General features: G+C 43.8%; 11 protein-coding genes across 12 annotated transcripts in view; 8 read left to right on the top strand and 3 right to left on the bottom strand.

Moving 5' to 3' along the window:
- Positions 1–126, top strand: part of LOC133022650 (rho GDP-dissociation inhibitor 2-like) — a 14,466-nt gene extending 14,340 nt beyond the window's left edge. Inside the window, exon 6 of the mRNA XM_061089503.1 lies at positions 1–126. This exon is cut by the window's left edge and continues 74 nt beyond it. Coding sequence (XP_060945486.1) covers positions 1–126 — 126 coding nt within the window.
- A 5,899-nt stretch (positions 127–6,025) lies between these two features.
- rpusd1 (RNA pseudouridine synthase domain containing 1) lies at positions 6,026–8,946 on the top strand. 2 transcript variants are annotated; one of them, XM_061089497.1, is made up of 6 exons: positions 6,026–6,055; positions 6,792–7,071; positions 7,161–7,284; positions 7,421–7,523; positions 7,666–7,767; positions 8,008–8,946. In XM_061089497.1, exons 2-6 carry the CDS (start codon positions 6,818–6,820, stop codon positions 8,421–8,423), a joined length of 999 nt encoding a protein of 332 aa, XP_060945480.1. In that variant the 5' UTR covers positions 6,026–6,055; positions 6,792–6,817; the 3' UTR covers positions 8,424–8,946. The 2 variants fall into 2 exon arrangements, with proteins under 2 accessions (XP_060945480.1, XP_060945481.1); XM_061089498.1 differs by having other exon boundaries at positions 6,036–6,079.
- A 575-nt stretch (positions 8,947–9,521) lies between these two features.
- Positions 9,522–14,427, top strand: slc25a17 (solute carrier family 25 member 17). Its single transcript, XM_061089499.1, has 9 exons — positions 9,522–9,658; positions 10,081–10,141; positions 10,366–10,432; positions 10,585–10,736; positions 11,039–11,155; positions 11,245–11,393; positions 11,990–12,085; positions 12,525–12,610; positions 13,039–14,427. Exons 1-9 carry the CDS (start codon positions 9,596–9,598, stop codon positions 13,190–13,192), a joined length of 945 nt encoding a protein of 314 aa, XP_060945482.1. The 5' UTR covers positions 9,522–9,595; the 3' UTR covers positions 13,193–14,427.
- An 896-nt stretch (positions 14,428–15,323) lies between these two features.
- On the top strand, positions 15,324–22,021 carry znf598 (zinc finger protein 598). The gene is made up of 12 exons (XM_061089490.1): positions 15,324–15,564; positions 16,475–16,587; positions 17,367–17,496; positions 17,637–17,848; positions 17,949–18,172; positions 18,313–18,412; positions 18,727–18,947; positions 19,045–19,120; positions 19,217–20,106; positions 20,410–20,575; positions 20,663–20,810; positions 20,976–22,021. The coding sequence occupies exons 1-12, from the start codon at positions 15,391–15,393 to the stop codon at positions 21,348–21,350; spliced, it is 2,829 nt and encodes a 942-aa protein (XP_060945473.1). The 5' UTR covers positions 15,324–15,390; the 3' UTR covers positions 21,351–22,021.
- Positions 22,022–26,840: 4,819 nt separating this feature from the next.
- On the bottom strand, positions 26,841–33,078 carry syngr3a (synaptogyrin 3a). Its single transcript, XM_061089501.1, has 4 exons — positions 32,977–33,078; positions 29,527–29,761; positions 28,996–29,141; positions 26,841–27,050 (listed from the first exon to the last, which is right to left on the bottom strand). The coding sequence occupies exons 1-4, from the start codon at positions 33,076–33,078 to the stop codon at positions 26,841–26,843; spliced, it is 693 nt and encodes a 230-aa protein (XP_060945484.1).
- A 1,343-nt stretch (positions 33,079–34,421) lies between these two features.
- On the bottom strand, positions 34,422–36,403 carry gfer (growth factor, augmenter of liver regeneration (ERV1 homolog, S. cerevisiae)). The gene is made up of 3 exons (XM_061089504.1): positions 36,190–36,403; positions 35,521–35,735; positions 34,422–35,250 (listed from the first exon to the last, which is right to left on the bottom strand). The coding sequence occupies exons 1-3, from the start codon at positions 36,379–36,381 to the stop codon at positions 35,088–35,090; spliced, it is 570 nt and encodes a 189-aa protein (XP_060945487.1). The 5' UTR covers positions 36,382–36,403; the 3' UTR covers positions 34,422–35,087.
- Positions 36,404–36,459: 56 nt separating this feature from the next.
- On the top strand, positions 36,460–40,385 carry drg2 (developmentally regulated GTP binding protein 2). Its single transcript, XM_061089496.1, has 14 exons — positions 36,460–36,526; positions 36,752–36,845; positions 37,094–37,251; positions 37,400–37,489; positions 37,600–37,660; positions 37,884–37,974; positions 38,073–38,145; positions 38,455–38,545; positions 38,755–38,852; positions 39,020–39,096; positions 39,188–39,276; positions 39,368–39,426; positions 39,543–39,596; positions 39,877–40,385. The coding sequence occupies exons 2-14, from the start codon at positions 36,782–36,784 to the stop codon at positions 39,961–39,963; spliced, it is 1,092 nt and encodes a 363-aa protein (XP_060945479.1). The 5' UTR covers positions 36,460–36,526; positions 36,752–36,781; the 3' UTR covers positions 39,964–40,385.
- Positions 40,386–54,982: 14,597 nt separating this feature from the next.
- On the top strand, positions 54,983–78,053 carry myo15aa (myosin XVAa). The gene is made up of 64 exons (XM_061089481.1): positions 54,983–55,065; positions 55,297–55,360; positions 55,466–55,575; positions 55,721–55,795; positions 57,607–57,697; positions 57,841–57,846; positions 58,240–58,343; positions 58,445–58,508; positions 58,602–58,715; positions 58,813–58,974; positions 59,072–59,185; positions 59,503–59,561; positions 59,692–59,815; positions 59,959–60,054; positions 60,318–60,449; positions 60,565–60,690; positions 60,809–60,886; positions 61,002–61,159; positions 61,284–61,329; positions 61,436–61,560; positions 61,856–61,973; positions 62,104–62,279; positions 62,454–62,538; positions 62,682–62,735; positions 62,816–62,897; positions 63,113–63,243; positions 63,367–63,462; positions 63,679–63,914; positions 64,144–64,334; positions 64,691–64,763; positions 64,853–65,044; positions 65,167–65,285; positions 65,456–65,550; positions 66,749–66,884; positions 68,513–68,577; positions 68,880–69,017; positions 69,137–69,197; positions 69,997–70,144; positions 70,244–70,337; positions 70,412–70,532; positions 70,635–70,750; positions 71,305–71,364; positions 71,607–71,682; positions 71,781–71,896; positions 71,971–72,089; positions 72,182–72,323; positions 72,569–72,680; positions 72,815–72,889; positions 73,181–73,383; positions 73,730–73,854; positions 74,025–74,088; positions 74,194–74,266; positions 74,526–74,599; positions 74,703–74,785; positions 74,899–75,029; positions 75,123–75,217; positions 75,572–75,649; positions 75,727–75,823; positions 75,926–76,086; positions 76,402–76,535; positions 76,779–76,912; positions 77,132–77,265; positions 77,641–77,781; positions 77,952–78,053. Exons 1-64 carry the CDS (start codon positions 54,983–54,985, stop codon positions 78,051–78,053), a joined length of 6,987 nt encoding a protein of 2,328 aa, XP_060945464.1.
- A 1,146-nt stretch (positions 78,054–79,199) lies between these two features.
- Positions 79,200–109,192, top strand: llgl1 (LLGL scribble cell polarity complex component 1). Its single transcript, XM_061089489.1, has 24 exons — positions 79,200–79,480; positions 82,099–82,196; positions 92,744–92,825; positions 92,915–93,075; positions 93,154–93,300; positions 96,164–96,326; positions 96,498–96,633; positions 97,086–97,140; positions 97,585–97,739; positions 98,017–98,237; positions 99,353–99,420; positions 100,009–100,183; positions 102,039–102,143; positions 102,706–102,998; positions 103,112–103,262; positions 103,340–103,478; positions 103,576–103,889; positions 104,026–104,217; positions 104,326–104,398; positions 104,609–104,723; positions 105,406–105,470; positions 106,049–106,184; positions 106,302–106,384; positions 107,066–109,192. Exons 1-23 carry the CDS (start codon positions 79,400–79,402, stop codon positions 106,378–106,380), a joined length of 3,204 nt encoding a protein of 1,067 aa, XP_060945472.1. The 5' UTR covers positions 79,200–79,399; the 3' UTR covers positions 106,381–106,384; positions 107,066–109,192.
- Positions 109,193–109,533: 341 nt separating this feature from the next.
- flii (FLII actin remodeling protein) lies at positions 109,534–121,391 on the bottom strand. Its single transcript, XM_061089485.1, has 31 exons — positions 121,254–121,391; positions 119,565–119,675; positions 118,827–118,898; positions 118,556–118,636; positions 118,142–118,389; positions 117,920–118,023; positions 117,562–117,737; positions 117,213–117,370; positions 116,871–116,955; positions 116,558–116,705; positions 116,320–116,450; positions 115,938–116,045; positions 115,746–115,850; positions 115,410–115,589; positions 115,176–115,258; positions 114,898–114,972; positions 114,531–114,614; positions 114,232–114,403; positions 113,948–114,055; positions 113,663–113,854; positions 113,372–113,476; positions 113,159–113,248; positions 112,873–113,012; positions 112,324–112,576; positions 112,089–112,243; positions 111,931–111,991; positions 111,678–111,806; positions 111,424–111,530; positions 111,214–111,319; positions 111,062–111,127; positions 109,534–110,940 (listed from the first exon to the last, which is right to left on the bottom strand). The coding sequence occupies exons 1-31, from the start codon at positions 121,314–121,316 to the stop codon at positions 110,806–110,808; spliced, it is 3,831 nt and encodes a 1,276-aa protein (XP_060945468.1). The 5' UTR covers positions 121,317–121,391; the 3' UTR covers positions 109,534–110,805.
- A 912-nt stretch (positions 121,392–122,303) lies between these two features.
- On the top strand, positions 122,304–126,571 carry desi1a (desumoylating isopeptidase 1a). Its single transcript, XM_061089507.1, has 6 exons — positions 122,304–122,462; positions 122,690–122,711; positions 123,444–123,513; positions 123,712–123,821; positions 123,915–124,037; positions 124,254–126,571. The coding sequence occupies exons 1-6, from the start codon at positions 122,372–122,374 to the stop codon at positions 124,342–124,344; spliced, it is 507 nt and encodes a 168-aa protein (XP_060945490.1). The 5' UTR covers positions 122,304–122,371; the 3' UTR covers positions 124,345–126,571.
- Positions 126,572–140,765: the final 14,194 nt, after the last annotated feature.

The raw sequence follows: 140,765 nt of genomic DNA, 5'->3' as shown, positions 1-140,765 counted from the left end.
GAAGCTCCCAAAGGCCTGATGTCACGTGGCCACTATCAGATCAAATCCCACTTCATCGACGACGACAAGAATGTCTTCTTGTCCTGGGAGTGGAACCTCGACATCCTAAAGGACTGGAACGAATAGATGGGGAGAGAGAGAGAGAGGAGGAGGATGCTGCTCTCCTCCCTCCTCTTACCCCTACTCTTCACCTCCCTCTTTTATTTACACCGCCCAAAACTGGAGGCTCTACCTCTGCCTCCTCCTCTTCCTCCCTGTTCTCCTGTTCTCCTTTTTCTCCCCTGTGTGTTTGATGCAGGTCTCATGAAACCTGTGAGCAACTGGGACGTTTAGAGGAGAGAGTCCTCCCTTTCTCTCCCCATTAACTCTGGGGTTGTAACTGCATTTTAAAGGTATCCACATGAAGGAGTCTTCCTTCAGTTTAACCTTCAGTCTCCTTCCTCCTCATACTGTTATATTTCCAGGGGCCGGAGCTGAGAGGGGGACCCCAAGAACCCCCTTAAATACTATAATGGGTATGTACAGTAGACTTCGACGACCCCATGGTCAGAACCCCCCCCCCCCACGAGGCCCCTTGCCTCTATCTTTCTGCCAAAAGCTTCGTAATTTTAGAAATGTGGATGGAGACGAAAACTGTATCATGTGTCATGTGTTTCTTAGCGAGAGGGTTCATTTTGGTTTTATGTAGGGTCCCCTCAGGTCCCTTAAAACGCCCCCTGCATGTATCCATATGTTCATACAACATCAGGCGATTAAAGGAAATCAGTTAAGGCACAAAGGGAAGAACAATATACACATGATTTAAGAAAAAAAAAAAAAAATTTAAATTCACTCATTATCTATGCACCACTATGCCAATGGAGGATTGGGAGAAGTGTTTGAGTCCACAAAACCCTTTAGCCCAGGCGACCTTGTCTTCAGACGTAATAAAACAACAGAAAATACATTACATGTCTCCGTACTGCCTGTGTGGTGTCATCAAAGGGTCCATAAGCCCCGGCATTCATACTCGATTCGAAACAAGGTCATTTCCAACATGTTTTAAGCCTGAAAGTCCACTTCCAGATATGGCTAAGCTACCAGACATAGCCAAACGATGGTGTCCGTGAACGCACCTCGTAGGAAGATATCAGACATTTAGGCTAAAGACTTGGTGTAAATGACCTTGTTTCAAGTCGAATATGAATGTCAAGGCTTGTGGACACTTGGATGACACTACACGAGCCGTATGGATGCATGTTGTGTTTTTTCTGTTATTTTAATACGTCTGAAGACGGGGTCACCTGAGCTAAACATTGTTTACCCCTGAGGCTTCTAAAGTGTTTTGTAGACTCAAACACTTCACCAAACCCCTCCATCAGCCAGGTGATGAGCAGATGATGAGTGAGTTTAAATTTTTCAGTGAACCATCCAAATAAGTCCTGAAAAGACTTGTTTCAGGTGAAGGGCCCCATATGTGACGCAAGTGTCGTTTAAGTTTCAAACCGAGGCAGTTGTTTCTAGATCCAGGATATCATAACTTGTCATATGAGTTGAAAACTAATGGTTAAGAATATAAGGAATGACGTCAGAAATGTCCTAGTGTACTTATTTAGTTTCTACATATGTTTAATTACATGCCATAGGGTGTTTATAGATCGGTCTGTTGATCGATTAAGGGATAAGGTTCAATATCTTTTATCTTTTTTTAATATTGGGTCCTCCCTCCTGATTCTCACTTTTTTTGCAGTCATGTATTTTACATCGGTAAAAATCCTCAACTTCAGTTTTGATACAACATATAAAGGAATAAAGAGTCCTTTGATTAAATGACCCACTAAACGATCAGAACAAGTCTTTCCAAACTATTCATTCACTGGTATGAAAAGAAAAATGAACTCACTTTGCTTCGATTATTTTACCAAACCTTTTTAGGAGTTTTGTTTGCTTGTAAAGCAGCAGTTTTCTTTGTGGAGCTTCTTCAAAGAGCAGACCAATGAAAGACGGAACCTGAACTGTGTATATTGTAGAAAGAGATGCATGTATGTCCTTGTATTTGATACTATTCACACAGTGAAAATAAACAAACTTTCCCCTTTCTGAACCGCTCTCCAGTTCCGAGGACTCAAGATGTGAATAAGAATAAACATTTCAAGGAAACATTTTAAGATGGTAGCTGGAGAACAGTGACATAATGTCAGAGAAGGGACAAACGGATTCCCCCTTAAAAAATAAAAGAAATTTCATTATTGTGTCAAGTCTTTGGATATGATATTATCATTGTTGCTGAACATATTGATCATTGAACTACCATTTGAAACTGTTGTGATCTAAAACTAACTGTAGATGTTGGCTTGTTGGGTGTTGCATGGTGTAACCGGATTCTCTCTCTCTCTCTTCCTTTTTTTTTAACAACCTAACTGTAAAAACTTTAATGTGGTTTAAAAAGAAAAAAAAAAGATGCTGATGCAATATCCAGAGCTCACTTGTTGCCAGATACTGCAGATTCAGTATTTACATGGGACATTTTAAAGGCAGAGATAGCAGCAGCAGTCTGTGTCTCCTCCCCAACCCAGGCTGCAACAGTCAAGTGCTGCGTTGTCAAATATTGGTGTCAAATCGAGCATCCTGTATCTTTTAATAAAGGCAATTCAAACAACCAGTCACGTGTCTCCTTTGGAGTTTTTGTCCACTGGAAATGTCTGTGTTCCAATAATCGTCATGGCAACAACAATAAACCTGTGATCGCGAGCCTGTATCTCACTCAGAACACGGGCACGGAGTGAAAAGTGACATGAAGAAGATCCAGCTTCTGCCTCATGTGCCAGATCTCCTCTCAAATGAAGAACTTTGCATGACGACTAAGAGCCAGAGTGTGGTGCTAGAGATCAGACATCAAACCAGACATCGCTCCAAGATGGACACCAAACCCCAAAAAAGGTCAGGCCAAAACAATATGGCAGCAAACTGTGACGGCCAAGCTCAAAGAGACGGTTCTGACGTGGGGAGAGGCCCAACGTGAAGCCCAGACCTGTAGATTGAAGCAGATCATCGATGCCTAATGCTGCTCAAAGGACGAAGAGGATTAAGATAAGAAGAAACTCACAGGACAGAAAAGACTTAGAGAAATCTGTATTTTTATTGTCTGTTTTCTCACGCTATTGACATGATGTTAAAATGTGAACACAGCAACATGTTAAAATCAATTATACATGTGGATTAAATCAAATGCTATAATAAAGAAATGTACAGGTAAGTTAAGTTCTAAATCTTTTGCCAAGACATGTAAAGGAAACATAGAAATACTAATGCTTAATATCTCCTCTGCCAGGGTTATTATTGACACCAAAGATATTGACCTTATTCTGACGATGATGTTTACATTGGTTGAATATTCGAATCATATTAGTGTCAACATGTTGCAGATCATAGTCTGTTTATAACTACTATAAGAAATAACTGCCGTACATGGCAATGTCACAAAATGCTGTGAAAACTTCAATAGGATGTTATTTAAGACATAAACATGTCTACATGATGCCACTAAGGTCGGGCAGCGTCTTATTCAGACTATTAATCAGGTTTATATCAATATATTTTTGACCCAAACCATCTGTTTAATGATCCTTTTTTCCCACACTTGAAACACTTGAGAGCAGGTTTATCCACATCACCTGCTCAGGGACTGTGTCACAGCCACATGTCTTCTTGTCCATCAACCGACAGCTCTTCTCCACCCTTCATCTGTCTTCACGTGTGGGTCAGTTGTCCTCGGAGGCCGTGGGTACTGCGGCGGTGGTGTTGTTGCTGCTGAGCACCTGCTCCAGCAGGGCTCGCTGGGCTGTGGCCGGCAGATAGAGGAAGGCGTAGAGCAGAGCCAGCAGCAGCAGAGCCAGCAGCAGAGGCAGGCCCCAGTCTGTTGTCATGATGGGCTCCTCACAGCGAGCCTGCAGAAACGACTTGTTCTGCATGATGTAAGGAAAAGTCCAAATATTGATGCAGGTGTGATGTGCAGGAGAACTCTAAGTCTAAGTGATTGGCCAAATACAGAAATGCATCCAAGGACCAAGCCTTAGATAATTAGGATCATCAATTTTAATCAATTAAGGTGTTATTATTCCTTAAATTAGGCATATTTCACTCTGCTGTACTGGATCCAGATGAAAGGAACACAGCAAAGCAGTCTGGTGTTCTGTTTGTCTCGTTCCAGACTCAATCCAAAAGTTTCAGTTCCTGGAAAGATCCAGAGAGTAAACAGCAGGGAGTCAGCCTGGAGTTGGTTAAATCCGAGGTAATGCAACATCCAGGTAAGTCTTCATTCCCGAAAACCGGAAAATTCTTCCTCTGCTTCCCTCACATTCAAATAATCTGACAAATGATAATATTTACAATTAAAGGTAAAAGCAAGTTTTGTATCATAAGCAACAATAAACGCCGGTTCTTGAGAGTGATCATCATAACTGCCTGTAATATCTGAAAGCTTGAGGCAGCGACTCTCTCCTCTTGATCCTTTGTCATCTGACGGAAATGTTTGTGATGAAAGAGCTTGGTGCTTAGTGCTTAGTGCCACGTGCCTTTGTGTGTGTGTGTGTGTGTGTGTGTGTGTGTGTGTGTGTGTGTGTGTGTGTGTGTGTGTGTGTGTGTGTGTGTGTGTGTGTTAGATATTGATATCCTTTGTGTTATGGTTCATGCCCAGGTAAACATGCCAATCTGCCATTCAGCTCTTTGAGATTATTTTCTCTCAAATATTACGCAACAATAACCTCACACACAACTATAGAGACACAGTGCTTCATCTGACACACACGCACGCACACACACACACGCACACACGCACACACACACACACACACACGCACACACACACACACACACGCACACATGCACACATGCACACACACATACACACACACAAACACACACACACACACACACTGAAGGAGAGGCCGATTGGGTTATGAAATGTCAATTATATAATAATTCTTAATCTACTTAGCTGAAAACACATGGATAACTGGCTGCATTCAGGGATCACTGGAGGATCCTGATCTTTATTCAACCTGTGTGTTTCAGAACAGTATGTTCCACACAATCAGCACTTTGATAATAATCCTGTGTGACATGGAGAAATGTTGAGAGGAAATTTGGATCCACAGCACAGAAGATGATTAAAATGTCTGAGGGAGTAGTTTGAGAGGATTCCTCTGAACATGCGGATGCTGACAAATCACAAGATTATAAAGAAAAGATCCTGTTTCTAAAATCCCAGTGACTATTTTAGGAAAAGGATTATATTTTTTAATTAGACTTGCCAAACACTTAAGATAATCTAGTACAACATGGTGATAAGGGTCAACCATTTGAAACTCCAAATAGTCATAATTAGTTAGCAAGTACAGTATATCTTTCATGTTTGTTATTACGGGGAGCAACTTTGCTAGGAGCTGTAGAAATAGTACAACTTGAGACACCAAAGTCTCAGCGGCTTTCAGAGGCCGCACGGCGACAGGGTGGTTCAGTTTTTACACGGTGGCACCACAGACAGATCAGAGCAGCTGAGTCTGCAGGTTCCTGCATGTTCCTGCACTCCAGACGTTACCAGTCTGGAAGGTGATACACCACAGAGGGTAAATGACCTTTAGAGCCTGGTGTGTGCTGGAAGACTAAAAATTATTAATGGTGTTACTGTCAAAATACACATTTTGTTGATTTCTTCCAATTAAAATAATAACTCATTATAAAAATGAGATTGTCCAAAAACACTGACTGGTACTTAAAGCATCACTGTCCCTCAAAATTTGACTATAACTACTTTTTGGATAATAAATGGTTCATAATAATCACCTGAACTTTTATTTATTACATCATTCATCATATGTGTTATACTCATAGACTGTATATACTTCGCATTGATCCTTGATAGTAAAATTATAAGACTTATACACAGTGAAAACTATTTATACATGTCTTTAATGATGCTACACAGACGGTATGTGTCGCTGTTCGTCTTCTACGGTGGTTTGTCCTCCGCCATTAAAAAGCAAAGAAGAAGAAGAAGGAGCTAGCCTGCTGCTGGGTTTGTTTACATTCGTGTTTTCACGTAAACTCACTTAACTTTCCCTACGTCAGAAACTTCCCACGGGTTATTTGCAGTTTGTTTAATCCGTGGTTATAATCCAGATTACTTATAACCAGCGGAATATCTAGTTTTCTGACGTTGTTAGCTTGGAGCAGCTAGCTAACCAGCTGAGCTAACAGGCTAACAGGCAGCTAGCAGTAGGTTGTTGTGTTTGTGCTTCTCCCTGATGAGCACACATCACCTCTTTATAAGTGTTAAATTAAAAAATAACCTGTTCCACACATTCAACCAGTTTAAAACTAACCTGTTCCACACATTCAACCAGTTTAAACACTGATGTTTAAACTATGTTCGTCATGGACAGTTTTCCAATGTTCTCTTCATTCATAGTTACTATGAAATACTAACTTGAGGTACTTTCTCTGTTTATTGCAGTATTTTTTTATTTGTGCTTCTATTCTACTATATGTCAAATATGAATATTGTAGTTTACTCTAACTAGAATCTAATAGAATAATACACTGCACAAAATGTTATATCTGAATGTAATGGGTCATTCACAATGATAAATACTTCTTAATCGTAAAATTTGTTTAAAATACTTATGGCACATACTTCCCGTGTGAGGTTAAATTGAATAGCAGGATCCAGATGTGCCAATTCAGTCAAGGGACTAAGTTTTTACCAGAGAAGGTTTATAGTTTGATAAAATACATTAAAATTCACTTCACAGGGAGTTGTGTCAGTCCATCGCTGCACATGATGACCACAGAGCCAACGAGCCAGGGGAGCCTGGAGATCCAAGAGATCCAGGAAAGCCTGGAGAGCCAGGAGAGCCAGGAGAGCCAGGACAGCCTCAGTGTGCTCTACCAGAGCGATGACTTCATTGTGGTCGACAAGCACTGGGACATCCGTATTGACAGCAAGATGTGGTACGAGAAACACACGGTGCAGACTCAACTCCGGCACCGCTTCCCTGAGCTAGCAGACCCGAGCACCTACTACGGATTCAGGTCCGAATCACACTGCCACATAAATCATCTTATGGACATTGTACTCATAGAGCATTATAGTCTCATCATCTTGCTTATTTCCCCTCCAGGTTCTGTCATCAGTTGGATTTCTCCACCAGTGGGGCTCTTTGTGTTGCCCTCAATAAAGCTGCGGCCGGGCGCGCCTACCGCTGCTTCAAGGACCGCACTGTCACTAAAGCATACCTCGCCCTGGTATGAACTACAAACCATCAGGATTCAAACACACACACATGCATCTGTTTGTCTGCAAAGCTGCAAAATTAATATTAAACTCACTGATAGAAAGTCTCAGTAAAGTTTAAATTACTGACACATTTTTCCTATTTAGGTCCGGGGCTGCGTGGAGGAACAGAAGCAAACTCTGGACTTCTCCATCGGCAAGAACTCCTCAGAGGGAAAAACACACATGATGTGTATTGAGGGAACAGAAGGTACCTACATTGGGCCTGGTTTGCACAGTGTGTGTGTGTATATGATCAGCACGTTTTTTTTCGTTTTCCTCTGTAGCAAATTTGATAGAGTTGGAAATGATTCCTTTTCCTGCTCATGCTCAGTATGTCCCTCTCTTGTCAGGCTGTGAAAACCCCAAGCCGTGCCAAACCGGGCTGACAGTGCTGGAGTACGGGCTGTATGATGGAGATCCTGTGACCAAGGTGCTCCTGCAGCCGCTCACTGGTAACAGCACTTGTTTGTTTCCTCTCATATACTGTACATATCAATTAATCTCAAGATTTATTCTGAAACAAATGACACTACAGCACGTTAACACAATAAGCAGGGTTGTGTTGTCTACCCTCTGTGAGTGATTGTGATTTAAGACCATAGTAATATATTAGTTCATCTTGACATATCATGTGTATTTCATGACGATGCTCTTCTCCCCTGTTGGCACCGCACCACTACTTCCCCCCTCAGGCCGGACCCACCAATTACGGGTCCACTGCAGTGCGATTGGCCACCCCATCGTCGGTGACTTCACGTACAGCTCAGGAGCGGACGACGCCCCGTACCGCATGATGCTGCACGCCCACCTCCTCCACATTCCCCTGGTGCCTCAGCCCCTGCTCGTCTGTGCCGGAGATCCCTTTCTCCCCGTGATGGATCCCAAGTGGCTCCCGGAGCGCTTGTTACTTACAGTGGCGGCCACTGTAGAGGCCCTGCTGGAGCAAAGGGTGGAGGAGGACAGGAAGACTAAAGAGGAGGAGAAGGAGAGCGTGAGAAAAGAGGAGGAGAGGAGAAGGAAACGTCGCAAGGAACAGAGGACTGAGAAGGAGAGCGAGGAGCAGAGGAGGCAGTGTCATGAGTGGCTGAGCGAATGGGCTGGAGACTGATAACGAGTCTTTTGTGTTATGTACTATAATTTATTTTAGCTTTTTACTTATGAAGGCCACGTTGAACGTGTAAGCTCCACCAGTGTTGTTTTTTAAACTTAATTCCCTCACAAACCAGCTATAAACATTAGGTTAGAACAAATTTCTTGTGAGCCTGTAAACTGCTTTTAACAATTCAAACCACTGACATATGCCCACGATTGGACCAGCTCCTCTGCACTAGTTTACAAATAAGTGCCTTGCTCAAGTTTACCTTTATAGTTTATAGTTTTTAATAAACCTATTCCTGTAGATTTATTTAGCCAAGAAGATCATTTCAATGTGCCAAAGTAATGAGCCTCTGATTCACAAAGCTGTTATATGTTAAATATTCTTTTAGAGTCCGTTTCCAACCCTCTTCCTCTATGTCCTGTTTTATTGTTTTAAAGCTTTCGAGTACACTATTAAAAATAAAAAGCATTTTGTGTCAATGTTAAAAAAACATCTCTCCAAACTAATACTAAATAAAAATATACTTAACAAAAATCTGTGATACGTTTTTTGTCTTTGACATTTTAATAAACTATCTCTGACCAGAAATACATGTATCTTTTCCATCATTTAATAACAGGACCTGTGATGTTTCAGTGTCATATCTGACTTTTCCAAGGAACACCGTGGGTTTGTTTAACTGCCAGATGGTGACACACATGTACAAGTGCTACCCACTGTATTGCTCAACGGCATAAAGTGGCAGCCCCATGCAGATCAAAACTGTCCCTTTGTAGTGTTAATCCTTTATGAAGGTTGCCTTTGTATTCTGTTGTCATCAAGGTGGCATCTATCAAATTTTCTTTTTTTTCTCTATCAGTAGTTACTGCTCCACTATTGTTGTAATTACAACTTTCTTATTCTAAAAATCCAATATTTTAAATGTACTGTTTGTGTCAGTCAGATCTCAAAATAAAAAATGTGTGACTACCACTTCAATGCATTGTTTTCATTCAGTTTGCATGAGGACACGGTTTACAGAGAGTGGTGTCAAGAGAACTACATTACCCACAATCCAACAGAAGCAGTGGCCATAGGCTCTCGCGTCTCGTTAGTCAGACACCAGGAAGTGAGGAGAGCAGGAGTGAGACAGAGTCAAGAGTCAGGGAAACAGTTTAAAGACTAAAATCAAACTAACCCAGATGAACATGGCTGCTGAGGTCTTCTCCTACGAGAGTCTGGTTCACGCTGTGTCTGGAGCTGTGGTGAGTTCACGTCAACTTTCTCCATGTTCGGTGCAAACAGCAGCTGTCAGTGCGCACACGCTTATTTTAAATCTGCAAAAACCAAAGTCCATTCAAAATACTGCGAATTCTGATGATACAGAAAACGCTGGTGCCAGATGCTGTGTTTTAAGTACTCACGTGCAGATCAGCCTTTGATTCGTTATCAGCAGCTGTTATTTATTATCTAACGATGCCGAATTGAAGAGCACCATATGCTGATAAGAGAAAACCCACTATCTCCTGTTCTAGTGCATGATTCCTGCTATAGAGACTTGAATCTATTTTAAATTAAGACATTTATCTATGACATTTGGTTTGGGTGTTTTTTGTCTTTTCTTCATATGGAACAAAATGACATGTACAAATATTAGTGTTGCACAACTAACTGTTGCCTGTTCCAGGGAAGCGTGACTGCAATGACCGTATTCTTCCCTCTTGACACGGCCAGACTGCGGCTGCAAGGTCAGCAGGTTAACAGAAATGTGCTATACACATTTTCTATCTGTGCAATCATGTTACGCTACTTATATTTACTTAACATTTTATTATTTTCTATTATCTTTATTGTTATCATGTCAAATTTCCCCAGAGTGTGACTATTTAAGGATTATTGTATTGTATCTTAAATGTAGTCTTTTGTTGTTGTTTTGTATTTTCTCAAAAAACCCTTGTTTGTTTGTGTTCAGTGGATGAAAACAGAAAGGCCAAATCAACTCCAGCCATTCTGGCAGAAATTGTCAAAGAAGAAGGACTGTGAGTGGATATAATCACAGTCTTTGTTTACACTCTATATATATTACTCAATACTACAAATGCCGACACCAAGGTTGAACATTTTAACACCAGAAACCATGTCCTATGTGGAGATAAAGAAGTTATCTGAGATGTGTTCCTGTGTTTTCCAGTCTGGCTCCTTACAGAGGCTGGTTCCCCGTCATCTGCAGCCTGTGCTGCTCCAATTTTGTCTACTTCTACTGCTTTCACAGCCTGAAGGCCAGATTACTGAAGGGAAAACCGTCAGCACCCAGTACTGACTTAATCGTAGGAATCACTGCAGGTGAGATGGTCCTCACAGGCACGAGAAGAAAACCAATCAGAAAACCACAACCCTCCGCAGAGGCTGTTACATATGCCTGATTCCTGAAGATCGTCATTTTTTTGTAATTAACAAAAATGTTGAAAAACACCCAACGTTAAAATAAAAAGTGAAAATTTAATTATCCATCTTGCAAATGTCATCGTGTCAAGAGATAAGTGTGAGCCGTCCTAATTGTGTCAGCCACATTGAAATATGAGTTTATTCAATATTACAAGATTTACAAATGTTTAATTTAACCACAGCTCTTTCTGGTGTTTCAGGTATTGTAAATGTTCTCGTCACCACGCCACTGTGGGTGGTCAACACCAGACTGAAGCTTCAGGGTTCCAAGTTTCGTAATGAAGACATCCGGACCACCAACTACGCCAGCATTCTGGGTAAATGGACATTGTCTATATGTTCTTTATTTAATTAGCGTAATAATTGATGATTATGACCTAATTGTGCGTTTGTTTTGCTCTTGCAGATGCGTTTGCGCAGATTGTCCGCCAGGAGGGCGTGGGAGCTTTGTGGAACGGGACCTTCCCATCCCTGCTGCTGGTGCTGAACCCTGCCATCCAGTTCATGATCTATGAGGGGCTGAAGAGGCATCTGAAGAAGGGAGTTCCCAGGGAGGTGAGAGAGACACGGACGAGGGAGGGGAAGGAGGACAGAGACATCTGAAGGAAAGGGAAATTCATTTAAATTAGAGAGGCAGGCTAGAAGAAGGAATGGTGGCCAAGAAAGACCAGATGCAGCAAGGAGGAGAAAATAACTACAGTTTAATGCTTTTATAACTTATCATGTATATATTTAAGTGCACAAATACTGGAAATGATCCACTGAAAACCGGTAAACCTATAATAATAATGAATAATAATAACACAGTTAATTTCTAAGAGATGTCTGTAAAACTGCACCTGTGGGAAAGCAGAGAGAGGTTACTGCAGGTCATCCCATTATCTGGATGAGTAGACGCTCGTTATGCGTTTGACATGGTGATTCTCACATGACTTTATCTTTGGCTTAAACAGAGGTGAGAGGGAATGTAGAAGCAATTATAGCGAGACAATAACATTTTGACATTTTCACTGTCTACGGGCACATTTGTGGACAAATACATCAGCTGAGGAGAATCTAATGATCATCAGCTGGTCTGAGCTCTGTTCTTCTGATGATGTTACGTAGAATTGTAACAAGAAATGTAACGAGCTTTCTTTTTCCCTCCCAAGCTGTCGTCCATTGAAGTCTTCCTCATCGGCGCCTTGGCCAAAGCTGTGGCCACCACTGCTACATACCCACTGCAGACTATACAGTCCATCCTCAGGGTAGGTGCTCTGTGTGTTATACGTCTGTGTACATGTTATAGACTGTTTATACAGATTCCCAACAGTGAAGCCAAAGGGTCCCGATCGACATCTGGTGGCTGGCTGCAGTGCAGGTCATAAGCTCCTCCATGTTAGTTAATCGGACATGGACCAAACTAAAATGTCATCAAATACATTCTCTCAAAGGTCTTTGTTATTTTAGTTGGTTTTCTAATCACACTGATGTTTGTTCGAGTGCTTATTTTTCTCGTAAGTTTGGCTTTACTGATCTGATTATATGAAAATGAAAATGAAAATGCACAAGAAGGCAGCGTACTTGTCTGGGATACTTTGGCTTCATTTTTGGATAGTAGGAGGAAGTGGAGATGCGTTGTCCATTTTCATATACAGTTTATTTTCAGCTTTTTACAGTTTTTCATACTTTTTTCATTTACCACAGTTTGGACAATACAGCAGGTCAACAGACGAGTCAAAAATCCTGTCCAGTCTACGGTCTATCAAGCTTCTACTGCTCAATAGAGTCAGGTGGGTACACACACAAACACATTACATATTTATGTTTGTAAATTTAATTTAGTCTCATATCCTCTATTTGACCTTTCTTAAGTTCATAATACAATATTGAAGCATACAGTTGACTTAGACACCTCTAGCAGTTCAAAAGCAAGACATTTAATATCAAATGTAGAAACGCACTTGTTTAAAAGTCTTCAGACAAGAAGGTCAAATCTGTTTTTCACATATTCAGACTAAGACTGTTTGGTTTTCAGATAAACTGGTTGAGAGCAAACAAATTGAACCATTCATTTTCACTTACATCAGGTTACACATTGCACTAACTTACCTATTTTTGTCAACATTATCTGAGAGAAGCACAATTAAAGAGAACACATCTCCAAACTTGCCCTCACGACCTTCTGACAACGTCCTGTGACACTGATTCTCTGCTGCAGGAAGTACGGCATGTTGGGTCTGTTTAAAGGCCTGGAGGCCAAGCTGCTGCAGACGGTGCTGACCGCTGCCCTCATGTTCCTTCTGTATGAGAAGATCACCAGCTGCACCTTCAGCGCCATGGGACTGAGCCACAACAACCACAAGAGACGCTAGCACGACGCTTCACAGCCGCTAATACTCGACTGCGTTCGAGCATTGTATAAATGTATGAATCACTACTTATAGACCCCGTGATGGTCAAGGAAATCTGTCACATGACACTGGAAAAACTACGGTGATTATCAGTCATGATCAGATAAGAAGTGCTGTCCATCGTGTAGATGGGGCTTCACACACAGTTTGTTAGATGTGTGTACAGGAAGGTGAAGGGCTTCTTCAATGTTCCAGTATTCTAATGCATTTTCCTGGGAACTGGATCTTTTCTCAAACACATCTGCTCAAGTTTGACTAAATCTGTCAAATTATCAGTTGGCGTTTGGATCCTGCTGAACTGGCCTGTGGTCATTTATAGACTAATTCAATTCCACTGTCACTGAATGTAACATGAGAACCTACGGGTTTGTCTCACTTGACATTTTACAGTATTCTTCATTCTTTAGTTCTCTGTGTTCATGTGGTGCAGTCAGATGTTTTACCACCACAAGTTTTTATTTTTGAGTTGTTTTTATTCCTGTCAGTCCAGATTGTGAGTGAAGGCCGGCGCATGCTTCTGCGTCGTCAGGGGCCCGCAGGCACGCAGCTGTAACGCAGGACTCGTTCTCATTCATGGTTCTCCAACCGTTGCGCGTGTTGCCATGCAATTCCCCGCCAGAACACTAGGCGCAGTAATGTTTTTTGTCGAAGTCGGCTCTTCTTCGTGTGTTGCACGAAGAAGAGCGATTTATTTACATCGCCACGGCGGCTCCTCAGAGCCTTTTACTGGCGGAAAAATCCGCCGGTTAGTGACGGGTTATACTAGTGGACATAGTGTCGGATCTCTTCTGCCAAGTGCTCTTCTATCTGGTCCATATTCGTTCTTCTAAATCCTCCGTGGTTTCCGGGCATGAACCGGAAATGCGACTCCGGAAATGATGTAGTCAGCAGACCAATCACAGCCCTCGCGGCCGGGTGACGCTTGCGGGGCTTTGCCGTCTAGTTAGAAAAATTGGCCGACGCACGTAAGGACGTAGGAAGGGCCGTGAGGGGCCCGGAAGGGCTCCTGCGTCTCCGTTCCCGTGAAAACGCAGAAGCATGCGCCGGCCTTAAGTGTGTGTGAACACAGACACAACCGTGTCACTTGTTTTGAACCAATGTAAAGAGTGTTGATGATTGTTGGAAGAGCTACAGTATATACATTACATCAAATGTGTTATTGTATCACTACATTAAAATACAGCATCAGTCTCCTCCCTCATGTTTATTGTGTGTGTTTGTAGAATAAATAATTAGTGGCGACAACTTCTTCAAACGTAAAAAAAACAAAACACCTCCATACTGCTTATGTGGTGTTATCCAAGTGTCCGTAAGCCAGTACAGATTCATATTTGACCTGAAACGGCGTCATTTACACCATGTTTTTAGCCTATATATCTAAGATATAATAGATATCGTCTTCTTATAGTTACTGCTGCAGTTCTAGCGAGAAAAGACGAGGAGCAGTAGGATATCAGATCAAATTTAGGCTAACAACACACAGCGAAAATACAGTTTCGAGTTGAATTTGCTTTGTCGAGCAGTATGGAGGCATTTTATTAAATTTTTTTCCTGTTTTGTCCGTTTGAAGAAGTGGTCACCATGTACTTCAATTCATTGGATTTCCACTGCGACACTGTTTACCCCCTGCCACTCCAAAAGTGTTTTGTGGACTCAAACACTTATTCACCCACCCCTCCTATCTGCATAGTGGTGAGTAAATAATCAATGAATTTTCATTTTTGGGGTGAACCATCCTATGATGGCTTTAAACTCATTAAAGCCTCATTTAATGTTATAGGTTGAGTTGAATTAAAGTAGAATCCTCGATTAAACGTTATTTATTCGTGATCTCCATCGATGTAAACACGTAGATAAATCACATTTATATATTTGTTCTCTTTACCTAAAGGCCTGTGTTAGTAGTTAACGTGTCTCTAAGTCCAGTGAAGCCGAGGAGCCCCGGTTCTCACTGTGCTACACACGTGGACACCGGATTCACAGACTTACAAGCAGCCGGACGGGTCTAAATCGCCGTGCCGCGTCCATCCACGTGGTTTACACGTCGGACAAATACGTAACCTGCGTGACAGCATTACGTAACAATCCCAACGGCCGCGTCTCTCTCCGCAATAACAAACCCTTCGAGGTCGCCTTCGTTCTCCCCAGTTCCAACCAACATGGCTCCCACACCCACCAAGGAGACGGAGAGGCACTGCGTCCTCTGCTGCCAGGAGGTGGAGGTCTTCGCCCTGGGGAAGTGCGACCACCCGGTCTGCTACCGCTGCTCCACCAAGATGCGGGCTCTGTGCGAGCAGAAGTACTGCGCCGTGTGCCGCGAGGAGCTCGACAAGGTGGGCATGGCTCCGCTACTGTGGCCCGGGGATCGACCCCGGGTCGAGCTAGCTAGGCCGCGACCTCCCTCCCTCCCCAGTGCTGGGGCTGATTATAGGGGGGGAATACAGCTGAGTCTCAACTGGTGTTATTATGATTGGAAACCACTGATGGTTAAAACATTTTTTCCACAAACAGCGACGTGTGCTCACTGATTTCTCTCGCTGTCGTTAGCTTAGCTTAGCTTAACTGGTAGTTAGTTAGCTTAACTGGTAGTTCCCGTTAATTCGGGGCTAGCTAGCGAGCTCCCCATTTGAAGTCCAAGTCACTGTTCCAACCACGTGACTGCTGTGTGTTTGTGTGGTCGCATTTATTTAACGTGTCAATGAATGAACTGTCGATGTCAGCTGTCAAACTCTCACGTTAGCCAGCGCCTGCACGCCCCATGGTTCACTGTGCTTCCTCGGCCTCTGTACATCAGATACCTGTGTGTGTCAGCTGGCCTTTACTTCCGGGGATTCGGACATGTGTCCCTCAGCCTCAGATAAGTGGACTTAAACTCGTGTCCAGTCCAGGTGGACAGTGTCGTGTAACCCGGGCCGAACTGTGCCACTCCCATCTGTGATCATCTTCCCTAAAAACAAAACTGAGAGCTGCGTACATGTTATTGTGGTTTAATGGATGGATCCTGTCTATATAATCCTGTTATATATACAGTCTATGGTCTGTGACTGTCTTCCCCTTCTGGGCTTTGCACAGTAGGTGCTTTCCCAGAATTCAACGGGGTACTCTACACATTACACAGCAGTGGTGCATGAGCAGGGTTTTTACCTTCCCATTACAAAACTTGCCTTGGAATATAAGAGATTGTTTCAGCCGTGCATTGCAGCCTCTCTCATGTTCTTCTCCCGACTGTCACTTTGCTCTCAGGTGGTGTTTGTGAAGAAGCTGCAGCCCTTCTCCTCTCTGCCCTTCCAGCAGTTCCCGTGTGAGAAGAAGCACGACATCTACTTTGGAGACGAGACGATCTACGCTCAGTACAGGTGCTGCTCTGCCCCACTGTGTTCAGACTCATTCTTCCGAGGGGATGTATGCGAGAAGGCAGATGTCAGATTCCATTGCCCCAGACTTTGTCCAGAACTCAACCCTCCCGTTGATATTTTGGGAAAGTTCACTGCGAGCGAGTGGGTGTGTTGACGGTTCACGTGATGGATGCAATATTGAAAAAAATTACCTAATGTTATTACATGGAAACTCAAATAAATATACACTAATACCAACAGTAATCAATATTGTGGTTTTGTACAGGAGGCCTTACAAAAACCATATCTCTTTGACCATGACGTGTACATTTTAAAATGGCAACACACACAGACAACTGTACTTAAAGTGACTAATGCCACACACCTATATTCTGAAAAGCAACTTTGTCATCTAAGCCATGCAGGAGTTTGATTGACATGACGCACAGAAACAGGGCGACTAAAAGTAGGAGCGTGAATTAAGCAATAGCTCCAGCATTGTCTCCTCATGATACTCTTCCATAACGTGCTCATGTTTTCAAATTCCTCTCCTCCTGTATCCAAATTACAACAACTACTTCTCTGCATTGCATTGCAAATACCAATCTTGCATTCATTTTGTGTATGTGTGGGAATATACTGTCTGGCAAGCAGGTAAGGATGCTGTTATTGTCAAGAAAGCCTGTAGCTTTTTTTTTGTGTGGCCCTGATGACTTCCACCATTCTACCAGGATTCTACCTAATCTACCTTTGGATTAGGTTTGGATTGGCTTCTTATCACATGTCGTGTGTTTTCTCAGGCATTTGATGTCGTCAGAGTGTGTCCGCTGTCCAGAGCCAAAGAATTTCGCCAGGTCTGAGGAGCTGGAGCAGCACATGAGGAAGCAGCACGAGCTCTTCTGCTGTAAGCTCTGCTCAAAGCATCTCAAGGTTAGTCTTTCCAGGTCCATCACATGTATACATACATAAAATAGGAACTAGTTATTAGAACTTATTCGAACACAACATTCATCAGATACAAACAAAATTCTGTCAGACCCTCATTCCTAAGCCTTGACCTCTCCCTCCAGATCTTCTCCCATGAACGGAAGTGGTACAACCGTAAGGAGCTGGCCCGTCATAGAGCACATGGAGACCCAGACGACACCAGTCACCGAGGTCACCCGCTCTGCAAGTTCTGCGATGACCGATACCTCGATAACGACGAGCTGCTGAAACACTTGCGCAGGGACCACTACTTCTGCCACTTCTGTGATGCAGACGGTTCTCAGGAATACTACAGGTGTGTATTGCTGTTTCACAAACCAGTTAGTTCAGGAACCTTCCACTGGTGAAAGCCAGTTGCTCATTTATAATTTACCTTTTCACCCTGTGGCCGACAGTGATTACCCATACTTGAGCGAGCACTTCAGAGAGAGTCACTACCTGTGTGAGGAAGGTCGCTGTGCCTCAGAACAGTTCACCCATGCATTCCGCTCTGAGATCGACTACAAGGCCCACAAGGCTTCAGCTCACAGCAAGAACCGGGCCGAGGCTCGACAGAACCGCCACATCGACCTGCAGTTCAACCTTGCCCCGAGACAACAGCAGCAGAGGAGAAATGAAGGTTGGTGAGGGGAGCGTTGTTTTGTGTTTGGAGTCTTCTCACTATTCACAGTACCTGACATTTGAATAGGATTATTGTTAATATAACTGTGTTATGGAGACAATGAATGTGAAATAAAAGAAGGGTGCGTACATCCTCAGGTGTGATGACAGGAGAGGACTATGAGGAGATGCGTCACAATCGAGGAGGAAGAGGAAGGCCTCATGGGGGAGGGGGACAGAAAAGCTGGAGATATTCCCGGTGAGTCTAAATCATCAGTTCTGTGTCTAATGCATGAGAATCTGGTGCCTTTGCTTAAGAAGGAGCATGGAAAATATTTAATGTTCACATGACATTGTCTGTTTTGTACACATGCACACATTCTATCTATCTGTGTGTGTTTTGTATTTACCTCTGTGCAGTATTTAAATGTAGCACTGAAGTGTATTTTGTATTACTGTTCAATCTTATCTTTAGTTGCTGTTGTAAGTGACTTCTAGCCCATTTTCCGTCCTTGTGTATATTTGTCCTGCTTGTATTTGCATTTGATTGTAAATGTGTGTTTGTCCTTGCAGAGAGGACGAGGACAGGCAGATGGAAGCTGCCATGAGGGCGTCCATGGCGATGAGTCGACAGGAGGAGAGAGGACCAGTGCAGGAGAGGAGCACTCCCAAACACTGCAGAGAGGAGAGGACGGATAGAATGGAGAGAATGGAGAGAATGGAGAGAATGGAGAGAATGGAGAGAATAGAACAGGAAGACCCCAGACACAGGAACGGACCCATCAAACCTCCAGGTGACAAAAGTTAAAAGATGTTTTTCCAAGTGCTTTTTTTCTGTTTAAGTCGTGAAAGTGAGTGATTCTGACACGTCTCCTGTCACCTCTTTGACAGTCAGAACAATGAAGAGCAGTAATCCAGGAGAAGAAGATCACTTCCCAGTTTTGGGAGCCGCAGCTGCAATACCCATGTAATATTTTTAATACACAGTACAAAACCAAAAGTCTTGCATAACTTAGGTGAGCTGAAACGTTCAATCTCTCTTGTTGTGTGTGTGTCCCTCCAGTGTAAAGCCTGCTCCTGTAGTCGTTCCAGTCGCCCCTCCAGCTTTGAAGGAAGACGATTTCCCGAGCCTGTCATCTGTTGCTGTGACATCCCTCATGACCCCGGCTTACTCTGCACCACCGAGGAGGACTTCCAATTTCCAAGAGGAGGATTTTCCTGCTCTTGTGTCCAAAGCGCGCCCCCTCAGACCAACAGCAGGCACCAAGTCTGCTTGGTCCGGCAAGACGGCCGTAGCCAAACCAGTCGCCCAACCTCCACCTTCCTCCAGACAACCGCCTCCCCTCTCATCTGCTCCCTCTGGCCCTCAGCTCCTCTCCTCCTCAGCTTCATTGGCTTCACGGAGGAAAAAGAAAGTAGGGGAGAACGGGAAGGCAGCAGCTCCTCTTTCAGATGATGAGAGCGGAGGATTGAAGCAGCAGGTGTACCGCTCAGTGCCCACCATGTTGGATATCTCCTCTCTGCTCACCGTTAAGGGAGGCAGCAGCAACAACAACAGCAGCAGCAACAGCAAACCCCCCACCGTGACCCCCAGCCCTGCAAACCCGACCCCCATCCCTGATGTCTCTGCCTCCAAAGCCAGCAAGAAGAAAAAACAGCAGAAGAACCCGGCTGCTCCCTCCTCGTCTGTGTCTTCGGCTGCGACGACACCTGTAAATACAATCTCCGTGGAAACGGCTGCACAGAAGGAGAATGTCCCTGAGAAAAACCGCAACAAACCGCTTTCCAGCTCTGTGACAGCGGCAATGATGAGCGGACTGACAAATGGCCACACTGAGAAATCACTACCCATTAGTAAGGAGACGCTAGCAGTGACCCCTCCTCTCTACACAGACCCTCCTCCAAATCAAGAGGAGGACTTTCCTGCTCTCATGACAAAGAAACCTCCGCCAGGTAATAATAATAACTTTATTGGTACAGTACAGCATGCTGTTATCTTTTGTTTTACATCCAATCTATATTCACAGATAATTAAAAATCAGCAACTTGTAAAGATGTCATGAAAACTGTTAATTTCAGGTTTAAGTGATGGGGAAGAGTGTGAATTGTTTTTTCTTTATGCTAAATCATTTAAATTTACAATGCTGTTTGCACACGTATTCTGCTGCTCCTCTCAGAGCCATCCAATCAGGTCTGTGTATGGAGCGCACCCATTGACTTAATCCCTAGGAGCTCACTCAGTGTTTCACCTGTCAGGCTTCAAGTCCTCCTTCCCGATGAAGGCCTCAGCTCCGGCCTCATCCTCCACTATGCCCCCGCCTCCACCTGGTCTGGGACTCTCCGGCCCGAAGCCTCCACCAGGCTTCACTGGGATCCCCCTCAACAGCAACGTGGTGGAGCCGGCTCCTTCTGCAGTCAACCTGTAAGTGGCTGTTTGTGTTTAACAAACCTAGATTTTGGTGATAAAACCGCTGACCCGGTGTTTTACTCATGTATTTTTCACCTCCAGCACGCCCAAGGTGTCAAGCAGTGGCTACCTAGTGCCAGAAGACTTCCACCAGAGAAATCTGGAGCTGATCCAGTCCATTAGGATGTACCTCCACGACGATGAGACAAAGTTCAACCAGTTTAAAAACCACTCTGCACAATTCAGACAAGTAAGTTGTTTAAGATGTTGAACTCATCTATTAATCACAAACTTCTCCTGGAACTGTGTATTTTTCTAATTGTACCTCAATAATTATTACAACGGAGAATCAGGGTTCAGAACAGAAACTTTCCAAGTGAAAGATTGGTTTGATAACTTGAATCTTTATTCCTAGGGTGTGGTATCAGGAGCTCAGTATCACTGCAGCTGTAAGGACCTGCTCGGAGAAGACTTCAACCGCATCTTCAACGAGCTGCTGGTGCTCCTGCCGGACACCGGCAAGCAGCAGGAGCTGCTGAGTGCCCATGCTGACTGCAAGGCCCTGGAGAAACAGTCGGGGAGCGGGGGAGGAAAGAAGAACAAGAACAAGAAGAACGCCTGGCAGGTGCCAACCAGTTCGGCCAACATAGCAGCTGAGCTGGATTGTCAGGTGTGCCCCACTTGCAGACAGGTGCTGGCCCGCAAAGACTTCAACTCCCACAAGACCCAGCACATCCGGGACACTGATGAGTTTCCTTCCTTGCAGTCGATTAGCCGCATCATCAGCTAGCCCCTCCTCATCTCCGGTTGCCATCATGGGTGTGTTTCAGTGGCCCCTGTCGCCCTGTCAGAGCCCTGCAGAAGCCAGTATGTAAAACAGGCGCCTGTTTCCTGCGTGAGTGCGTCTCATAGGAGCTCGGGGTCTATATCTCATAGTGAAGCTGAGTTAAAGAAGGTTGATGGTGTTTTTACTTTCTGATGAGGGTTATGTTGATCGGTTTGTGTGAATGGTTTCACAGTGTCACTGGGTTGCGCCGGCTCAGCTTCTCCTTCAGCTCGCATCCGTTGAGGACGTCTCTGGCTGCCACCGGCTTTGTATAACCACAACCATCGTTTTATTTAATGAGAGAGGAGCTAAGGCTTTACTTGAAGAATGTTCTGCTTCCTAAGACAAAATTGTATTGAGTTACATTTTGTACCTTCATTCGTTGTGCTTTCACACAGATAACAAAAGAATCTGATGTTATGTCAAATCAGGTAATATTTCTGTATAATTCCCCAGAGGGGCTGTTTGTTTAAAAAGCAAAATAAACAAACGTCTTCAGTTCAACAATTTTTAGCTACAAACTTATTTAACTTTAGCTGTTTAATCGCTTTTAATGTCGGCTGGTTCAAAGAGAGGAAAGTGTTTGAGTGACTAGGTTGTTCCCTGTCAGAGGCGAAGGAGGGAGGGAGGGAGGGAGGGAGGCAGGAAGAAAGATTAATTAGAACAAATGATGGTTCACGGTTTAAATTTTGTATGATTTTTGTGTACAATTTTCATTTATCCTGTTCACGTCACTCACCAGTGGATCTGGTTTCTTAGTTGACTGACGGACTGATCAATTGGAAGAAGTGGTGTTGCACAAATTTTCAAATGGAAACTAAAGAATCCTAAACAATGAACCTGTGTCCTTGCCTGTTTTCCACCGGATTTAAAAAGTGAATCTTTTCTTTTCAAGGATGAAATGATGACGTGAAGCTCAGTTTCTATTTAAGTCTCCAGGTTATAATAATGAGACATTAAGGGTCTTGTGGAGACTGTTCTATCAACATATTGATTAGGAAAGATTGCAATTAAATAAACAATTTCACTAGTTGTATGCTTAATCTATGTACCATCCTTTCCTTCCTAATCAGCTGTGTGTGGTGCAGTGATGTGTTTTTTCATTAATTCTTACTGTGCATGGAGAAAGCAAAACTAGCCCGAAAAGAACTGCAGACATACTCGGATCAATTTTTAAAAGGGAACATTTGTTTACATTAATAAAAAATTCATCAACAGATTTTTCTGCTCTTCACTTCATTCCCCTAAAACAGGGAAAAATAAATCTACAACGGATATTTCCTCAACAATCTTAGAGCGATTATCCCGAGTGGAGTTGATAGAAGGTTTCCTAAGTGGTCCGGACGTCACATGAAACTCAGGGACAGAAACAGGCAGTCCAAAACATGTTCTCTTTTTTATTTGGAGTGACGGTCAGACTGCAGTCCGGAGACATTCAGGTAATAGACAGTGACACACATCTCTGTACACAGCGTTTTTTACACTGAAGAGGTCAAACACCTTCAGAACAGGAAGAAACGACCCAGAAGAAACATGTTAAAGGGGGAGCAAACTAAATCAGTGTTCACTTGTTGGGGTTGATGGAGTTAAAATGTTTTTCATCATCAGTGTTATACGGGGGAGATATTTTAACATCAACAAACTGTATTATACTGGAATCCCCACAGGTGATGGCACTGGCTTCACTACAGATCAGAACCTTTTTGTGTCTGTCGAGCGAACGTCACACAGCTCCGATCTCGGTGCTGACGGTCAAACAAAGTATTTCCAACAAAGAGTGCATTCTAGTTAATAAATAATTACTATTATCAATGTTTATTTTTTTCATTAATACAGGACAAACCAATTCTTGGACATCATCACACACAGGTTCCATTTACTTCAATAATGTACTGTATTTTACAATCGACCAATAACCACAGTAGTGTACATGGGCCAGAGCACAAAACACATATGCTTGTATTATTTTTTATCTACCACACGGACTGAAGAGGCTAAAGCACTGAGAACAATAATACAACCTGACGGTACCCAGACAACCCGACAGTACCCCAATACTACCTCCATCAGTACCCCAGTCACACCCAGCCATTAAGTTGGTTACTAGCAGCCCAGAATTAAAGGACTACACTTGTGGTTTTTCATATATTTCAGCATGCTTGTATATAATTTTAATTATTGATAAACATAATGGACACTAAACTCTGTCTCTTTTAACGCTTATTTAGCTTTAAATTCAATTTAAATCCAAGACAGGAATCAGGACAGACTCAGCCACTACTGAGGCAAACCACTACATTTAGGGGATTTAACAGTTTAAGTGCGTTAAATGGTTTTATGATCATCACATTAAACATTATTGCAGCATGACAGTGCATTTGTGTGCAATAATAATGAGCAATAATGCCAGATGTGATGAGTGGCTGTCTGAAAGAAGAGGACTCCATCAATCCAAAAAAACAAAAAGAGCCACAAGTGTAGACCTCTGACTGCTCCACACAGATCTAACATCATCCCACCAGCACACCCGAGTACCTGAAAGTATTTGGAAATCTAGAACCCAAACCAGTGTTGCACTATTTCCCGAAACCAAAGTCTTAAAGTGAAATATCCCTCAGTTCAAGTCGATCACTCACTGAACTACCCAGGCACAGGTAGTCAGGGGAAAGAATGCAGAAACCCATGCTCTTTGTTTTTAGTACTTTTAAATGATTGAACTAGCAGAGTATAGAACAGACAGGGCTTTATCTCCATTTACCTACAGAACAACTCTATACTTGTATGACTTACCTCTAAACCTCTAATAAGAAGAAGTTGGTTTAAACACTGTTTTATCTATGAGCTTTCATAACAGAAATTAAAGCGTCCTGCAGCTCAGGCTCCTGGATTCTGGTGTCAGATTTTATATATTGGAGATTTAAAGTACACATCAGGGGACACATCTTTTCCCCCCTGGACGTTAAAAAAAGTATACACACTCGTGCATGTATTGATGTGATTAACAAGATCATGAGCTCGAGGTAACGTCACTAAAGAGGAAAGTTGTTTGGGCAGAATTCTGACAATAAACAGCGATTAATACAACACAAGAGGGAATCCTGTCAGCTGCGTCATTGGCCGGCGAGTCTCACTTTGCAAAAACACTGTGGAGTCAACTTAAGAATGACACAGTATTCAATATATAATGAGTCCTATACAACAATTCCATGCATTATAATCATGATTACTTTGAAAACTCAGGAGAGCCTCAGCGATCCCTCTGCTGCAGAGCCTACTCAGGTCAGCAGGGGGCGCCGCCTACATGGGATCAGAGAGAAGAACAGGAGAGATATTCTACAGGTCGATTCACTTTAACAGGAAGTTTTCATATTTGGCTCTTTTCATCTTCGTGGAAACACAGAACAAGTCATTTCTTTTCATTTCATAACTGGAGATATTTTGACTGTGACACTGATATAATATATTCTGCAGAAAGACGATTGTTATTCAGTGGAAATTATCGAATGCTCCCAACAGATTTATGATTTTCCTCCTCTGCACTAAAACTCTGACAAACGCACGCTCGAGAAAATAACTTTTAAGCGTCACGAAGTTCACACGAACACGCAGACCCACGTGTCTCTCTCATACACGCATCACTCACACACACACACACACACACACACACACACACACGGAGAATACATATTCACTGATGGCGAGTGTATGTGAACCACGACACAAGAGACACTGCTACACACCAACATCGTTGGCATGATTACTATCTACATCATTAGTGACCCACATCCACCCAACTCCGCCCCCTGTCACCATGGCAACAAATTACTCTAACCATCTCCTGGTAGATGGCATTTTCTTTTTTTGCTTATGCCTGAGACTGTACTGATCCAACAACCTGACCTCCCGCCCCCCCACTCCCAGGATCAAAGCTCATCTGTTGCCCCCCCCCGGCCCCTTTGCACTGTGATTACGTAAAATCCCACCGACATTAACAACAAAGTAGTAACGTGGTAATCAACGGACAGCAATAAGAACACAGGGCAGTTTGGCAGCTTCTAAAACGTAAACATAAACACACCTGACTTGAATCTCCCCACTTGCCCCAATTTAAACGTACGACACTCAACACAGGGCACTGTCTCAAATACTGTAACACACAGACATTGGCACCATGGATGGATTTGGAGATAACACAGCAAAAGGCCTCCCACCCCCTCCTGCACAGGAGCAGGACCCTTCAAGGAAAGTCGGGGTCGTCTTGCTTCTTTATAGTCACTTTTAGCCTCTTTTGGTCGTTTCACGTCTCTTTATTTTTCTCCTTGCTGTCATTTGACGTCTTTTTCAAGGTAGTTGCACTGAATTTGTGCATTTTAAACCTATTCGACTACTTCATCAGTGCCTGAGACCGATATATAACTGACTCGTGATCAAACTGTGAAAACTGACCCTTGAAGCTGTCGTGACAACGTTCTCGAGGAATAGTTTGCATTGTGATGTTGTTTTCCTGTAGAAAGTGGACTTCAAGATACCAAGGAAGACAAAAAGATGGCATAACGACATGTAAATGACGGGCTTTGAGGATGAATCTATTTGACACACTTCACCGGGGAAGCTCAACAATTCAGATCGACAATTTCTCCGTGTCCCACTTGCCTGAGATTTGCGATACAATCCAAAGACGTGTCAGTAATTTGAGACAGTGCCTGAACTTAATCTGGCGGTAACTAGCCTATCTACGCTACAGTACATACCTACCTACATAAGAATGTGAGATATTGCACTTGGTCACAAAACATTTGTCATCGTTGTTTTTTTCTTTTCTACTTTTACAGCATGTGAAAATCTACTAAATTAAGTCACTGTCTGAGACGCACAGCACAGTATGGCACTTAGTTGATGTCTAAGTTTGGAAACATGCAGATTCAACACACGTGGTCACGTTTCACTGCAGCGAGGAGCGAGGGAGGAACGGCCAGAGCGCGTGTAGCTAAAGAAACATTCCCCGTGACGGCTTGGATGGATGAAAGGAGGAAGATGGGTGAAGGTGCCACATGTGAGTGCCCTCTGTGGTGGAGTCGCTTCAATTGTTAATGCCTTCATCTGTTTTTTCTTTTTGACAAAATAGTGTTTGAATACTGCAAAGCGGCCTCCTCTTCTTTATCTCCTCTTTTTCTTTATTTTTTCATTTCTTTTCATCTGCTCTGATCCGAGGACGCTGCGTTCAACACGACTACAGGTCTGGAAAAGTGCCGACGGAGCTGGAATGTTGAGGAAGGAACAGCGAACGCGACGAGGAGACGGAGAAGCGGAGGCCATTTTTTGAACCGTGACAGAAAAATCAGATCAACACATAAACAACTGCACGTGTGACATCACAGAAAGCGATTTTTCTTTTAACTTTTCATCCCTTTCCACCCCCCCGAGCCTCATCTTCCACCATGGGGTCTGTCAGCTCTAGTAAATGGGAACCTGGTATGTGGGGGCTGCGTTGTTCTCAGTGAAAGGGGGGCTCTGGTAGGTCTCTGTGGTCTCCGCGGTTACGCCTACTGGTGAATTGGAGGGGTACGGCTGGGTGGGTGCGCCGCCATCCATGTGCTCCGTGGTGAACAGGGTCATGTCTGTGCCCAGCAGATACTTCTGGACCGCACGCACAGTCAGACCCGCCTACAGGGGGCAGCAGGGTGGAGAGAGAGAGAGGGGCATCGTTAAGAAAAGCTGATCTCGTTACTGCACCAATCAAAGTAAGACACAGAAATTATGAAAGCTGAGTTTTCATTCGCAGAAATAAGACAGGAAACCTTCTTCTAAAGTCAGAATTTGTGTTTTTATTTGTTTTTTTATTCTTTTTATAGTAGTTAGTTATATTGTAGTAGTGTATGGTGACTGTGTATACACAGACTCTGGGTCAGGAAAGTGAAGCCAAATTGGAAGTACCCAGAACATTTATTCTGTCAAATGACCAGCAGAGGGTGACTTACTTAGGCTAATTGTTTCCCCATGTTTACAAGATTAACTGCTGTTCGGCAGATGCATAACCAGTTTCACCTTAAACTGATTCATACGTGGATGACTGGTCACAGTTCGGGTCATGGATGAATCAAACAGGGGCCTGACTGATCAGGAGGAGGAGGAGGAGGAGGAGGAGGAGGAGGAGGAGGAGGAGGAGGAGGAGGAGCATGCCTTAATCCTGAGGCTTTGTTTGAAGTCATGTTCATTTTCTCTTCAAAGTCAAACAGCTCAGTGAAAAAAGGAATGTCCAACTCCTGATCCCAGAGTTTAGTTTAGTTTCTTAGTGATTTCCTTTAACGTAGATCGTGTTGTTTAACTTTAAGATTATTTTTTAGAAACTCATTTGTTTCTTTTATAGGTCCTGACTCTAACTGACTCTAGAGAACCTGCAGGACTGTGATTCGCTTTACATCCGATTAAGGCTTAGTATCTGCATCTCGTTTAACTTTTATTCTTATATCAACAAAGGTTGTCTATGTATTGTTGCATATGTGTGTGATCAGTGTTGGGGAGTAACGGAATACATGTAACGGCGTTACGTATTTAGAATACAAATTATGAGTAACTGTATTCCGTTACAGTTACAAAATAAATAGATGGTATTCAGAATACAGTTACATTGTTGAAATCAGTGGATTACATGACGGTACTTCTCGAGTTTATTCACTCTCTCGTAAATCCACCGGCGGCAAAGCCCCCAGGAAGCAGCTGGAGAGCAGGGCTGCCGTAAGAGAGCCCGGACCCCGGCGGCGTGAAGAAGCCTCACCGCGACCGGCTCGGGACCGAGGCTCTGAGAGAGTTCCGTCGCTACCAGAAATCTACGGAGCTGCTGATCCGCAAGCTGCCCGACCTGCGCTTCCAGAGCTCCGCTGTCATGGCTCTGCAGGAGACCAGCGAGGCACGCCGGGTTCACACCGGACGCTGAAGCGCCGGACGCTGAATAATATCACCCGTTGACCCAGTAGTATAAAAGCATAAAGTCACTTGTTGCTCCAACATTAACTGCAACAGCGTCCCAATTTAATGTCATCCATCTTCAAGAACTTCTCCGCTGTTTGCTCCGTTCAATGTCGGGTGTCGAGGGTAAATTACGTATTCTCCGCCCCCCCCCCCTCTCTTTTTATCTTTATGACTGCTTGTGTGTCTGTAGTGGATGGGCAGAAGGGGGCATTTAATAATGTGATCGGTAAAATTGGTAGAGCGCAAAAAAAATAGACTCGACGCCGAAACGATCGCTGCACTGCAAGGCAGCCTTGGCTCAGGGGGGGGGGTCCTTCAGCGTCCGGTGGGGCCGGCACAGAGGTGGGAGTGGATGGGAGCCGGACATCCAGCTGCCCCGCCGCATCGGCGGAGAGAGAGTTTAAACTGCTGCTGCTCCACTGACTATAACAACGCCGCAATCATGCACTTAAAAAATGCAATACAAACCGGAAGTATTCCAAGTATTCAGAATACGTTACTCAGATTAGTTAATGTAATGGAATACGTTACAGATTACATTTTTGGGCATGTATTCTGTATTCTGTAACGGAATACGTTTTGAAAGTATCCTTCCCAACACTGTGTGTGATCATGTGTTTGTGTAGTTGCACGTCCTCACCCAAGTGATGATGGAGAAGAAAGAGAAGGTGATGGCTGCCCGAGCTGCGTCCGCCCCGGCGTTGAGTGGCAGCTCATCAGCCGTGGTCCGAGACCACTGATTGGCCAGGAAACAGAAACTTACAAAGTACAGGAAGGTCCAGAAACCTGTCAGAACACAACATCATGTTATAAATGAAGATGATTTCATACAGTTCTTCACGTAGTAGCCACCTGAAGCTGCTTGTTGTTCCCTTTTTCGAAATCAAAAATACTTTCTCATCTCTGTAAAGTGATATTACAGGTTTCATATCTCTTTTTCTCGTGCATAAAAGCGTTCAGCTGAAACAAAGAAGTGAGTGTGCGGGGTGTTTTGGGGAAATCCCTTTAAATCCTGCCTTTGAAACAGATCAAGTGTTTAAAAGGAGACTATTTATGTCTTATGTGTCTCTATAGTTGGCCCACTGAGTATAACGAGCCACTCCCATCGTGAAACATTTCCACGGGACTGGAAACAGTGCTCCTGTCTGTCAACCCGGTTACACCTCCTCACCTGAGAAGCCAACCTCAAGCATGATGGCCTTCTTCCTGTCTTTGACAGAGCTGATGGAGGAGAACTTGAAGTCGAGAAGGAAGAAGAAGGAGCAGGCCAGCAGGCCCACCAGGCCCATGAACACGCCGTAGTTACAGGCGTCGGCGTTCTTGTTGAAGACGCAGTGGAGACGCTCGCTGCCCATGTTGACGTAGCCCTCGTTCACGATGGAGGCGAAGACCACCAGGGAAAATATCTGAAGACGGAAAGAAGAGAGGGATGTTAATGTACGAATGATTATCTCTCTCCTTTAATTATTTCTGTCTCTTTTACAAGCAGAAACACAGGCCCACTGGAAACAGGACTGTGGCAGCACTACAAGAGAGAGAGAGAGAGCGTGGCTAAGACCAGAAGCATTAACCTAATTTCCTCTCTCTCTCTCTCTCTCTCTCCCTGACTGACTGAAGAGGTGGATGCTTCACTTCCCCTTAAGAATCACATCGTCCCGAGGCGGCTTGTGCTCCCATTGAGGAAACGATAGACGTTGCTATGGGCTCGTGTTCTGCCACTTTTCACTCCCCCCTCATTAGGAAATTCCATTCTTATCAATAACTCCACTATAGCTATGTGTGATCTCTCTGGTTTGTCCTCTGTCGTTCCTCTCACTCCCTTTGCTCTCCACTCACACACTGACACTGATCAGCTGACTAACTCTGCATGGCAGAATAGGGCCATGTGACACACACACACACACGCACACACACACACACACACACACACACAGCAATGTGCTCACACTTGGGGGTTTGGGTCATATGATGGTGGAGGTGCAAACAAGGGGATAATGTCAGGTCCACATTTTAAACTGATCACATGTGTGGATATAATCTGCACAGACACAAACTGGTGCTTTGAATGAATCAGACTGATGAAGCCGCGTGTGTGTCAAAGTGCTGCATCTCCAAAATGGAAGGAGAAACTTTCACATGGCAGGATTGTAAAACACGAGAGCGTGTAGAGAGTGGATGAAGGAGGAGAACATGGAGGATTTACTACGAGGGAAAGTCAACTACTGACAGTTTTTCCTCTGTAATTTACTTTTTTAACTCTGCCAAGTCTGTCTGTTTGTTTGTTTGTTGGTAGGTTTGTAAACACGATTACACAATACAACTTAACGGATTACCAGGAAACTTGGATGTCAGGGTAAGACAAGGGTCAGGGAAGAGCTCGTTAATTTTTGGGGCCGATCCAGATCAGGGAGAGAATCTAGGAATGTGTTTCAGCTTTCTTCTTCATTACCAGACCTTCGATTTCTCTAAGAATAAATTATGGATCTTGATGAGAAAGAAATCAGACACATTAGAGAAACATCGATCTATAACTTTGTGGAATCTGGTGTTGTTTGATTGACATTAAGGAGGCTTTTGGGCCCATGTGCTCATTCACTCGTGCTGAGCTTTGTACATTTTGTCCCAGTTCCTTTTATTTTATTTTATTTGCATTACCTCCCTCTTCTTTATTCACTTCATAAAAATAGACTCTCTCTGTGTGTAGGCTGATGTGAAAATGAAAAGAAAAGCAGATCTGCCTACATGCAAAGAATATAAGAGGTTGAAGTGAGAATATCTCTAACATTTGCTCACCTGCTGATTGATTCCTATTGATATTAACTAATTTCCATTTCAAGGTCCAGTCTTTAAGATGTAGGTGAAAGTTATCAGTTAGCAGCAATTGAATAGTGATGTTTTCACGAGTGTGTTTCATCTAAATTGTACAAATTGTTCTATTCTTTTCACATGAATGAGCCTTTATATTTAAATATTTTATATTTACAAAAGGAGCGGGTCCTCTTTATGGAGGCTGCCATGTTTTTTACCGTAGCCCAGACTGGACAAACTAAACACCTTTTGAGTTTTTACAACAACTGAAGGTTACCTCGGGTTCTCTATCATGTTTTGGAGGGTGGGGGTTGAGGTGAGGGGTCTTCAGCTGCAACGTGCAACGTCACCACTAGATGTCACTACATTCTACACGCTCAACCTTTAATGCCTTTACTTCTGACCACTATAACCACCAGAGTAATTATAAAAAGACCCATTGTTCAGATACAACATGGTTCTTATGCACTGATGCAGCAATGTTGACGATGTGATGAGAGCTCGGTGATAAATCTTCCTCACATGAGCTTTAAAGCATCAGAAGAACAAATGAAACACAACCAGCAGAGAGCTCGTGATGATGAGGATGAGGAGGATGAGGATGAAGATGAGGATGAGGATGAGGAGGGTGAGGATGAAGATGAGGATGAGGATGAGGATGAGGATGAGGATGAAGATGAGGATGAGGATGAAGATGAGGATGAGGATGAGGAGGAAGATGAGGATGAGGATGAGGATGAGGATGGTGAGGATGAGGATGAGGATGAGGATGAGGATGAGGATGAGGATGAGGATGAGGATGAGGATGAGGATGAGGATGAGGATGAGGATGAGGATTAGGAGGGTGAGGGTGAGGATGAGGATGAGGATGAGGATGAGGATGAGGATGACTTGCTCTCTCTCTGTGTGTGTTTCATGTGAGTCCTCTGTGCTGGTGAGGAAGATTCTTCTCCGTGTCATCCAGAGGTGACGCGCTACATCAAACGTCAGGGCACGACGCGGCTCTGCGTAATGGAGTCCGCGGACCAATCACAGGTGAGGTGACGGACGACGACCGTTTCAGGGGTAAATCGGCAAGAAAATCATATGAGCTGATAATGTGATTGAGATTAAAAACCGTGTTGAGTGTGTGTGTGTGTGTTTGTGTGTGTGGTCCCTAACGCAATTGTGTATTACACGCAGAAATAGAATGATGATTATGATCAGCAGCGGGGACGAGCAGGCTGCTGAATTATGAATTTCTCTTTTTCTCTCCATCGCTCTGCTGCACATCTGCGCGTGTTCGGGATAAATGTGTTGAGATGAAAGCGTGTGTGTGGGGGGGTGAGGATGGAGGTGTGTGAAATAAAAACATCTGTATAGTGGAAACCAGTGTCATGGTGTCAGATGAACCACCGGGCCTGCTGGGTTACACCCTGCACCGATCCATAAACACCCAGCATCTATTTCCTTTCCTGGGTTTTATTCCATTTTTACGCACGGGGCTAATTAACCGCGCCAGGGTTTTGCGGAGTCTTGTGTGTTTGCGGTGAGAACACGTCACGAGTCTGGCACCGCAACGACAACACACAGCCCCCCCCCCCCCTTTCCTCTCCTCTATCTCTCTCTCTCCACACGCACACAGGCGCGCACAAACACACAAACAACAGCACCACAATAAATTAAAGCCTTCAAAAAGCCAATTAATTTGCCTGAAAGAAAAAAAAAATAACAATAATCCTTACAATTCCAATAGGGCCTCACGTCTGTCAGTGCCTGTCAGTGCTCGGGCCCTTATAATAATAATTAATAAAAAATTAAACCGCGCTCCTACCCATGACAGCACCCGGAGGATGGTCTGCGGCTGCTTGGCGAAGGCGATGGGGTCGATGCTGGACCCGGTCCGGCCCGCTCCGAACGATCCCACTCCGTCCATCTTCTCTCTCTCTCTCTCGGTGCCTCCTGGCGGCTCCACGCTCCCGGCTCAGCGGCTCCTCGGCAGGCTGCTGCTGCTGCTGCTGTAGGGACGGGTCCTGCATGCGCGCACCCGGGAGGAGGCGCGCGGGCACGGTGAGCAGAGTGGGAAAGGGGGGGTCGATCGTGCCCGCGCTGTACAGGCTGACTGTATGTGTTTATTTTTACGATTAACTCTTTATTTAGTTTTTAAGCAATAACGGTCACAAAGAGCAACTGCATGGAACTTGAGCCATAGATTACAAAATTACAACAACACAGTGTTGACATAACAATTATAATATGACTAATAGGAAAATTGTCTATCATTGTTTATAGTTTATTCATCAGTTAACTGCATCTTTTACTTTAAATTACTGCTGACCCTCTTTTTCCACGTAATACGGATGACCTTTATGACCTCTGGCATTTATGTGGCTAAATGGGACGTGGACCTAAAGCTGCCCACTTGTCAAATAGTAAATGTTGCCCAAATATCCCCAGATATTACATTACATTACATTTCATTTAGCTGATTCTTTTATCCAAAGCAAACTTACAATAAGTCCCTTCCACCATGAGGGTACAAACCCAGAACAATAATCAAGAAAGTACAATCTCTTCAAGAAAGTCAAACTACAAAGTACTGCAAGTAAGTGCCATTTAAGTGCTGCTTTATTGTTGGTTTAAACTTTTATTCAAGGTATAGTCGTAAGAGTTGTGTTTTTAGTTTGCGACGGAAGATATATAGACTTTCTGCTGTCCTGATGTCATTGGGGATAAATGGCAAACACACGGTGCTCTATAGGTAAAGTGAAATCTGGATATGAACCTGTGAATGTGGCTCAATCATTCCATAAAGAATGTGACGAATAAGGGTGAAATGAAAGAAATGTTTAGATTTTTATATCTTTATCATAGAATGTAAACTCCACTGCATTTTTTCGAGATTCCCCACAAGAATATCACACAGCAAGCATGACTTCGTATTTGTCAAAGGCTCACACGGCCCTGCAGCTTTTATGAAGGTAAAGCAAATGTTGTCCTCAAAGGCCCTGAAGGCCGTCGAGGACAAGCTATATACGGAGGGAAGAATTCCTGCCGGACTCCTTTTCTCAAACATTCCTAATTCATGAGCCATGGCATGAAGGGCAGTCATGTGATGTAGCTGTGCCAAACACTACAAGAAGTATAGTCAGAAGTTTCTTATCATGGGATATTTGCAATAATCGTGACATGTGACCAATGTGGTCTCGTCAAAAAGACTCATTCTATCTGAGCTTTGGCCAAAAGACAATTTACACTGACATGAAATGAACCATCACCTTTGTGAAGATGTGACCAACAACATATCTGTATTTATTAATGACGCAAAATAACATTTCATTTGAAAATAAAATTATTTCAGTACCAAATCATAATTTAAACACACACACACATACACAACATGGTTCAAGAAAATACACTCTGTAATCATCACTATGTAAAATATAAATCTATATATTTCTGTGACATATTTGGTAATTCAATTTTATAGGAGACATTTCCAATCAAATACATAGATTATCAAACAAGATTGCAAAACACAGCTAACAGCCTAGAAACCAACAACTGTAATTGATTAATTCAATTTGGGATCTGAAAAAAACAACAATCCAGAAGCTAAATTGGTCAAAAACACAAGCACGAGTCAGAGGAACAACGTAGTGAGTAAACAGATAAAATGTTGAGAACATGGTTCCCTCCATGTTTTCAGTTTCACATGTAGAATTTATTTGTGACTCTTCTCATTGACTTGAATTAACAGCAGGTCCAAAGTTTAAGTTATATTTATAGTTATAATAACTAACCAGCAACAAAGCATGACGAGCCTTTTGACCTCACTCTTCACATGAAGTTTTCCCACAACATGAGACCTGAGCTTGTTCCCGCACTGACAGGAGGAAGTTATTGTCTTCACCTCAGTCTTAACATCCCTCCAGCCACGATCCTTCAATCACAGGAACCATCTTTCCAGCCGTCTTTCCAGCGCTCATCCACACGGGAGCAGTCGAACTCGGGCTTCCCCAGCCGGGCGTTGACGCCGTTGTGGAGACGACAGAACCACTGAGAGAGGGCGTGGCGACTGGTGGTGTCCGGGTGGTTGGTTTTTAATCTGTGGAGAGGAAATCACGTCAATTGAGAATTGATTAAAGATATCTAATAGAAAACACAATGTTATAATTCCACTTGGGCTCCCCCTATAGGTGGGAGAAATAACTCAGGTTTTTATCACTGTAGCACAAGATTTGACATTGGGACATTTTAGATGAAACCTAACACAACTAAAGAATGAGAAGCATCAGATTATATCAGAATAATAATATACCATTGTCCTGCCAGAGTTTCATAATGACACTAAAAGATATTACAGAAAAGACCTGACCTTCCTCTGAGGTCTTCTGCACATTCATCGCAGGGGAAGAACTTGGAGAAGAGGTGGATGAACTGTCCCATCTCCTGCTGCTGCAAGGAGGACGGGCGCTCGGGGTAATACGCCGCCATGGTGTGCAGGAAGGACCAGGAGTTCCGTCCCAGCTCCTCCCGGTCCAGGGGACACTGTGGGTCCACTGGTGGCTCGGCTTCTGTGGCTCCGACCCCCTGGAGGACGACAACAGATGTTCAGATACACAATCACACGCAGGCAGGTGGTGGATGACTTGTGGTGCAGTTAGAGTGTCAAATAAGATGAATACATCAAACTGAGGACCAGTAAAGTGATGACATTAAAATGTTTGGACCAAAGATGGAGACAAACTGCAAAAACTAGTCAACGTGTTGATTAGCTGTGACAGATGATGGTCAATTAAATATCACTGTTTTGAACTGTCACAAAGTTTAAAAGATAATTAACTGAGAGAATAATGTTCAGATGAATCAATAGTGAAGGTAATTGTTCACTGATCTGAGAACCAGGTCTTCATGTCTCTTACCAGACAAACATTGTAATAAAGCATCAAATCTCTGAGACACAGACAACACAACAAACCACTTCATATAACAAACTATCAAACAATCCTTCTATTTAAAAACCACCACCTGGGCCTCATGTCACCTGAGCAGCCGCTGGCGTCTGCTTCTTCTGGTTCTTCATCCACGATGTGAAGTCCGAGCAGGCTCGACACGGCTTCTTCTTCGGCTCCTTCCCGGGACCGTCCTCCGGTACCGGGCCGGAGCCCACCGGGACCGGGAAGCCTTGAAAAGGGCCGGAAGCTGCCGGTCCTCTCGGCCCTGAGGACGCAGCCATGTTCAACGACGAGCGATGCCGGTGATGGGTCAACGTCTCGTCTGACTTCCTTGTTTCACCCCGGACCTTTTACCGGCACGGAACCTGTTCCGGTGTCTAACATCCGGTCCCCGTGCATGCCGCCGAGTGTCGCCTCTGTCAAAGTGTAAGATTTAAACCATCTTAACTCCTCTTTAAACTCTTGACATTACATTTCTTTACACATATATTAATGTAAACCTCCCACGCGTTGACTCGCTAAGGTTACCGCGGCTTTAAAGCTGTTTGGTAGCCATGTTAGCCTGCTAGCCGGGATGCTAACAAAGCTAACAACTGTGGAGTGACACGTTTGTGTGTGTGTGTGTTGTTGTGTATCTTCTCCCCCGGACAGTGTAGCTGAGGCATCACCTGGACCGTCACCATGGGGATCACGGAGAAAATCTCGGAAATCGAGAGAGAAATCTCCCGGACACAGAAAAACAAAGGTGAGAGAGAGAGGAAACCGGTGGCTAAGTGTTAGCTGCAGCGTGGATGAACTGTCATTTAGCTGGTGTGTGTGTTTGTTTATCTGTGTGTATGTGTGTGTTTCTTATTATACTCTATTATACTTATACATATATGCTGTAATATGGCAACCTGACAGTGACCACCACGTTTAATAGACGATGACTTGAACTTGCATTGAGTCATCAAATCTCGTAACCTGGTCCCTCCTCTCTCTCTTTCCTCCCAGCCACCGAGTACCATCTGGGTTTGCTCAAGGCCAAGCTAGCCAAATACAGAGCTCAGCTTCTGGAGCCCTCGAAGGCGGGGGGCAAAGGAGAGGGCTTCGATGTGATGAAATCAGGAGACGCTCGTGTGGCTCTCATCGGTTTCCCCTCTGTGGGTAAGGTATGTTGAGAAAAGGGAGGACGAAGGGGATGTGGCTCCGGGGTCGTCGTACAGGCTCAAAGAGAAACTGATTCACAATACGAATGCTTAACTAAGTCTGTGATGCTCTAAAGATTCTGATGATCTCATGAAACCCTCTGTCCTCCAGTCTACCTTCCTCAGTTTAATGACATCAACAGCCAGTGAAGCTGCTTCCTACGAGTTCACTACCCTCACCTGCATTCCTGGTGTCATCGAGGTAAACACACACATACACACACACACACACTCATATCAGTGCATATAATTTAATAACTGTGATAAAAAACACTTAATCTAATATTTACACTGTTATTTGTTCCTCTTCAGTACAAAGGGGCCAACATCCAGTTGCTGGATTTGCCAGGAATCATTGAGGGGGCTGCCCAAGGTACGAGATACTTCCATGTTGTGGCATTTAGTTTGAAACAATCACAGACATGCAAAGTTTTTGTTTTAGTGTTATAGTTTCATTTGATCAGATATAGTTATTTATGATTTATCAAAAACCAATTCCTACATGCTGTGTGGCAGTAACGGTTTGTTTAGCTCTGACAGAAGACCGAGCCTCCAACCGAGCCGTTGTGTTTAACTGAGTTTCCACCTTATGATAGGTAAGGGTCGAGGTCGGCAGGTCATTGCCGTCGCCAGGACAGCAGATGTGGTCATCATGATGCTGGATGCCACCAAAGGAGAGGTTCAGAGGTGTGTGAGTTAGCACATTTGTTATTTATTGTGGCTTGTGTGAGTCTCCTGTGTTTTCATCCTCAAATTCTCACCTTGACATTTCCTTTTGTTTCTAGATCCCTTCTGGAAAAAGAGTTGGAGTCAGTGGGCATCAGACTCAACATGGCAAAGCCAAATATTTATTTCAAGGTACAGTTTCTCTTCTCATCTTTTTTCTCTCTCTAGGTTTCATCACACACATTCAGAATCAGGTCATGATCATCCACAGTTAATTTTACAGTGATCTGTCTGTTAGTTTTAGAGAAATGATGCCGTGTAAAGTGCTGGTGAAGTTTTTAAAGTGATATAAATGAAGATGACGTTAAAAACCTGGTCTGAATCGTTTCAGCAGTTGAAAACAAAGAACCTTTGTATGATCATTTTTTCATTTCCAGGAAGAAATACTTGAATTGTCAGATTGAATTTCAACAGCTGCTTTTTTTTTGCCTTTCCCTGCAGCCTAAGAAAGGTGGTGGCCTCTCCTACAACTCCACAGTTCCTCTCACCCACTGCTCCGAGAAGCTCGTCCAGCTCATCCTTCACGAATACAGTATCCTTCAAGGACATAGACAAACATTTCCCCGTCCCTCTTGTCCCTCTTACTCGCCTTCTGTCCTCCTGTCTCTAGGTTCCCCACCAGTAATGGACCTTGTGGATTCACACGGGGAAGTTCAGGGGATAAAATCCTCAAGTCGTGGATTGAACTCGTAAAAGACTCACAGTATCGTCAGGCTGATTTCCTTAACCGCTTCTTCTCAGAAATCTTTAACGCCGAGGTCCTCTTCAGGGAGGACAGCACGCCAGACGAGTTCATCGACGTCATCGTTGGGAACAGAGTTTACATGCCTTGTCTATATGTACGTCAATTTATATCATTTAAAATGGTTTGAAAAGGATTTGATTAGTACAAAGATGATTTTCTAACTTCAGCAGCTCGTTTTGTTCACGAAAGTTAAAAAACGTCTTTCTCTGCCTGTGTTTGTTTAGAGTTTGTCCCTCCCTCATATAGTTTGTGTGATTTTAGGTGTACAATAAGGTGGATCAGATCTCCATCGAGGAGGTGGACCGCCTGGCTCGCAGGCCGAACAGTGTTGTCATCAGGTGTGTGAATACCAGCGTCTTCGGTGGAAACTTGTCATCTTACTATCTGTTTGTATGTATGTGTCTTTAACGGCTTTCCCCCTTTCTTCAGCTGTGGGATGAAGTTGAACCTGGATTACCTGTTGGAGACGCTGTGGGAATATTTGGCTCTGATTTGCATTTATACAAAGAAAAGAGGAGGTACACTTATATCTGTCCTCTTTTATCCATCATTTTATCACATTTAAATGAATACATAACTTGTATATTAAATTCTTAATTTTTCCTTTAGAGCGCCCAGACTTTAACGATGCCATCATCATGAGAAGAGCAGCGAGTGTAGAACATGTGGTACGTATGAACATTGTTCACACACGTGTATATTCATTATAACTCTGCCTTCAGTTTACATGTGAAGAGTTTATATAACTGATGATGAATATGTCTGTTCTACTTTCTGCCTGCAGTGCCATCGAATCCACAGAACCTTAGTCGGCCAGTTCAAATATGCACTTGTCTGGGTAAGTTCAGGTTTTTGTTTTTTTTAGAGGCATTGACATTGTGACATGACCCAAACAAACTTTCTCATGTCCACCTGTACATTAAAATAAACAAAGACAGAACTTGGATGTTATGTGAGATGAGAGGTGTTACATCGTACGGTGACAGCTGGAGATCTGATGGTGGCAGTAGAGCTGCAGTGGTGCACAACTCACCCAAAAAAGAAATCATGCACAAGACTAAATTAAAGAAAACTGCTTCTGTTCTGGATGTAAACCCTTCTGTGTTCTTGCCCTCCAGGGAACCAGCACCAAGTACAGCCCGCAGAGGGTCGGCCTGACGCACATCATGGAGCACGAGGACGTCATCCAGATCGTGAAGAAGTAAAACAAGCCCCTGACTGGAGCGAGGAGAGAAGGAGCAGGAGGAGTTAAAATGAAAACAAAGTACTGTACAGAAGATACACCGCTATGGAAAACACCCACCGTTCTTATTTTGTATATCATAACCAACAAAACCGGGAGAGACAAACAAGATTTGAGTTGTGGACAAAAACTGGTTTATTTGACCTTTTAAGATAAAGGAAGATGCATCAATGATTCTGAGAGAAAACAGGAAATAGAATAAAGTTCCTAAAACATTAAATAAATGGTTGTGTTTGCTTTTTATTATCATCTTTTTATAAGATCAGTTTATTTGTACTGCAGCTCACCTGGATTACATGTGATTCCTGGACTTGTTTGTGGTGTTTATTCAAAGATTAGGACATTTGACTTGGTTTAATCACCTTTTTTATGTAAATAAAGCTTAACCACCTTTTTTGTCTTTGCCTGCATTTACTCAAATCTTCAAATTCAGTCATTAACATATATAGGGTAAATTTAGAAAATATATCTTGTTATATTGGAGACGTTGAGCTAATAGATGCTTACAGCTGAAAACCCACAGCGATGAGTGGAATAACACATTTTGGAACCGGACACAACAAATCTGCTACTTCACCAGAAAGTCAGAACTACAAAAACTACGAATGGATTCCAGGAAATTCTAGTTTTAATGCTTTATATTCTGTCAGGTTAAGCTTGGGTATATCCCCTGTATGAATAAGTTGTTATCATAACCTATAAAAATACATCATAATGTAATTGTTATCTTTTGTTTCATTGATGAAACCAAGTGCAAACTAAAATAGTAACTTTAATTGACAAATAAATGTAAATAATGTAATATTTCCCTGTGAAATGTAAAGAGGTAAAAATATGAGGTATATTTGAAAACTGAAGGACTGAAGTACCAGTACACCAACCTCAGAAGTCTGCTGAAGAGAAGAGTACTTGAGTAAATGCACATCATCTATTCCCAGAACTATATAAAATGCAATGTTTAAATAATAAGTAAAACAAAAAGGCCTTAAAATAAAGTGCTCATTAAATGTGCACTGTTATTGTCTATAACAGCATCCTGCACACCTTGACGCCTCCTCAGCAGTACAGCCGGTAGTTGGGTGGGGGGGGTCAGTCACCTACGACCCCTCCCTGGTGCCTCCCCCCTGCGGCCCTGCTGTCCCCCGGTGCTCCGAGGCAGACTGGGCCTTTTCTCTCAGACGGTGCATGCTCCCAGCCAATGCTCCCCATTCACTCTTGCACAAACACACTCGCACAATAGCACCATTAAATATTCACAAGCAGCTCTTTGGTGTAGGAGAGGTGGACTGAGTGTGAGGCTTAGAGAGAGAGGGAGGGAGGGAGAGAGAGAGAGAGAGCGGATGTGAGGTGACACTAGGCCTGAAAGATGCCTTGAACATGTCTCCTCAGAGCGAGCTGTGGATGGAGAGATTCTGCTTTGGAATAACCTGAAGAGGAGGGAAATGATGGAGGGATAATACCGAGGGGGGAAAGAGAAGACACAAAGGTACGCTCCACTGGGTGTGTATTGTGTGGAAGCAGGCATGACACTTGATGCTGCTTGGCCCCATATGGCATGGCCAAGTGTGTGTGTGTGTGTGTTTGCAGTGCCTGTACACACAAGAGGGAAGTGGGTGTTTGGTGTTTAAAACTGAATTCATGGAAGTCAGTTCAGGGGAAGTGAATTCAAAGCAGCAGAAACTCCAGTTTGAGTCGCCGCCTCTCACCCACTCGTCTCCTTTTAAACAGATTCAGTAAAACGTGGGAGTTTTCCCAGGTTTGATCTAACTAACTGTAGCTGACAGAACGAGAGCCTGAGCTGGAAGTGGCTGCATCATCTCCAGGAATCTTTTTCCCTGCACAGCTTTTCTATTTGCTGACACCTTCGAGCTCCTGTCTCATCAGTGTCACAACAATTTGTGTTTTTACTCCTACACACACACTGAGGCAGCACAAAAACAAACACCACACTATCATTAGCTCTATCTAGATGTTGTTATTAACTCACCTGTATAAATGTTTCCCTCTGAGACTCAGCAACGCCTCCACCTTAGAGCTTGTTTCCCCTCAGTTCACCAGCAATGATTACATCTTAGATTTGTATGTAATGGTACAAACGTGTGTGGTGGTGCAGTGGGTGGCACTGTCGCCACACAACAACAGAATCCCTGGTTTGAATCCCGAGGTCTTTCTGTGTGGAGTTTGCTTGTTCTTCCCTCGTGTCTGCGTGGGTTTTCTCCAGCTTCCTCCCTAAATTGATCTTAGGTGTTAATGAGAGCAAGGGATAAGTCAAATGGTGAATGGTACAAAATGTACAAGTCATCATCAGGTAGAAGAGGTCAATGTCTCTATTTACTGGTACTGTCTTGACCTTATTTGGAAATAAGTTAGATATCATACTTTGCTTGTTTTAGAAGAGGGAACCAACTCTATTACCAGATTTTTACCAAAAGTAAGATAAGATGCAAAAGATATACTTCATTGTCCAAGTGGGAAATTTGGCACATGCATCACAGTGTCTGCAGTATACAGAAATATAGTCAAATGTATTCATCTACATCCTAAATTTCCCTTGGGATCAATAAATTATCTATCTATCTATCTATCTATCTATCTATCTATCTATCTATCTATCTATCTATCTATCTATCTATCTATCTATCTATCTATCTATCTATCTATCTATCTATCTATCTATCTATCTATCTATCTATCTATCTATCTATCTATCTATTTATCTATCTATCTATCTATCTATCTATCTATCTATCTATCTATCTATCTATCTATCTATCTATCTATCTGTCTATCTATCTATCTATCTATCATGTACAAAGTGTAATAAGACAGTACAGTTGGCTGTGATGTATATTTTACTATTGCACTAGTGTTGAATGCAGGAGATGAGTGTAGATTCATAACAAACATATTTGAGTTATCTAATATTAGTAATAAGTAGGAATTATTCGCTGATGACGCAGAAATAATATCCCTTATAAATGGCTGTTTATGATCATTGTACAAAAACATTCTTATTTCTGACTGATGGGATAAACATGAATGAGAAGAGCCACAGTCCATGTTCATTATCTTGTCAGGGCCCTGATTACTGAGGCTCTGCTGCCCCCTTCTGCTTCAGTTTGCTCATTACATGGAGCTGCTCCTGACACGAGAATCCAGGCCTGGTGGTAAAGAACATGTGGCGTCTAGTTGAAGGCTAAAAACACTGAAGAAAGGAAAAGCCTGATTTACTTTCATCATTCTCACCATAGAGTCAGAGAAGAGGGAATCCTGAAATGATGCTTAAAGTTTAAATGATGGAAATGTGTTTACACTCATAGATACCAGTCCTCTAAATGTGCCTGATTTTTAATAAATCATGATCTATGAATTACTCCCTGGGAGATATGTGAAAATGTTGAACAACGCTACAATGTTAAAGACAAGGATGAATTAATTCATTCGTCCAGATGCATGACAAAGTTTAATAGTTTATTTTTGTATTTTGGAATGAGATTCTTTTCAGTGGTTTTCAGAAAAATAGGACAAAGCTAATTTAAGCCTACATTTATGCAAAGACAAATCTTTGCTTAATTAGCTTTACTCCTTTTCTTTCTCTGTCACAAAAGACTCATGGACGAAGCTTAGATATAATCTGCAAACAGGGATTTCTCAGGAGCTGGACAAAGACGATGATGCACAACATTGACGTTTGTAAACTAATCTCTCTAATGGCCTTAAACAAGGGGTCCGGTGGTTTCCTGTTCTTCTTGTACACTGATCTATGTCAACAGACAAATTATCCTATTGATGGACATAAAGAAGCTTCTCCCAGAAACATAAACACTCATCATTGACGTCAGACATGAGTCAGGACGATGTGTCTGTCATGAGAAATCAAGACAAAACCCAAAGTGTTGTCCTCTAGATACTTGTCCATCATATTCTTTATTAACTGGTAGATTCATATTTTGTTTGTTTCACTATTTTGTACAAAGCTCCAGCCACATGCTTTAAAATGTGTAAATCTGTTTCAACAGGGACATGATTGTGTGGAAATATACTGCAAGCGTAGCACATTGGAGTGTGTGTGTTTGTGTGTGTGTGGGGCGGTTTTTGTACGTGTGTATGTGTCAAGGTTGTCTATAGGTTAGAGTTAGGTTGTAGTAAGTCTCCAGTAAATGAGTGGAGACACAACTGTGTGTGTGTGCGTTTGTGTTTGCGTGTGTGAGACAGATGGAGACAGAGAGATGTGAGAGAGAGACGCCTTTTGTTGCATGTGTGTATGCCAGTTCTGATAAGGCGCCTAAAAACACACACACTTGCACAAACACACAACCTATTGTGGTCGCTGAGGTTTCATAACAAATCTGTGGGCTCTGACGTTCAGGCACCAGTGTGTGGGGACGATAGCGTCCTGTGTGTGTATCTACGTGTGTGTGTGTGTCTGTAATCCTGCCTTTAACCCACAATGGATGGGCCCAGTTGTTTAATTGGGCACTTACACACTTAGCTTCACACACAACAAATGTACGTGTGCAGCATGTTTACTCAGAAACATAATCACTGCATGTTTTGATGTTTAAAGTCGACATGTACCTGAGCTGCTTCTGTTGTCTCAATGTAGATGTGCAGATAATCTCTGAAGGCCGAGACTCCATTGTGTGTCAAGATGCTCTGTGTCATTAGGGGAACTGAAGTGAATAGTGTGTGTGTGTGTGTGTGTATGTGTGTGTGTGTGTGTGCGTGTGTGTGGACTATTTAACATCAGCACAGGGTCCAGATGAGCAGCAGGAGTCAGTGCGACCACACTGAAGCCAGTGATGTAGTTTTCTTTTAGAGTTGGTTCCTCCAGCATTTTGATATTTGTGGATAACAGATGTTCTTAATATCGGTCAGTGTCACAGACAAGGTAAGATCGAAAGTCAAATGTTTGGTATGTTTATTGTAATGGATCAAATAATGGGAGGTTTATGATTATTATATTATTTTATTGTTTTGATCTGTGTATATAAATATCCAAACTTTCCTCACGTTTAAATTTGCCAAAAAATTATCACCAAACACTTTAAAATCTAAATTCATTGGTAAGACACAAGCTTCTTATTTCCAAGTCTATTTATAAAAGTCGCCTCAGCCCAGTGTTGCTCTTTGACTCTCCCTGACAGGCGAGTGTGAGCAGCCACTAGCGTCGCTCCACTGTCAAGTCACAGGGTGATGTGGCAGCGAAGGTTAACAAATGAATGGAGCTTAAAGGCTTAAAGGAAACCTGAGTCCTGCCTCCTCATCCTCATCCTGTGTCACCTCCTCTTCATCCTCCTGTGTCACCTCCTCCGTCCACAAAGATCTCTGTCACTCGTCCGCTCAGTTATTTTCCTCCTTATATTTCAAGATAAGAGTTTGAAAAGGCAAATAAATAAAATGTCTCCAAGTGACTAGTAACGTTGACTAAATATTGATTTTGATAACAGATCAAAGTCATTGTTGTCGTTCCACTACACTGGTCCAGAGGGAAATAACTCTACAACTATACAGTGAATTGTGGTGGATGAAATTTAAATAAACACACAATTGTATTACATGGGAGTTTGTGTGTGTGTATGAACTGTTAAGTGTGCAGTATGCTTACTCTAGTGTGTGTGTGATGTATTTTGTGCTGTGCCTGTGTGCATGTAAACTGCAAATGTAGTACATGGGAGTGTATGTGACACGCTTTCAACACCAGAGTTGTGAGTTTGTGTTTGTGTTTGTGTTTAGCAGCTGTAAGTCTGTAGTTAGTCTCTCCAGATGAATCAGGGATAATCCTGCTTTCAATGATCGCATGCAATCTCCATTATGAGATATACCTGCCTATGTGTGTGTGATAGTGTGTGTGTGTGTGTGTGTGTGTGTGTGTGTGTGTAAGTGTGTGTGTGTGTGTGTGCCTACTCCCAGTCATTAAATGGGCCTGTTGGCTGTGCTCTGCTTAGGTGATCTCCTTTATTAGTCCTTTGTCGCTGAGTGCGTCTGCTGAAAGCGTGTTGTCAGTGATTGGCACGGGAAGAGACTCTCCCCTTCATCTCCATCTCACTCACTCGCCCTCCATTGTGGCCTCGTATCACTCTCTCCATCCCTCCGTCTCTCTCCTTCTTCAGTTTCTTCCCATAACCGTTTGGGCTTGTCATTACACGCTTTTACACTTTCAGTTGTCTTCTTCAGTTTTCCTTCCTTCCCTCTCCCTCTTTCCATCTTCACCTTTTCTCTCTCCCACCTTCTCTGTTTGGCCTCGTTTCAGCATTTATTCACTCCCTTGTTCATTGAGGCACCGTTTCTCCTCTTTTTTGCCCCTTACCTCCGTCCAGCTCCCTCTCCTCTTTCTCCACCTCCTCCATCTGCGTTCTGTCCATCACCATTTCCCTCAGTCGACCGAACACATCAGCCAGACATCAGATACATATCACACATATCAATTAGATCGCTCTGCGTGTCTCTTTACACGTTTGGCGAATGACAACCTTCTCTGTGTTTGCATCTGATGAACAGACGGGAACTTTTGAACTTTCCTGGGCGCCGGCGCTCCGTCTTTACGCTCTTATCTCGGTCGCTGCAGTCAGACGATGCCAACAGCTGCTGTTGTGGTTTCAGCAGAGTTTTGTCGTGGTCACTGCCTCTGGAGATACGTGATACAGATTTCTGCTCAGATGCTTCCTTCGGGTCAAACTTATTAATATCCTGAAGGCTAATTAGCAGGAGATGCTTGGAGGTGAACCTGTTAACTGACCTATGTGACTTTCGAGACTTTCCTCTTAGATAAATGCATTTAAATGTCTGTATTTAAGTGTTTATTTTGCAGTTATTAATTTTTCTTTACGTTGTTGTGTCACGCTATTGTCCATCTGCTCTGTGGTGTCTGCCTGCTAACCCCTGACACCAGGCCATATGTATAATATATTGGTTGGGGAGCAGGCCAGGGTGGGGTTGACCCTTTGTGATATATTTAGAGCAGCCCTCGATGAATGTTTTATCTATGCTGCGTAGGCAGAACACAGGGCAGCCATTAAACATTCATATCTGCCACTGAGATGACCTCCTGGAATATCAGCCCGTCATCAAAGAATTAACCCCAAGCCTTCCTCCATGAGCCAACATCGGCATCATCATTTATGTAATACCATTGTATCTCACACCCCTGAATCCACGTCACACCTGGCACTTCTACAAACGGGTGTAGATGTATGTATGTGTGTGTATGTGTGAGTGTGTGTGCGCATTGGTTCTCTTTAAAGATTATGAGACAAATAATTAAAACATCTATATAAATGTAGTGTAATTCCATAGGATCTCATGTTGTTAATTGACAGTCATTAATGTGAATAGAAAAATAGTACGAGTAAGCATGAGAAATAGCCTCTATAGCATCATGTGACTGAGATATTAGAGGATCTTTGAATTATTAGGGTGAAGAAAATTACATGAAAACATTTTCTTTCCTCTTTCAGACTCTGATTCATGCTCTAATATATAATTTCTAAGGGCTTCACGGTTTTGGTTGATTCCGGTGGTCACTAAAAAAGGAAAGCTGCTCTAAACTAATGACCTCAATTAAATGGAGTGTAACACTGACTGGAACAACAGTTGCAGCGAGTAATGACTCATCTTGAAACCTAAAACTATCAACTTTTGAAAATTGTTTGTGTTACAATATTAGCCTGCATCACTCTCAGCTGTGCTCCAGCCCCTGGTGTGTATGTGTGTTTTGGCTCTGCATGGCTTCACCTCTCAGACACAGTTTAGCAACAGCTCAGGCGACCTGCATTATTCATACAGGAGCGAGTCTGCAGATAGGGTTACCCCGAGGCAGTAAAGCCGCTGCATTAAGGTGCCGTTTGCAACTATAACTGGATATACACTCCCTCTGATGCACGTACACACACACACAGACATACACCGCATACGCTCATATATTTACGTGCATGCGCCGGCGATACGTCGAGGCCCGAGTTGAGGCGAACACGGGAATGGATGAAGTTGCAGTAACCAGAGAGAGATGCAGAAGGTTGCAGGAGGTCACAAAGGCAAGCTGCCGTGGATATGGGAGGATACGACCGCAAATGCAGCACAGTCACACTCTCAGAAGAGGACACCCCTGAAGGCCAAGACTCACACTGTTGCACGCACACTGGCTCTCCTTGGTGGGGGGACGTCCTGCCAAAGTTGGTGCAGCGGCCAAGATGAGGATTTACCGCCGGACTCACAGGACGCACTAACAATGGGAGACACACAATGGACTACACAGACTCTGTCACAGGGATAGCAGATTCTTTTATTCATCGTGCGACCCCAGGAAGTTAACAACAAACCTTTCAAAACGGATCAAGACCAGGAATTTATATTTTTGCGATGATGGATGTTCCATTTTTAAGGATTTAATTAAGAAACTCAGTCAGCTTGTGAGAAACAAATGGGTAAAACTGAGAGATACTAACCTGTGAGATTAAGTATTTGAGCTGTGGCATTTAAGACTCATTTAGCAGCTGGTTTTTAAAATTTAAAGCTCTGAGACAGGTTTCCATCTCTCTTTACACACACACAGTCAACAGCTCTTTTGAAGATTGAAGACTGTACTGTAATGCGAGTGAGCACTGGGCTGAGATTCCAACTCCATTACTAGATCGTATTTTGAAGGACTGTGGTTTGTGTTGGTCTCAGTGTGCATTCGAGAACAACTGACGTGGGACAGAGTGTTTCTCATGTTCAGATGGAGGGAAGAGAAGAAAAACAAATTACAAAATGGGATTAAAGGATGTTGCTACTTTTATTCTTCTTCTCGGGAGCACATATCAACACTGACATTGATACTGACCGACAGTTCGAGAGCTTGTCCTTTCTCATCTCGTTTAGAATGAGTTTGAGTTAGGAGACATCATGGCACCTAAAAAAGGTGACTCAAAGTCAGCTGCCAAGAAAGGCAAGGCAGAGGAGCCCAAAAAGGGAGGGAAGGATGAAAAGAAAGGGGGAAAGAAAGCCGAGGAGCCACCAGCCAAGGGGAAAGGAAAGGATGATGGGAAGAAGGGAAAAGGAAAGAAACCTGTCAGTGAGTCAGAGGAGGGCTCAGAGGAAGAAGAAGAGGAGATTCAGAGTGAGGAAGAAGAGAGTGATGAGAGCGAAGAAGAACCCAAGAAGCCAGTAAAGACAGATAAAGGGAAAGGGAAGGCAGCGCTGAAAGGTGCATCCAAGGCCATTGCTGTGAAGGGTTTTAAGCTTTCCTCTAAACAGTCACCTCCATCTGATGATGAGGAGAGTGAGGAGGAGAGGAAGCCACAGATGAAGAAAGGGATGGCTGCAGTGAATCTGAAAAAGATGAGTGATGTCCATATTAAAGGAGCCTCTAAGGCCATGATGGGTTTTGCCTCAGATGGACAAAAAAAGAACGTAGGTCCAGGAAAAGCACAGAAAGGACTAGATGTCACATCTCACCTCAAAGGAACCTCCAGAGCTTTGTCAGGCCTTACTGGAAAATCTTCTCCTTTTAGCATGCCCTCTAAAAAGCCGCCACCAGAGAAAGCAAAGCCCAAAAGAAACCTGAAGAGCACCTCCCGTCTCTTCCTGCGAATCTCAAAGAAAAAGAAACCCCCTGGTGAGGGTAAACCACTTTTGGGCGCCAGCAAGCTTTTTGCTGGGTTCGGGGCTAAATCAGGTACTGCCGGCAAGAAGCCAGGTCTTTCTGGATTCAGCTTATTCAATAAAAAAGATGCTCCCGAAAAAGAGACCTCGCCCCCTAAAAAGACCATAAATCTATCAACTTTAGGTGGAAAGGGGAAAATGGCAGCAGAGGCAAAGGGACTGGGAGGGAAGTTCAAAGGGATGATGGGGAAAAAGAAAGTGGAATCAAGGCTCAAGACTAAAAGCTGGATGTTGGGAAGGATGGCTGCAGCAACTAACTGGCTGACAGGGAGGTTTCTGACCAGCAAGGGTCAAGGTCGACTTGGGGCGAGAGCAGGAGGACGGGGGAGAAAGCATCTGTCGTTCGCCCACAGGGACAATAGAGGTAGACAGAACGAATATTACAATGAGGGCTTTGAGTATGATGATGACGAGTATGGATATGAGGAAGAGTATCAAGACAGGTGGAGACCAAGAGGTGTCCACAGACAACCCATGGCCTTTGACTCATATGACCCTTATGAAGAGGAAAGGGATTACTATGATGATGAAGAGTGGGAAGATGAATATGGTTACTATGATGAGGAGGGCAACTTTTATCATGAGGATGAGTATTACTATGATGACGGCATGGATCCCTACGGTTACCCTTATGGCTATTATGATGATGAGTATGAAGATGACTATGGCGATGAAGGGTTGGAGTATTACTATGGTGAAGATGGAATGCTGTATGCAGTGGATCCATACAGTTACTACGGTGATGCCGTGGATAGTTTCTATGACCCGTACGCCCCTGAGCTCTATGGAGATTACGTCGACCATGATATATATAACTATGGGATGTCAGAGCCGTACGGCATGATGAGTGCTGGCTATGACGTTGTTCCAGGCCTTTATGATAACCAAATGCTTGGGTATATAGACCCTGCTGCTGTACAAAACCCATACCAGCAACATTTCTATATAGATGCTCGGCTGGATCCAGCTGAGTCAGGACAACTTTATGCACAGGAGCAGCTGCCTTACCCTGTAGCCGAGCCACTGGCAGAGGGGTTCAGGGTCCCCAGGCCCCAGGTAATGCTGTTTGGTAAAGACAGACTAGATGTAGAAACCCTGCCACCTCCCCCTGTTTATTCACATCCCCCCTCCCCAATATATCTCCCTCCCAACCCGGGTCTTGACCTAAACAATCTGGAAATTATGTCAGATATAGAGTATGAGCAGCCCTTCCCCACATACCTTCCACCGCAGCCCCATTACTCCACTGTCATGAACCAACAACCAACCCATATTCCTCATGGACAAGCCCCCTCGCCCACGGCTATGGTCTATCAGCAGGAGCACTTTCCTCTCCCTCAGTTTACTCACCCTCCTCTCTCTGTGTCTCCCAGTTACTTGTCCCAATATCCCCATCCACAGCAATTGGCCTCTCAAGTGTACCACTCATCCCTTCCCCAAGACCCACAAATGTTCCGGATGGGGCAAATGTCACCATCATTCACACAATTACAGCCAGTGATGCCTCCACTGATGCGTTCACCATTGCACTCACCTGTGGCCTCACCTAGACCAGTGCGAAGACTGAGCCCCCTTCCATCCCCACAGCTCTCAATGAGGCCAGGATCAATGAGGTCAATTGCGCCTCCTTCAAATCGCCTATCACACCAGCAGCACATGATCTACCAAGCAGGCATCCAGCCGGACCCCCATCTCTCTCCTCGTTTTCATAGGAAAGGGCTCCCACACCGGGCCTCAATGGCCAGTCAAAGACAAACTCCCCAACAAGAAAGGCGACGACCACCGAGCCCACCGGTTTCTTCACCACACCAGAGAACGAGGATGTCAACGAGGGCTCAGCCATCCCTGGCAAGAAGAGTGGAGGGAACTGGATTACGCAGGGCTCCGTCTACTGTCCGACCTCAGTCCCCACTTTCTAGCCCCCTAGCTTCACCCAGGGGATCAATGAGGAAGAGAGCAAGTCCACCACCTTCCCCTAGACTCTCCTTCAGACAGCAGCCCCCTCCAGATGCTGTGCATTTGCCATCTACCAGACCACATTTCTTCAAAGGGGGAAAACAAATGTCCAAGATGAGACATTCCCGCTCTCCTTCCCTACAGTCCCCACAAAGACAGAGCCCCCCTCTTCCAGAAAGGTCTCACTCCCCCCCCCATGCATTCCGCCCCACTTCTCCCCATCGCCCTCTTTCCCCTTCCTCATCGCGTATCACCGGGCGAAACCTCCCCACCCGGTCCTCTACTCGCAGGCTGAGGGGGGGTGCAAGAGGTCAAAGTCACGTGCCCATGGGGACTGTGAAACCCTCCCCAGCGAACCCCTACTTACAGAGACGCAGCAGACAGGGACCCCCTGTCACTCAGCATGTAGCCCCATTCAGGGCGTCTGTCCACAGTGGCCCAGCCTCTCCTTCAGGACCAATCGGGGGCATAGCTGGAACACCCATGTTGTCCCGGAGAGGCTCCCGGGCTGCAGGGTTAAGGGAGTCACAACGAATTGGTGCTCCCCAAGGGGGCTTCCACAGACCTGTGGGCAGGGGGCAACCGCTAGTCCGTATGGCCAGAAATCAGCCATCCCTTCAATCTAGGCAGTCATTCAGAGCACCTCCTCCAGCGCCTCCTGTATCCCCACAGCCGTTATTGAAACAGAATGGCCCTCTTTCTCCCCAGCCATCAGTGCGTAGGCTGCAAAGTAGACCACAATCTCCACAACCCATGCAGCATCGATCACCTCTGCTCAGTCGTTCAGCTTCTCCCATGCACCATCAATCTCACCCACCCTCCCCTTTGCCCCACAGGGCAATGAGCCCACATGGTCTAGGGCCAACATCTTTTCAACCTCAACTGTCTCAACCCAGTCTTCCTCCTGGCTCTCCCCTACTATCTCATAGTGTTACCCAGTACAACTACACAATGATGGAACCAGGCCCAGCACCAATGCTAACCAATGCTTTACCAAACACTCAGGTTGTAGGTGCTCCTTTTCACCCCTCTCCAATTCCTTCATCCATTCCTTACTCCACCACTGCTTATTCTTCTCCTTTACAAAGACCAACCTCCACCCTACCACAGTATGAAGTATATCATCAAACCCTCCCTCAAGTACAACCTTCATCACCTTATCTAGGACGCATGAGCCAGAACCCTTATACTCAAACACCTCTACAGAGAAGCGCTTCACCCTTACCTGGTGGGCAAGGGGAGATGTCAGGTGGAGTACAGGTGAACCAGAGGGAGAGCCCATATGCCAGTCTTGGTTTATCCAATGCTTTAATGCAGAACTCTCGTTTGCGCAATGCCTCCTACTCGTCTCCTCTACAACACAATGCCAACCTCAATACAACTGTCCCTTACGCAGAAGCCACTCTTACCTCTTCTGTACACTCCCCACACTTGTCTTCTGCTTTACTTAACTCTCAGCTAGCTAATGCATCCTATTCCTCACCCCTCCAGCGACACCTCTCCCCCATGTCTCCTGCCTCACCTGGTCCTCCTCCACCTCAACAAGAGACTATAAGAGGTGCGTCCCCACTCTTTTCTGGTGGACTCCGAAACTCTCAGATCCAGAGCTCCATGTTCAGGCTTCCAAGTGGCACTTTGACAATGCCTCGGGGCTCTGTTGGGCCTCCTATTACCACTGATATTGGGGGTACTGTTGGTGCTGGTGAGAGGCTGTCACCCATGATGCTCTCTAATGCCTTGCAGAACCCAGGCCTACGCCAGGCAACCTATCGACTCCCTGATGGCTCATTTGTCACCAGAACTGAACCTGCTGAGCTTTCCTCAGGTCCATCCCCACTCTCATCACCAATGATGTCCTCTGCCTTACTCAATCCCAGTATGCGACAGGCCACATATCGTTTGCCTGATGGCACTCTTGTAACCAGGACAGAACCCACACCTGCACCTGCCCCTTCTTCATCAATGCTTTCCTCTGCACTTTTGAACACAGGTGTACGTAAAGCCACATACCGGCTTCCAGATGGAACTTTGGTCACAAGAAATGAGCCAGCATCTCAGCCTGTCACTTCTTCCTCTCCAATGCTGTCCTCTGCTCTTCTCAACCCTAATGTTCGTACGGCCTCTTATCGATTACCAGACGGTTCAATTCTGACACATCAAGGAGAAGAGACGCAGACGGCTGAGAGTACAGTATCATCTCCGGGGCTATCAGGTGCCCTGATGAATGCTAACCTTCGTAAAGCAAAATTCCAGCTCCCAGGAGGATCATCACTGTTTCCAAAGAACCAACCGCAAGCTTCCTCTGGTCCTCACCTTTCTGGTGCCTTGCTAAACACCAACATGCGGGGTGCCTCCTACAGACTCCCAGACAAATCACTATTGAGGCAGCCTGGTGTTCCTGATACCCCTGAGCCACGCTCTCTTGACCTGTCTAATGCTCTAGGTAACAAGAACCTACGATCTGCCACGTACCGTTTACCAGATGGAACTCTGATCAGCCGTCCTAAGCCTGCTTCTTCACCCCGAACACTTGACTTGTCTAATGCTCTAAGTAACAAGAACCTACAATCTGCCACGTACCGTTTACCAGATGGAACTCTGATCAGCCATCCTAAGCCTGCTTCTTCACCCCGAACACTTGACTTGTCTAATGCTCTAAGTAACAAGAACCTACAATCTGCCACGTACCGTTTACCAGATGGAACTCTGATCAGCCGTCCTAAGCCTGCTTCTTCACCCCGAACACTTGACCTGTCTAACGCTTTATCAAAGAACCAAAACCTTCGTGAGGCAAACTACCGTCTCCCTAATGGCAATATCATGACACGGCTTGGTGCCCCTAAGACTCCAGAACCTCGCTCGCTTAACCTTTCTGGTGCTCTGCAGAACCCGAACCTCAGACAGGCCTCTTACCGCCTCCCCTCATACGCTGTAGTATCACCCCAGGTGCAGGGATCTGGACCAGAACAGCACTGGGCACAGGGATCTGGAGCTGAAGGCTTTGAACTGCAGCAAGATGTGGACGTGTGGGATGCAGAGAGGGTTCTACCTCACGGGACGGTGCAGAACCTCAATAAGTGGTCCATGCATAGAGATGGGGAGCTGCTGGAGCCCCACAGCATGATGGATTGGGGGAATGCGGGACATGAATCGGGGGAATGGAATCTCAGCAGGGAGGGGGAACCACAGGGGCAGTGGTATGACAAGGTAAACGTTTTGAATGACTCACACTACACGTTGACACACAACATGCACTTTTCTGTAAACCTTTAGTATTCTTTGTGCAATAAAAAATAAAAAACTAGGGTGGGGGGCCTGTGTTATTAGTGGTGATACTTTTTGAAAGAGCAATATCCTCATTCTGGAGTATGTATTTGTTTTAGATGTTCTCAATCAGAAGCCTGCCCACCATGGCTCATCGGGAGCAAGGAGAGCAAGACGGAGTGGAGGATATGACGCAGCTGGAGTAAGTACAGAACAACCCATATACGCATGAGTTATGTTGGTCAGACTGAAGTCAATGTTATTCATATTTCGTTAATAAATTATGGAGTATATGTGGTTTTAAAGCTTCAAAAACATGATGATTAAGAATCACCAAGGCCAATTTTAAATTCAGTGCAGCTCGAACATGCAAAGTTGTCATTTGCATTGTTCTGTCACATACTTTAATAATCTGCTTTAATGCTTTGTCCAGGGATATGCATGAGAGGACTGTTCTGCTGAATTTGAGGAAAAGGTTTGAGAGACAACTCATATATGTAAGTATCTGAAGAGAACTCAAATCAAACCACCCATATCTGAGCAGTTTGTGTGTGACTTTACGAATCCATCACTTCATTTCTTTTTTCTCTGTTGCTGTTCAGACGTACATAGGTAGTATTCTGGTGTCTGTAAACCCCTATAAGATGTACAATATTTACGGGACGGACGTGGTGATGCAGTACAAGGGTCGGGCGCTGGGAGAGAATCCTCCGTGAGTATTGTTCACTCTCAACTGTGGGGACAGTTAATTGAAACCTAAGAAATAGTTTTGAAGATAGAAAGATTATTTGACAGAGAGGGTTTGAATTCATTGTTATGATTTTGGTTGTGTTGTAATCAAAGTTTATTTTCTTCAGGCATTTGTTTGCCATAGCAAATGCTGCTCATTCCAAAATGATGGATGCCAAACACAACCAGGTCATAATTATCAGGTAAGATGCTGCATCTTTAATCCTCATTCAATTCCTCTCTCCTCTGCCTTTTTTAATAACTTTTACATATATCTCTAAATGTCACACGTCCCAGTTTACCAGCATTCAGTAGAAAGTATTTTTGTTCAAAGTTACATCCCTACTCTTAGGATTATGTCACATATTGTCCTTTTCACTGTATCATCTGAAATAATGTTTTTGAGAATACGCTCCTGAAGGCATATTACATGGATGAGTGGATCAAACTTAGTAGCTACATTGTTATAAGAATAATATGTTTTTATGTTTCTACAAAGAGAGAAAAACTCTCCTGACCTCAATTTTATATCCTAGTACTGCCACATGTACATCTAACTACTGTGTAATTTATTTCTCCTTTTCCAAAACATGTAGCTATTTTCTTCCATTGAAAGTTAGCTGGAATCACTAAGTATATTTAGTCGTACCTGATTGCAGACTGAAGTTCTATTTGTGCATCTTCGTTGTGCAGCTACAATATATTTTTTGTCGTATAACTTGAGCTAACCTCCTCTGCCTTGTGTCGGTTTAACCTTGGTGTCTTGGATTCCATCTTCAGGTGGATAAGTGTTTGTAAATTCATGAGTGTCTGTCTGTGGTTTACTGGGCAGCAAACTTAAGACAGAGCCATACCTCACTCCTCTGTCTGTCACAGGCGTCGCTCTGCATCACAACCGATCGGCTGCGCGAGCAAACACACAAACTTACACTCACAGACAACAAGTTAATTAACATCAAATCAAAATGTTAAAAAAAATAGGGTCGTAACATGTGTAGTACATCTACACGCCTGTACATGGACGTGTGCTTTTTGAAACACTTATAGATAACACACGGATACATCTACGCACACACCTGGATCACTCTAGCCGTGTTCGGAAGGAGACACCTGTAAGGAAAGCCCAGCCAGGTCTGGGCCGTGAGCAGATAATGTTTCAGACATGTATGTGTGTGTGTCCAAGTGCACGTGTGCGGAACCTGTGTTTGTGTGTGCGTCACCTTGTGTAGGGGTTACCGAGGTCTGGTGTACAGTGACCAGCAACGGCCCGGTTTTGAGCTAACTTAACCCACTTGTTGAAACCGTACTCTGGACCGTGGTCTGTCGAGGTGCCAGTCACATACACACACACACACACACACACACAGTTGATGCCAACAACTTAACACTAAGTACCACCATTATGCAACTTTGGCCAAATGAGGCCAGAGGTGTGTGTGTGTGTGTGTGTGTGCTGGTGTGTGTGTGTGCATCAGAGCGTTTCAGGTGGTTAAATGCAAAAGTGGAGCTGGGGCCTGTTGTAATTCAAGATTAGTCTGGTTTCAAATCACTAAGACAAACACTCCATCAGCAGAAGACAATGCAAACCCTAAGTGATTAAAAGCTGGTGATTAAAAGAGTGTAATGATGCTCACACTGCGGATAATGTTCACACTTTGGCCTCAACATGGTTTTACTCCAGTTTATGTTTTAGCAAATTGGTTTGTCTCACTTTTGTAGCCCATGTGAACTGAGAAAGTTCACACTAGCACTAGTTCTGTCATGAGAGAAGCCAAATAAGTATGAGTCATTTAAAAATATGTACAATTCTTTTCTTTAAAATAAGGGCATTGTTTTTGCTCCATTTTGTGTTTTTGAACAAATGCCCGATTTGATAATTTAGAGTTTTTCAGACAAACCGAAGGATAATGTGTTTCCTTCATCGCCTGAGAAATTGAAAGATAAAGCTGTATATGCACTGTGCATTCATTCTGGTTTGTGTTCTGTTAAGTGAGTGTGTGCTGTTGTGTTTCAGTGGGGAGAGCGGTTCGGGGAAAACCGAGGCCACCAAGTTAGTTCTTCGCTACCTAGCAGCAATACATCACAAATGCAACCTTGCACAACAGGTACACACACACACACACACACACACACACAAACACACACTTCTGGTGTGTACATGATGCACACCCAGACACACAACAAATAATTCTTTGTGTTTTTGAATTTTGTATTTGTCTGTTTCTCCGATGGCTCTCCCCGGTGGCAGATTGAGGTAGTGGGGTTCCCTGCATGTACTTTTACCTTTCACAACTCATGCTCACTTATCCATTAATTTATGGCCATAAGAATAGCCGGTTGCTGTGTTTTGCAGTGATGTGTGGATATATTCACTATGAACTAATGTTTTATTTCAAATAGACATTAAATGGTCTTGAGTGTGATTGTGGTATATGCAGAAACAACTTGTGGTTTTAAGCAAAAGCCAAAGATTTATGCCACAGACCAGATTTCATGGGACGTGGTTTATTGGGATGTATGTAAATGTGCAGTGTTGTAAAACAGATAATAAATTAACCAGCTAGCTTTAAACAATAGCACTTTATTAAAAAATGCTGCATCCTCCTGATGAAGGCTGTTGATTGACTGTATGTGTCAAACCTGGTAGATCCTTGAGGCAGCTCCTCTGCTGGAATCTTTTGGAAATGCCAAAACTGTGCGGAATGATAATTCCAGTCGCTTCGGGAAATACATAGAGATCTATCTGGAGAAGTGAGTATGAAATTAAGTTATGGTCTGTGTTCCAATCTCAATCCTTCTCTTGTTAAACTAACCCTCTCACCCCTAATCTCTCTCTCTCTCTCGCCCTCCAGTGGTGTGATCAGCGGTGCCATAACTTCTCAGTACCTGTTGGAGAAGTCTCGTATCGTCTTCCAGGTGACAGATTTACTTTATTTTTCTCGTCCATCACTTCTCATTGAACTGTCCGTATATCCAAGTGTTGAGGCGAACTTGCGATTTCCCTTTCAGGCCAAAGATGAGAGGAACTATCACATCTTCTACGAGATGTTGGCAGGTCTCCCTCCGCCGCAGAAGCAGGCTTTCTATCTGCAAGAGGCCGAGACCTATTATTACCTCAACCAGGTGAGGAAGGAATCTGCCTCAGGGTGTTGATACGTTCATTCAGGTCACAGATGTTTATTCTAATGGGATGATGATGCCTATGGCTCCGTCTCTACAGGGAGGGGATTGTGGAATAACGGGAAAGAATGATGCAGAAGACTTCCTGCGTCTGCTTGCTGCCATGGAGATCCTCCACTTCACCCCTGACGACCAGTCGGCCATCTTTAGGATTCTTTCTTCCATACTGCACCTGGGAAATGTCTACTTCCAGAAACATGAGGTCATATTTTATTCTAAGTGTTCAGTTTGATGGCAGCAGAATGATTCTCTTTTGGAGGAGAGATGAAGTCATTTCCTTTTTGCCTGGTGCCCTACAGGCTGATGGCCAGGAGGTGGCGACAGTGGTGAGCGCTCAGGAGATCAGAGTGGTGGCGGAGCTGCTGCTCATTTCTCCAGAGGGACTTCAGAAAGCTGTCACCTTCAAAGTCACAGTCAGTCACTTTGACTTCATGTGCATGTTGATCCATTCATCCACACACACGATAAGATATAGAGCAGCTTTAAATAAATCTGAAGTTTGGATGTGATTCCTATGCTGGATGGTTAATTACAGATATTTATATGAAAATCTCAAATATTATTTGAAGTATTTTAGGAGTTGAAGGAGTTGTTTCCAATTAGGTAACAGGTCATAAGGAGATTTTAGAATTTTTACATGATAAAATATGATGTTAAATTGGTTCATGGTTTGGCCCTTTATATAAAATAATGGCTGCTGTGCTGTTTAACCCTCTGATCTTATCCGCAGGAGACGATGAGGGACAAGATCTACACTCCACTGACAGTAGAAAGTGCTGTCGATGCCAGGTGAGAGACAGTTCCTGCTCCATGATACATGTACTGCATGTAAAGTAATGTATTCCAGATGTATTTCACATGTAATAACAACCTGAAAATCTGTGTACATGTCTCCCACACACAAATCTGCGTTCTTCAGAGATGCTGTTGCCAAGATCCTGTACTCGCTGCTCTTCCATTGGTTGACAGAGAGGATCAACGCTCAGGTGTACCCTCGCCAACACACCCTCTCCATCTCCATCCTGGACATTTACGGATTTGAGGTCGGTGACTTTAATTGCCATGGGTTCATGTTTGTATTCAGTGTAATCGCTCTTTAGACGTGTAGATGAGACATAAAGAATCACCAGCTGTGTGTGTCTGTGTGTGTCTGTGTGTGTGTGTGTGTGTGTGTGTGCTACAACAGGATCTAACCTTCAACAGCTTTGAGCAGCTTTGCATCAATTATGCAAACGAGTACTTGCAGTTCTTCTTCAACAGGATCATTTTCAGGGAGGAACAGGTGAGACCACGTTCACACCTGTGGGGATGCTCACTCACACACCGTCCTCATTTCTGATGCACGTGCATGAAACCATTAGTAAATGTAAATGTGCTAGACAAGAGGATGAAACAATTAAATAAACACTAGATTGAAACATGGAATCACACGAAAGTAAATCAAATAAAGATCAGCTGGTCTAAGATGGCGTGCAGGCAGACACACGTGGTAAATCCAACGTGACGTGGTATTGTCTGTGTTATTGTCTGTGATCTCGGGCACAGGAGGAGTACAGCAGGGAGCAGATCCCCTGGCAGAACATCCCCTTCAACGACAATCAGCCCTGCATCGACCTCATCGCCGCTAAGCCTCATGGGATACTGAGGATCCTGGATGATCAGAGCTCCTTCCCACAGGTGAGGGGGGGGGGGGAGTCACATTCACATATATACAGTCTATGATTCACACATCTGCGACAGGCGACAAATCATCGTACATGTCACCTAGATTCTAGTTCTTATTTGTTGCCAGGCGACGGACCACACTTTCCTCCAGAAGTGTCACTATCACCATGGCAACAGCCCACTGTACATGAAGCCAAAGATGCCCCACCCAGAGTTCACCATCAGGCACTTTGCCGGCCGAGTCACCTACCAGGTGAACAGCTCCTCCCTGGATCCAAGCATCACTTACACATGAACAGTTTATTCAAATCGTTAAACAAGCAGCAAGATAAATATAAATTTTCCAATAATTTCCGATGTGATCAACGCAGGTTTACAAGTTCCTTGATAAGAACTACGACCAGGTCCGACAGGGCATCCTGGATCTGTTCATCCAGAGCAGGAACAAGGTGAGAGGAGAGGAGCGTCTTCGCGTGAACAGCCTGCGTGGAAACGTTTTCTCCTGTGAATAATTCATGTGGACCCTGTCATGCGTGGATGTCGTGTGTATTCGTGTTTGTCTAGATGGTGTCAAATCTGTTCGTGGCTCACGCAGAGCTCGTGGGTCAGCAGAGAGGAGGTCACATGAGGAAAAGCAGCACGGTCACCAGAAGGTACCAAGCGCCCACCGTCAGCAACAAGTTCCAACAGTCCCTGCTGGAGCTGGTGGAGAAGATGGAGAGGTGAAGCAGAGTTCAAATAATTATATGAGCAGTATTTTCCTTTAAATTATTAAAGCTGCAAAAATGTTACACTGAAAAGAAAACTAGCTGATTTCTACTCCTTTCCTTTATTCTTGTATTTCAGGTGCAACCCTTTTTTCGTCCGCTGCATTAAGCCAAATAACATGAAGGTAGATTGATTATAATTTTATATTCACACGGATTATTAGATGTAGGTAATGACAATCATGATTTGTTTTAGTGTGTTCACATGTGTATTTATACATCTGTGTTCAGCTGCCAGGTGTGATGGAAGACGAGCTGGTGAGCGGCCAGCTGCGACACTCTGGCGTCCTGGAAACCATCCGGATCCGTAGGGAGGGATATCCGGTCAGGATGCCATTCCACGTCTTCCTGTTCAGGTGCCAACACCCGCTTTATCTCTAAATCCTTCAGCCACACCGCTGTCACTCTAATGATGGTTCAATACACACCAGTCTGCAAAATACACAAACACAGAGCTGGTTTCAACATATTAGAGTTTCAAGTTATGCACAAACAAAATCTTCAGGTTGTTCCTAAAGTGTAATTGGTGACTAAAGGCCATTGTTTTTTTTGCAGTATGGATCAGAAATGCATCTGTCACTGCTTTTGAATCTATCTGAATATTTATTTTATGAACACGTGCCCATGCATGTGAATGTGTGTCGTCCCCAGGTACAAGTCTCTGGTGGGGATTCGAGAGCTTCCAGCTGCAAACGGAGATAACTGTGTGATAATGCTCAGTAAACTGTGTCCCCTGAGACCAGGGTATTTTCACGTTGGAGTCACGAAGGTGAGATTCTCCTGCAGTTTGTGTCATGATGTTGAGTAAGAGCTGCCATTTTTTATCTCATTGATAGATACTGTGGTTTAATTTATGAATAAAAGTGACACAAACTCGTGTGTGTGTGTGTGTGTACCAGATGTTTCTGAAGGAGGACATCTACCAGCTGCTGGAGTGTAAGCGAGAGCGCTCCCGACATCTCGCCGCTCTCACCCTGCAGCGTTACACCCGCATGTTCTTCGTCAGGAAACGCTTTGTGGCCTTTCGCAAGAAGATCATCGGGCTGCAGGCACAGTGCAGAGGCTTCCTCACCAGGTAACGTTCAAACTATATGAATATCTAAGAACTGGACTCTGATAAATGGAAACAATGACACTGTGACTTCTGTAGCACATCAGCACAAAAGCTTCTCAGGACCGAGTTCATCGCATCTTGTGTTAAGTGAGATATTAAACTTCACATAACTCCAATACTGGTTGTGTCCTGTAGGAGGCGCTATGTGATTATGAGGGAGAGTCTGGTCCGATTCCGCTCCCTCGTCCACATGTATGTCAACCGCAAGCAATACATCAAGGTACATGCAGCAGGGTTTTAAAGGACATTGTGTTTTCATGTTGAGTACAAGAGGAAACCTCACCTATCGGACACATGTGTGTTGATAAGCAGATAACTGTTCACATGAATGTTCAGCTTGTGATTTCTGTGATCTGGCTGCAGATGAAGTTTGAAGCCCAGAGGAAAACTGATGAGGAGAGGAGGAGGAGAGAGAAGGTAAGATGGACACCTGCATGGGATTTATTCATCCATGTTTCTGCCTGAGAGACTTTCTGAGTTCACTCTAACTCCTCCAGGAGCTGACCAAGAGGGAGGTGGTGAACGTCACACACCTGCTGATCCCTGCAGAGCTGGGAGCTTTACTGCAGACAGCAGGAGGTGAGGAGATGTTCAGCACAGGGTCACATACAGAAATCTGATTACACTTACTTTTAACGTCAATTTTGGATCAACTTTATATTCTGTAATCTTGTCAGCTTCAACAGCAATAGTAGAGTCGTGTCAATAAACAAAATACTTGACTAAATACACATGAACACACATTAAAAGACTCAAGACTTCTGCATGATTCCTGTTTGTCCTGCTCACTCTAGTCCGGAGGGAGCTGCACTCGGACTGTTTGGCTCTGCTTCAAGCTCCTCACATTCAGGAGGAGAATCAACTCACTCTGCCGCTGGACATCAACAACTTCCCGTTCTACCGCTTCGTGCAGATCTACTTCAGGGTGAGACGGGCATCAGGGCACTGACAGTACTGCAGTCAGCCTGAGGACTGCAGATATGTATTCTCCTTATAAAGCTGTTACACAATTTACTTCCTATATAACTGTGATGTTTTAACTCTGTAGGAACCGAAGTTTGGGATGCTGACGGCCCCTCTGGACTCACCCCTGACCCGTGTAGAGGAGGATCTCACAGGGGAGGCTCTGGAGCTCTTCATCATGGTGGGCTGCCCGTTTCTTATAAAAACTCTTTTCTTAAAACTTAATTTACCCATGAATCTGGAATTAAGATGATTTACTACGATACAGATTCACACACTGCCACCTTTGTTTTTGTTATTATTACTTGATTCTGTGTCCCAGAAGGTCTCTAAGAACCCTGGTATCACATATCATATCTGTTTCGAACGGTGCCTGTCTGTGTTTTGTTTTCCTCAGGTATTACGATTCATGGGGGACCCTCATCTGAACGGAGCGCAGGAAAACATGTTTGGGAATTACATCATCCAAAGGGGACTCACGTCTCCGGGGCTACGGGACGAGATCCTGTCTCAGGTGGTCAACCAGGTGTGGAGGAACGTCAACTCAGAGAACGCTGAGCGAGGCTGGCTGCTGCTGTCGGCCTGCGTCTGCAGCTTCGCCCCCTCGCCCAAGATGGAGAAATATCTACTGAAGTAAAGAATATATATAGATGCCGTATATACGTGTGAACAGAAGATGACATACATTTCCCCAAATCTTTACATGAGGCTGAATCTATGTTAAGAAATAACTCAAATAATGTAATTTTACTACTTAGATTAACTTTCATACCCCTAAAAATCAGAAAAAAAGGTTTCCAGGTTTAAATCTTCATATAAAATTTAATGCAGTTTAACATCATTGAACCTTCCCCCCCCCCAGGTTCGTCTCGGACCATGCTCCTGCTGGCTGCCAGGCGCTGCTTCAACACAGACTCATTCAAGCCAATCAGAAAACACAATTAGGCTCCGGCTCCACTCCCGAGACTGCGAGGACCTATCCGCTCGCGCTGCTGGAGTGGACGGCCAATCGGAAAAAGGCCAACATGGTGTTGCACGTGCACTGTTTTGATGGTGAGCTCTTACAACACTTTATGAAGTTTGTGTGTGATGCCAGAAAAACTGCAGATAGGCTGCACACTACTTTTCATCTTCACATTCAGATGTAGTACATATCTCAGTCTCCTTCTCTCGTGCGGTTTAAAAAGAGAAAAGCCAGGAGAAGTGCTTGGGACTGCTGGCATCAGCATTAATGGGCCGGATCAGTTACAACCACTTACCATCGATAATTTATTGCCAGTCAGTGTCAGGTGCACTCAGGGCTTTCTTCCTTTGACTTGCACCATTTATTGCCTTCTGATAACAATCTGTGTGGTTTCAAAACCACAATGGAAGTAAAAAGCATCTGGATGTTTGCTGTCTCTCTGCAGGAGGCTCCTTCCTGTGTCCCGTCCACTCCTGGACTCGGGGAGAGGCGTTAGCAGGAGACATCCTGCGCCACAGGTGCAGATATTATACATCATCCATCTCCTGGACCATTTTATATTACTTAATTTGTGAATTAAAGTTAGTTGACCTGGATGGTCTTGCAGGGGCGTGTCCGACTGGTGGAGGGGGAGTTCAATTCTAATGAAGGAGCACGGCCAGTGGGTGGAGTTAGCAGGTCACGACTACGTGATGGACCTGGTTTCAGACCTGGAGCTTCCGCCGGACTTCCCCAAGCAGAAGAGCTACTTTGTCATCAGCACCGACGACCCGGCTAGAGTCCGGGCCAATGCCAGCCTGTCAGTGCACAACACACACACACACACTAACACACACACACACACACACACACACACACCAACCGGGCCATGGCTGAGAAATGAATGAAGCTCTGAATAATTCACCTCTCCCCTCGTCTCAGTGCTCTGGTCGGCGGCGGCTTTGACTCCGACGAGGAGCTGGTTCCGTCCTTTCCTCTGAGCAGCAGCAGCAGCAGACCGGCCTACAGCCTGCCAGACTCTGACGGCTACTACAGTCATGGTACACTCACCACAATATATATCCCAAACTGATGGCATAGATGACTAATAATATGCACAATACTATCATGGTTGGTGTGCATAGGGTGTGTTTCTAGTATGTGTGTTGTGGTTTCTTACATCAGATTGTAAAGTAGGTTTTTAAAGCCTCTCTGCTCCGTGTGTGTCCAGTGGAGTCGGATGCGTTGAGTGACGGTCAGACTCAGAGAGGAATGGATCGCTACCTGGACAGCCTGTTTGACCCTGTGCTGTCAGACGGCAGCGCAGTGAGTACACACACACACTCACACACACACACGCACACACACACACACACACACACACACACACACACACACACACACACGCACACACACACACACAAACACACACTCACCTGCACTAAGCGCTTTCCCTCCTGCTTTGGAAAATACTTCAGTGCTCGAATGACTTCATGAATTAATCAGTTGGCTCGTAAACTGCAAAACTCTGTTGCTTCCTCATAATTAGACAGAACTTAACTTTATTTATCAGCTGAAAGTTGGGTCATGACTTGAGATATTCAAGTTCAATCAACGTTTTTTTTTTTTTTTACTTACTTTAAAAATTCTCTTGGAAATAAAAGAGGTTGGAATTGAATTCAAAAACCTACATCATGGTTGGAATTATTAAGAATAAAAAACATGTATGAAAGCAGCACGTTTTCCTTTTTGTGTATTTTAACCCTCTGACTTATGCTGGGACCCTAAAAGTGTGACCTCAAGCTCCGCCTCTAAACGTGTGAGCTGTTGATCGATTCACGGAGGGAAAATGTGAACCACTGCTTCTGTTTGTGTATGAATGGAGCAGACGAGGGGGGGGGGATGATTAGGTTACTATACAACACGTAGGCAGTTTTATAACCGTCTCATCTGCAACTCCACAATTTATTTATTACAACAGGACGATAAAGAAAAGTCCCAAGGAGAAGATATGTAGAAAGTAGATTTGGTGCTGCAGAAACTCTCTCTGTTTTATATTTAAAAAACATGAATATCTATATCTGGAGCTAAGATATACACCGTGATGTGGAGTCTTTCCCTGCGTCTTTGCCTGTATTATTTCATTTATTATCATTTCATTAAAAAGTTATTTAGTTTTGCTGTGTCTAGACAGTCAGATTTTCTTTGTTGCTTCTTTCCTCAGACTCTTTGTGCCAGTTTCTTCGTGTGTGCCTGTGTATGTGTGGAGCTTTTTGTACAGGGTGTACTTCCTGGGGTGTATTCAGTTTCTGACTCACGCAGAGAGGCTACGAATCAACCTGTTCAACACACTCCCTCTCTCTTGTCTCCCGTAGTCTCTCACTCCCCCCCCCTCCTCTCTCTCTATGTATACACAGCCTTTTTGTCATACTCTCCATGTCTCTCAAACTCCACGTTTTCAACATCGACAGTCTTCCCTCTCCCCCTGCTGACTTTCTGTCACCGGCTTCTCTCTGCCCACCAGGACATGGAAAAGACGGGAAGTTTGACGGCGAGGATGAAGGGAGGAGGAGGTATTGGCATCACAGGAGGAGGAAGAGGAGAGGGGGAGAGTCCTGCGACCCCCAGTCGGCCGTATCCACCAGGAATACACCCTGGAGGTAAAGTGTGTATCTTATGTTAAAGTCTTTCTGTTCACTGTCATGTAGTTTTTTTTGTATTTTTGTATTTTGCCATCTAAAGTTTCTAGTTTTCAGCTGCATGTTGTTAACCAATGTATTTTGTCATCCATTCTTTATTTTCTTATCCTATTTTTCTTCTTTAATGTCCCATCCTGTATTTTGACTCTTTCTTTTTTATTTCATCAAATTATTTTCAAGTTATTTGATTTATTCACATCAACTCGATTTAATAGGAAATTCTTCATTAAATGGGACTTTGAATTGAACTTATGTGATCAAATTAAATGAACATTTTATATGTAATTTTAATACATAAAGTTAGCATTTTAGGAGAAACATTTTTGTGAGTGTAAACTTTCGAATGTTTTGGATAAGTATGTTTTAAATCATCAAAACAATTGATTAAAATACAGAAATCAAAAAGATAATCTTGTATTTCATATCAATAGAAATATATATATTGTAATTGCTGTCATTATTTCCATACGGTTTAACAGTCAAGTGTAAAACAGTCTCACAGGTGTAAAGGTTCAGATGTACAGTTGACCGACGTTAATCTGTCGCTTAGAGGCTGTAATGAGCAGTCTGACCTCATCGATAATGCATCAGCAGCCATTCACTGTAACCACAGACTCTTTAGTGCCCGTCTATAGACATCGCTCCCTCTCAGTCTCTCTCCACTCACTCACTCTCCTGTCCCTCAATCCACCACATGCAGTAATGTGCTTAAGTTATTCTCTTCAGTTTATGCCTCTGCGTTGTCCTGTTGGGTTTTCAGTTCTTTGCAAATATTTTTATGTGGAAAAGAGATTGACTCAATTTCATTGACTGCAGGGATTCACACAATTAAAAATGCCTTTAATATAACTCAATGTTTTAATTTTAACGATGAAGTTATTTTAGTTAAATATTTGTACCATACTTCTACTGCTACAAGGGCAATAAGTCACCATCAAACAGAGACAGTTCCTAACTCTCCCCCTGTTCCCTGCTCGCTGCTCCTCAAGCTGTGCCAGTGCTCCCAGTAGCAGGAGGAATGATGCCGCCCATCCCCACCATGCCAATCCCCTCCCACCACCATCACCACGAACAACACCAGCAGCAGCAGCCACCGCAGCCGCAGCCAGCGCAGCCGCAGCCACTGCAGCCGCAACCATACCACCAATACAACCGTCCCCAACACCACCATCCCCCCCAGCCTTATCCTGCCCCACATGTGTCACCCACTCACGCACCTGCTGCTTCTCCCCCCGCTGACAGAGATGCTGAAGCAGCATCCCGATTCACCGTGGCCCCCGGTGTCTCGGGGGTGCCCTCACTCCCTGTAGTCCCAGGCCTGTCTGGCATGAGCGGTATGCCAGGTACAACAGACAGGTGTGCGTTGGTTTTCCCTGCATGTTTGGCCTGAAGCATGCAGGCATGAGGAGGTTACAATAAATATAATGAAAAATCCATATCAGGTGCTGTGATATCTATGTTACAGGTTGTCCTGTGTGCTTTGGTTGAAGTGGATGAGTTCACGAGGTTGTTTGCAGTGGTCTGTGGAAGTTTCTCTAAAACAAAATCATTGTCATCACATAGAGTGTTTGTGTGTTTGTTTTCTCCAGGGTCGGAGCAGACAGTCATGTCTCAGCAGCAGCAGGCCATCATCAACCAGCAAGCCATCATTCTGGTTCGTCCAACATCCTCTCTCTCAACAGCTGACACAGGACGCACCGATCACACTGGCCCTCATCAGAGTGACTAGCCTGTTCAGATTTTATACACATTTCCAAACACACACATTCCCTTTTGTTAAGCAAACAAGTGTTTTTAACGCTGCGAAATTCGGTTAAAAATGAAAATTACCATTAGACAAGCTTATACACTGAAGCATTAACCTTTACTCCACATTAATACCATTCATACATCATGTTAAGAATAAACAGTAACATGACGCTGATATAAGTATGTGGGTGTGTGTTTGTGTCTCAGGCTCAGCAGATGACGATGCAAGCGATCGCGATCCAGCAGCAAATGTTGTCGTCTTTCCCCCCCGTCGCCCCGGCTCCTCAGTCACCACCTTTCCAGCATCAAACGCACTCACAGCAGCGCTCCTACACACCCAGTCCAGTGAGTAATCAAACACATGCACTGAACCAATGTGTGAACGTACATGCACACAAGCATTTGATAAAATCTGAAGTTTTGCCAGAATACACACACGTAGCTTTACTCGCTCTTTTCTGCAGAAAAAAGAAGGGGAGGAGTCAGCGTACAGGCCTGGTCCTGCATCGGTTCAACGTAAGAGGAGTAAGTTTATCACTGAAGTTTAACACTCGAGGTTTTGCTGTGGTGTAAATGATGCTCTGTACTGCTTTCTTTCTGGATTCCCTGAATCCAAACGAGTGGAAAGAACAATGCTGATGCATTGTGATGAAGGGATCTGAGGTTGGAAAGACCACATCATCCAATTTAAATTGTGAAACTTCATGTGGGAGAGGTCCAATGGTTTCTCTTTAAGGGGCAATTGTTGAAATATAAGACAAGAGCCATGAGCCACAATGTCCTCGGTTCAAGTCCGACTGGCAGACGTTTCTTTCTTTCTTCCTCCTTTTCCAAACATCTCTTTACTTTAACTCTCTAATAAAACCTAAAACAACATGAAATGAAAATAAAGGCCGATCCTACATCTGGATGAAAGGTGCTAATTCATGTTGAATGAGATTAACTCGAAGACAGGATTGGACGAGCTTCTGTACTTGGTCCTGAAAACAACGTCCAGAATCAAATATATACCACAAATTATTGCAACTGGTTAAATATATTGGTTCTTCTCCCAGATTGCCATCTATTTGAGTTTTTTGTTTTATTGTCATGAAGATTTAAGAAGGTTTTGAGAAGCACAACTGTTTAAAGTCAGACAGGCAGTTGGTAAATTATGAGAACTGAAGATTGTAAGTTTCCCTCCATAACAGAGGAAAAAGCTATTTGACAGAAAGGATTGTAATATGTTAAGAGCAGAGCCTTTCCAGAATGATAGAGCGGTCTATAGAGTAAAAGGTTGAGTCTAACAGAACAGGAATGGATTTAATAGAACTTTACACTGCAGGCTCAACACGTGGCCCCCCTCCCGAGGATGTGGTCCGATCCCGTGTGAATAACACTGAGCGTTTGGATCCTAGCCATGACATTAAAGACATCATCAAACACCACCAGCCTGCTGACACAACAACTTCTACTGGACCTGCCCCACAAAGGTAACACACACACACACACACACACACACACACACGTTTTTTGCACAGGCCCGAGAGATGTATTTTATCTGCTCTACTTACATTTATGTATGTGTGTAGAAAAAGTGATGGGAAGGGGTTTGGAAAGAAGTCAGACCCTCACGGTGAAGCAATGGAGATCCTGAAAGACCAGATGGCAAACCCACCAAAGCCGGTAACCTTCCTCCTCTCCTACAGATAAATCCACACACAAAATCAAATAATATCTGACCTTTTTTAATGTGTCAGTCTCAGAGGAAGCCTCAGTCCTCACAACGTAAAGAAGAAGGAGGCGTTAAGGTTGTCAAGTCCACCAGGTCCCGTCCAGCAGCGCCATCTAGCTCCAGCATGAGTCCTGCGCCTCCTCCAGGTGACTTTTCAACATGCACCTATATACATGTATGAGAAGTTCCATCAAAAAACATTATGACAGTGTGTGCATGTGTGTGTCTGTGTGTATTTGTGTTTCCAGTCTGCAGAGAGTTGCCAGTAGAGGAGGAGATCATTCAGACTCAACTCCACAGCAAAGCCAGTGATGAATATTACACTTACTCGAATGTCCCTTGGAAACTCTACATGAGAAAAGAGGTGAATTAACACACACACACGTGACTCTTTTTTTGGTTGTTTTTTAAACAAAACACCTATAAATACCTGCATACAACAAAGGGAACATTAAAATATGTTCAGTTGCTGAGCCTAAACTTTACAGATGAAACTTTTTGTTTAGGAATTCAAAGATAATCAGGCGAATATTATTGCACCTGTCTTTAAGTACAAGACATGTATATGTGTCCAGCAATAATCTACTGGTATTAATGTTACATTAATGTATAATATATAGGGCTGGGCAAGTTAACTCGTTTTAATCGAGTTAACTCAAGTGATGAGTTAACTCGATTAATTATTTTATCTCGCATTAACTCAGGTTTGATTATTTATTGTTTTATTGTGAAAGTCAGGCTTTTATTTTGTGAAAGTCTGTTGCTGACTGCTGCAGAACAGGAAAAAAGAAAATAATTGGCGGATAAACAATCGAGTTAACTCATCACTTGAATTAACTCGATTAAAACGAGTTAACTTGCCCAGCCCTAATAATATATTTCATTATATTTCCACTGTTGTTGTTTTTATGTCGACAGGTTTTCTATCCGAGAGAGACGCTCAACAATCCTCTTACTCTGGATCTGATCTTCAGACAGGTTGATTTTTGTATTCAATACTTATCTATGATACATTTGCTTAATACTGCATTTGTTTTATTATTATTTTATTTTTGGATTTATTGTTTCAAAATGAGGTTCAGCAAAACTAGCAACTATATGGCAAAGAATTAAATGAAAAATACACTTTTGTCCTGTGATTTAGATTTATAAGGAATAAATGTAAATGTTATATGTGTTAAATGTCATATTAACATTTCTGAATATGTATTTGTGTACAGGTTGTACATGACACCTTCTCTGAGGCCTGCATCCGTATCACTCAGGATGAGAGACAGAAGATGAAGGCTCTGTTCGGTCAGTCCACATCAGCCTCTGACGTCTTTCTGTTCAGTTTCAGTCACTTAGCTCAAAAGGTTTAATAACCTCAACTCTTCATTTGTTTCCTTTGACAGCGGAGAACGACGTGGACCAGCTTTCAGGAACAAGTGATGAGAACATAAAGAAGAAAGTCGTCGCAGTGTCCCGAGACTCCTGGGACATCTACTTCTCTCGCCTCTTTCCAGCATCTGTGAGTTCTCGTCTCATCCTCTGCGTTCAAAACAGATCCAAGTGCAAACATGTGTGTGTGTGTGTGTGTTTCAGGGCAGTGTGGGGACAGGGGTGCAGGTGCTGTCTGTGTCACATAAAGGCATCAAGCTGCTGAAGATGGTGAGGAGCAGCTCCTCTTCCTCAGACTACTTCAGAGTCCTGAGGCCTTACAGGTGAGACGGTGAAATGATCGGCAGGGGGCCCTGAAGCCGAGCCGTACGACTTCCAACTGACATCCCGTCTTTGCATGTCACTTCCTGTCCAGCTACTCGGACATCCTGTTTGTGTCGATTCCCTCGAAGAACATGCTGGAGTTCAACCTGGCCAACGAGAAGCTGATCCTGTTCTCTGCCAAAGCCCCGCAGGTCAAACACATGATCGACTACTTCCTCACAGAGCTCAAGAAGGTGTGTCCGGTTTTTGTTGCTTTGTTTGAAGATGATTTTTATTTCCCACCCATGCCACTTGATCTCTTGAGGGTAAAAGGGGTGAAGTTCTGTTTTGATTTATACTTATGCTGCATTTTCAGAGTTAGAAAGTATAAAACCTTGCAGGCACAATTTAAATCAGATGAAAGCAAGATTAGTTTTTACTCTATATGACTCTGTATGGATGTGAACACGTCGTGTGTGTGTGTGTGTGTGTGTGTCAGGACTCAGAGTATGTGGTGGCGGTAAGGAACTACATCACAGAGGACAGGAGTCTGCTCAGCTTCCACAAGGGAGACATCATCAGGCTGCTGCACATGGACGGACTGGAGGCTGGTAAGACATGCAATGGAACAGGAACCCGCTGCTTAGTATCATCTCTGTGTTTGTGCATCTGTGAGTCATGTACAGTGTGTGTGTCTGCTTCTCTGTGCTTCACGCTGCCACTGTGTGCATATGTGTGTGTTCAGGTAAATATTACGGCTGCATCGTGAGGAAGAAGGTCATGCTACTGGAGGAGCTGAAGAGAGACACTCCTGAGTTTGGTGGGTTTGGTTTGGGACTCTGTGTGTGTGTTGTTTTCTTTTCCGCTGGTTGTTTTGTGGTTTGTTTTTATAGCAGAACTTTAACTTTTATGTTCTTAATTTATTTTTTCCTTTTATTTTGATATAATTGTTGATTGGTTTGCTGCTTGTCTTTGTCATAAAAGCTGAGAAATATTGTGTCTGGCTTTCTCTGTGTTTGTTTATAAACTTGTCAGTGACTATAAATGTTGTATTTTCTGGTGTGTGTCTGCTCGTGTGTGTGTGTGTATGTGTGTCTTTGTGTGTAAACAGGCTGGCGGTTCGGGGCCGTGTACGGAAAATCTGGATTGTTTCCGAGTGAGTACGTCCGTCCTGTGGCTGCTCCAGACTTCTTGGTTCTGCCTGATGAGCGCGTGGAGCCTCGACACAGACAGGGACACGTCGCCGCCTCTGCCGCTGTCGCCGTGGCGATGGGGTCAGCGGTGGCTGCCCATGAGCTTGACCTCTCCACAGAGGTTTGTGGTTCACTCACACATTCAGCAGACTGTAGTACAACAAAGAATCGTGATCACTACAAATATTGAAACGAGTTTGAATAACACACTTAGCTCAGCATGAATAAAACCCAGACATTATGGTTACGCTGGTGTTTACACAGTATGTTGGAATGTTTTGGTTTGAAGAAATGGAAATATTTTGTAGATAATTACATCTTTGGTGTTCCTTAAAGTGGCACTGTTGCTGAGCTTTCTCTCTCTGTGTGTGACTGTGTGTGTTTGTGTGTGTGTGTGTGTGTGTGTGTGTGTGTGTGTGTGTGTGTGTGTGTGTGTGTGTGTGTGTGTGTGTGTGTGTGTGTATTAGGTAGTAAATGAGTTATATGGGGACAGTCTGAGCATTGAACTGGACGATTTGCCTCTGCACGGCGGCCAGTACCATATCGCTGAGTTTGCCAAGAAGTACTTCAGAGTGGCCCGAAGTAACAGAAGGTCAGTCACACAAACACACACACACACACACACTAAAACACACACACACACACACACACACACACACACACACACACACAAACACACACACACACACGCACACTAATGTCAAAAGTAGATAGAAGCATATTCACATACATTTCTGACAGCTGCCTGTATTCTGTTAGTAGTGATCAGAAAGCCAAAAAGGGGAAGGAGGGCAAAGACCCTGTTGACATGATCAAGTTCTCCAAGGTAAAGTTAATTTCAAAATGATACCCTCGTATTTGTATTCCCAACTTAATTTTCAACTTTAAAAAATATATATTTTTATTCCTTGCTATGTCTTTGTCTCTCCAGTCTCCGATTCAGGAGTCTCTGATCGACTTCTCTGACAGCGGGATGAACAGAGTGGCGGCTGACATCTTCTTAGGTGAGAGGAGAGGGACAGAGCGAGGGATAGATGTAGAAGAGAGAGAGGAGGGGACTGATAAATATGATTGTGAGCCTCTTGGTGGAGATCTACATTAAAATCAGGATCTAGTGAATTTAAATATGGTTTCACTCGGAGACTGTTTGGTGTAGACTGAGGTTTAAACTCTACTTAGATGAACTCTGAAACCCTGACTCCTTCTGTACTATATGATATGTGTCCATGGGAGTTTTAATGTTATATAATTGTTTTTATCCAGCCATAATGAAGTTCATGGGAGATTTCCCGTTGAAGGGGCAGAATGAACAGGACCTGGTCACCACTATACTGAAGGTACAGACACACACTCTCTCTCACTTACATATTTTAGAGGCATATAAATGAGATGATCCCATGTGAAGAGAAATAAATATGCTCACAACTTGATCCTCTGTAGTTGAGCGGTGGCCACGGCCTGATAAAGGATGAGGCCTACTGCCAGGTGATGAAGCAGGTCACCACCAACACCAGCTCCAAACCGTAAGACTCGTCTCCTTGTTTCACGCTGACTGACACTTGAGATCTGATCTGTACCTGCTCAGTCAACTGCAAAAAACCTTCATTTGTAGTTGGGTGTTTGTGTCTTTGTGTAGGGACAGTTGTCAGAGAGGATGGAGGCTGCTCTATATCCTGACATCCTTTCATCGCTGCTCGGACGTCATGAAGCCGTTTCTGCTGACGTTCCTGCAGGATGCGTGTTCCAGTCCTGGGGTTCAGTACCAAGGTCGAGAAGCCGTTCTTACATCTATCCATTCATCCATCAGGGGTTCTAATCAGGGAGCTAATGAGTTTACTGGCTGCTCTTCTTACTTGACAGGTATTGCCAAGGCCTGTGAGCAGAATCTGAGGAGGACTTTTCAATATGGCGGACGTGTGCAGTATCCCAACAGCATGGAACTCAAAGCGATGCTGGTTGGTCTTTGTGTTCTTCTCAACAGTCATGAAAACACATTTAAATTCATTAGATCCTGATTTTCATTTTGGATCTGCAGCAAATTACACACACACACACACACACACACTAAAAACTATAGATTCATCAAGACCCATGAAATATTTTGGGAGACCTACATTTTGAAAACTGCTCTATCTCACTATGTTAAAGAGTTTTGTGGTAATTTGTCCTGTAGTTTTTGCGTAATCCTGCTAAATATTTTAGACAAAGGTCATAATAACTGTGTCAGGATGGAATAACGTTTAAAATCCAATTATATATTCCTAATAAATAAAAGTACACTCTCCTTCTGATTGGTGGTGTGTGTGCAGGCTGGGCGGAGCTCCAAGAGACAGCTGTTCCTGCTGCCAGGTGGAATCGAACGGCACCTTAAGATCAAGACGTGCTCTGTGAGGGGGACACACAAACACACACACATTTAAATTATATTGTGCCATTACTTATTGTGATCTTTTTTTCCTTTCAGGTATCTCTGGATGTCATCGAGGAGCTTTGCTTTGAGATGGAGCTGCACAGAGAGGAGGCGTTGGATGAATATGCCACCTTTTTGGTCACACACAAAGGTAATCCAGCTGGAGGCGAGGATCTGAAATTCAAATGTTCTTTGCAAAATCCAGGATACCACGTGGAAAAGTAGATCATCGCCGACCTGTGTTTCTGTTTAGGTCAGAACGTGCGTCCCCTGAACAAACGGGAGTACATCCTGGATGTGGCCACAGAGGCCGAGCTAGTGGACGCCAACTACAGCCTGTGGTTCAGAAGAGTCATCTGGAGTCTGGCTCTCAAGCTGGACAATGAACTCTATGTCACCATGCACTATAACCAGGTAGAGGTCTGCTGTGTTAAATGAAGGACTGAATGTCCTGTTTCTGGTAATCCACAGCAGCGCCAGACATTATTCCACAGAGATTCTACCTCTGCCGTCCCGACTGCAAAGCTACAATCCCATTTTCTGCTCATGTGCCTTGGGAAGAGCACATCCACGTCCTTCAAGTTTCCTGTGGGAAACCTTTATTTTAAAAACATGCAATTTGAGTGTCCTTGCATGGTTGACTTGACCACACGTTGATGTTGTTTGTAGCAAATGACAAACAGCATAAAAATCACACAAGATAACATTCTCTGTGTCTCTGTGTCCAAGGTCTTGCCAGATTACGTGAAGGCCTTGCTGAGTGTGGTTCCTCAGGGTAAAGCCAGTGAGCAGCATCTCCAGCAGATCGCCAGGCTGGCTGCGCTCCAGCACCGTGCCAAGGACACCGTCTACCTGCCCACCCTGTAAATATACACAGACCTACACCTACAGCATTCCTTTAGCGATGCCGGTTTGTTGGATACGTCGCACTTTTTAATGACTTTTTGTGCTTGTGAGTCAAACAGTGGACTCACAAAGACACATTAACACATACACACAGGTGCATCCTCACGCAATATATGCTGGACTTTGCAAATTAGCTTGGATGTAGGCTGCTTTTACAGAGAACACAACATGTATGTGTGTGTGTGTGTGTGTGTTATCAGACATGACGTGCAGGAGTGCGTCCCCCCGCAGTTCTACGGCAAACAAGGATCACAGCATTGGCTGAATATGACAACACAACACATGCAGCAGGTCCAGCCCTTGAACCCACACCAGGCCCGTGCACAGTTTCTAGGTAAGCCCGCAGCTCAGTCTGTGTCTCTATGTGAAGGTAGCCTCCATAGACACCGATGTTTTAAATCAATATTTGCAAGATTTAAAGAGTCGAAAAGACTTTAGTGCTTAATCTCTATTTGTAATTGGAAACGTGAATGGGTCTAAGCTTCACCGACTTGCCATGTAACTGTCTTTCTCTCGGTCACATCTGACGTCTTGGTGTGGTTTCTTTACCCAGGTCTGGTCAGTGCCTTCCCTATGTTCGGCTCCTCCTTCTTCTACATCCAGAGTTCGGGCTCTGCCTCCATTCATGCCCCGTGCGTCCTGGCTGTAAATCTCAACGGACTCCACTTCCTTGACAAGGATACTCATGTACGTTACAGACAAACATCCACAGTCCCATGTTGCAGATGATCCACCCAAGTCTGTGTAATGTGTGATTCATGCCAACACTGCAGCTGGATGTGTGTTATAGTTGGAATCTGAAGCAGCCAGGTGCTTGTTTGACTTTGTGTTGACCTCAAAAACTAGCAACTGATTTAATGATTTCAAAAACTAAGTATTTGGCTCCTCCTGCTGGTTATACAGTTTTATTTCTACCTTTCATTGCCTTATCTTTATAAACAACATATCAAACATATACCTTGATAAACGATGTTTTGACTCTACATATCCATCTGTCACTTTGTGTATGTGTGCATTCCTGTCACATCTATTTGTGTGTGTGTGTGTGTACTCTGTGATTAGGAGGCCATGGTGCGTTTCCCTCTGAAGGAGGTCCAGTCCACTCGCACCCAGAGACCGACTTCAGGCTCCAGTTACCCGTACGTGGAGATCATGATCGGGGACCTGCTCAACCAGCGCATCACACAGCTACAGCTGGAGCAGGTATGTGTCTGTGCATGACGCAGGGATAAAGAGAGAGGAGAGGATGGGGGTGCTCGAAGATGTGTTGTGTGATGTGATGTGTTATGTTATTCATTCCTAGCATAAGAGCTGTGTTGATTATTTATCTGTGTGTGTGTGTGTGTGTGTGTGTGTTTGTGTGTTTTCTCCAGGGCCTGGAGCTGTGCCGAGTCATTGCCATGCACATGGAGAACATGTTGTCAGTCAGAGAAAAAAGACTCACCTTGCCACCAAGCGAAATCACCTTGCTATAGTGTGCACACACACACACACACACACACACACACACACACACACACAGACACACACACACACACACACACACACACACACACACACACACACACACACACTGTATGCCTCTTAAATGCACTGCATCTACCTCTGTTTTAAAAATTGAATATTTTGATATTTAATGATAATATTTCTTCAATGTTATGAATGTATGGTGATGCTGATGACCATAAGGGAATACATCAAACAATCTGCCCATTATTTTCTAATTTGACTGATTGTTTTTTAATAACCAGTTCATTTGGGAGCTTGTTTGGTCCCAAAACTAAATGTATCCAGTTTGCTAGAATTTAAAGACCCAAGAAAACCTGCACATAATCACATTTAGAAGCTGGAAGCAAGAATATTTGGGGGATTTGGGATTTAAAATCTGAGCTGAATGATAAATCAATTATTATATTAACTTCCTGTTGACTAATTATTTAATCAACTAATAATTTCAGCTCGAGGCAAACCCTCAAAGATCCTGTATTGTGCATAAACTTCAACATCAGTGAATGCCTATGATTTGACATAATTCTTTATAAATGTCTGATATGTTTTTTAAATGTTCATATTTTTACTTTGCACTAGGAAAAAAACATTTACATAAAATATATTGTACAATTTAAATGTTTTTTTTGTAAATAACTGTTGTACATAACTGATTTGAATGTGAAATAATGAACATTAAAGTTTGTAGCATAAATTGTTCTGCTGTTATATTTAAATATAATATTCGCATCATAATAATACTAATATTAATCAAAGGAACAATATAACACATTTTGTAAAATGAACTCGAACTCTTCTTTTTATATTCAAATATAAAAACACACATTTACAGATTTTACGCTCAACAGGTTTTACTTTATTAACGCTGAATGGCTCTTCACCGCCGGGGGGGCTTCATTTTAATCACCGCACCGCCCGGTTACCGCCTCCCATAGACTCCTCCACTAGGTGTCGTGCCGCTGGGCGTCCCGTGCCCCAAACCGAGCAACCTCCTCCTCCGGGGTGCAGGGCGGAGTGGGCGCGTCCTCGCGTCTCTCTCGCCTCCGATTGGCCGCCGGTGACGGGGTTCGGTGCGGTGCGAACCGGGAACAGGAACGGAGGGCGGGGGCTGCGGTCAAACCCACCGCGACCGAAGAGGCTCCAGGAGCTCGAGCGCAGGGAGGGAGGAGAGAACCGCAGCCCGCTGCAGCGACGCAGCCCCGCGCACAGCCTGCATGGGCACCTCGCTAAGCTAGCATTAGCATCGTTAGCTCCGTGTTTTTAACCCCGGCCCCCCCCCCACTCTACCAAGCCCTCCCCGCCCGGCGCCAAGATGATGAAGTTTCGGTTCCGCCGGCAGGGAACCGACCCGCAGAGGGAGAAGATCAAACAGGAGCTGTTCGCCTTCAACAAGGTAAAGTAACGGGACCAGAGGAGAGAGGGACGGAGGGAGAGAGAGAGAGTGGTTCTTCCTCTTTATCTCCTCCTCCTCTTCTTCTTCTCCTCCTCCTCACAAACTAAACACAGCATTTCCTCTGATAACAGGACTGAAGTTAAGCAGCAGCAGCAGGAGCGTTTGTTTCTGTGCAAACACAAAGTAGCTTCAGTGCTGGAGTGGGACGTGCAGGGGGCTTTGTTACTGTGTGTGTGTCTGACTGCGTGTGTGTGTGTCTGTGTGTTTCTCTCTGTGAGTTGTTAATTGGCCTGTTAATCAGCTTCCACATGAAACGAGGCCCACGTCCACAGTGGACCGTGGAGACTCTGTGGTTAATCACCAGCAGCTGCTGGTGTCAGTGGGATGCTTCACGTGTGACTTGTGGATATTGGTCAAAATGGCTTCTCCTGAAGAGGCTGCTGAGGCAGTGCACCCATCAACAATCAATAAGGATCAAGTCCCCGGTAGCCAAGTAGTCTCTGCTCATAAAGAAACAGTTTAAAACCTTCACTCCAGAGCAAAACACATTTAAACTTAAAGCGTCACCATGTTCCACTCTTGAGCTCCCCCTACAGGTGGGATAGCTAAGTACAGCTGTACTCGTGTGCATTTGTTGACAAGCAGGCGGTCAAAGTCGGTCTCTGATGATAAACCAGCGAATGGACAACTTACACAGGCCAAAGTCAAGCAAGCAGAAGAGGACAAGACACTTTCTTGTCCAATAACAACGTGGACTGGTCAACATCTGTCCTGCAGCCTTTGGCCTGTTTCAGCTTTCGCCAATGTTTACTCTTTGTTTGGTTTGTTATTTGTTCAATTTCTCTTGTCATCTTCATTTCCTCGGATAATGTCCCCTGTTGTTTCTCCAGTTGCTCTGCCATGATGTCCACACTGTAAATGGCAAGCTAGTTGTCTCTTTAAGCTAGCTGTAAGCCCCTAGCCCTGGTTGCTAGTGTGTGACGTACACCATAAAGCAGGTGGTAATGTCCTAGCCCGGTATCATCAGAGTTGTGTAGTTTCAGGTGTCCAGGGAGTGCCGTGGATTCTTCCCATTATAAGTTTGTGTAGCATCGAAATGATTCTTCAGGTGTTATTTGAAGGTATACAAACTACCTAGTGTTGCTTTAAAAGAAGAATCAATAAGGTGACATTGTGTTAATATTGACTGATGTGATTTTCATATCCAGCCCTAGGAGCTACCGCAGCACTGCTAAAGCTCACAGAGGTATTTTCCTCAGACCTCCACATTGTTTCAGTGTTTGAGGATCTGTGGTCGAAACCCCACGAGTGTCAGGTTTCATACAACTCAACTCTACCATCACATCCATATGGATATTAACCAGTTCATGTACAGTAAACCTCAGCTTCCTGAGGCTTGTGTTAACATTCACACGCACACACCCTTCCCCTTGGGCCTGTGTTGGTGTCTGGTTTAGTGGCTCTTGGCCTCCACAAAGTTCAGATCCACTGCTCAGGAAGAGTCCTGGAAGTGGGAGGCAGCAGCCATTTGTCTCAGGAACGTATCTGTAATTGTTTTGTATCAGCTGCGTGTGTAGTGTCTTTGTCGAGTTGCGCATCACCGTGGCCTTGAACTCAGGTTAGATGAGGCCGCTGTCAGTCTGCACACGGTGTCACTCACAAAGTAGACAGAGTGTTTGTTTGATGATGAAAGCCACTATTTGTTTTGCACAGAAGGCAACACAACATGATCTCTACTCATGTTCTCAGTTTAAACACAAGATGCATCTGTTGTGATTGAAGAACCTTGTTTGTCATGTTTGGACTAATGAGTCTTTATAAAACTTAAGAAGAGTTTTGTCTAGATTGTGTTTATTGTCAGATTTCATTTCCTGTCCCACGCGACAAAAGAAAGACCACAAAGTCTCACACTTCATAACTGGAACCAGCACATTTTCTGCATTTCTGCACAAAGAAAAAGAGCGAAACCGAATGTCCATGAACAATTTGCTGCAGTGTGACAACACACGTACACACACACACACTTGGCACCAGCTGCCACAACAATCAGAGGTGGTCTCTCACCAGGAGTGCTGCTTTGATGGTTGTGTGTGTGTCTGTGTGTATCTGTGTGTGTGTGTGTTTGTTTGTAAGTACCCTGGTACTGCCGAGAAACTGAGGTTAATGGTTTACATCATATCTCAGTGCCAAGCTCGTTTCCAGATTTGTTTGTGACAGAAAACGCTCCGTGGTCCTTGGCCACAGAACTCTAAAGTCCACTCGACCCCCTAAACAAAGGTTCAGGCATCTCCCTCCATGGTTTCGCTGTGTTTTTCCTCTGGAGAGCGAAATGCTTTTCCGAGCTGTCTGGTCTCCTCCCCATGTGGGTAGAGGGAAAAACTGTGAATTTATGTGAATCTCATTTAAGATGATAAAACAATGCTGCTGCTATTAGTGCTTTTTAGGAACTTTTATTAAGTGCGCCCTCCCTTTCAGACGCCTCACTGACATCACAGTCTGCACCAGCACACAGACATGGGAGATTGAATTTAAAACGAGTTGTCTTGTAACTGCTGTTAATGTCTCTTTCATCTGTTTGTCTTTCCCACTCTTTCTCTCTGCCTGTCTGTCTCCAACAGACGGTGGAGCATGGGTTTCCCCATCAGCCCAGTGCTTTGGCCTTTGACCCCAAACTGCAACTTATGGCCATTGGAACAAAGTCAGGAGCCATCAAAGTGTATCCTTTCTTTTTGACATTGTCCCTTCATCAGCTCTGCAGTGCAGCTCCTGGTTCTGTCAGTGATTCATGCATCTGTCATCCTCTTGTGATTTCTCGTAAGATTTTGTCCCCTGTGCATGTTTAAGGATGAGAAACCGCAGCTGTCATTGTGATTCAAATAACACCACGTCTACATAAAGGTTCCACACTCCTGTTCTATTTCAGTCTCGCTGAGCTGTAAGGTGGGTGCTGCATTTCCTATTTTCCTACAGCGCTGTTGGATTTTCTTGCTCAAAGCTATTTTTGTAATGTTGAGGAAAAAAGTGATAGGCTGTATCTGCGGCAGAGCTGTTACAGCTCAGTGAAGTGTGTGCTGTGTGTGTCTGTCTGCACCACTGAAGAGGACTGATCTGTCATTCACTACTAAACTGACAATATTCCAGAATCATGCCTGTTATTCTAATAGGTTATGATTGCATTATCCGTTATGTTGTTATTTATTTATTTAACTAAATGTCTGATCTATGTCTAGGAATATGGTGCCATTTCTTTAGTACAGAAACCAGTAAGAATGATCAGACTTTTTACACGTTTCATGAAGAGAAATCTGAGCTAGGCTTGGAACAACTACACAAACTGTCTTTTTAAAATACTATCATATTGTGAGTGTTACCTACAGTAGTTGCTGGAGTAGTGTTAGCAGAGTGTTTCTCTATGTAGGGGATATTTTAAGTGCCCCCAATTTCTGGTGGTTTAGATATTCTGGTCAAAATAAGGGTTTGTTTACATCTTAAGGGATCATCTGACTGCTGCTGTTGTTGCTGCCCTTCAATACTCAGCTGCAGTGTTGTTACCATAACTTCACTGCACTTCACGGGATGGGTATAATGTCATAGTTGATTGACCTCTCGGCCAGAACTATGAAAATCAAACCAAGACCCTCAAACTTTGGGGCCTCAGACATACCATATATGAATTTTCTAGTTTGTGGTCAGCTGGAATCTAACCCTCAACCCTGGTGGTGACGATGCAAAGCTCTGTCTGTTTTAGCAAAACAGGATGAGTTGGAACGTTGAGTAAAGCTGTTCTGGGTTTGAGTAGTGGTTTGGCTCATGGTGTGCACGAGGACAAAGCTGTAATTTGACTCTGCATGTCAGTCAAAAATGAAATGTTGATATAGCGGCAGTGGCCGCAAATAAAACGATGCATGGGAAACTCAATCATTTGAGTTCTTTATGAAACTGTAGCTGATCAGTCAACAGCAGCTGAGCTTTGTGTTGCCCAGGACACGTTTACACAGATAAAGGAATGAACCCGATGTGTCTTAGACCACGTCTGAGTGATCGGATCTCCAATGCGTCTCTGGTCCGTTCCCACCTGCACTTAGAGCCGTCCACTTGAGATCAGATCACCTGAGACGGGTGTTAACGACACGTCTGAACGAGGCCATGATTATAACGATGGTTCTGTAATTAGAGCAGCAGCCTAACATCAGCATGCTGACGTGTTGTGGTTTGCTCAGTGTTGGGTTACCCCCCCCCCCCCCCCCCTGTTTACTGATGGAGCAGGTGAGCATCAGCTCAGACCATTGTCATCCTTAGAAAATGTAAAAGCGTGTGTGTGCATTTTAAAGCATGCAGTGTTTTTTTCACTATGTTGGTTTTGCATTTTTGCCTCACATGTTTTAGGTTTGTCTCGCATGATTCGTCTGTGAGGTGAAGGAGAGCAGGGAAAGGGATTGATCAACACAGACATGCCAGGGTTTGGATTCTGATGTATGTTCGTACAAACTGTGGTTGTTTAACCAGTTTGCGGACATCTATCAGTGGGAGGCTGAAAATGCAACATGGTTAAGTGTAAAGTCCACATCACAGGAGCAGTGATATCCTCCAGACACAAGTGAACATGCTTGTGTGGTAGAGACGCCAGAAAACATCACATTATTATTCCTGTCAAAACGAAAAGCAAAATTTACTATTCCGACTACGATCATCGCAAGATCTGTCAAAATAATCATAATATCCTTTTTAGTTCAGTGCTTCTGGCTGTGTGTGTGTGTGTGAGTTGTGTGTGTGTGTGCGCGCGCAGATGCATCACACTGGTGAATCAACTGTCTGAGATGCAGCTTTCTGAGAGAGGGAAAAAGAGAGAGACTGGTGGTACCAGGCGCTTGCACCTCAGAGAGAGAGAGAGAGAGAGAGAGAGAGAGAGATGGATGTCGGGAGGGAGGGAGGGGAGAGATAGCAATAAACAGAGGCAGTAAAGACAGGGGAGTGTGAAAGAGACAGAGGAGGAGAGGGGGGGGGGCAACATAGCTTGACTAACATGGGTATATCAACATAATGACTGATACTGCAACATCCTACTTTCTTTTTTTTTTTTAACAAAGTCCCAGCTGCTGGTGGAATTTCTGGAAAGTCAGCATGTGCTTTATACCCACAGGGAAAAACCTGGAAAGTTTACAAAGATCAAGTCATTTTGCAGGAATGTAACTGAATGCAGGATCCTGTCTCACACGTTAGGTGCATTAGAGCAGTTGGTCTCTGCCACAGATATTATGTTAAAGTTTATTTTTAGTTTCTTTATTGAAAAATGTCCCACTATAGTATTTCTTTACCTTTGCATCACTTATATTATCATTTAGGTAAAACTAGAGCTACAACAATTTCTCAATTAATTCATTAGACTGTTGATTGATCATGAGATATTTTTTAAAGTCAAATATTTTATGGTTTCGTTGTTTAATTATTAAATGTGAAAGTTTGATTGTTTATTTTATGTCACCTGATCTCTATGGTAACGTGGTGGGCATTTTTCAGCAGCAAGTCCTTCCAGTCGAAAAGAGGGAACCACAGTTTCTTTTGCTTGATCGATTCATTTATCACCTGATAGCTTCACCTCTGATGTCAGGGGATGACTGACGGTAACAGATTTCCTCACAATTTTTGTTCTGAGGTTAATAGCGTTCATTTTAAACAAATATTTGTGTGTGTGTGTGTGTGTGTGTGTGTGTGTGACTGCACATTCCCTGATAATCTCACAGACTGACTGACTTCGGTTTGACCTAGACGAGCTTCCCAGCATACCTGTGTACAACGAAACTCACACACACACAGCCTTCCAGCCCGTACTGCCAGATGTGTGGTTCGAGTCTCACACCCTGATGCCCGAGCAGTGGTGCAAAGTGTGTCTGGTTGAGTGGAGTACAAAGTCTGGCTGAGTAGATGTATAGCTGTAGTGACTCAGTTACAAAGAAGAAGTGGAATTTTTCAAAATGTTCTCAGAGTTTATGTATGAACTTCTGATTTCAGCTTAGATTTTTTTATTTCTTTTCCCCACATGTGCTCTGTTTCAGCCTCTCGCTCGAGTTTCTCACTTGTTCTTTCCTTTTCTCTCCCTCTCTCTCGCTCTCTGTCTCTCTCTCTCTCTCTGTGTTTATAAAAGCAGAGTCATATTACGCCCTGAGAGTTTTCTGCTTCAACCACAGACTGGGGCTCAGCAGAGGGAAGGGGACGATGTGGCGTGGAGTTTTATTGTGTGTGTGTTGGTGTGTGCGTGTGTCGACAGAGATGATGTGGGGGTGGTGGGGCGATCTTAAAGAGTCTGTCTCCTGTCAGGGAATGCATGTTGCATTGCCCTGGGTTAACCCTCTGTGTGTGTGTGTGTCTGTGCATGTGTGTGTGTGTGTGTGTGTGCGAGAGATTGGGTGAGTAAGAGCTTTGTTGCTGAGTCTAGTCTTAATAAAGGGAGCTTTTGAATTGGTTTCCAAGACGACCAGTGCAGTTGCCTGGGATGAGGAGTGCTTGAAGACTGGAGGGTTTTAAAAGTCTGCAGCTCAGCACACAGAGTTTCTTGATAGAAACGAGTCAGCTATCTGGAAAAAGGTCAAAAAAATACTGCTGAGCACAAACATCTGAACCATAGTAACTACTCGCTTAACCCTAAACCTAAGCTTAACATATATCTCACATTAAAACTTTAATTTACACAGATTTAAGTCCCCACCGCATGAGTAATATCTGGACCACACACACACTTGATGTAAACAAAACTATAGTGAAACTATGGGCTTTGATTTTATCCAGTACGTAATGAGTCACACTGAAACTTTGTGACCATGAATCTTCAGTATCGGTGAGCCAACAGCCAAGCTAATATTTACACACAAACACACGCACACACACACAAACTGCAGAGCTTTGATCTGTGTATTTGTGGGTGTGCTCCAGCTGTCAGTTCTCCTTCTGTCTGTGTGACATCCTGTTGCACACAAACACACCCACTCTCTGTGATTTTCCTGTCAGGCCAAAAACTTTGTCTTCTTCTTGTTTGCATCTCTTCAGATTTCAGCCGCGGTCGACCTGTTTTGTCACTGCTGTGGTCGAGCAGTGTTTTCTGATGTCATCGGGTTTCACTGCCACGGTGTGATTCATGCTCTCCTGCAGGGCGAGACCACAGACAGTTTACATAGTTTGCTGACCTGTGAACTGAGTTGACCGTGTCAGCTGCTGTAGCTTATCGTGAAGGAATCTGGAATTGTTTACCGATGCTCGGAGTCAACACCATTATTATAGTTTGTGGTGAAAACAGTGAATTCCCCATGTGCTCGTTGGTACCACTCAGTCATTTCCCCTTTTTAAAATTGAGCTGCAGCTTTTCCTGTCATGCCCACAAACATTTCCAGCTTTTCATTTGTCACATTAACGTTTTTCATGTACAGACTGTGGTTTGTATTACAGGCTAATCTGTTGTCTCCTATAAATATCACTTTATGTAATATTTTCTTCTACTTGTCGATATAAATCAGCATTTAATAGCTAGGTTACGAGCAAATTATTGCAAGGCAGCCAGTGGCATTCCTCCCACTCTTCACCTCTTCTTTTTTTATTCCTCCTCTCACCCACACACTGCCTCCATTTATTTGCCATATAAAGTAATTTGTCCAACGCTGCATGCTACACTATTTTTAGTCCTCTACTCTTTCTTTTTCTCACTCCTCCTGTCATGTTGGTTTTTGTTTTGCTCCTCAACTGTCCCAATCTATCTTTGTGTTTTTTGTTTTTGTTTTCCATTCGTCCTTCTGTCACTCTGTCCCCTGGTTGTAGCCTGATCCTCATTGATATTCCTGAAGACTGGCAGGATCTTTAAATCAGCCTCCTCCTCCTTCTGTCCTCTCCATCTCACACACACACACACCCTCCTCTTTCTCTCTCTTTGGTCCATGCCGTCCCCCCTGACTGACACACACTCACCCGCCCAGTTGGGCAACAAGTTGGAGAGGTTTGTCCGTCTGTCTGCTGAGATTAAGGGGGGGGGGGGTCTCGGCGAGTTGGACAGAGTGGAGAGTTTGTTAAATGAGAGTTGAGGAGAACCCAAAAGAAAACATTCTTCTGAACTGGAGGTTCAACGTTGAATGATCGAGGCCTGAAGTGTTGAAAGAGTGAGAGAGCGTGAGACTGAATAAAAGAAGAGGAAGTGAAGGAGAAATATAGAGTAATGATGGTGTGGATATTGCTCCATTTAAAACCCCCTAGGTCAGTTGTTTTCAAATAAGATCCACAGCCCTTTATTACAATATACGGCTTCACAACTGGATTCATTAACTTTGAGGGAAGGTAATACAGTAATTATTTAGTTGTAGTTTGCTCTGTTGCTGACCTGACAGTCCTGTACTTGTAGTTTGACTGCTGCCATGTCGGGGGGGTGAACATGCATTGAGTGGGACAGAAAGAGGAGTGTGGGAGGTGGAGAGGTACTAGCTGAGGGAGAGGATGCAAATGAGACCGGATTGTTTCTCTAGTGGGTGGGTGGAGTTGTTTGGCTTGTCCTGTTGTAGACTGCCTTTTGCCAGACATGTGAAGAGCTTGTAACTATTTGTGTGTGTGTGTGTGTGTGTTGGGGAGGAAAGAGAGTTGGAGAAAATCATTGCACAAGATCCCTCAGATGATAAGACTGGAAACTCCAAAACTACTTTTATAAACTATTATTTTAACCTTTTCTCTGGGCTAAATTGTCTTATTGTCTTTCTTTGTGGAACTTGTACATTCATCCTTGGGTTTAGCGATATATCCTTCCTTCCTGTCAATTCTTGTCTTCACACACGCACACACACACACGCACACGCACAGACAAATCCCTGTGTGTGTGTTAGAGGGTGTGCTGGCTGTTGTCTGTGTGTCCGCATGGAGGACAATGCCTTCTGTTTGTCTGTATTCAGACCGTGAAATCGCTTTATCCTTGCTAACGCTCTCTCTCTCTGCATCACCGGGCAATTGCACTGTGTGTGTGTGTGACTGTGAGTGTGTGTGTGTGTGTGTGAGAGAGTGATTATGAGTTACTGTAGGCCTTCATTGTTTGCATTTCAGGGATCTCTGGTGAGCGATGAGACACATCTTTGTCATACAATCAGAACATGCAGGTTGATGAATGGTTTCCTATGAACCAGTGTGACATTCAGCAGGTTGCTCAGAGATTCAAGTCTCTTATCATGTAGAGTTATTCTTTTTCTCGAGTAAGTGAAAGCTTGAGTATGGACTTGTTGCTTTATACTTTTAAATAAGTTCATCTTCAATTTGAGCATTTGATTTAGGAGAGTCTCTTGACTTCCTGTAGCCTTCGGTGTTACGGACGTGTGTGTCTGTGTCTTTGAACTGTTGAATAAGCCTGATCCTTAAAGGGACTCTTACCTTTGTTGCATTTTTACACTTTTTGTGGATAAGGTTAAATTGGTATTAATAAGGTAATGACACTCTAAAATGCAAGACAGACCCACCAGGAGTTAAAGCAAACAATTATTTCACTCTCGTAATATTTAGTGAAAACTTCAACCAATAAAATTCTTCGGACCGAAGGACCTTATTGGCCGACAGACCTGTCTGTTTGCTGCATGGAAACAGACAGGAAGCCCGTCTGCTTCTTCTGGCGCATTCGGGCCCGCGTCATCAAGGCGCGTCCTCAACTATAGGGTTTGTTTTGATTCCACGGCAAACAGTAGCGAGGAGCGACCGTATCGACCGTAGCGACTGACGATGGCAGACCAAAGTGGTCCACGGCGTACTGAAACAGCCGCTCCCAGGGGGAAAAACAAAAGAAAAAACACCGCGGATGGGAACGAGGGGGTGGGGCATTGGAGGAAGGCGGGATGATTCGAATGTGCTGTAATTCTCAAATGCAACAAAGGTAAGAGTCCCTTTAAGAGTTTCTTTCATCTGACATTTCTTTTTATACATGATATTTATACCTGACTCCAGAGGTCTTGAATTTAAACATAGTTTCATGTATTTTGAAGGAGACTCATCAGCCCTTGATGTTTTTCAGAAGTGAAACCAGAATAACTGAAGAAGGGAACCGGCTAAAGCCCAGTTAATGTCAGTATGTTGATTCTCTACTTTGTTCCAGACGGAAATATCTCAACAACCAATTGTTGAATTATGGTGGAATGAAGTTGACACTCCTGTCAATTTAAGTTCAGACTCTTAGTTTGTTCAATAATTTGATTAATGACTAAATTAACTTAGATCCTGACATGAATGTTGGGGTATTTGCGGCGTGAGATGGGAAGGGTGACGCATATATTATCTGCCCACTTCTATTGAGGACCAGTATGATGACCAGCAAACAGATCGAGTGGGGCAGGGAGCTTAGTTCAGTGGACACACACACATACATACATGCACGCACACACACACACACACACACACACACACACACACACACACACACACACACACACACACACACACACACACACACACACACACACACACACACTTGCGTGTCGTAGTGTGTTAGGAGTTGATGACATCATCACTGGGAATCCCTCCACCAGCTGTCCTCTGACATCCCCACAACCAGGAATTGTGTGTGTGTTTCTGTGTGTGTGTTTGTCATATGTGAACCACGTGCCACATTTGAACGCTTAAGTTTTTCTTACTCTTTAACTTCCTCGTCCCACACATTTAATTTGTCTTCCCTTTAATTTACAGTACAAACCTCTGCTGTGCGTTCCAGCTCCTCTGACTGTCAGACATATGTATTTGGGGTCTGTGGACTGTAATGGGAGACGGTGGTGGCCTGGTTCCTGTCAAAGGTGCTGCAGACCAGCCAAGTGTCAAGGCTCTGACAGTCTTAAATAGTCATTAGTGGTTTTATTTTTTCCCTACATGCTGACAGCTTTCGTTGCACAGCCAGCTTAAATTAGGAGGAACTGCTGCGGCCGTTATTACAGAGCTGGGACACTGCTACAAACCACCGCTGCCCATCTGTTCTCAGTCCCTCAGATCTTTTTCACTCTGCTGTGAGTTTTCTCTTTTCACTTAAGATGGTTCAACTCAAGTCATGTTCTGTAGCATGTACAAAACCACTGATCAGGCCCATTTGATTCTGATGGAAGGAGGGAAAGTACCACGTCACTTTGAAAGAGGGATCATAGTTGGAGTACGGATGACAGGATATTTTTGAGACATTTTCCAGAGGGGCTGTATCTAAAAACACAAATGTCTGAGTCCATTGCTCTGCACATTTTCTGGAACTTTTCCTGCCAGCCCTGTTGTTAAATATCCAGAAAATGTCTGAACAGCAGCAGGAATTGGTCTGGAAAATTCACTATGACCGAGTGGGCGTGGTGATGACGTGCCTAACATGCAATAGATGCAAAAGTAAAACAAAGAATAGAAATGTCAGAATGAAAAAGAGGTGTCAAACATTTAGAAGACACAGGCAACAACACAATACAAAATGTGTAAGTCACGTTCTACCTCCTGCTGCTCTACCCGGGCACCACCCGTCGTTTAAATGTGTCAGACATTTCCTGTTGTTTTACGACCTGGACAATCTCCCGCTGCTAATCTGCTTTTGACTGAATCTACTGGGCTTGCATGGAAGACGTGAGAATTTTATCAATCTTCCCATTTACCTCGGAAAGAAAACAAATAAAGCACATTTTCCCAAAATGTCCATCTGTTCCCGTCAGGCTGTAGAATATTTATCATATTTGTCTATCGGTGGTTTATTTGATTCGTCTCTCTCATATCTTTGTTTTTCTTTTTGCCTCTGCGGCCATTATCTGGACTTGTGGTTCATGACCCATGAGTCAATGCTCTCAGCCACCTCCAGCTGTCTGAGGCATGTATTATTGCGGCAAATAAAACCCAGCGGCAGGAAGTGACAACACTGAAAGAATGCTGGTATAACACTCAGCTGGGCCTTCAGGGGATCAGGACAGGGAGGGATTCAAGTTAAGGGGGGAAAAGTTTCAAATCAACGTGGAGAATGGTGCTGAAGTAAGATCTCTGACTTCTATTCAGATTTCCTGGATGTCCTACAGAGTGGTGGGAAAAAGACAGGGTGGGAAAATTGTAAAATGCAGAAAGTTTCCCCTGGGCAGGCTGGGAATGGGAAAGAAAAAGAACCATCAATTCTAATGAGTAAAAACATGAAAAGAGGAGGATATTTATATGGGTCAAACATATTTTTCTCAGATAAAACTCAGAATAATGAAGACAATGTTGAAGCAGTCGTACACAAACACGAGATCCTTTAGATTTCCCAATTTTTCTGTGTTTTAACCCACATTCCTACAGGCTTATGTAAGCTGGCTGCTAGCGGGTGTGTGCTAATTCGCAGTTTATCCAAATTTAGCTTAATTGTCTTCATGGCGTCACAGATCTTGAGCGTAGTCTTTATTTTATCAGCTCGGCTTCATTTACTGGGCTTGCAGAGGAAGGGCTGCGTGAAGATTACTGTTGATTATACACAATCACGCTGGTTCTTGATCATCTGCGTCATTGGGTGCTGGTAATTGCAACGAGCCTCATTTCAGTGTCCTGCTATTACACCTAACCAGCATGTTTGTTCAGGTTTACAGCTCAGAATGACCAGTTGTAACTGTGTTCCCATTTGAATTCTACTCTAGGAAAATCTTAGGACGTGTGTGTGTGTGTGTCTCTGGGTTTTCGTTTCATGCAGTGAAACGTCGACGGTGCTGAGCTGTCACCAGTGTGCGTGTCAACACTGTGTAATAATTGAATTACACAGTGTGAGTCTGTCTGGAGGAGACGTAGGTATGTGCTTGTGCTTTCTGTTTGAAGCCTGTGACCTTCCGTACAGTCAGAAATCACCTCAGGGAGAAGGAGAACAATATTTCATCAGAAATCTTCAGTCGTCCCAGGTCCTGATTCTCTACTGAATTTTCTCCAGTCTAGTATGTGATGTTTAATCCGTGAAATTAACATGCGCTCGAGTCTGAGGGGCTTTATGTGAGAGGAGAAATATTCTATCTTTAAATATGATGGTGCTTTTAATATGCGAGAGGCTGGGAATTGGAAGAATACCAAGATCTCAGGATTAAAAAGAGATTCCCAAGATGTCTACTTGGAAAGATGATGAGATTTGGGAGCTTTTGGCGATAAGAGCCAACGTCTGGGTCAGTGTCAACAAAAACATCATGCTTTCTGCAGCTTAAAATGTTCTGCATTAAAGTGACTACAGCCTCTACATTAATGACTACAGCCTCTGCAGTGTAAAGTTCTTCCATGCTGTGTATTTCCTTGACCGGATCCTCACAGTTACGGGGCCCCTGGTGTTGAGTTCACAGGACTACACCAAGACACCACTGCAGTCACACAGATCCACTTCCTGCCTGGACAGGTGAGCTCCACCTCAGCAGTTTGTGCAACTTTACTAAAAACGAAATGGAGGTCAAACAGATGTGTATTGTTTGCCTTGTTTGGTTGTAGGGGCGGCTGCTCTCGCTGCTGGATGACAACACCATCCACCTGTGGGAGCTTGTGGCCGGGGCCCCCAGAGAGGTGGGAGGAGTTAAGAAAGAGGGTGCGGCCTCTCTCCAAGAAGTGGACAGCTACATCCTCCCTGGAAGACCCGGCATCGAGAGCTGCAGGTATGTGAAAGCCTTTACTTGTGTAAAGAGTGAATTCAGATCTACCTGCAGCTTCACTCCTCTTTATCATCTTTGCAGTGCCACTCGGGTGACCGTCCTCCTGCTGCTGAGGTCATGTGACCTGCTCTGCATTGGAACGGAGGGAGGGGGCGTGTACTTCCTGCAGTTGCCCTGCCTGACGCTGAGAGACGACCAGACGCTGCTCCAGGATCAGGTCACGCAGAGGTGAGACTGTCGCATCAGTGACTTAACAGACAGCAAGTATCAGCAGACAGATAAGTCTGATAAGTCTGATAAACAGTGGGATGAAACACTGCAGATGTTAATACAGTCATCCTCGCTGGTTCTCTGGCTTTCTTTCTTAACTATCACTTCTCTCTTCTCCATCCCCGTCACATGTCTTCTCGTCAAACACTCTAGTTTCCTCCACTCTGCTCCAGCTGAGCAGGTCAGACACACACACGTGCACTTAGAGACAAATCTCCTTGTTGACCCTCGCAGCAGTGCAGGCAGGTCAGGGTCATGTGGTTCAGAGACCATGAGAACAACGAGGTCTTTGGGTTTTCAGGGGACAGGAAACAGCCTTAGAGACGTTCCATCCTGTAAAACTGATGAATGATGTGTGAAGATTCACCAGATGCAGAAAATGATGTGTTTTGTTGCACTGGTGCACTCATAGTTAGAAGTAGCACATAATTGAGATGCAGAGTCGCTTGGTTTTGGGACAAAGTTACAACAGATGTTTTTATTTGGACAAGAAGTTTGCAGGACAAGTGCAGTTTAATGAAATGGCTCCAGTTTGCAGTGAATATCAGTCGAGCTCAGAAAGCTTTGGTTCTGTTTTTCTTCTGAAGTCACGTTTAATCACACAAGTGATCAACTGTGTGAGTTTCTGTGAGATTTCAAGTCTCTGGAAATGGCCACTGTGAAATTGTTTCCTACCAGCGGCAAGTGTGTGGTCTGACGCTCTGGCCAAATCTTTCAGTCTGTGTGTTCTGAAGATTATAAGATTATTAAATTGGTTGAATCTGTCATTATGTCTGTGGTCTCCAGCGTTTTTTTAAATCGGTCAAGAGTTGAAAATCCTCGAGTGGGCAGCAGCCGTTAGACATGAACATTGAATATAACAAACTAGATTTGTCGCTCAATAAAGCACAAACCTCCGTCAAGACACAACAAATGTTCACTTAAGCTGCACCAAGTTCCTTGAATCTGTTAGATTACTTCATCAAGATCCATGAATTATCCCCTGGGATAAGGAAAGTAATAAAAATTGGCCCTCAGTTAAAATAAAATGGATTCAGTAGCTTCTGACCAACAAACTAGCGAACAAGGGCGAAAACATGATCTCCTTGGCAGAAGTAATAAGAAGATTTTCAGGCACTTGAAACCCGACACAAAATACTGTGAACTGGCGAAACACCGGCTGCACACTCAGCAAAACTTACATAATGAGGCAAACGGGAAAGGCTGACAGTTCAGAGAATACCCAAACACTGGAAATCCCACATAAACAAAGACCAGCTGTAGTCGCAAATAAACATGGAGATATAATGGTGTTGTCTACAGGACTGTGAAGTGTTTCTGTTACTCACTCAGCTGCTGGCGATCGTGTGCAGCCATGTATGAAAGTTCAGCAGACAGAACTCAAGAAAAACACGGGTGTTAGTGCACTACGCATATCCTTGGAATAAACTGAACATGTGTCACGCAAAGCTGTGCAATGTAAAAAGTAGTGTTTACACATTAATGTATTAGTGTTTATTTCATTCTTGCGCATTCTATGAACTTTGTTTCTTCATGTTTCGTGCTGTCGACGTCTTTGCTGCATTCCTGTGTTGGTACTCACGGACCGGGCATCACAGAGCTTCTGTTGTGCTTCCTATTTATTCTGCCGTGTGTGCGACTGTCTGACTGGTCGGCCAAACCCCTCATTAACTGGGCTTGTTAGGGGAACTGGGCAGAACTGAGGCCTAACAAGGGCCCTGATAAGGCGGAGGCGTGTGTGTGTTTAGACAGTGCAGCTTTGTACCGGCGGCCAAAACGCGGTGTTCCGGTTGGGGAAGTGTTTCAGCTGTTTCTCCAGTGAATGCACACACACAGACACACACACACACACACACACACACAGCGGCTCATCACCGGGACTATGTAGCAGGATGCTGGATTCCCTGAAAATACTTGTGAACGGGGAGACGGAGACAGTGGAATGCTTTGTTGGGAGTGTTTCTGCCTCTGTGCTTCCGGAGAGAGGAGCTTCCTCAGTGAACTCTACAAAAGCAGCCAGAGTTGTGGGTGTGTGTGGGTGGGTGCCAGTGTGGTTCTGCCTCAGCAACAACCAAGAGCCCAGAAAGCTACAAGTTTAATGGCCTTCCTTCTTTACTCTTTCATGCCATTTTCTGTCTCTCCCTCTGCTGCTCCCTTTGTTTTGCCTCCTAAGTCTTCTCCCTGTCCGTCTCCGAGGGAATCCTCTGACATCTCGAGGGTGTGTCCTGCTCCACATTCCTCTGCTGCCTCTGAGGAATGTCTAGTTCACAAACTCCAGCAGTTAAACTCCAGCTTGGTGTTTATTTCACTGTAGTTTTGTTGTTGTTGGAGTAGCAGCCTGTTGTGTTACTCCAGTTTATACAGAGGGTTTGTGATCTGTGTGGATGATGTTTTAACCCTTTTTGAGTTATAATTTCCATTTTTTGTTGAGAAAGAAAACAAGTTATATTTTTGATAACTGATTATCAAAAGTCAGGATTTGGGACTGTTCTCCAACATCTAACTGAAACGATTCCCCCATGGCCCAGTCCATAAAATGCACTCAAGTCTGTGCAATGAAGTTCATTCTTGACTTTTGGAGAAGAGTTTTCTTTGGCCAAGTTGAAGTCATGGTTTGGGATGTGGATATGCTCCTTCACCTTCCTCTGCTCACCCACCGACTCCTGATCCATTACAGTGACCCCTTCCCAGTCGTTAATGTTACTGGTTTGGGTCGTATTGTCCAGGCCCCTTCACAGATCATCAGTCTACCTTCTGATATCCAGGATTACAAGCGTGATGATAATCTGTGATGGTTTCTGTTTTGTTTTTTTCCCTCCAGCCTGCCAGATGACTACAGATGTGGGAAATCTTTAGGGCCGGTGGAGTCACTTCAGGAGCACCCGCAGCATCCTGGGAAGATTCTGATCGGCTACAGCAGAGGACTGGTGGTCCTATGGGATCTGAGCACTCATCATGCCGACAAGCTCTTCCTGGGCAAGCAGGTACCTGGCACACTTTAAGTTTCAAAACTTTTTGGCTTTCTCAGCTGCCATAACACCTGTAATCTTACTTACAGTTTCAACTCCAGGTGTCAGCAGGTTATTCTGGCATCGGCTATATAAATATGTCTAAGCTGCAGTTTTTCTTCTTTTGTGTGTGTGAACCACCTGCAGCAGCTGGAGAGCCTGGTGTGGGAACGCACTGGAAACCTGTTTGTCAGTTCCCATAACGATGGGGGCTACTCTGTGTGGCCGGTTACTGGTGGCAACACCTGCAATCACCAGCCAATGTCCTCCAACATCCCGTATGGTGAGAAATGCACACATAACATAACACACAGACACACACACACATACACACAGTGATTCCTGGCCAATGTATGATGAATGCATGCTGGAGCACAGGTCGTCCAGGTCAGGTGGACGTGGTGGTTTTGGGTGACTGGTGGCAAATTGAGCTGCATATGGTGACATGTAGACTGTGACTCAGTGGGGTTTTTTGTTAAGGGAACAATTGGGGTCATAGTTGTGTGTGGACCCACATTGCTTTGCTCACCATCCAGATTCAGGAGGCACAGGGAACAGGCAGGGACTTAGTTTTAGTCTAGAGGAGTTGCTAGTTCTAAGCTTTACGACTCTTTACGATTTCTTTGAGTGACCCTCTTAATTTGGAGCTTTGCCTTGATTGCTCTAAGCATTAAGCACCTCTGCTCGATGTTTGAATGTTTTACAACTTCACTGTTCACTCTTTTTCTGTCTCAGGTCCATTTCCCTGCAAGGCCATCAGCAAGATCCTGTGGAGGACAGTAGAGACGGGGTGAGAGCTGAAGCCTTGTTCCACTGATATGTTTTTCCTCTCAGAGTTTGTTTGATTGCTACAGTCAGACTGTGCAGCATGGATCTCATCACCAGAACAGTTTTACTTTCTCTTTCTTTACTCGGTTTCTTTTGATCTCCTTTTACTTGTTTTTTTATGTCCCCATAAATCTAAATGTTACTGCCTCCCACCCCAAGAACTCTATTTTCTTTGGTTTAGTTGAAGTGCGAAATTGGGAGAAAATTGTGTTGATTACTCAAGTTAGGAAAAAAAGAGTGAACTTTTATTATGTGCACTTAACCCAGTTTTTGTATTGATTCTATTTCTCTTGAAATTCAAATGCTGATCTTTTGATTTCCCACTCATCGTCTTGCAGTGTTAACCCAGATGATGGACACAATGAACATAAATAAAATACTTAAAAACGTCTGTGTGTGTCTGCAGTTCTCCGGTGCTGTTGTACAGTGGGGGGATGCCCAGAGCCAGCTACGGCGACCGCCACTGCCTGACCATCCAGCAGGACAAAGACCACGTCACCTTCGACTTCACATCCCGAGTCATTGACTTCTTCACTGTTCACAACACCGAGCAGGAGAAAGGTGAGAACCTGTCCGACATGAATTATGTGTATCCATGGATTCTTGAACATCAACGCTTCATCTCTTAAAGTCAGTAGGGTCTGTTTGCTTTTCACACATGCTCAACGCATGGGAAGGTTTTCTGCACAGACGCTTTCATAACAGCAATAAATCTTCTGCATTGTTATTATTGCTTTGTTCTCACACCGGAGAAAATCCAAAGCCTCTCACTCCTGCACCTCCTCCTGGGAGAATGTCTGAAAGCAGCTTTATTCTATCTCGTCTCTCCTCCTTCCAGAGTGTGATGACCCCTCGGCAGTGGTCGTGTTGCTAGAAGAGGAGCTGGTTGTCATCGACCTCCAGACCCCCGGGTGGCCCACTCTGCCGACTCCCTACCTAGCTCCTCTCCACTCGTCCGCCATCACCTGCTCCTGTCACATCTCCAGTGTTCCTCCTAAACTGTGGGAGCGGCTGGTCAACGCAGGCAAAGCACAGCAGGGCTCGCTACACACAAACAGGGTGAGGAGACCACTGAGATGTGCACAGTCAAAATGGAAACCTGCATTATAGCAGCAACATGTCTGTTACTAAGATAACATAAACATTCAGTCAAGAAACTTAACACACTGTTTGTGTAACTGAAATCAAAATGAAGGCAAATCGAAGATGGGTTTGGTCCGACTCATGACTATAAAGCTCAGTCCTCCCTAAAAATATGGAAATAACCAGATTTATGCTCCTATACTATTTTCTCAAGTAAATCTTTGACCAATGGTTTTGTGTTAATCCCAGAATATCCTGAGTAAGACCAGTATCAGATCTTGTAAAAGCTTTACACAGTTTTTAGACTGTAGAAGTTGGAAGATTTGTTTATTTTAAGATTTAAGACTTGGTTTAAAGTTACAACTTTTGGGTTGTGTATTTGTGTTATCTTTCTGATTTAGTTATTTTATAGAGTCGATATCAAGCCTCAGTGTCATTTCCCTGGTACCAATGTTTGATAACGTAATCTTGAGAATCTTAGCAGAAATACAAAGAATAGGCAAATATATGTGTATCAGTATCTAACTCCCTAATATTGGTATTGGCCCGTGAAAATCCAAATAGGCTGAGCTTGAGTATAAATGGATAATAAGTGTAACTGATCCGAGTGAAGGTATTACACTGAGTGGATGTTATTATTCATGGTGCTTTTTTGTTTGAGTTCACTGGCAGCTTGGAGGAAACCAACAGAAGTGTGACCATCAGTCTGCTGGTGCTGTGTGAACTTTGGGAGCAGGTGTTGGCAGTTAAAGGCTTTGCAGCTCAGATCAGCTGTTTGATCAGTGGCAGATTAAACCAACACACACACACACACACCAACACACACACACACACACACAGCTGGTATGCTTGTAAATCATGGCTGCCTCTGTCGGTGTGAGGCCAAACCAGAGCCGCTGGCACTGCAACAGGAGGATGTCAACAGTTGTGCATCTCTGAGTTCACATGGTCATACATGTGGGTCTGCCCATGTGTCAGGGCCAGTAGGTGGAAAAGCTGCAGAAATGTGTTGTTTTTTCAGTTTTAAACTTCAGTTGTTCCTGCAGCTTTTTTTAATGCAACGACTTTTTCCCTAATCTTTGTTTGTGCAGAGTTGGCCCATATGTGGAGGGAAAAACCTGGCACCCCCACCCAAACAACAAGAGCTGCTGTTGACAGGGTACACACACACACACACACACACACACACACACACACACACACACACACACACACACACACACACACACACACACACACACACACACACACACACACACACACACACACACACACACACACACACACACACACACACACACACACACACACACACACACACACACACACACACACACACACACACACACAGGCTACGTCCACACTGCAGGTGCTTCTAGTTTTCCTTTTTTTCTGTCATGACACATCTCTGGCACAAATCCGATGCTTTCTAAGAAGTGTAAATGACTCTGCAGGGAGAGGCTTTGTTTTTCATTACTGATCCGACCCACATGAAAATACTGGATGGATCTAGATCTACATGTGACTTGGTTTGAAACCAGACATTTGCAGCATAGCCATGATATTAAGAAAGCCATGTGATAATTGCCAGCATTTTGCTAACTACAGATGTTTGGCATTGGAGCGCAGGCAAAGAATGCAAAAAGAAACAATACAGAGAGGAAATGAAACATCTGGTTTAATTGAACTCAGAGGAAACATCACAGTTTAAACAAAACTCTGCATTTTCTATATTGTGTGTTGACAGACATGAGGACGGCACTGTTCGCTTCTGGGATGCCTCGGGCGTTGCTCTCACGCCCCTGTACAAACTCAGCACAGCCAACGTCTTCCACACGGACTGTTACCCCTGTGACGACCCCCAGGACCCAGGAAGTGACCCGGACCTGCAGCAGGAGGAGGAATGGCCTCCCTTCAAGAAGGTGAGAACTGAGGAGTCGGCATGAGAGGAGTCTAAAGGAAGTAAGGATGGAGTCTAGGTTATGCTCGCCATCCCAGTCACTGTGTGTGACAGCGTGCGTGAGCATTGACGTCACTGCACATGTGGTGCGGAGCGTATCTTCCAACTTTCTTAACTTGGTCTGAGAAGCACTTCTGGGAAATGCGTTTTGAGTCTTATAACAGGTCCATTTGTACAGAAGTCTCCCTGAGATTCTCAGATTGGTCCAAGCCCAAATTGGTAATCGTAGAGAGAATAAGTTCTGTTTGTGTTAATTCTTCTTTGTTGTTTCCCAGTGGCGACACTTGAGAAGACTGTAGTAACTTGCTCCTCAAGCGCGAGAATAAAAGGGAAAGGTGCTCAGGAGACGTCACAGTTGGCATGTGGAACGACTGATCCATCAGGCGTAACCCCAGTTTAAGAGAATTAAAGTATTTTCTCCGAGATCAGGCTCAGTGTTGTTTTACAGGCTGTGAGAATACAATCACTGGGTTTTATACACACACTCAGTCCTGTTATAGAACATCTGTGGCCTAATTTTCCCATCTGGATGCTTTCATGGTTTGGAGACAGACCCACCCCATTGTTCCTGCTATTAAAACTTGACTCTGAAGGAACCGCAGTCAGATTCAGTTTTAACGGTTTATTTTCTGTGCAGAGTTACAGTGAAATGAAGTGATTCAGCATCGCGGAGCAGAAACCTGACGTGGGCTGAATCTGGATGGAGATGGTGACAGAAAATGAAAATGGGTCATGAAGCAGAAACTCAATGAATATTTAAATGAGCTGGCTCTGCAGCTGGAAATGTTTCCCAGTGTTTGGATGATAAGTTTATATTATCTGGGATAATTCATGGATTAAAACCGAGACGTTCATTGTGAGTGATGCATTTAACAGTAAATAAAAAAAGAAAATAGTATCCACACCTCTTAAGCCTATTTTCCCATTCCGTTAACTCAATTCTTTTCTTTCTTTTCTGCCACAAGTCCACCTTTCCACATGTATCCTGTGGTAACAGAGCTGCATGTTCAGGAATGTGGCCCTCATATGGGATGAGGAGCCTTTCTCTTTTTTTCTACTCTGTAATGAAAACCAGACCAATCAGCCCACTCGTTCTCTCCCTCTCTCTCCGTGTGTGAGTGTGTTAGTGACCAACTTCTCCTCCTCCTTGTTTTGCCAAGACACTGCTCCAGTGCGAGAGGGGATTCTGTTGGAATTCCTACTGTGTGTGTGTGTGAGCGAGACAGATTGATGCACATGTTTTGCTGAGTTCGTACGAGGGGGAAACGGGGGATTGTCCTCCTGGCATTTGGCAGCGATTAAGAGCAGAGGGGGGGGCGGCTGCTGAAAGAAGACGAGCCGAGCCTCAGACGGGCATCCACGTCGATCAGTGCCTCCACCGAATTTGTTTATGGCCTGTTCGGATAATTGTTCCGAGTGAGACACTGTTTTACAAGCGCTGGTGGGAAAAGCTGAAGGGGTGAAGAGTTCAGTTGAAATCGCGCGTCAGTAACAATTCAGCAGCTGCCACCTTTTCTGCTGAAATGCATGTGAGAGATGTTAATTCACAGTTTTTGGTTTCAGGCATTAGATTTGTAAGTTGTTTATTCCGCTGTAACACAACTGGCTGCAGATCATGAGCCTCAGAAGTCGTTGGCATCTTATCGGTGCTGAAGTAGCTGCAGTAACATCAACAGCAGGTGGATTGTGTTACTGCATCACCCCCCCCCCCCCCTATTCACATGTAGTGTTTCAAACTGACAAACAAATGCTGATTCACCTAAAACACAAGTTCACGCTCATTTTTCTTTTACACGTGTCCCAATGTGTGTGTGCAGGTGGGCTGTTTCGACCCGTACAGCGATGACCCCCGACTCGGCATCCAGAAGATCAGTATGTGCAAATACAGCAACAAGCTGGTAGTGGCTGGAACTGCTGGACAGGTACTAGAAGCACATTCAACAACATGTAAACACACCGAGCTCTGTGTTTGGTTTGATACATCACACAATAGAATGTTTACGTATTATTCTGAGGTTAATTCAAAATGTGTTGTTTTGCCCCGGATGCAAGAACAACAAGAAAATCTTTAGGCTGAATGGTCAAAATGTTTATCTTTTTGAAAGCGTCAATCTGCTCGGTAGATAATAATGCCTCTGAGGTGTGAGATCTACACAGTTAAAAGTTTGACAAGAGGCCTGATGCTGCTGTTAGAGGAAAGTTCAGATGATCTGAAAACAATAGCTCTCGTCTTTTGGAGATGACGAATACTGATATTTAGAAAACACACGTAATTGAATGTTCAGACTCTGCTGCACTTAAAAGGTGCGTTCTGTAAATACTGCAGCTCAACAGTACGACAAAGAAATGAAGCCCAGATTCTCACTGCTCTCAAGTTTCACTTTTTGGAGTGTTTTGCAAAATTGCATCATTACCACTGTCACTCATTTACACATTTACAAGAACTGAGCCCAGATGTTTATTTGCCTTCTCTCATGTCTGCAGGTGATAGTGATGGGTTTGAGTGACGAGCCCTCGGACCACTTTGTGGACGTGTCGGTGGTCGATCTGCTTCAGGACCGGGAGGGCTTCACCTGGAAGGGCCACGACCGGCTGGATCCACGCCTCAAACCCGCCCCCTTCCCTCCAGGCTTCCAGCCTCTGGTGCTGGTGCAGTGTATGCCCCCGGCCTCAGTCACAGCGGTGGCGCTGCATGCCGAGTGGAACCTGATCTCCTTTGGGACAAGTCATGGGTTTGGCTTGTTTGACTACCACAGACGAAACGCTGTGCTGGCCAGGTGAGGCAGCTCGGGATGTTAATATCTATTCTTCAAATAAAAGACGTTTCATAATTCATACTCAATCTGTTACCTCTTTTCTTTATATTCACTTTCTCTTCATGCTCCTCTAGGTGCACCCTGCACCCTAACGACTCCTTGGCGATGGAGGGACCACTGTCCAGAGTCAAGTCCTTAAAGAAATCCTTACGGCAAAGCTTTAGACGCATTCGCAAGAGCAGGGTGTCGGGGAAGAAACGCCCCATCACCACGCCCACCAGCAAGGTAAATGGTCATTAGAGGTCAATGCACAGAGCAAACGGACTGAATCACTTCCTGACTTTAATGACTGTTATGTGCAGGTGCAAGAGGCTAACGCTGCTTTAGCCGAGCAGGATGACATGGCTCCTATACAGCGGAGGATTGAGCCGCGGTCAGCAGACGACTCGCTGTCTGGAGTCGTCCGATGTCTCTGCTTCGCCGACACCTTCCTGCGCGATGGTGCGTTTATTCACCGGTCAAGAGTGTGGACAGGTTTTGGAACTCTCAGTCTGATAATGCAGCCGATTGATTTTGATTCTTCTGCTTCTGACACCAGGTACACACCACGGCCCCACACTTTGGGCGGGCACCAACTCGGGCAGTGTGTACGCCTACGCTCTGGAGGTCCCCGGCATCGGCTCGGGACGTGCGTGTGAGCGGGGGGGTGCGAGCGAGGGCAGCGTGTGCGTGGAGGCGCTGCTGGGTAAAGAGATCCAGCTGATGCACAGGGCGCCTGTGGTGTCGATCTGCGTGTTGGACGGCCGGGGGAAACCATTACCGGACCCGTATGAAGCCTCCCAGGACCTCGCCATCGCACCGGACATGACCAACGCTCACTCTGTCCTCATCGCATCAGAGGAGCAGCTCAAGGTGGAGGCCGGAAAAACACTTTTTAAATTTGTATTACAAGACATATTGTGTTTGTGTTGTTTCATAAGTTTTCTAAATACAGTTCAGTTGTTATGGAAACTAATAATGTCTCTTCTCTCTCTCTCTCTGCCTCCAGGTGTTCTCTCTCCCCAAGGTGAGCGCCAAGACCAAGTTCAAGCTGACGGCGCATGAAGGCTGTCGGGTGAGGAAGGTCGCCCTGGTGGTCTTCAGCTCCACGACTCAGGAAGACTACAGCGAACACACACTGGTGTGTCTCACCAACATGGGAGACATGCACCTCTTTAACATCCCGGCCCTGCGACCACAGGTGGGTTCAGGGTGACTTTGATTCTTTTTGTATAGTAACTGCAGAATTATTGATTATATGGGTGGTTTTTACTGTATTTTTTTATTGTTGTACTTTGTGTTTCTTCAGGTTCGTCATGACTGCATCCGCAAAGAAGACATCAGCGGTATTGCATCATGTGTCTTCACCAAGAATGGACAGGGTGAGGAGAAGACCTTTTATTTTGGAAAGGAGGGAAAGTGACTCTGAGACTTCTGGCTTCATCTCAAATACAGGAGAGATGAATAGAGCTGTGTTTGTTTTATAAAAAAAAGTCAACAGCCATGTCTCTGTCCAGGATAACGTGCACATGTTTACAGTTCTCAGTTCAAGTCGTAATTGCCTAATTGTTGTTTGTGTGTTGTTCCCTCAGGCTTTTACCTGATCTCTCCCTCAGAGTACGAGAGGTTCTCACTGTCTGCGAAGGTCGTCACTGAGCCGCTCTTCTCCGTTCAGCTGGATCGATCACTGGAACCCACACTTGCCTGGTAACAAACACAAACAACTCCTCTATGTTAAGAGGCACAGTTTCCATTTGTGTAGATTGAATTTAGATGCTTTTCTACTTCACTTCCAGATACAGAACCCTAATGTCATAATTTAAAAACCCAGACTTCAGCTGTAGATGTGCTGAAGAGAAATATTCATATCAAACTCCCTGGGAATCTGTCTGAGCTGAAGCCGATCTGTCGGAAGAATGATCCAAAATTCCTCCTGATCTTTGAGCAGCTTTGCAGCTACAGAGCGTGTGAATGCTGCCAAAAGAAAAAGAAAAAATACAACTAAAGGTTCCAAGGGTTCAGTTATTTTTATCCTGCAGCACTTTAAATTTTCAAGAAATTGTCTTCGATAAAGACATGAGATTATAACGTTTTGTGCACAGTGAGCTTTAGCGTTTTACATTTGTTTATACTTGTGGATTAGATGAAGATCAGAGTTTCCAACCGTTTAATGCAGAAAACTGAATCACGAGCCTGTAACAGAGCCTTGGTGGTCCCTGGACCCCACAACCGGAGCCGACAAACCCATTGTTCCCAGTGTTTTCTCTGGGGCCCACGACCAGCGTGAGGCTGCATGTAAAACCAAAGAAATGATACTTTCTCTGTTATTGCTCCATCAGTTCTCCGTCTACTGCCAAAGTAAACGCTGTGTGTTCATGTGTCTCCTCAGCGATGGTTTGACGACGCAGCCGCAGGCCAACGGAACCCACAAGAACCAGATGAGTCAGGCTGAGGGTAGGTGCACACACACACACACACACACACACACACACACACACACACACACACACACACACAGCCTCGCTTTTCTGTCTTCTTTGTATTTCTCTCCCCTTTGTTATTCTCCCTCTTCATCACTCTCTCTCTCTTTCTCCCTCTCTGAACCTCTTAAACCCCAACCAGGCGTTGTAGGGGTTCCCCTCTGGTCTCCATAGTAACCATTCAGTATGCACCAGTTGCCTCTCCTGCCCAGTACCCCCCCTCCCCCCTCCTCCTCGCTGACAGGAAACGATGGTTGTTGTGGTGACCAGAGTAGAGTCTGTCACAATATTCTAATGTGTTGGTTTTTGTTTTTAGTTGTTTTGCTGTCATGCACCTTAAAAACAGTTAAGGAGACCAAACAGATTTGACAGACTTCTTTAGTAGTCAACCTATTTTTTTCATGGTAAATATTTAAAGACGCTCTTTCACTCGAACCAGCCTCCTTTTTGTAAAATTCCCCTTTTTTGCCACAGTTTTATTTAACTGTATCGTTGAGGTCTGATGCAGAAACCTACTTCCGCCCCTAACTCTCTTGGGTTTCCACCTCACAGGACAAACAGAAGAGCTTCCTGGTTCCCTGTCCTCTCCCAACCTGGACACGCCCCTGGACTCCCCCCTCAGCTGCGCCGACCTCACCCTCGACTCCACCGGAGAACTCACCGTGGAGGACGTCAGGGATTTCCTAACGTGGGTTTACACATTTGTATGAGTAAGTGCAGAGCTCCCACTGATCTGATCCTGTCAATGACTCTCTGGTTTGTGTGTGTGTGTGTGCGTGTGTGTGTCCTGGTGTGTGTCCTGCAGCACTGTGGATGAGGCAGAGAACAACCTGAAGAACATTAAGGAGGAGGAGGGACACTCGACTGGCATCCTCATCAACTGAACAAGTAAGAAACCAAGATCCTGGTCACAGTTACTTTAATGTGGACTCATATTTCTCCTGTGTGTGAGTCCGAGTACATACACACACACAGACACACACACCTGTTTCTAATGGAGCTGGTCCAGAGTGTGGAAACTTCAAAGCCTTGTTCTGTCTGAGCTCTGCATTCCAACAACAAGCCGTCCACTGGTTTCTCCTCCCCCCCCCAACCAGTCTGTGGAGCTGAATCGTTTCCACTGAGGGAAACTGAAAACACTCGTGTGCTTTTCACTATTTGTTAATGTAGCTCTGGAAATTAGTTTTCACTGTCTTTGTACTGTACAAGGAGCTGGAGCAGCTTTAACTGCTTTATTCCTTCACATTTAAGTCTTAATTGATTTGTGCTCGACCTTCGTTATAGAACAGACACCAATATTTAGCTCCTCTGCACTTATTGCACTCATCCACCTGTCATTAGTCATTAGTCTGTGCTCACAGGGGCAATGAATCAGGAGGTTGTTGACGTTTGATTTGTAAACACTGCATTGCTTCACTTTTTAATCTCTGCTACCCCCAAGTGGTGGAATCTAAAAATACAGATAATACACTAAACATTTGTTTGATTTATATATAAATGTTCCGTCTTTGAAACAAGCTTCTGTGTTTGATTGTTTTTATTAATGTTATCCTGTGCTTCTTGTTGGAGTATTGACAGTAAGGGGCACCAGTGGGAATGGAGCAGATTTCCGTGCTGCACCACAGACGTTTCCCATCAGCCCACTGTGGAGCCCCCCCCCCCCCCCCCCGCCCGCACTCTGCACTCTCCTGCCCGGCACAGACTGAGAGGAAAGCCTCACCAGGGACAGACTCGGTTTGGCTTCTTCTACCGGAGGAACTCAAATCTTCTTCTTCTCTGACCACTTTGGAAACATGAAATCACCGGAGAACATGAAGGTCCAGCTGAGGATCGTCTGGTTCTGGACAGACTTGGACGTGAAGATTCTCATTTCATGAACTACAGGCTGAACTTTCTGTCGTCCATCTTCACGCCCTGTGTGATTATTCCTCCTCGGCCTTTACCCTGGATGACTCGCTCTATGACTCCAGGAAAGAGACTTTAAAGGAAAACGTTTCCATGTTGTTATTTTTCTATCCAGAGTTCTGTGGCGCGCTCGGCTCGGGCTGAGTTTCTCCCACAGTTGGAACTGTCGATTCCCCATGCACACTAGTGGAAGTGAAGGATTGTTCCTCAGGCTGCTGACGACCTGAAGATGTCCAGCAGAGACTGAAAGAGAGAGAGTTGTAGCGTTTCACAGAGATCAAGACTAGCAATGAAGTATTTTGAATATTAGAGTATTGAAAGTTGTAGCATTTCTATTCTTCCCCCTCGAAGGTGCCAGTACGGGCAGTTGAGTTGCCTTCACCCAGAGAGGAGGTGGAGGATGAATCAGCTGTTTCTGGTTCAAACCGGACGTCGCACACAAGCACATTTTCTCCCCAGGTTTTGACGGGCTCTGCCTCGTCTCTCGGTACTGAAGAAAAACTATCTGAAGGGTTTTTTTGCAAAGATTTACACTGTTAAATATGTTTTTATGGCTTTTGGAGAAGGTAAAGATGTAAAGAAAGAAATATAGATTGTGGGGGGGTTACAAGAAGAAAGAACGCAAGAAAGAAAGCAATGACAAAGGGAACCAGCAGAGGAGGAAAGTGAAGGTGTTCTTTATATTAAGGACTAGAGAAGATTCAGGTGAAATTATACTTTGAAACATTTTTAAATTAAATTAACGGTCTTAAGTTTCAAAACAGATTCTTGGTTTCTCTCAACTACCTTTTTAAATTTGTTATATTCTGAACTGTCAGTGCAAAAATGTCTAATGTGAAGAAGAGGAGACCGGTTCGATGTTTTTATGGTACGACAGCTGCAGTCTTCTATTCAGTGGAACATCTGGCTGCTCTTTAATGTGACATCACTCACAGTTTTACAAACGGGTGTGATCTGAAGTTACAGAATAAGTGACGGCCTGAAGAGTTAGTTTGTTTTTAGAGCCAAGGTTTGCTTTGTCCCTTCTGGGCTCCTGTAGAAACATGGCAGACTGACGAGGACTCTCTCCCTCTGTCGATATGAAGGCCTTAATGTAAGCTGCACTAAAACCGTAAAATAAACACAGATGAAACCTTAAACATGAAAATAATAATCAGGTTTTTGCCAATATATCCGATGTTGTTTAAATCAAATCCTTGTTCGGAAGATAAAGATGAAATCGGAGCTCCTTCCTCCCGTGAATGTTTGGACTCAGCACGTGTGGCAAGGGAAGCAAAGTCAGTCTGAAAGATGAGAGGGATGTGTCTGTCTGTGAACGGGTGCATTCTGGGTAATATTGGCCTAGATACAGACTTTTGAGTTCACCGCCACTTTTTAAAGAATTCACTGTATTAATTAAAACAAAAAACTGATCCAGTATCTATATCTAGTTCTGCTAAAGACAGGTTTAATACGAGCCGACGATAGTAAAACCGCTCGGTTCTTCTAGCTTCTCCATCATCTTGTGTAAAACGTAAAAAAGGGACCTCACTACTAATGTAGCTCGACAGGTAGGAATCATGTTCACGCTTCTTTTTTTACTCTTGTTAGTTTCTTTTTTTTTGGTGTTCTGGTTGAATAATTAACCCATTCATGCTCCAGCTGGCACGATTTACCTTTAACTCCACAATTACGATTCGTTTGTTTCTACTTTGTGATTCAGTTTCGTGTGTAGGATTTTAATCAGGTCATTTAGCTTCTTTTTTCGGCTGAATTAAATTGTGAATGTTAATAAAATTATTTACTCTCTCATTTGGATATTTTGTTTTTTACTACTGTGCAGCTGCTTAGCTTAGCATAAAAGCAGGAAAAGAATCCGATATCTCAACAGCACTTTGAAGGAATCCTTTCACATTTGGCACATTCACTTAGACTTAGAGATGAACTATTTCGATTATGGTGGCGAAAGGTCACAGGACAAGGTCAGATAGGTCTAATAAAACTGATGAAACAGAATTGAGTAAAGCTTCATTGAATATAAGGAGCTTGTTGGGCCTTGGCAGAGGTTTAACTAAAGATAAGTTACCATCTACTCACTAGTTTGAAGCTCTGTTTCCTTATACAAACATCGGAATGATCAGACAAGTCAGATGTGCAGCGTGAGAATTTATTTTTATATAAAATACATAAATAAAGCATCTTAAGGTGGCATCAGGAGCATGTGCACATATTCATATACACACACACACACGTGTGTAGGACTCAACATACTCGCAGGCAAACAGTTCACCCCACAAAATATAGTATAAACAGACAAAAAGAAGAAAGTTGCAGCCATGTGGGATTACAGAGAGAATTCATGTCTTGCTTGGGACCAATGGCTGCTCACTACACAGGTCACATGATCACAAGAAGCATCGCAGCAGTTTTTGCAGCCCAACGTGTCGCCGTGGCTACTGAACATCAGTGAACCGAAATAATCACCTACTGATCTGAGAGCAGCGGAAGCAGAAGTCACGACACTTGTTAAGATATGAACTGATATGGTGCATGAGATCTCCCATTAAAGTGTGCGATAAAAACAAAGTTAAACTCCAAAACCAGCAGAAAAAAAAAAGCAACACATTAACATCAAAGTCTGAATCAAATTTGAAACCTGGAAGATTTGAAACATTGTGCATTTACTCTTTCAAAAATGATTTCACCACAAGTTTTGGAAGCAAACTCTTCAGCTCAAGAAAAGCAAAGAAATTAAACATTTTGACAAGTTTCCCAGATATTTCAGATTGCACATTCAAACATGAAACATCCGCTAACGCAGACATACCGTGTATATTCCACACGACGAGAAAAAATATATATATATTTAACATTCCTCCAAAAAACTAATATAGTGCTGTTTTCTGTTGAGTTCCTCAAAGATGTGGGGAAAAAACAAAACTGTAAATTAAACTTTTATCTTCTCTAAACTGCTTCAAATGAGATGCACCCACCGGCACGAGGCCCAGAGGAGCGACCTTTAACCTCCTCCCCTGAAAACTATCAACCACGCAGAGCACGCCACGTGAAAGCAGCAGCACAGATCGATATGTCGGGGGATTCACTTCCCTTTGGGTTTTTATAAAGCCTTTATACACCTTAGATCTGTTTTATCTCTAAACATATTTTCTCTTTTTCGTTCAACAACAGCATTTAGACGTGCTGCCAAGAAAAGCTTGTAGAAAAACTGATATTTGTCCCAAAGACAAGAAACGGAGAAGGCAGCCTAAAAAACAGCTCACTGAAATAAATCTTTGTCTGACAGTAACATGTTGGCCAAAAGTCCATCATCATCATCATCATCATCATCATCATCATCCTGATAGAAAATACATGGCAGCGAATCAATCAGTAAGAAGGTGAGAGCAGCTTCTGAGCGTGTGTGACTAAGCGGGGGGGGTTTTGAAAGCTCCCCAGGCGTGGAAGCAGCGGATGAAGCAGTGAGGCTCGTTTCCCTTTCGCACCAGTCGCAGCTTCCTCGGCTGCTCGGTGTCCTTCGAGCGCATGTGCTGGATGTAAACCTGGAGAAGGGAGGAGGAGGAGGATGCGGAGGAGGAAGAGGAGGAGGAGATGATCAGTAAGATGTGGGTGAAGAAGTAAAGAAACTGAAAGTGAGAAGACGACCTGCAGGCTCTCACTCACCTGACACGCTTTGAGACTGAGTTTGATCTCCACCTGGCTGGTCTGAGTACCGACCCACATGTACACCTGAGACACAACAAGGAAAAAGAAGTGATGAAATCCGCTGTCAGTAGAGAGAGAGAGACACAAATCACAGCATCACTTATCGTTACCTCATTGCCGTTGTCCAGCAACATGATGTCATCGTCAGCCAAGTCGTCCTGGCAGAAGTCGGAGCATTTCTCCGACACAGAGAAATAACCCTTCTCATTAGAGCACCTGATGCAGGGAGGTGGGAAAGAGTTGAAGGAGGGAATATATAACATGTATCACATGTTCATTTATAATGATTAAAGAGTTAAAAACAGGTTACGGTCACTCACCTGAAGAGCCGAGCGTATTTCATATAATCTGCATCTTCGTCGTATTGTTTCTGAGAACCAATCCCCACCCAGAAGAAGTTCTCCGGCTCCTCCCCCTCGTTAATCACCTGGAAGACAAACGCGCTGATCAGTTGTGACAAAATAGACTTTTAAACACACTAACCTGCATTTTTCTAATACTTCTAGTTGTATTCTCACATGTAGCCCCCCTGCTTCACAAAATGTAACACTGCTCCTCAGGCACACAAACGCACCTGTTTACTGTACGTGTCGTCGAACATGCTGTTCATGATGTCCTCCGCCAGTTTGGCCTCGTCGGGGTCGGCAGCTCGGCCCACCCACGTGTAAACGATGCCCTGGTTGTCTGTGCTCTCAAATGGAACCTGCAAAAAATAAGTAATGTTTCATGTTTGCTTGGAAGAGGAGGAGGAGGAGGAGGAGGAGGAGGAGGAGGAGACGACAACAAATCAACAACTTTACAGAGAGATTTACAGAAAAGACCCAAACCTTGAGTATGTAGCAGAACTCGGAGTTGAGGTTGCATGAGTCAGTTACAATCTGGATGGTCCTGAGAGGGGGAGGGGGGGCAAAATCATTTGAATGAGAAAGACACGAAAGCGGTGTTTTGATTCGTGGATGAAAACGCTAACGAGCATCATATTAACCTGGTGCAAAGCGCGCTGCCATTGGTGCGGATGTGGTAGAGGGAGGGCTGAGCCGAGTCGGTCTTCAGCTTCCTCTTCCCTTTGTGAATGATGAACTTTCTCTTGAAGTGGGACAGGAACTTCAGGTTCTCCTGCTGCTGCGTCATTCGCACCACCTACCAAGCAAAACAGGCTGAGGTCACTAAACTGTGATGAAGGGGAAGAAGATGATAAAAGCACTGATCTTTCTCCACACCTTCAGTTTTCCTGGGAAAAGACTCTCAAACTTCTTCTGCAGGGAGAAGGTGAAGGTGAGCCAGCCCATGTTGGAGGCCTGTCGGCCCTGCCAGAAGTACACCACACACTGGAAGTCCTCCTCCGCCTGTTTGTCCTCATCATCATCTCCTCCTCCTCCTCCTCCTCTTCTTCCACCACTAACACCACTAACAGCACCTTCGCCGTCCTTCTGGTCTTTCTCATCATCCTCATACTCCACAGGGACCCAGTATCTGAGAAAGCACAGGGACATTAGAGCTCAATTTAACAGTCAGTGGTTTGTAACTTTCCACAGAACATTAACACTGGAGATGTTCCAAATCAAATGACTCTGATCAAATGACACAGCCAAAAATGCTGGGTGAGGCATCGGCAAGTACACAATGTACCAATGATCACTTCCATACAGAGTTAGCAGCATAAAGCTATGTTAAATGGTAACCTCTAATTAACAACTTGATCATGAGCGCTCACATTCCTCTCTCCTACACAGATACAGACACACACACACACACACACACACACACACCTGCAGAGGAAGACGTAGCAATCCTGTGTGAAGAAATGCCCAAACTCTTCTTCTGGCAGCCGAGCAAACTTCTTTCCCTCCAGCACGAATCCTTCCATCCCATCCAGGTCCTCGTTCCACTCCTCCATCAGCGGCTCGGCCTGGAGACGGAACACAAACAAAAGTGTGTTTCCAAACAGGGATTGTGAAGGAGGAGATTAACTGTGTGTGTGTGTGTGTGTGTGTGTGTGTGTGTGTGTGTGTGTGTGTGTGTGTGTGTGTGTGTGTGTGTGTGTGTTGTTGTTACCTCAGTGAGGGGCATGGCCGGCTGCCTGGGGAGGAAGAGAGCAGTGAGGTCAGCTTTCATCTGATCTTTCTTCTCCGCGTCCTTCTTCACCTGGAAGAGAAACACACACAAATAGACATCAGCACCTGACCATTGGACACATTTCAGTGCAAATCTTTAACACTTGATAATCCTATCATCTGACAAATCAACGTTGTGGGGAAACACACTGACCTTGCCCTGCAGGTTGTCCTGGTCCTTCTGTTGCACAGTCTCAGCTGCTCTGGTGTAGTCCACCTTCAGCACATCGTCCCAGTTCTTAAACTTGGACTTGAACACCTGGTCAAAGAGGATGAAGACGAGAAGTGAAGAAAAGAAAGAGACGTGATGTACTTTACATTATGACATAATGTATCTGCACGGCTGTAAAAGATGTAAAGACAAACATTACACCAAGGAATGTTGTCAGTGGAAAATTGGTAAATCCCGAAAAGAAAGACAGCAGCATGACTAAGCACTTGTTACCTGACACTCGTTGCCCTCCAGGTTGCGGGTGACGATGGCGTGTTTGGGCCGGTGCAGCATGGAGCAGATCTCCTGACCCAGTTTCAGGGCGGCTGCTCGGACAAGACGGGGAGACTTCCTCCCGATCCAGATGAACACGTCAGACCAGCAGTCCAGGATGTACACGCACTTTGTGTCAAGCAGGGACTGAACCTGAAGAGAGGGATGGGGGAGAAAAAGAGAAAGGTGTGAAAAAGGGAGGGAGGTTTTCGTGCCTTTCAGCGATCATGCAGCTGCTGCACGTACCAGCCTCATCTCCGGCAGAGTGTCCAGTTTGATCTTTTTGTCTTTGTGCTCCACTGACAGCTTGTAGTTCACCTGAGGCAGCTCCAGGTAGCCCAGCCCCAAACCCACCTACAGGTTGAACACAACAAAACATACGTGAATGGTGATGTTTATACACATCGTGCATTTTGAAAAACATGCGACTTTAAGCCGGTGATCAAGCAGAAAGCTGAACAGTAAACCTCCTACACAATCCTGACCAACGTGCATCACTCCCCCACAGCAGGGTTATTCTTAAGATGTACCTTGTATAGTTTAGGTTTGACGGGAGAGAAGTCGTCTGGAACGTGTTTCTTGATCTCCTCCGGTTGCCCTCCCAGAACCTCCCAGAAACCTGGAGGCTCCTGGTTCTGCATGAGGGTTGTGATCTCTGACTTCCCCTTGCGCTCATTCTTATTGATCTTTTCTGCAAATAACCTGGAAGAGGAGAATAAGATCACTACACCGATCGGTTGTGCACTTGAGTCCCATACGTGGAAACTGACGTGAGATACGTTGACCAAGTGGCAGAGAAGTTTGTGTCAGCACTTGATTTGTGTCTCACCTGGCCTTCGTGGTGCCGCTGAGAGTGGCGTTGGCTCCTCTCCAGACAAAGATATCCAACCCTGTTTCCAACAGGAAGACGAAGCTGCCAAAAAAAGAGAGAATAATGTTTAAGAAACATAACTAACCCCATGAGACATGTATGTATCAAATAGCCGTCGGACAAAAAGAGTAACAAATCAACTGCAGGTCAACTGCAAATGTGCTTATTACATCACGCAGACATAAGACGGATAACAAAGGTATTAGGAAAGGTGAGCGTGTCTGTCTGTCTGTGTCTGTGTGTGTGTGTAGGAGGGTGAGGTGAATATGCAGGTGTGGTTCAAATGAAAATCGTATGTAAAGCAGGGACAGTGTGTGAGACTCACCGAGGGTCGAGGGAAACGTTCTTCACAGGCACAGACTCCAGTCTAATGTTTTTCTTTCCGTAAACTCTGTACAACCTAAGAAACACACAAGATATATATTATGAAATATTGTTAAGTCAAAAAGACACATTCACACCAAAGGATGATGAATTAATTACACACAAATGTGCAGGAAACAGAGAACAAATCTGATTCGTGAACAGCTTTTCAAAACAAAGGCTGCAAGATTGTTTGATTCAGTAAAATCTGCTTTGTAGAAAACGTTGCTTCCAGTCTACCTGACAGAGTAGTGAGAGTCCTCCACAGTGTAGAATCCACTGGATGTTCCTCCCTCGATGTAGGAGATCTCGTTGTTAAACACCTGCATCAGACAAACAGTCATTTACAAGAGTTTTAAAAAGCTGCAAAGTTTTGTCTCTGTATAACAGCCAATAGAAAAAATGTGTTTTTGTATTACGCTCAGTGAATTGCCCTTATGCAGAGCTAAGGTTGTACATTGTGTTTATACATACTGCACTGAACTCCTCGCTCTCATCTCCCATCTCTTCCCTGATCGTCCTGCACTCTGCCCCAAGGAAGTTTCTGAGGTTGACAGCGTGGATGGCAGAGCCGGCCTTCTTGTCCAGCGTGGCTTCCTGACCGATCCAGTAGTAGATCTCCCAGTTCAGAGCTCCGTTATCATCCAGGAAGGTCTACATCGCAAAGAGAAGCATGTGAGATAGAGGAGGGGGAGACACAGAGGAGGGGATCTGTCCTATATGCTAGATATGCTGTAGGAAAACTTAAAGATGTTCCAGCTAGATTAATTTCTAACCACAAATATAAAAAGTAAATATTTGACTTGTTACCTTGAGGATAATGTAGCAGTCCGCCTCATAGAACTTTCCATGGAAAGTTTCATCCACCAGGATGGGAACAAAATTCTCTATCTGCCACACTCCTACACCTGGAATCTGAAGGGAAGGGGAGCGTGAATGATAGTATTCAATCTTCAAAAAACAGTTATAAGCAGACACAATTTCAAAGAAAAAACACAATACCTGCCCCACGTCCTCAATAAAGAACTCAGAGTAGTCGAGCTGAGGCTTCTCCAGACTCTTGTCCCATCGTCGGATCTTTAAATCTCCATATTTCATCTCTCCGTTCTCCTGCAAAATGAGCAGATTTCTTGGTAAATTCATTGTAAATCAAACCTCTTGAGTTAATACTTCTTCCTTAACTAATTTATCAACTGCTCCTGAGGTAACTGGACACATTCATAAACCAATCAAACGGCCAGAACAGTAATTAAACCAAAAGTATTCATAGTAGTGGCTACCTACGACACAGAAGCATGAATATGACTTAATAATAACAGCCTTGGATCCACAGAGACGTATCAATCCTTTTTCACACTGATCTTTATATATATGTTTTCCTTACCTCTAAGTTCTTCTTGTCGTGTGCGACGTCACTCATGCCCTTCAGCACCTGCTTCGCCTGATCGTCCTGAGAACTGTCCTTCCTCCTCCTGAGCCTCATCTTCCTTGCCAGGTGATCTCTGGGGCTGGCTCCTGGACGCATGTACAGACAGATACAGATTGAGCCTCGAGAAAATACACAAACACATTGATATGGTCCGAAAGTCAAGCTCCCCACACACAGCAACACACACACACACCTCCTCCAGCAGCAGCCACAACAGCAGGCGAGGCCCCGGCCAGTCGCAGCTGGTTCTGTAGGGAGAAGTCAATGTTGTACCACTCTGCTGCTCGGTCCACTGGTTTAGGAGGCATCACCAGGTTGGGATTTTCACGCACGTCAAGAACCTACAGAAAAGAAATGACAGGTTTTCGATGGGTTTAAAGACCTTATAGATTTAACTTATATTTCATGAATATAAAAAAACATTGTTACAGAGATCAACTTTTGCTTTTTATTATTATTATCTATTTCATTGGAAAACTACTGTATGTAGTTGATTAGTATTTTACCTCCAGGTCAGTCAAGAAGTGGATCGCCTCAGGCAGTGTCACCAGGCGATTTTTATTCAGCACCAGCTTCTTCAACTTGCCACACCTACAAACAGGAAGTAAAGAGAATCTACCTTTTCCAACACAATGGACACACCAAGTTTCCTTATAATGATCCATTATTTTTTTGTAATTAGTGATTAAGAAATCCTGAACTAGAGACAATTCAGTTACTGTGTCTTCTTATTTTCTAATGGGATAAACACTTGAATTCACTTTGGTCTCTTTTCTACAAAATAACATTATCTTTTATCATTTGACAATTTAGAAAGTATCAGTCTGGCATCTCAGCCTGAATCTCACCTGCAGAGACCCTCGGGGATGAGCTCCAGGTTGTTATTTGCAGCCATGAACTCAACGAGGCTGGAGAGTTTGCCCACGCCGGGTGGAACCCCGTCAAAGTCCAGTTTGTTGGAGTTCACATACAGCTTCTTCAGTTTGGATAGTTTACAGATGGCGGACTAGATGGAGACACACAAACTTTAAATGCTAGAAATCTTACAGAGGAGTTAAAAAAATAACCAGCTGAATACATACAAATAACCCATGATTAAATACATTATAAAAATAAACAATACAATGCAACAACCCCAAACACATAACTCCCTGAACACTTGGACCGAAACGGTGGTTTAATGGTTATCATTCTTACCGGCAGTGAGGTGAGCTGGTTGCGGCTCAGATTAAGCGTTTCCAGCTGAGTCCACTGGTCAATGCACAGGGAGAGTTCAGAGATCTGATTACTGCTCAGGTTGAGTCTCTTCAGACTGCCCAGCGTATACAGGCACTCCGGCACCCGACTCAGGTCGTTACATGACAGATCGACATCTGGCAGAGATATGAGGGAGACGAGGAAGTGCACTTTGTTAGAATATTAAAGAACAGTGGGTGAATTCCCCTCCAAGGATATGAGGAAATGTAAAGTGATGCAAGTCTAAAAAAATGTAAGTGCAAAGAACAAAGAATGTAGTGATGAAAGTGTATGTGTGTGTGGTGTGTGTGTGTATTACCTGCTAATTGTGTCAGTCCCTCCAGGCTGGTGGGCATGTTGCTCTGGGTCCTCTGCGTGTTCCTCAGGTGGAGAGTCTGTAGCGCGACCATGGCCGGCAGCTGGCTGCTCGGAACCACACACAGACACACAAAGAAAGCATACAAAAGAAATGCATTTAAAACTTTAGGACTTAACATGGGACCTGATTTAGATGGCAAAGAATAATAGCAGTGGGTTTTACCGCAGCTGGGCGTGCATCAGTGGGTTGTTGTTTAGTACGAGAGTCTGCAGATGCACCAGACGTCTCATCTGGGGCGGCAGACTGTCCAGCTTGTTGTCGCTCAGGTCCAGGTACAGCAGGTCTGTCAGGTTGATGAACAGCTGGTTGGGGATGGAGTCGATGCCGTTGTGGCTCAGATTCAGCACCAGCATGTTCCTGCTGTTCTCCAAGTCCCTGGGGATCTCCGTCAGCTGATTGAAACTCAGGTCCTGAAGGAGAAGAGAGACAGTTAAAGCTTGGGTCCAGGATTATGTTTGGTACAAGGATGTTTCATTACCATTAAAAGCAGGGAGAGGAGGAAATATGTGAAGTTAAAGTGGAAATAATAAGTAAAAAGTGATATGCAGAAAAGAAAAGATGTTGATATTATTATACCAGCACAGAGAGATCATCGAGTTGAAAGATGTCATCTGGGACTCCAGAGTTTTTCAGGTTGTTGGCTCTGGCTACCACCGCCTGCACACATAATGAAACACATTTAGTGGCGTAATATGGCTGAATTAAATACATATATGGTACAAATAGGAGGCTACCCAGAAAAACAATGTGCACTTGTCAAAGCATTACATTGAAATCATTGACTATGATATAACAAAATGATTCTACATGTACTTTATATGCATGTTGTTGTGCGTGTATCAGTTACCCGTAGATTTGGTAAACTGGAGAGTTCTCCATGTAAGGTGGTCAGGCTGTTGTGACTCACTGAGAGATGTTCCTGAAGAAAGGAAAAAGGTTTTTTTTTTTTTACATATACACAATCAAGATATTATCATCTAAAACAACATCAAAATATCACATTAAGCGCCACTTGCTTTAATGCTCAGTTGTCTCTAAGCAGAATGAATTAACTACAAAAAGGATAAAAGAGCATAGCAGTGTAAGACCTTCCTCTTCATTGTTCCTGTTTAAAAATAACCCATAGTGTTCTTACACATTAAAATTAAAGATAGATATTATACTATTACATGGTGTCTGGCATTGGTTGTTGTTGTTGATGTTGTTATTGTTGTATTGTACAGTTTTTTTTATATTCTCTCAATTGAATCAAGTTTAAGCAGCAGTTTATCAAAACACAGCCCAAGAACAACCACCATGAGCAGCGACAACACACTAATCTTGTTTATCTCTGTAAGAGATCAAGCACACTAGCGTAGATCATCTTTTTACAGTGGCCTCCTGAGCACTGCTTTGGAGAGTTAGATTAGATAATCCTATCAGATATAGTGAGGATTAAAGCCGGGCTGTGTCCGCTCCTGGTCAGGTGAGGTACATCAACCTGGTCCTGTAATCTCCTCTGTTACCCACACTTACAGTAGAAAAGTTAAACATTGGCAAGTTTTACCAATATTATAACCATTACGAATACAGCAGAATGTCTCACCAGCTTCTGCAGAGAGGCCAGCTCCTCTGGGAGGTAACACAGTCCGGTCCTGTTCAGCTTCAGCCATCGCAGGCTGCTCATACACTTCACGTGCTCTGGGAAGTATCCGCCCTGGAAAGACACACAATTAGGAGACATAAGTCACTTCTGAAAACAATAAAGCTTCCACTGCATTAACAAATGTTTTTTTTTTCTTTTTAAAGTGTAGCTGTGTGACGGAGCGATTGTGATGATGTCTGTAAAAACACATGTGACATTAATTTGCCAGAATCATTTGGACCTGTAATATCGACGAAGGTTTTTGTGTTTAATTCAATTTAGAGAACGACAAACTCCCACACAACATTTAACAAATCTGAGTTGTGTGTTATACCTTCTCATTGGGTTTACACAATGCATTAATTCATTCTTCATACATTTTTATTTAAAAAAGTATTGTTTACAAACAGTGAAAGATTTAACTTAATGATTTAATCTTCATATTTGAAAAGGAGTAAGAAGAAGTCCAAACGTATTACTTACAAACTTACTAATCGTGCCCCTTCTCCATAAGTCATTAATTTATAATTATCTTAAACTTAACCAGCTTCCTATGCATCTATAAATATGTTGTTTACCTCCGCTCTGTATTGTATATCATGTACAAAAATGCATATTGACATACACCTACATACACAAAATAGAATATAGAGGAATTTGCATTATTATTTATAGCAAAAGGAGAGGAAGATAAACTAATGCATATGCAGAATCTTGTAAAGCTTGAGCCTTTGTTATATTACTATTGAATTAAATTGTGATAGTTATTGTTCTATGGCCCAGCCCCAGTCTGCAAACCAGAATAGAATCTGACATCAGCCCTGTGGGAGTCAATGTTATTAAGAGGTTGTGGGTGTGAACGTACAAATGTGGACATCCGACATTTCCAAATCAGCCACATGAGTTCATGGTTTGTTGTCTGTGACTTTCAGGATGTGACACATGAGAAAATGTCTGTTCTGGTCGTGCTGATATGAGGCAGAGGAAATTATGTCATCCCAGACTCATTCACTCACTGAGTAACAAGCCTGACTCGACGAACCAGTGATTTCACTTTATTCCCACACCTGTGATGAAGTCAGAGTTTAGCTGACAGACAAATAGATAGTTGTCAGTTCACGTCAGATGTCCCCAGCTGTCACTGCTCCTCCTCCCCGCTCCTCCCCACTGAGCTCCCACTGGGTCAGAGTTCACCTGTGTGTCTGCAGCCACTCAACAATCCAGCAACAACACCAACCAGCAGCAACACAAACCAGCAGCAACACAACCCAGCGCTGTTCTTGGTCGCAGTGTAATCTAAAGTAAACACTGATAGAGCCAGTTAGCCGAAGCTAAGCAGCTAGCGAACGTGACGTTGGAGACAAACTGGAAGTTACGCCAAACTACAGATGCTAATTCCAACAGCTAACAAATATTATTTTTCTTTTTTACGTAAACTACTTCGTGTAAAAACAGACGTACACACATGAAACTACCCGGGCTCCACTTAGTCCATGTGGAACGTCTGACAACTGGCTAACGCCCAAAGCTACAGCCGCGAAGCTAATGTGTTAGCCAGCTATTCCTTCAGCCTCTAACTTTAGCGTTAGCCGAGTAGCTAAGCTAAAGTTAGCCTCTCGACCGGGGGAGACTGCGGGTTCGAATCCTTACTTTGAAGTCGTTTCCACTGAGGTCCACCCCCCTGATGAAGGGAAGAACTCCGGTGGCAGCCATTACCGCTGGAAGTCAGCTGCTCAGCCCGAAACGTCTATTTTGGTGCCGAGCCCACAGTGAGCTACAGGGCGGGCGTCTTCTTCGTGGGGTGGGGTGACGTTGGCTCAAGGTGGCTCCAGCGCCACCTAGTGCTCCGGAAGAGGGAACCAGCGAGTGTGGAACCACGTGTGTGGGAAGTTTTGTTTACTTTGAAATGTCAAAACTAAAAACACGTTTTAGTTAAAAAGCTTTTTGGGAATCACTTACATTTTTACAACATGAGAAAGCCCGGACTCTTTATTTATTCGATCTTCTGTTTGATTATGTCTGTGTTTTTAATTTTTAATTTGAATGTGTTTTTTTCTGTTTTATCCAACCTGGGATTGAATTATTTGATAAAAAAAACAGGTATGTGCCTTATTTGTTTGTATTTGTTTAAACTTTAATAAAATATAATAATATATATATATATATATATATATCTTATTTCATTTTATTTTATCATAGTATATCATATTTCATTTAATTTTGATAATATAATATCAAACTATATTATTAATTATTAATTATTATTAATTTGCCTGTTTTTACGCTGAAAGTATTATTTTAAACACAATTTATATTTTTCTATATTCCTTACACTTAAATATTGCATGTTACTTATTACTTACTGATGCCTATTTTAACTCCTGCTGCTGTAACATTTTAAAATTCCCCATTGTGGGACTAATAAAGTGTTAATATATTATATTATATCATATCACATCACATCACATCACATCACATCACATCACATCACATCACATCACATCACATCACATCACATCACATCATATCATATCATATCATATCATATCATATCATATATCATATTAAATAATTATTTGGTTTAAGTCATGTGGACTCTATAACAGTAGGGGGCAGCAGTGCACCAAACTGTGTCTGGTCTGCCGGAAAACCAAAGAAGAAAACGTCATGACATCATCGTTTTTTAGCCCCGCCCAGTCAGCTGTTCGGACGGAGCTAGCTGAGGCAGCTAACAGGAAAACCCGTTAAAATACAGATCCGTGTACGTGATGGACAAGAACACCACGCGGTACAATGTGCAGCTGTACATCTACGACCTGTCGAGAGGAATGGCCCGCAGCCTCAGCCCCATCATGCTGGGTGAGTCCTCAGAGAGAAGCCCGGTGACTAGTGGCCTCAGGCACAAACCAGTGCTGATGACAGGCACTGGCTGCAGGGAGGACTCCTCTCTGCTGGGAACTTATCAGGACCACACAGCTGTTTGAAACAAGTGTACAATGTAAAACATGGCTGATTTTCGTTGACATGTATCTTGTGTAGAGGATCTTCTACTTCTTCTCACTGCTGTTCCCTCTTCTCTCACACAGGAAAACAACTGGATGGGATATGGTATGAACCTCTCCTTTGTTCGTCACTCATGAAACACTGTAATTTACTGGGTAGCTCAGTCACATGTGGACCATTTATATTTTAAAATCCTCCCCTGGGTGAAATCAGCTGCTTGTTGGTGTCAGTGTGTATGTCCCAGTTTGTTGGTTGTTTGGATTTTGCTGAAAGAAGTTGTGTGAAGTTTTCTCAACCCAAGATTCACAAGACAAATTAGTCATAGGAGATACATCAAAATGTAAATTACAATACTTTGTCACAAACATGTCGTTAGACATAAATTAAAGAGTTCATTGTGTAGGATGTAGGGACATCTAGTGGTAAAGTTGTATGTTGCAGCTGATGACCCCTCACCTCACCCTCACCTTCCATTCATGACAGACAACTGATGTAGCTTCAGTTGTCATAAAAACTCAAAAGCTGTTTAGTTCTCCAGTGTGGGCTACTGTAAAAAAAAACATGGCGGCCTCCGTAGAGAGGACCTGCTCCTGATGTAAATATAAAGTATATAAATATAAAGGCTCATTCTATTCATTTTAGATGAAACACACTCGTTACAACATCACTAAGATTATTCTATATCATTTCTGCCAATAGAGCCCTTTCATCTTAATCTAACACAATGAACCTTTCAAACATGAACAAAGTCCCAATAGTCCTTAAGGGCATATATATATATATATTTGAATATTAAATAAATGCCTATGCCAATGTTGATTATTGTGTTTCTTCCAGGCACACGGCTATAGTGACGTACGGTGAGGAGTTCTTCTTCGGCGGAGAGGGGATCTCCAGCTGTCCACCGGTAAGTCGGACTGACTCCAGGTGAAACGTCTCTACTGGCAAAGGGACAGGAGCCGTCTTTGAAACCTGTGTATACTCACTTAGTGTTAGTGTAAGAGAAGTATATAAGGCTCAGATCAATCAAACAACAATGATCAGGTTACGCTGTTCAACAGATGTCACATATTGTGTTTAATATGTGTGTGTGTGTGTTTGTCAGGGTGGGACCATGCTGGGACCTCCAGACACAGTGGTGGAGCTGGGTGAGACCGAAGTGTCCGAGGAAATCTTCATGGAATACCTCTCGTCCCTGGGAGAGAGCACATACAGGTGAAGTAACTGTTCTTCATGTCCTCCTCACCTCATTGGGATTATATGATCTGATCTGATTTATTAACCCTCTTGCATTCCCTCCTGGTTCAGAGGGGACAGGTATCGTCTGTTTGAGCACAACTGCAACACCTTCACCAACGAGGTGGCTCAGTTCCTGACGGGCAGCACCATCCCCTCCTACATCACCGACCTTCCGTCCGAAGTCCTCTCCACGTGAGTGTAGTCCCTCAGCTGACTCATCTAGCTGATAAGATCCAAGCAAGACAGAGGCTCAGGTCCTCAGTAATAACACTTAAAACAATCAGCCGGCTCGTCATCTGTTGCTAAATGCTGTCTTGCGTCATTTGGTTTCTGGTGTGGCAGCATAACATCACCTGTATGAATATGTTTGATGAATCTAATCGACTCTTTCCTTCCTTCCGTCTTCAGACCATTCGGCCAATTACTGCGGCCCATCCTGGACTCGATCCACATCGCACCACCAGGGGGCAACGTCATCAACGGAGGCAGAAACGCCTAACCTGAGAGTCGCAGTGTCCGAGGTCACTTCCATTGTAGTCAGTCACTAATACGTCTCAAGTTTGTCTTTCTTTCTTTCTGTCTGTCTTTCTGTCCTTCTGTCTTTCTTTCTGTCTTTTCTTTACAGTATTGGAAGCTATAATTGATAGACAAAACCGCAAATCTTAAAATTATTATATTTCTTCCTTAAAATCCAGTGGGTTGGTGAATTTGACTCCCTGCCTGCTTGATGGAATTTGATGGTGCCTTGGTCAGTTGAAATGTGATGTGTTAATGATCAATTGAACAGTTTTAATTTCACCAGACCATCAAAGTCTATTATATCGAGATTTGATAAAACAAGGACGATTTGATGAGTTGCCTCCTCAAAGAGTTTTTTGAAGTAAATGGCAACATATGTGTATTTCTTTATAGATTTAACACATTAAAATACCTCTTAGCACATTGGTGCATTAATATATAGTATAATATATAATAAATATGGTTTGTTTATATAGCAACATGTTATTTATGGTTTAGAGGTTGTTTATTTAATGAAGTTATTTTGTTAAGGATTCAGTTCCGCACATATCAGGTTTCACACATGGTTCCTCCAGGGAGAATCATCTCCTGCTGACTACAATGGAATGAATCAGATTGTACACTTTAGCATAGGTATGTTTAATATATTCAAATCAATGGAATGCGGGTTAATATATATAGATAGAAAATAGAGTTTTAATCTTTAAATGTCATGATTAGATTTTAATTTTGCACTTTTATGTTTTGTTTTACTTTTTTGTTATTTGGTCGCCTGCATTTCTCGTCAGAGATCATTTTGTACCTTTTTAATATTTGTCTCTGTTTCTCCTGCGTTCAGCTACTTTCCGGTCGCCTACTTACCGAACCTTCCATTCCCATTCCACTTGTCACAGAGTTTGTGAAATGACAAACAGCGCGTGACCGATGCCTCATGAGCTGAGAGGTTTTAAGCTTATTTAAGAGATCAGATAACGTGATTATCTAGATAGCAGGACTGGGATCAGGTCACCATAGATTGACTTATGTCTGTGCGTACAAAAGTAAAATGGTGATGAAGGTGAGGGCTTTTGTTCAGTTTTAGAAAATTAAATGAGTTTTCTCGGCCAGACACAAACTAGAGTGTAAGGTATTTTGTTTAAAATCGACTAAAAGTGAACTCCTGCGCAGTTACGTCACATAAGTTGTGCCTCTTGGCCTGTGCCACCACCTCCAGAGGTAGATGCTGATCACTGATACTCTTTATTTTATTTTAAATACCTATGTTCCAGTTGCCATGTGGATAATTCTAAACAATTGCACATCCACAGATATTTGTAACGACTGAAGTTCTGCACTGTTGACTTATTAACAGCCGATGCTTGAGTCCTTTAACAGCCACCAGAGTGTGTTTGATTCAAAATGCATCTCTGTGCCTTCATCTCCCCGGTCGCTAGGTTCCAGTCCCACTGGTGTGGGCTGGCCTAGTTATAGTTTAGCACAGATGGTACATTGTGAAGTTTTCAATTTACTGCATGAAGGTCCGACCCTAAATATCTTTAAAATATTAGGCGAAAGAAGAATGCATTCTGCCATTAGAAAGAAGATATATCTGTTTAAGTTCTAGATAACACACACATTGGATCACTTGCTTATAGTTGATCTGATTTACATGAAACACACTAAACCTCATGAGCCAACAGACAGAGTGAAGGATGGAAGAGGCACAGAGAAAAGAAAACCGCAGAGTCAATAAACCAGCATTAACTTAACTCACCGTGTTCTCCTGCAATAAACAAACGTCACTCACACACACACACACACACACACACACACACAACCTTCCCAGCAGTCGCTGCTCAAAGCTCAACCTCACGTCTTTTAAGTATTTGGATACTTTGAGAGAAATGAAACTGAATCGTGCTTCGAGAGGCCAGAAAGCTTAGGTGAATCCGGGTTCTGTTGTTTTTTGCCTTCAGCTAACCAACCAACTGACATGCTAACCGGACCACTGAAATGTATTACTGCACAGGTCGCCCCTCCTCGCTGTGACGTGTCGTTGCTGGGCTGTGACCTGTAATGTGAAATTTAAAACAAGATATATTTATGGATATTATTCCCTATTTGAATACTCTAACTATGGTGGATATGTTAAAAACATATTGTTTGTATGGTTTGTGTAATTGTTTTTTTTTGTAATCTGACCTATACATAAAGCCAGTGACTGCAAATGTTGTGACTCTGGTTTGTTCCTTATTTTACATGGAGTTCACACCTTCAAAATACTGAAAATGTGTTATATTAAGTGAAGATCTTAGACTTTGTTGATTTAAGTATGAAAAGGAATTAATCTACATAAGGAAACTCTCATAATGGGAATATTGCAGTTGAAATGATCATGTCATCTGTTCTACCTCCTGCACTCACTCACTGCAGTTCTTCCCTCATCCACAAGGGGACTGTGTTGCTCTGTCTCTCCAGCTCCAGATGCATCCTCACAACAACAGATAGATTTTATTTAAGAGGTTGTGATTTGAAAACCTAGAGTGAACCGTCTAGAGCGTTGAGTCAAATCAAATCAAATATACCTTATTGTCCCCACGGGGAAATTAATCTTGTGTTGCAGCAGCTGAAGAATCAATATCACTGCATCACTTTCTATAGATTTCTATCAAGAACCAATAACAGAGACACTACACAGTGAATAATTTACACTCCACTGCAAAGTGTTAAACGAGTTAGGAGCTAAATAACATCCATAGTGTTACTTACATTTTACACTAAGAGCTTTTCAATGTTAATCAGAATTCACTTATTTACTCTTCATGAGCACTAAACCTATTCAACACTGAAGTTAAAGATATTTCTCCCAACAGAGGATTTACTTTTACCAATTCCTGGTACTGTTAAACATAATTTATACGTTATTTACTTTTTAAAATAAAAATATAATGTATTCTTCCATTGAATTACATTTTTAATGTTTACAAGATTTAACTTTCCTTGTCCAGCTAACACTTATATGGAAAACAAATAAAACTTACAAAGTTTGCAGGGGAAAAAAACACCATTATATCCATAACCAGCAACAAATGATGGTGCAACAAGATCTACCTGTTACAGTGTTCAGAGAGAAGTGAATACTCAGCAAAACCAGACCCTCTTGGAGAAAAGTAAAAGGTCATTCATGCACTTCATCGAGTTTAGTTCTAAATAAGTGATGAAGGTGAACGTAAGATATTAAGTAAAGATATTATCTCCATGGCACAGTTTGGGGTTAGTGTCAACTTCTACTATGGATAAATAAATAAATTCTACATTTAGTTCACAACAAGGATTGGAGTTCATGGTTTTTGCTCAGTTTGGACATTCATCACAAAAGCACACCCACACATGTCATTTCTAAACTGATGTGAATCCTGATCTCACTGTACAGACAGATGTGAAGCCGACAGATGTGAAGCAGACCTGGCCTCTGAGGAGAGAGCTGTTGATGAACTCACTCAGACCCCCTCTGTCCTCACCACCCGTGAGTGAGCAGCTGAATCAGCTTGGTTTGTAGCACGATCGTGAGCGTGCATGTGTTGTTTGACAAACTTTGACCTTCTGTCCAACTTCAAGGTCACCGTCAGCCTGGGCCAGAGTGGTTAGCACGGCAGCACCTCTGTGACAAAAGCCAGTGAGTAACACTGAGCCTCTGCTGTGGTGACGTATCCTCCCATGACACATAGGGGTGACTTGGCTTCAACTCCTACAGGCTCTGTTTTAGCTGCGGTCCTTTTAATATGAATACTGATACTATAAATATTGAAAAAGAAGTTCTGAATAAATTAAACCTGATACATTCCCTATTACCCAACATTATTATATAATTACATATCTAAAGTCTGGCTGTCAAAACACATGAAAGTGTTGCTGTTACAATCTGTTAGATTAAAATAGTTGCATCATGTTATTCTTCAAAACATTGACTTTACAATTTCATCATTTTAAGTGTTTACTCCAGATGTGTTAGCAACTATGTGGCTGTTTACACATCCAGCATAAACAGGGAAACATTAGCATTCACTGTATGTAGATGTGTATATATTAGTACAATGTTATGCAATATACACACACAAACACACACACAGACACACAACTACCCTCAGTCCACACATACACACACCATCTTGTACTATGAGCAAACTCATTATAATCCTTGTTTGGATTTGTTTCCTTCTTTATTCATGGGTTCGCTTATTTCTTTATTGATTTGTTTGTCTTTGTGTCAGTTTGTGTGATGTCCCCTGACTGGGTCTCAACTTGTTTTGTGTTTGCAACGGGGAACGTCATTAGTTTCGCAGGTGTTTGGTCATAAATCAAAATCAAAATGGGACAAATAAAAATGTGTTTATGTGTTTGAACATGGTGAAGCAAAGTGGTGGAGAAACGGAATAACGCTGCAAAGTAGTGTGAGTCAGTGATTCAGAAGTTAACCACACAGAATCAAGTGGATTGTGACATTGCAAATGAAAGGAGAAGTTAGTGTGTGTGTCGGTGTGGGTGTGTGCGTGTGTGTGTGTGTGTGTGCGTGTGTGTGTGTGTGTGTGTGTGTGTGTGTGCATGTGTGCGTGCCGCTGTGAAGGTGAGAGACAGATGGATGCTTTTAACAGGTAAGTGTTTAAAAGCCGCAGTTTCCTGAGCTCTACTAAAGGTTTTATCGGGGAAAAAGCAACTCCCCGAGGTTTGATGTTTCATTTAGCCCTGATATGCATAATTAAGGGATTGCTGTAGCATGTTTGAAGGTTACCCTGCCACTGAGAGCGAGGAATAATGAATGTATGCAGCGCACAGAGGGTTGAGTGTCAGGCTCTGAGTTGTGAGTCACTGAAAAAAAATCTACCGTTTGTTTCCTGCGTTGTGGAAAAGTCTTGTTTCTCTCACTCGTCGGAAACCAAATCGGCCACAAAGACAGTTTCAAGCTGCAAAACCAAAACAAGACTGAGCTGGATTTCCTCCGACGCTAAAACAATTCGTTCAGATAAGTGTTGCTTGCGATCACAGATGCGATCGTGTGTTGTTGCGACAGTTGTGTCTCCACATCTGATGAAGTCTCACAGGAGTCGGGCTAAATGTTGTGCTCCACATCAGTAAAGTGTGACGATTATTCTTGTCCAGTCATGCTTGCTCGGACACGGTTTCATCTCTGCTGCAAGTGTCACTTTGAATGATCGTCAGTACGTCACAGCAGCCTCTCAAACCCCCCCCCACCCCCAAAAATAGAGGATATCCGTCTTTGCACCCATTTAACTCTCATCCCTCTTTTCCTTCCTCCTCTTTCCTGCCTTCTCACACCGATCGCCATATTTATTATCGACCTTCCCATCTCAAGCCTCCTCATCCTCCCCCATCTTTTCTCCCACTTCATGTCTTCAGGGATGCTCACCCTCTCCTCATGTTTCACCTGTTTCTCCACAGTCCCTCGTCTTCCTTCTCTTTCTCCGTTATTTCCTTTCATTTCATCGCTCCTTGCTAATTTGCTGCCTCTCACGATCCCTAATTACCCAGAGAGTTCTTTGCTTGGCTGCGCCTCCTCCGCTCTCCAGTCCTCCTCTGACTCCCTCTGACCTTGTTCCTTAACCTCTATCATTTTCCATTATCCATTTTGCCTTCTAGCCGTAATGGGCTTAGACTTCGCAGCCATTACAAACAATTCCCTTGAGTTTTTCCTTTAGGATAACTTTATAAAGGCACTCATGCGAATCCAGAGCACATAAACGACCAGAGTCCCTGAATGTCACAGTGCTTTTGTCTCATGGTTTTGTTATTTTGCTAAAATGCTCAGATACACACCCACAGTCAGAATATTCATGTTCGAGTTGTTTATGAGTCGCTCCGGCTCAGATTTAATCTCTGGTGTTAACTTGAGTATTGAATTAAAAGACCGTTGTCAGCGTTTGACACAAAGCGAGAGAATGAAGGTGTGACACTCTCGCCTTCACTTTGTCCTGATCTGACGCTCCTCCACCTCTCCACCCCGCCTCATTTACTCCCCCCGCCCCTCTTACTTGTCAGCCATCACCACAGGCAACCAGCTGGGGAACAGCCAACCAGCTGGCAAGGTCAGTGCTTTGGAATCGGTTGGGTCAGCAGCTGCTGTGTGCTCCTTGTCCACGTCCAGCCCAGGCCAGGATAACTGCCACGTCCTTGCATAAATACATAGATGTGTAAGTAAACGTGAACTGTCCCCGAGACCTTTTGCCGCATCACTCGCCATTTGCAGCTGTTTCCCTGAATGTCCTTGGGTCGTCCCATCTGGAGATTGTGAATGTGTGTGTGTGCACATGATGCCTGTTCTGTGCTATTCAGAACTTTAAGTAACATCATAACCAAAATCACCTGAAAGGATAGTGTCTTATTGAAAACTGTTCAAATATCTTAATTGATGATCTCGTTCAGAAGATGATTTAGATGTGTGACCATTATCTAACATCACTTGTAGTTCTCAGAACAAACTAATTCAGGAGGAATGAGTAAATTCTGGGATTAATGTCGCACGTCAGTCTGAACTGCAGATCACATTACATGAGAAGTAATGTTGATGTCCTCATTTAACAGCCGAGCATTAAAGTGCATTTCCCTAAATGTCAAACTTCCTTTAAGAGATAAGGTAACAGTTTCTCTCTCTCTCTTTTATTTTGAAAAGATCCTGTGGGGTCAAATAATCCAAAACCATGGCACGCATGCATCCCTGTGCAGGAAATTGCCCTTGTGTATTTATCTTTCTGGTACCTACCACCACAATCACACAGACACATGCACACACACACACACACACACACACACACACACACACACACACACACACACACACACACACACACACACACACACACACACACACACACACACACACACACACACACACAACACACACACACACACACACACACACACACACACACACACACACACACACACACACACACACACACACACACACATACACAGATATATCAATAGTTGTATCCACAGCTGAATCAGGGCTGCAAACCCATTTTGTCCATCATTAGGAGAAGTGTGTAGTCGCAGGACTGTGGTGGCTGATCAGGTCACTGTGGATTCTGCCAGAGGCGGAGAGGGAGGGTGGAAGAGAGAGAGAGAGAGAGAGTGAGGGATGGAGAGGAGGTGAAGAGAGAGTGAAAAGAGCAGGCTCCTCCAGAGAGAGTGAAAACTAAAGACAGCTTAAATGGGTATTAATAGACAAATTACAAATATTATCAGCATCAGCACATTTTCCGACTTCTCGACATCATATCCAGACAGTTGTTGGCGAAGTAGAAGCTGATTTCAAACTGTGATATAGCTTTCTATAATTAGAACAAGCCTGGAAGCTTTAAATTCCTCAGTGGCAACAATCCCCAGTTTAGCATTTCACACACTTTCCACTTGATGGCAACCTTTCAGAGCAGTGTTACCTACACAGGACAGATATTCTGGCACCGGAGGTATAATGTGCAGCTGTCGAGGTAATTGAGGCTGAACACGGTTGTGTTTGAAAGGGAACAATATGTTCCAGACTTAATTTGTCTTCTTTTGGGGTATTTATCTGTACAAAGCAAACTGAAATGATTTAAATGCAGGGGAATGAAAACCAAAACCCTCTCAGACAGCTTAAGCAAAGTATATATTTTTAAAATCTCTTAAATATAAAAACGCTCTATGTCCTTCAAGTATTATTAAAAAGACTGTGTCTCTTTACCATCAACTCTTTATAAATCATCTCCATCCTCACTTGGTGGCTGCCTGTGGAATAGGTCTCCTCCTCCATGTTAGTGGATGGGACATGGGGCAAACTCAAATAAAGTCAAATAAATATCTCAAAGATGATTTCTTTAATTAATAATACAAAAATAGTATATATGTTTACAGAGACAAGGCTGTGACGCAGATCGTGTAAGTAGAGCAGCTGGTAGACGACCAGATCTCCGTCAGGAAGGAGATAGAGTAACAGAGGAGGAGAGAGAGGACAGATTCTGGGTTAGAAGGATGAGAAGTTCAGCCAGCTGCCGTCCTCCCCGGTCCTCTGCATCCAGCACTGCTACGTCCCCTCGGAGGAAACCTTCACAATGGTTAGAAAACATCACTGCAAACAGAAAGAGTGCCGACGATGGAACCTTATTTTTTCTCTTTTGTTGTGTGGGATCAACGAGAGAAACACTTCCGCTGCCGCCAAGTCTGTCAACTGTGATTCACATCGGTTTGCTAAAGGAAAGGCACCCGTGTAAAAACTGTAAAAAACACTTTTGGATCGGTTTTATGAATAAAGTCTGTTTTTTATTCCTCCTCCCTTTTGTTGTCTTGTCCTCCTATTAGAGTAATTTGTCTCACAGAAAACAGCAACGTGTTATATCACAGCAGATGATTATAGCAGAGCTGAGTGGATGAGAACAGCAGCACCTCGACTATCAATTACACTTTTCTTTCAAATCTTCTCTGTCACATCTGCCAGACAGAATACTGAGACACATTTATGTGAACCTACGCTCTGCAACTTCAGATAATATAAAATAAGTGCCCTTGTCATCGTGAACTGAAAAAAAAGTGGAAAAGCAGGAAATAAACATTTCACACTGAGACTTTTTCATCCTCACTCCCCCGAAGGTGTTTTATGCTGCTGCCGTGGTGAGGATAAATATTTCTGTCAAACCAATCTGTCAAAGAAACAAACCTCCAGTTTTTATACAGATGATTCAAAGGTTAGTGCATACTGGTGTGTGTGTGTACGTGTGTGTGTGTGTGTGTATGATATCAGTGTGGTGTGTGAATGGGGGCAGTGTCAGTTGTGAAAATAAAATATATTTACTATGATCATATCAAACACTCTGTATCCTTGAAGTATGACTTAAAATACTGTGACCATATAGCCTGTAAATAAACACGGATGACATGACTGCTCCCTAAAAGTGAAGCCGAAGCATCTCCATCGCCCCCTGCTGGCTGGCTGCAGAATAGGTCCCCTCCTCCATGTAAGTGGATGGGACACGCAGCCATCTAAAGAGTCAAAGTACACGTCAAATACATTTCTCCGACACGGTAATTTGAACAGAGGCTCCTCAAACTCAAAACCCGTTCACAGAGGATTATTCTTAAATGTGATAAAGGCACTGGCATCAAGAGCAGCTAAACAAGGGCTATCACACTCTCTGTCACACACACACACACACGCGGTCAGTTACAGGTCGGGTATAGGTCCAAAGGTAAAAGATTTACATGGACAGTTGGGCCGCTGGAGCGCTTTGGAGCCAGTCCATCATGGTGATGAGGTCACGACATGCAACCACACCCGGACTGACACGGTGTCAGCAGGGGAGAACTTTAAACCCTGTTCAACCTCAGGCCGAGATGAGACGCTGTTTAAAAGTTAATTAATTGACAAGCAAAGCGAGCTGTGTGATTTTAAACCTGTGAGGTGTCAGGTTGGAAAGGTTAAAGACTCTGTGGAACGGAAACCTGGAACGGTGCCTTGAAATGACCTAGGACAAATTACGATGAAGGAAAACGACAGATGACTTCCACAAAAACTGTGGGAAGTGGAAGTGGAAGGGCACAAAGAAAAAGAAAGTTTGAAAAAGTTATTAGCCGTCAGAGAGTGGCAGATGTGATAAAGCGAACCCAGATGTCCCAGGATGCTACTGAGGAAAAAAGGGCATAAATGGAGAGAACTTCTGGCAGTTGGCAGAAACGGAAGGTACAGGAACGAGCTAAAAAGACAAATTGTCTTGTTAAACAACTATTGAGAACATCTGTCCCCTTTGGATAGTCCTCACTGTTTCTGGGCTGAAATCAATTTAGTATAAGCTGAGGACATTTTTCCCTCCGAAAGGATTATGTTACTTAACTTGAATCTTGACTGTTACTAGAAATATTTGATTCCTCTCGCGGCAGCAAACCATCCGATTATTAATCCACAGAAAATCTTTTGAAGCAATCATGAATGAGTGAAGATCTCAGAGCCACTCCGACTCGCTCCTCTGATCTTTTTGCTGACATTTGATGAATACACTTACACTCAACTTATAATGCAACCCAATCATATTTATATTGCACAGTGGTTGCTTGGCCGAGGGAAAACTGTGGTACCGTTGCAGGAGGAGTAAAAATAGCAGCTGGAAAGGTTTTTCAGATGTGAGCGAGCTCTGCTCCCTGCGGCTAAATTTACTGATGAGCTCGAAACAAGAGGCCCTGAGCGAAGTTTGTGAAAGATGGCGAAGGCACACTGAAGAAACCGAGAGCTGGGTCCAACCAATGAGAGGAGGGGGACACAAACAGAATTAGATAGAGGCACACAAAGAAACTCACCCATGGGCAAGAATACAAACTAAACACAGCCAGACTCAAATCTTTAGACTCAATATTCTCCTGTAAGTAACTCCGTCCAGCTACTGCAACAGTTTTGTGTCTGTTTCATTATTCTTTGTTATTTTATTCCTTAGTCGACAATCTTCATAAATTTTTGTCCAGCGGTACATTTCATTTACACAATTTTGTTCTGTTCCTTCAAACTTTCTCTCTGCCGCAGCGTTCTGCTGCTCGGTGCTCGGAGGCGTTTTCCCTCCCGACTCAAATCATGAAAGATTGATCTTATCACAGAGAGACAGGGGCTAGAGAAATAAAAACAGAGAGAATCGGAGAGCAGGGAGGAAGGAAGACACCGAGCTGCAGGATCCCTGACTTTCTCCTCTGCTGCTGTCAAGTGTGCCGTCACATCCTCCTACGAGCTGACCCTAAAACAACAGATACTCACACAGACAATAAGAGAATACAGGCAGGACATTCTGTATTCACGTGTCACAGTCAGGATTTGTTTACTATTCTGGTTCTGTGTTTGAATGCTCTGGCATCACGGCTTCATTCAGGGATACCCAAAGACAGACTGGATTGATTTAACCTGAAGTGACTGGGATCGAATCGCTCGCTGCGGCGCCGGGGGGGAGGCAGGCGCACCGACTGCAAAGCTGTAATGGATTAATCCTGCAGCTCTCAGGTGTCACATGTATTACCAGGCGATGTGGCTGATTAAAAGGTGCGAGGGGAATCAGAACAGTGACGCTTTGTGAGTGGGAATGCAAATCGAACCTGACGTACCGTTAAATAGGAAGACATGAAGAAAAATGGAAGAAATGTAGAAGTTGGTTCATTATGGACGTGTGTGCCCACAGCAATTATCTAGTGCTAGGAAACGTTCCCCATTCAGATCTGTGAGGCTGTCTGATCTCTCACGTCAGTTTACAACGATTTTACAATGATAAAACAATTTTACAATAGGCTATTTTACTCCATCATCAACAATCTGTCCAAGATTTTAAAATAATGTGAATGTTATGCAGCTTCTTCTACTATTAAAAGAGATAAATATGCTGCTAATATCCAAATTACAATTATTATATATTACTGTAAAAGGTTCAAATGCTCTTTCTGTTCAGAAAACATCCTCAGATTGTCCTTTGCTGCAGCTCCCCTTTTCAGCCTCTGTCTGAAACACTTGGTTTTACTTCCTATCTCTTTAAGGCGCATTAAAGGAGGGGGCCTGCTCTGATTGGCCAGCTGACTTGCTCTGTTGTCGATTTTCATGGTTTGCACCATACAAAAGAAAATGTGACTCACTCTCCACTTCACTATATCGCACAACTCACAAAATATGTATTTTTTACAATAATGTTGCTCAAAACCTGACCCAAATAGAACGAACTTTTCACTCACATTTTTTTGCATGATTATCTCCTTGATGTAATGCAGCAGCTCGACCCTGTGGGAGAAGGGAAACAGAGAAAAGGGAACAAAAGCCTGAGATGAAGCTGATAAATGATAATTGGGTGGAATAAGTGCGGCTCCGGTGATGGTGAGCGATGGTGGGGGTGCAGCGGAGGATCAGCAGCGACAGTAAGAGAGTCGTGATGGAGAGTGACAGGATCATCATCACACAGCCATTGCTCCCCCATGATTCATATTGTGCTGGATATTGTATTAATAGCTCTGTATAGGAGAGCGTGGGGTATTTGTTCCAATCTAATAAAAGTGGGGAGACGATTAAGGCTTCTCAGAGACGTCCGGTTCACCAGGACTCTGCACGTGGGTTTGGTTTGTCCTGACTTGCATATGATAGAATCCTGAATTTCAGCAGATGGATTTTAATGCGAACATCAACACTTATACAAGTCGGTTTGAGCTAAAGTTTCTAGTTTTTCTGTTTGTGTGAAGATGAATCAAGATTAATGCGAAGCTGTTGAGGTGCGCCTGCAGTTAAGCAGTGTATCTATTATCCACTTTTTCACCATAGTGACTTTGAGGTAAGATTTTCTTCCTCCCCAAGGAAACTGTATAGCCCCCTTTTCCACTAATCAAAAAACCCACTAACATCTGGCTTTTGTCTGCAATGACAATGGATTTACATAAGCAGATTCTTTATTTTAGCAGTTTAGACGCTGACACTGCACTTTTTGTGGTGGAAATTATGACTCGCATTTAACTTCTGGGCGTCGGTGCATAAATAGCCACTTTGTCATCACTTGCACAAATTACATCCGTCACTTTGAAATCGTTCTGTCGCCATTGAGTTTGAAAGAGAGACTCAAGTAAAAAATATAAAGGTGTCTTCATGGTTTATTCTTCTGTTATGTTTCTTGCTTCTGAACTGTTGTTTTTTAGCTTGTTGGTTTTACGGCACATTTGTTTCGTCCAACAGGGAAAACATTGGGAAAAAGACAAAGTCCTTTACCGGAAATGGGGAAAGATATCAATCACCTTTTTTAGCATGTTTAGAAAACCTGCTGATATTGGTGTAACAGAGGAGGATGATGAATACAATATTCTCTATCAACAGCCATTTACTTGCTTTATTTGACCCCAAAATTATCTTTAAAACATTCTGCACAAACATTGGCTCCTCCTCCTGCGTTGCATGTGAAAGGCAAAGTCCGGAGAAAGTAAAAGACTCTACTTGTGCCAACGTTTTTCCAGAGTTGATCTCAGAAATACGGCTCCGGTCAGTGTGTTTCCTTAAGCGTGTCACATAACTCCCAGCTAATCAGCGGGCATCAGCAGGCAGCAGCACATTATGACTGGGTGGTATACGACAGTGCTGCACTCAGCAGAGTTTCAGCGGAGAGATAAAAGTTAACGTACTGGGAGAAGCGTCGTCCCAGCGGAGGCTCGCTGATTGATAGTGGGTGAATTCCAGGTCAGGTCGGAGTGACTGACTACCAGACTGACTGAGTGGCCTCCGCTCCACCATGACTGACTGGTTTACTGACTGGGAGTTTACTTCCAAAGACTTCATTTGAGAGAGAGAGAGAGAACACACACAACGCCACACTCAAGTGTCAGCCACACACCACCCTGCCCACGCTGTGATGAGATCATTACACACACATGCACACGAGGATCAAGCCAGAGTAATTATAGATGTGTCCAATCACCATGAATTCCCTTAAGTTTAATTAATTTCGTGCAGTAGGTCCTGGCTCTACCCATCCATCAGTTTTATGTGCTGTCCGCCGCCCACCTCTCCATCTCCCATCATTCCCCCTTTAAAGCAAATGTATTGATTGGGGCTTGTCTGCGTTTTATGAAGTCGTCCCGGGCGCTTGTCTCTATTTTCCCCTCTCTTGTATTTCCCCGTTGTTCTGGAGCTGAAAGTGGGAGAAAAAATCACTAGTCACCGTAGCAATAAAAACCGAGGTCCCTTGATATAAGTTTTTGACGGAAAGCAAGAAAAGAAATTAAACATTTACGAACAAGATAAATCCTGAAAAATCGGTTTTGTGAACGTCAGACAAAGATAAATGAGGTGGACGTGAAGATTAGAGGAGGTTTGAACTGTACGGGGATATTTTTTAATTTCCTCTGTAATGTTGCCCCTGACAAACGAGGCGTGGCGTGCTGCTGAAGAGGGAAAGAACAGAGAATTAGCGGCAAAAAAAGGTAGATTTCCCACCAGATTAGAGGGGGATGGATGGAGAAAGAGATATAGATGGTTAGATGGAGAAAGAGAGTGTAGACCTCTCAGGAGACTTGCAGTTTAATTGAGTTTATGAAGCAGTGAACGGAGCGGAGTGATGGAGGACATCCATCTAATAGCACCGTGATCTCTGTGGAACTCTCTCTTCTTGCTCTCCATCGTTCACCTGATCTTTTCTATCCCCTCGTTCTTCCTCTATTCATCTCACTTACTGTCTTTGTCTCTTTCTTCTCTCTCGTCTGCTCATTTCTTTACTTTCTGCTCTCACACAAACTCTACTCGCTCTCATTTAAACTTCTAATTATCCCTCAGTAACAACAAAATTACACAAATGTTGTTCATTTCACTAACGGTTAACTTTGGTATCTGTTCTAACACAGAGGTGAACATATTACTCTCTCTCTGTTTAGTTGTATTTGTTCTCGTGCTGTGCTATTATACTGGAATAACCAATAAGACTCACGCTCTAATTTCCAACAGGTGGGAACTTAACAGCTCAGTCGCTTGCGTTTATTCACGCCAGACATCCAGCGCACTAACGGTACAGATGTCGCAATCAAAACACCAGCCGTGTGTGTGTGTGCGTGTGTGTGTGTGTGTGTGTGTGTGTGTGTGTGTGTGCGTGTGTGTGTGTGTGTATTCACCTCGGCCTCAGACTGAACCCTGTTATTTCTCCTTTTCAGTGCCTTGTTCTGGTGTTCTTTGTTTAGCTTATTTCGTTAGTTGGGATTACCAGTGCTCATCATTGAATGTCAATATCAACACTATTTATTCTGCCCATTTACCCAGCTATGAGATTAATGTGATGTTATACTGAACAAATTAACTCAAAACTTGGTGAATGGACACGAGAAAGAACCACATTACCTCAGATTTAAGCCCAGTTGGTTTGCAACCTCATGCACCCGCACACGTGCACTTTAATAAGTTTTGTCCGCCTGTCACACTCCTGCTCGTGTTGATGGCTGGTTGCAGCTGACCAGACTGATGGAGCTGTCGACAGATTTGTGTGTGTGTGTGTGTGTGTGTTTTTGCGTTTGTATGAAAGAGAATTTACTGATTGAAGATGCAAGAAAGAAGGAGCGGGATTTCTGTGGGATGCAGAGTTATGAGAAAGCGGGAGAATGAAATGCTAATGGTTGCATATTATATTATTGCATGAATAAAAGAGCAGAGGGTGAATGTGTGTGTGTGTGTGTTCGTGTGTGTGTGTGTGTGCGCGTGTGTGTGCGCGTGTGTGAGAGAAAAGGCTGAAACACCTGTGTGTGCACCACTGTCTTTCAATGAGCATTTATTCAGTCACGCTGTTACGCCTGTGATTATAATTCCCCCCCTTACACACATCTTATTACCTTGATACTTCTTAATAACTCTCGTTCAAGCGTTCCAGTTCTGTCGAGCTTCTCTTTTTTTAAATCTTCAGCAGCCTATTAACCAACTAGAACAAGTTTTCAGATTCATATTCAAACTTTAGGAGAATCAAATCCAGAAAAATGGACAAAACAAGAAGCAGAGGAAGGAAAACATTCCTTATTTTGGCTGAATTACTGTTTGGCTCATGGATGTAGGTTCTTATGTTCAAAGGGAGCAACGTGGGTCTAAGGATGTGCTTTAGAGCAGCTCAGTGGAAATCAAACAAGTCAAATCCACATGCTTTTAGCTCTTCGTGTCACTTAGCCCCTCGAACCACTCGGCTCATCACCTCCTCCGCTCTCCATGGCCTCGGCTCCAGCTGTGAACTCCCCATTCCACCACAGCATTAGCTGGATTAACCTCCACGCTCCTGCTGCTCGCTGTGGTCGTCTGTCTCTCTCCTGCAGCAACACACACACACTTAGAAGACGTCCTTTGTCTTCTTTCCGCCGCTGATCTCTCAGTTCTGCGGCAAACGTGCACGTCTCCCTCGCCTCGCCCCCCCCCCGCACAGCAGGAAATGTCATCTCCCTTTTTCTTTTTAGTTTTCCTTTGTCCCCTCCTTTTCTTCTCCTGGTATTATCTGGCACAGTCTCTGTCTCTGTTTGACAGTAGCTCATCAGAGAGGGAATTCTTCTTCCGCTGCCGCCGCCTCCTCCTCCTCCTCGTCTGGCTTTTTTGGTGTCTTTTATTTCTTCCTTTCATTCATTGGGTTCTCTGTCCTGTCATTATCAAGTCCAGGGAGATGCTTTGTTTGGCAGCTCCGGCCTTATCTGCTCCCGTCAGGTGCAGGTTGAAATCCATTCATAGGACGCACGGAGGTGGGCTGGTGAAATGCCAGAGCTGCCTCCACATTGCAAGGGGAGGAATATTTGTGGCTGGATGCACCGTGCACCACCGAAGGAGTCTGGATTTCCTCTGGTTTGTCTTCATCTGACCCTCAACCTGCCGCTCGACCAGGAGAAAAACTATTGTCTCTGTTATGAATGGTGTATGTATTCATAATCTAA

This window comes from Limanda limanda, chromosome 17 (genome assembly GCF_963576545.1).
Source record: "Limanda limanda chromosome 17, fLimLim1.1, whole genome shotgun sequence".
Taxonomy (NCBI): domain Eukaryota; kingdom Metazoa; phylum Chordata; class Actinopteri; order Pleuronectiformes; family Pleuronectidae; genus Limanda; species Limanda limanda.
This window is presented reverse-complemented; position numbering and strand designations above follow the sequence as displayed.

Coding starts and splice junctions, on each gene's coding strand:
- flii (XM_061089485.1), bottom strand. CDS start 121,316: ATGGCTGCCACCGGAGTTCTTCCCTTCATCAGGGGGGTGGACCTCAGT. Junction 116,956..117,212: donor ATCCCCGAGGGTCTCTGCAG/GTGAGATTCAGG, acceptor TCCTGTTTGTAG/GTGTGGCAAGTTGAAGAAGC. Junction 114,973..115,175: donor GACTCTCACTACTCTGTCAG/GTAGACTGGAAG, acceptor TGTGTTTCTTAG/GTTGTACAGAGTTTACGGAA.
- myo15aa (XM_061089481.1), top strand. CDS start 54,983: ATGTTCTCAATCAGAAGCCTGCCCACCATGGCTCATCGGGAGCAAGGA. Junction 62,736..62,815: donor AGAGGAGGAGGAGAGAGAAG/GTAAGATGGACA, acceptor TAACTCCTCCAG/GAGCTGACCAAGAGGGAGGT. Junction 70,145..70,243: donor ACTGGACCTGCCCCACAAAG/GTAACACACACA, acceptor GTATGTGTGTAG/AAAAAGTGATGGGAAGGGGT.
- znf598 (XM_061089490.1), top strand. CDS start 15,391: ATGGCTCCCACACCCACCAAGGAGACGGAGAGGCACTGCGTCCTCTGC. Junction 15,565..16,474: donor GCCGCGAGGAGCTCGACAAG/GTGGGCATGGCT, acceptor CTTTGCTCTCAG/GTGGTGTTTGTGAAGAAGCT. Junction 18,948..19,044: donor CGGACCCATCAAACCTCCAG/GTGACAAAAGTT, acceptor CCTCTTTGACAG/TCAGAACAATGAAGAGCAGT.
- slc25a17 (XM_061089499.1), top strand. CDS start 9,596: ATGAACATGGCTGCTGAGGTCTTCTCCTACGAGAGTCTGGTTCACGCT. Junction 10,737..11,038: donor AATCGTAGGAATCACTGCAG/GTGAGATGGTCC, acceptor CTGGTGTTTCAG/GTATTGTAAATGTTCTCGTC. Junction 12,086..12,524: donor CTATACAGTCCATCCTCAGG/GTAGGTGCTCTG, acceptor CATTTACCACAG/TTTGGACAATACAGCAGGTC.
- llgl1 (XM_061089489.1), top strand. CDS start 79,400: ATGATGAAGTTTCGGTTCCGCCGGCAGGGAACCGACCCGCAGAGGGAG. Junction 97,141..97,584: donor TGGAGGACAGTAGAGACGGG/GTGAGAGCTGAA, acceptor GTGTGTCTGCAG/TTCTCCGGTGCTGTTGTACA. Junction 104,399..104,608: donor CTTCACCAAGAATGGACAGG/GTGAGGAGAAGA, acceptor TTGTTCCCTCAG/GCTTTTACCTGATCTCTCCC.
- gfer (XM_061089504.1), bottom strand. CDS start 36,381: ATGGCTGCGTCCTCAGGGCCGAGAGGACCGGCAGCTTCCGGCCCTTTT. Junction 35,736..36,189: donor AGACGCCAGCGGCTGCTCAG/GTGACATGAGGC, acceptor GTCGTCCTCCAG/GGGGTCGGAGCCACAGAAGC. Junction 35,251..35,520: donor GCAGAAGACCTCAGAGGAAG/GTCAGGTCTTTT, acceptor TCCTCTCCACAG/ATTAAAAACCAACCACCCGG.
- desi1a (XM_061089507.1), top strand. CDS start 122,372: ATGGACAAGAACACCACGCGGTACAATGTGCAGCTGTACATCTACGAC. Junction 123,514..123,711: donor GGATCTCCAGCTGTCCACCG/GTAAGTCGGACT, acceptor TGTGTTTGTCAG/GGTGGGACCATGCTGGGACC. Junction 123,822..123,914: donor CTGGGAGAGAGCACATACAG/GTGAAGTAACTG, acceptor CTCCTGGTTCAG/AGGGGACAGGTATCGTCTGT.
- syngr3a (XM_061089501.1), bottom strand. CDS start 33,078: ATGGACGGAGTGGGATCGTTCGGAGCGGGCCGGACCGGGTCCAGCATC. Junction 29,142..29,526: donor GCTTGAGGTTGGCTTCTCAG/GTGAGGAGGTGT, acceptor GTGTTCTGACAG/GTTTCTGGACCTTCCTGTAC. Junction 27,051..28,995: donor TCTTCTCCATCATCACTTGG/GTGAGGACGTGC, acceptor TGCCCCCTGTAG/GCGGGTCTGACTGTGCGTGC.
- drg2 (XM_061089496.1), top strand. CDS start 36,782: ATGGGGATCACGGAGAAAATCTCGGAAATCGAGAGAGAAATCTCCCGG. Junction 37,661..37,883: donor CATTGAGGGGGCTGCCCAAG/GTACGAGATACT, acceptor ACCTTATGATAG/GTAAGGGTCGAGGTCGGCAG. Junction 39,427..39,542: donor CAGCGAGTGTAGAACATGTG/GTACGTATGAAC, acceptor TTCTGCCTGCAG/TGCCATCGAATCCACAGAAC.
- rpusd1 (XM_061089497.1), top strand. CDS start 6,818: ATGATGACCACAGAGCCAACGAGCCAGGGGAGCCTGGAGATCCAAGAG. Junction 7,072..7,160: donor AGCACCTACTACGGATTCAG/GTCCGAATCACA, acceptor TTTCCCCTCCAG/GTTCTGTCATCAGTTGGATT. Junction 7,524..7,665: donor GTGTATTGAGGGAACAGAAG/GTACCTACATTG, acceptor CTCTCTTGTCAG/GCTGTGAAAACCCCAAGCCG.